The following is a 144,179-nucleotide window of genomic DNA, read 5'->3' as shown; positions in this document are numbered from 1 at the left end:
AATATATATATATATTAATGGGAGTGGGGATCATATATAGCTACACAATGTTTTCGGGGACCAATTAGGAAATATAATTTCACTCTGCCCCCATCATGTACTGTATGCCCTGAAAACGTTCATTCTTACTCATTGTTTACCTTGTCAGGTCAGCTCTTCTTTGGTCAGTGTGGAGCATTTGTTCAGCTCCAATAAGGTCTCAGCAGCACAGCACACTTCCGGGCACACTGCCTCCTAGGACTGACGCTAAACAGCTGAGCTGGTGCAATCTTGCTCCCCCTCCCCTCAGCAACAGCCTGCTAGTAGCTACTACCACTCAGTAGGGAGAGACGCCAGGGTAGATGGAGGGGGCGGGGCATCAAACAGGCAGCTGCTGCGCTTACTATACATACCTTAAATAAAATTAAAAGGGCCCACCTTCTCTGCAGCCAGTCAGTTTGAGTACAGTGGCAGCCCAGCTCTGCGGTGCTGTCAGTATGACAGCTCTTTAACAGTGGCTGTCGGTGCAGCACTGTGGAATGGATAAATAAAGATCCAATCTAAGTGTCAGGGGGCTCTCCCCTTTGCCCCCCCTTTATCTGGGAGGGGTTGGACCAGGCGGACTAGAGCAGCTCATGCTCTGAGGGGAAGCTGGCTACTGTGCGGTGTAGGTCGGGGGGGGGCTGGTTGCAGCAATGTAGGTTTGGAGTGTGGGCTGACATCAGGGGACTGTCTGCTGCTGATGGGCGGCGGCCGCGGAGGGCTTGGAACTTAAGGCTGGCACTGCAGAATGGCTGCTAGGGTGGGTTGCAGTTGATGATAGATCAGCTGGGACTGGGAGGGACAGGACGGAGGGTCCCCACCGGTGAGTTACTTACTCTGTCTGCAGTCACAGTGTGCCACTGCCGCGCGCATGCTGGAGGCCACATACACAACACAAGACAGTCTTCGTCTCTCTCTCCAAGAGAGCACCACCAACAGCCGCACGGGACTCTCTGGGATTGGAGGCGGGACCGCGTGATGTCATGACGTGACGCGGTACTCGCGCAGTGCTCCCTCGGGAGCACTGTGAAGTTGTGAACGGCTGGGTGATTACTTCAGGGAAAGGATGCCTAGCGGGAAATCCGGCCCTGGGCTGAGTGACGCGAATCAGGGGGCGGGGCCTCAAATAACAAGCGGCCCCACAACCAATCGGCCCACCGGGATTTTCCCCGCAAAATGTAATGCCCAATCCGCCCCTGCATATGAAGTATTCTTCATTATTATATAATGTATATTTTTATAAGTCTGTCCTTTGTCTAATTGATTACACTTGAAGGTCATAATGTGAATGTGCTGTTTGATCTCTTATTATTAGTACTTTATTGCTACATGTATTATTATTATGATGTTTATTCAGTAAGGCATTTGTTGTTTCAACCTTGCTTGTTAGTATCCGTATGGCTGTATTGAAATTGTGTATTGTTGCATAGTAACGGGTTTGGAGGTTCACGTGGTGTGTGCCGTCTGGAGGAACTGGATGATGTCATCAATACCAGTCGAATGTGGTGGACAGGAGCGACAAGCGTCCCACTGGAAAACGCCACTGATTACACACATGGTGTTTGGTGATAGGGTATATAAGGTACGACTTGCTGTAATATGCTTTATATTCTGAAGACAGTTATAAAACTGAAGTGTCAATATTACGTTCACCACCTGCAGTATTTGAATCTTTGTCCGTGCGTGCCGCACGCTTGTGAACTATGTTTATGTCTATTTGTGGAGGCACCCGGTAAAGCTGCCTTTTTTCTGCACTTGATTGCCGGTCCTATGTATTACTATATATATATATACATAAAATGCACAATCATCATTGATTTCCCTATATTATAGATTCTTTGAGAATTTTTAAACTGGTTTATAAACCAATTGATGTCCCACCACCGGAGTAGCTCCGCCCACCTCTGCCCCATCTCCCCTGGGGGACCCTGCCTATTTTGACAGTACAAGGCCCCACAATTTCTGATGGCAGCCCTGTAGCCCGGGATGCAAAGAACCGCAGCGGGCTGTGCTCGCCATGGGTAAAGACCTGTAGGGAAATCTGTGTGGCTCACTCTCCGGGGTGATCCTTACAGGCAGACTTTGCTGGGTGAAACAGGGCTCCAGGGACTTTATCCGGAGGTGGCTTCCCAGAGTCTGATGGGCATTCCCTCCTTGCAGCATTGAGGTCACCTTTCCGTTGGTACTGGTGGTAACACAGGGTCCAGTCTCTTCCTCCTGGAGATGGGCTGGGGTACAGCCAGCAAGACAACACTCCCAGCGGTCCTGGCGGACAAATATCCAGCAGCAGAGTCCTCCAGTCTTCCAGTTGTTCCCTCCTCCACCTTTCCCTGGCAGCAGCAGAGGCTCTCAGGTCCTCACAGGGGGTCTTGTGACACGCCTTCCACGCTGCCTGCATCCATTGGGTCTTCTTACGTCTCTTGTTCCAAGGGTACTCCAGTAGTCACTGGCAGCAGCGGGTCCTCTCAGCGGCAGTCAGGCTGCTCCAGCACTCCAGCAGCAGTCCAGGTAACAGCCTATGATGCCTCTCTGTTAGTGGCAGTTCTTCCTGCTGGTCTTCATCTGGGGCTGGGAGCAGCAGAAGCTTTCCTCCAAGAGTGAGCTCTCATAGTAGCAGACACAGCAGTAGCATCAGCAGCATCTTGGGTTCAGGGTCCTGGCAGGGGGTCTTGCGCTGGCTAACCGCAGCCGGGATTCACTTAACTGAGGCAGCTCCCTGTGCCCTCAGCCACTTCCCCTTCTGCAGGTACACTCAACTGTTTTCTGGCTACAAGGCAGCTCCGCTCCCCATCTCCCACTGCAGGTGATGAACTGCTTGTTGTTACATACTGGAGCAGTTTCACTGGCATGTTCCCATCAGTGTTTCCCATTTCACTTTAGGGCTGCTTTCCTTTATTTTCTCCTGGTAATCGTCCCCACCTCTGCTGCCCCAGCCTCTGCCTTGTCACTGGTTTAGGGGCAAGGATATGATGAACAGAAATTACAAGAGGCCTTAGAAGAGATATCGCTTAAAGAGAGAAAGGAAACACTTTTGTATAAAGAACGTAATACAAAGGATGATTTCAATATAGCATTTGTCACACAATTTAATAGCCAACATCACATAATTGAATCTATATTGAATAAACATTGGCATATATTGCTTTTGGATAACAAACTGAAATCTGTCATTCCAACAAAACCAAAAATTATTTACAAAAAAGCGTGCAACCTCAAGCATCAATTGGTGAAAAGTCATACTCATTTAAACAACGTAGTCAACCTTGGGAACAAAAAGAAAGGTAATTTTTTCTGTTTGAACTATTTACCATGCAAAACTTTAAGAAAGCAATCCACACAACCATTAACTGAATTTAAATCAAATGTATCAAATAAGAGTTACAAAATTATGGATACTATCACTTGCGATACAGAAGCAGTAATTTATTTACTTGAATGTCCCTGTGGATTCCAATATATTGGTCAGACAAAAAGAAAACTAAAAATAAGAATTGCTGAGCATATTTTCAACATCAAAAAAGGTTTACAGACACATAGCGTGTCCAAACACTTTCTGGACTGTCATGACCGAAATCCCTCTGGTTTGTCATTTATGGGCATACAGAAAATCTGCCCTAACTGGAGAGGAGGTGACATTTCAAAAGAATTGAGAAAAAAGGAAACAAAATGGATTTTCTGGATGCAAACATTGCAACCTACAGCTTTAAATATGGATATAGAGATAAATGCTTTCCTTTAAATACCTATTAACCAATTAATTCCATATATTGCTTAAATTTCTCAAATTTTTACATCACATTTTAAAACATAACACTATTCTCATTATAGAAAAAACATAAAACGCAATACCTTTATTTTTCATTTTTATTTTACTTTTTAAAAGGAAATTATACCTAATTACAGAATTAGGTTTTTAATTGAATCGATTAAATCTTTCAATAAAATGGAGCACACAGGATGGAACGCTATTCTTGAAAAAGGGCCAGGAGCCTGAAACGCGTTGGTTTTAGCACACATCTGACACACAGCGGAGACACAGTGACGTCATAACACTGCACCTTTGCAGCATCGTGCCGTTTACACAGACGAAGACTATCACCCCGTGCAGGGAACCAGCCGGACGGAGCGGAAGCCGCTAAAGGTAAGCAGAAATAGGGAGAGACAGCTAGTATTCACGTCTGACTCCATTATCACACCGCACCGCAAGGCATTTAATCGGAACCCTGGTGTCAATCATGGACTTCCCTAAATATTAAAAAGGGTTTTAAACATCTTTACTAATCTTTTCTTTTTACAGGTATTGCGTTACACTTATACATGTTTATTCACAAGCGCTCTCTACTTGTAACATACTGGCTTAGGGGCCCCAGCAACAGCCAGCCCCTAGGCCCTTCTGCCCTGGAACCTCCTCCTCCAATGGGTCCTCTGAGATTTTCCCTGACTTTGTTACTGGCCAAGACAGAGTTCTCCCACTCCCAACAGAGCATGCTCTTGGCTTAGGGGTGAAGAGAAGGTCACAGCATTCCTTCCATTAAAGTCTATGGGGCATGTAGAATGTAATAATAAAAAAAACTACCGGGGCTAAAGGATATTTACATAAACCCTAACCAACTATGGGGGTACCACGCTAGGTGCAAGAGCTTCATCTGGACATGCTTCCCCTCCCTGTACACATGACTGAGAATCACATGGAGTTGTACATACCCCCAAAAGAAATAGCTGCTCACCCCCCTGTTGCTGCCCAGAAATGCTTACTTCATGCTGGGTATCGGTTCGCACAAGACACACCTAATTGCGACTTTGGACACATTGTGCGGTGTGGCATATGCACTCACCGTATTATGCTATTCAGTCACATGCACATTTGGGTGGAAACGAGAGAAGCTTTTGCTTTCACAGATTGGTCTGACTCAAAATAAAGACCATTAGGTAGGTGTGAATATATTGTGTACTGTCTATCAACCAAATATGGGTGTAGGCAGCTGTCAGAAAGCTGTAATACATCTGTGAGTAGGTGGTAGTCTATGTCTCCCACCTTCTCTATTCAGCCCACCTATTAAGCTGTGGCCCTCTGCCCAGTTTTAGTGTATACAGACCCGTAAAAAAGGATTCAAGACATTTCATGTAAATGCATTTTATATTATTCTCGCATTTCTTCACACCATGGGGTCTATTCATGTATAAAATGAAATGGCTACTGGTATACCACTATATATCGCATCATATCAATGATGAATGTTATGTAGCCATTCATGAATACTCACCTGTGAGGTGAAGTGATGCGGAATCCAGAGATCTCAACAAGCTGGAACTGTCTGCGCATGCGCCATCCACCGAGGGAGTGGGGGGGGGGGCAGGAGTTTGGGTAAACAGGAGCCGGGGGCAGCGGGGAGTCAGTATTGTGTGTATATAAATTACATATACACATACAGGACAGAATGGGGGTGGTGGCAGAGTGACCTGGCCATGAGAGGGTAGGGGCAGTAGGCAAGGGGGCCAAGAGAGGGGGGAGCGGATACCAATTGCCCGGACTTGCTGGAGGGATCCGCCGGGGTCTGGGTCTGGCACAACTTCCCCTCCCTCTTACATCACAGAAGCCCAGCACCCTGTTGTGTAACCTTGTGGTTACAGCAGTAGATACAATGTCTCGGTTCCCACCACAGACTTCAATAGAGTTTTCTCCCCATTGAAGTCTATGGGGAGACACGCTGATAGCACACAGCCAATCAGCGAGCTGCTCCGACAGAGATGACCGCTGATTGGCTGGCGGCTGCTTCAATGACGGGGCACACGTGTTCCCCGGTCATTCGCGCAGAGTAAAGCCTATGTTGAAACACATAGCTTGGCTCAGTCCGGCTTGGATTCAGTAGCACCCGTTTTTTTGTTTTAACCCCATGGATGCCTACTTGGAGAAGAGGACGTGAACTATGCATAGGAGAGGTGAGTATGGATTTTTTTTTAAAGGTACCCCTATGGATTACTACGAATACTAGTTGAGTATATGTGAGAGTGTGAGTGTGATAGTGAGTGTGCATGTATTTTATAATAAAATTTTATTTTCACGGTGTATGTAATGCCCCGCATGCTGGTATTTGTGGTTCTCCAAATACCAGCAGGCGGGGGAGGCTTGCTGGTACATATAGTTCCACAACTAAAGACAACCATTTATATTACACTGCACACTATCACTATCAACCCGGCACCCAACACCCTAGGGTGCTGGGGATAGCCTCGGGCTATCAGCCTAGCCCAGAGGTGCGCTGGAGAGGGGGACCCCTATATTGGAGGGGTCCCCAACTCCCCAGGCATCCCTGGCCTGGGCTGACTAGTGGTCAGGACTGATGCTGTGGCTGGGGGGCCTGGTGAAAGGGCACCCCTGACTGTGTAATCAGTCCCCCGCTAGAAAGGGTCTGGAGTTGGTTTTAAATATAGGGGTAACCTTACACCAATTTTTTCTATCCGTATATTTAAAACCAGCTCTGTCCCTGCTGCCTGCTGCTGGTTCTTAAATTACAGTGGAACCCTATACATTTTTTTCCCTGTAATTTTAAGAACCAGGACTGGCTGGCTAGTCCGGGGCTGGTTAGTCTTTTGGGGGGGACCTCACATCATTTTTTTTTTTTAACAATTTGAGGCAAAAAGTCCGAGATTGGACTTATTGCCATCATCACTGGTTTTTCCTGGGATAAATTATCGGGCACCACTTATCCCCGTATTCAATTTGGATCTAGCAAACACGGGACGCGGCGGAAAGGTAAGTATTGGAAAAGTCCTGTCAATTTTCGGGAAATCATCCTAGCACCCCCTTAAAGATGTATTGACATGGGGGATCACTATGGGTACCCCCGAATAGCCCTGCTAAAGGTATTTGGGGTTTTTAAATGGTCTCAATAGGCGCTATTTTGCGTCATGGAGCAAGTGATGAAGAATACATTTTTGCTATTTTTTGGGGGGTAATTAAGTATTCCCGTCAAATTTGGCGTACATGAATATGGGTGCAAGCATAGTTCAAAGTTACTAAAATAAAGCTTTAAAGTGCACAAAAAAACACACCTACAGCAAGCACCTGCAATAAAAAAAAAATATCCCCCATACTTCCAAAACCCCCCCAGAGGCTATTTCGCTAGTTTTTGAATTTGTACTCCAACTTTTTTTTTCCACCCATTTTTTTTGGGGGGTGTCCTTTGTGTAATTTTTTGCATTTTTTGATGCAGTTAGCATCAAGGAGGGTGTAAAAAGGGTTTAGGGTGGTCCCCGCAAGTTTGCACCCCAAAACCACAACTCTTCACTTTTTTCCGCCAGGCATCCATTGCCAATACTTTTCTGCTGGTTACAATGCTTAAACTTTTTGCACCGGCGAAAGATCGGGGAAATTGAATACGGGATAAATGAATTCGGCAAAAATTATGTCATCAGCGAAAAAGTTTCCCCGAAAACGCCTTTTCACTCCAAATTGAATACAAGCAGCTTACACATATCTCACTGATATGCGCAGGCTGCTTGCTACGAAGAGTTGTGCAGAGAGAAATCACAGCAATCTCGGGTGAGATAACTCACTCGAGCTTGCTTACAAATCACCCGAGAATCTCGACCTACATCACTATCTGCAAACTCATTTAGCCTCAAATTGCCTGTAGGTAAATTTTGAAAAACAAAAGTGAAAACATAACCCGAGTTCTGGCGATTTATACCGAGATTAATCACTTTGCAAATGGGGCCCCCTAACCTTGGCCAGAAAGTATAATAGTGCAAATTAGTAGTTGCTGCCATCCAGTGTCTTATTTTGGTATTGCAGGTATATCAATTATGGTGCATACACACGGTACGATCTGTACCACCAACGATATCTTTCAGTAAAGTCATCCTGCCACATCTCTGAACAGGCAAAGTTGACGATATTGTCCAAGTTGGCTGGCATGCATGGACGATGAAAGATATGTTTATCGTCCATGCAGGACGTTGGTCGTTGTCAGGTTGGTGACTGTAAAAAAGTGAACGATATGAACAATAATGATATGAACTATATCGTTATCATTCATGAAAGTCATACCATGTGTATGCACCATTAGGACCGTGGAAGACTATTATGTGACTTGACTTGCTACAACTTCTACTGTATTTGTGCTCAATGAACCTTTAGTTAGTAATTGAACTTAGGGCCACTGTTATGAGTGTTACACAACACAGTAGCATGAGTCTTGTTTTATTATTTTTGTGGTACAAACCTTGTGGTGCCACCAGGGGTTGTGCATGAGATCCCGGCCATCAGGATGCCGCTGGTCTCAATGCTGACAGTGGCATCCCGACAGTCAGCATATCGACACCCATAAGGAAACTAACCCCTAACCCTCCCTACCCAGTGCCTAAACTTAACCTTCCCCTCCCCGCACCCTAAACCTAACTCTCCCCCCTAGTGCCTAACATTAGCCCTCCCCGTAATGCCTAACCCTAACCCCACACCCTAACTCTCCCTCTAACGCCCGATACTTACCTTCAGGATGCCGGTAGTTGGGATTCTGGTGCCGAGATTCCGACGCTGTTGGGATTTCGGTGCCGGTAATTCGGCCTGTCGGCATCCTGCACGCCGGGATGCTGACTACATGCCACCAGGTAGATCTTTATGTTTGTACCAAAACAGTGTTTCTGCAGTCAGTGTGTCTCAGGGAGCAATCAAGCATTCACCCAACATTCCACACAAATGCACCAGATTCACCAGCTGCGTATTGCAGTTTTTACTAATAATATCTGATTTCTCCTCTCTGTTTGCAGACTACTAATTTCATGTACACTTATTTCTTATGTTTGAGTCAGCAGTACTCAGCATCTGTATTAAGACACAGATAATGCAACTCCATCTACCTCCACCGAGCTGCAACACCAGTAACAGGGCTGGTGATATCGGTGGGTCATGGCTGAACTTGCAAGCAGCAATGCTGTGACCCGGACTGCAAACCGGATGCATGGAGATTTCAGGTAAGGCTTACGGGGAATTGCGCATGGCAGTCCTTGCTTCTGGTGTCAGAGACGCACCAGAAGCCGCTGCAGTCATGGCCCGGGATTGTCCACATCCTCACTAGATCACTGGGGCCTTATTGTGTGATGCCGGAGACTGGCAGCAGATGCTTCTGCTGCCATGAGGCCAGCGTACCTGGCTGGTTAAAGCAGCTTAGGCACTCCCCCCCGACCCAGACACAGTCCCTATGAAGGGTTTGGGTCAGCCTCCCTGTATACCTTTCCCTTGGTTAAGGTACTGTATATAGGCCCTCATTCAGAGCCGCTCGTTAGCGGCAGTACGCTCGTTCCGAGCGATGTTTGCACATCTGCGCATGCGTACGGTTTTTAGTACGCATGCGCGAACCAGTCAGTGCGGCCAAAAATCGTTTGTACGCTATATAGCGAGTGCCTGCTATTTTGAGTGACAGAATGAGGCGTATGTGGGTGGTAACAGGGGAAGGGGCTTGAAAATGGGGAGTGGAGATCCGAACGCAGGCGTGCTTAAAGGTCAAAACGGGCGTATTATGGGTGTGCATAATTAATACAGCAGCGTCATTGACCACGTCACTGGGTTATTTTCTAGCCAGAACTGCTCGCAAATTTGTGGTAGCAAACACCAACCACAAGAATAGCGAGCAGTTCATACGCTGGTCGATGTACTCGATTAATCTAATAAATAGCGGACATGACGTATGGTGCGAGCGGCCAGGGGGCGTTTTTAACAAATAAACGAGCGTATGTTTTGCACGCTCGTTCAGACTTAGAGGCGTGAACAGACTGCAATTTGCGAACGGATCATTTGAATAGCCACCCCTTGTTTTTGAACGAACGACCGCAAATAGCGAACGGCTCTGAATCAGGCCCATAGTGCTCTATATCCTACCTTTCTTTTGAGTTTGTGTAGTTTATATAGAGTCGATTGTAATTTTATTACATATGCATTGTATGTGACTTTGCTAGCTGCTGTATTGACACTGTCCTTCATTTCTGTCTGCCAATTATAACTATCACTGTTTTTCTCTCCATCCTCTTGGGGTGGAGGTCTTTCTCTGAGTACTTCACATTCATTAACATTTTGTGAAGGCTGTCGCATAAAATAGCAATTATTGCCTTTATTTTGAACATGTCAAAAGTTAAAGGGATACAGGAGAGGGAGCCCTCTGTGCTGGTTTCATGTAAATCATGTACAGTATGGCTTATTTGTCCCTTCAGGACATTAAGGATGGTTTGTGTATTGTTTGTTATAAAGAGCCACCTAACCAGTCCAGTTTACCTGTCCCTGGACAAGAGCCTTCTTGCAGAGCCATAACTAGACTTTTTGGTGCCCTGTCACAGAGAGAATTGCCCCCCCCCCATATTTTTCAAATAAGGACATAAGTGCGACGGAAAAAGGGCCATGGCCTCATGGGGAAGGGCCAGGGAAGAGATAGTGGAGGCTAGGAGATGCTGGGGATAAAAGAAGAGAAAGCTACAAGTGAGAATGATAATAAACAGGATAATTGACAGACCCAAATAGCGCCCCCCTGCCCTGCAGTGCCCTGTGCCATGGCACTGGTCGCACCACCCTAGTTACGGCCCTGCCTTCTTGGGTATCCTCTTTGTCTAAGTTAATGAAGCAGTTTGCTGATCGTATGGCTGCTCCCACTATGCCTCCTAGGATGGGATGTCCACAGCACCTCCTATGTATTTTTCCTGGAAGGATGTTAATGGACATTCTAGTCCGAGTATGGAACCATCTAATGTTGATAGCAGACCAGTAGTTACTAAGGCGCCTAAGCGCAAGTTAGCTTTTTATCAGTCTGCTCAACATATGGACTCAGACCCATCATCAGTGGATTCAGATGATGTGCCAGGGTCTAGCTCGTGGGAGGAGGACCATCCATATACAGTGGATGTTCCTTCTTTGGTGAAGGCAGTTAAATCAATCCTAGACATTTAGGATGATGAACCAGCTCATAGTAAGAAGGCTACAGTGTTAATCACCACCGGAAGGTGGTCAAAATGGTCTTCTCTCAAGTGGGAGGTACCTCCTACTGTGGATGTTCATGTGACGCATTTAATCAAAAAGGCTACATTGCCTAATCCATCGGTATATTCCCTGAAGGATTCCATGGATAAAAATATTGAAGCATGTCTTAAAACTATTTTTTTCTTCATCTGGAGCTGTTACTCATCCAGCTATGGCTGGAGCCTGGGCAGCCAAAGTGGTTGAAGAATGGATGGGAGCATTGGAAAATTCTTTACGAAATGCTACCAGAGATGTATATCTCCCATATATACGGGAAGCAGCTTCTTAATTCGGAGCTTCAATAGTGGCACGCAGGGCCCTTTGGTTAAGATCCTGGAAAGCTGTTAAAGGTTCAAAGAAGGAGCTGGAAGTTTTACCTTTCTATGGAAAAGTACTTTTTGGAGCAGAATTGGATAAAATAATAGCTACTCTGGCGGCTTCATAGTCAGCAGGTCTGCCATCTATGGTGACTATAAAGTCTAGGCAGGTTTCTTTTCGGTCCTTCCGTTCTCAGGGACGAGCATGGGAACAGCCTTCCTCTAAGACATCTAGTTTTCATGGAATATCAAGGTGACAAATTAAGAGGTCTGGCCAGGCAAGACATCCAGCTTCTAAGCCGGATGACAAACCCGCTGCCTGATGGGGGATGCAGACTTTTTCAGTTTGCGGATTGTTGGCGTCAAACAACAACAGATGCCTGGATCTGGGAAGTGGTCTCTCTCCAGTGGTCAGAATTTTTTTGCACAGATCTCCCATAATATGCGGTCAAGGCCTTGATTGTTCAGGAAGCCATTAACTCCTTGCTGCAGGCGGAGGTAATACTCCTGATTCCTGTGTCGCAACAGGGAGGGGGTTATTATTTTGATCTATTTCTGGTTCCGAAACCGGGTGGGGCTTATCTCCTTATACTAAATCTAAAAAGGTTTGTATGGAAACTTTCCAGTCAATTATTTTGGCAATGGAGCCATGGGATTACATAATTTCCCTGGACATTCAGGATGCATATCTGCATGTTCCTATTATACCATCCCACCAGCAATTTTTAAGGTTTGCTGTCCTTTGGCCTATCTATGGCACCCTGGGGTTTTACCAAAAAGTCATGACGGCCTATCTCAGGCATCAGGGAGTCAGAATTCTGCCATATCTGGATGACCTTCTGATAATGGCACAGACTCCGGTTCTTTTACAAGACCATCTTCAACTGACAATAACCAGGTTACAAAAGCACGACTGGATCATCAATTGGAAGAAATCATCACTTTCTCCAACACAGCAGATGGTACATCTGGGAGCTCTTCTGGATTCTCAGGCACAGATGGTGTTTCTGCCAGAGGACAAGATTGTGGCCCTATCGTTGTGAATACGCATGCTGCTTTGAAAGCAAAGGATGTCCATTCTGCTAGCAATGGTATTCACCGGGGTATGCTCAATTCCATTCTAGGCCTCTGCAAAGATTGATTCTCTCCAAGTGGAGCGGACAGTATCATCGAATAAAGTCCCAGAGATCCTTCTTAATTCAGAGGTTCGTCACTCCCTCCTGTAGTGGCTGAGAAAGGATCATCTGAACAAAGGGCACCCATTCTGGATTCCAAATTAGGTGTTGCTCACCACAGATGCCAGTCTTCGCGGATGGGGAGTAGTAACAGGTCATCACACCTTTCAGGGAAAATAGACAAATCAGGAAAGTCATCTGCCAATAAACATTCTGGAACTGCGAGCAGTATACTTGTCATGGCACAGAACCTGCTCCAGGGCAAGCTGGTCCAGATCCAGTCTGACAATGCGACAACAGTGGCCTACCTCAATCATCAGGTAGGCACAAGAAGTTTCCAATTCTGTAATTCAAATGATGCTTAGAACACAGAAGCCTACCTCTGCCCGCATCTATTATAGAGTTTGCCATTCTTTTGGTCAAAGGTGGTTAGGATTTCCAGGATATTGGCTTTTCTCCAGGCAGGTTTAGAACGTGGTCTCCACCTGGCTACTTTGAGAGTGCAGGTTTCTGCACTGTCAGTCTAGTTTCAGAGGAAGATTGCCTCATTACCAAATGTTAGAATTTTTTCCCAAGGAGTTCTGCGAGTTCAGCCTCCTTTGTTCCACCGGTAGCACCATGGGATTTGTCTCTGGTTCTTAAGGGGCTACAAGCTCACCCATTTGAACCTGTAGACTCTGTAAATTTGAAGTGGTTGACAGCGAAGACACTTTTTCTTCTCGCTATCTCTTCTGCTGTCAGAGTCTTTGATTTGGCAGCTCGTTCTTGCCGCTCTCCATTTTTGATTTTTCACCAGGATAAAGCTGTTCCTCATACAAAGGAGGGTTACCTTCAGTGTCGGACTGGGGCATTAAGGGCCCACCAGGGGAATGCACAGGCAGGGCCCGCTGAATGGGTGTGACCAACCATTGGGTGGGTATGGTCATTACCGGGAGGGGCGCGACCATTCCACAAAGGAAACATCATCACATTATACATTCTCATACAGAACTATGCCCAATTAGTCTAATACACAGGTTCTCAAACTTGGTCCTCAGGACCCCAAACAGTGCATGTTTTCCAAGTCTCCTCACAGAATCACAAGTGAAATAATTAGCTTCACCTGTGGTTCTTTTAAAATATGCCAGTGAGTAATGACAACACCTGTGCTCCTGCTGGGTGACCTGGAAAACGTGACCTGTGTGGGTTCTTGAGGACCGAGTTTGAGAACCTCTGGTCTAATGTGTAGAAGGACAGAGGGACATATGGATCATAAATAAAATGGCCCATCATCAGGGGTCCACTAGGACCACCTAATATTCAGCAAACTCCAAAAACGTAAAGTTTCAGGGTTTGCTTGCGAGAACAAGCTTCATCTTCAGATGGTGCTTGTTCTCGGAGCCCCACTTCTTCCAATGGGAAGGAGTTCTGCAAAGAGGGATCCGAGCGTATCCCTCCACCATCTCCTCACTGACTCCCCAGCGGCTTTGTGCATGTGTCACCTCCGGTCACACATACACAGAAGCCGGCTGAGGGGGGAGATAAGTAACGCTGCTACTTCTGTAGCAGAGTTACTAATTGTGGGGATGGTTGGTTTTTGGAGCAGCTATCCCCCCGCCAGAGCAATGATAATTTGCTCCGGTGTTAAGTATCCCCCGTGGTGATGTTGAATGTGAGGTTTAATACTGTTGTGAATAGGCACAAATGGAAAAGTGGGCAAAGGCACAAATGACACTGGGGCAGAGTAATAGCTGTAGAAGGTACAGAGGGACAGCTGGGGAAGGTGCAGAGGCACAGCAGGGGAAGATGGAGTATGATAGCAGGGGAAGGTGCAGAAGGACAGCAGGAAGGACTGAAGGGGAAAGTGTAGTGGGACAGGTGTAGTGGGGTAAGGTGCAGAGACACCTGGGTAAGGTGCAGAGGGACAGATGGGGAAAATGACAGAAGGACAACTGTGGAAAGTGTCAGAAGGACAGCTGTGGAAGGTGCAGAGGGAAAGCAGTAGAAGGTAACAGGACAGCCGAGGTAGGGGGCAGAGGGACAGCCTTGGAAGATAGAGGGATAGCTGGTGAATGGGCAGAAGCACTGCTGGTAAGGGGGGCTAGAGACACACTGTCCTTGGGGATTTACAGTGCACATTCAAAGTCTGGCCAATGGAAGCAGTGGAAATATTAGAGATAGGGGTTGGATCATATGGGGAAAAAGGAAGCATAGTTGGACTGGAAACCCCTCAGAGAGATGAGATCCCACCCATCCAACTACCACCCCCTGTTCTGTAACTAATGACAGTTGGGCCCACTACTGCTGGAGTTTAGAGGAGTGTTGGGGTAGGTAGAGTATGGATAAGAGGCAAGTGTAGGGATCAGTGGGGTGTAGGGGTCAGAGCCTCACGTACAGTACCTGGTTAATGTCTGACTGTAATATCCATGAGTCAGCCCAGAGCTCACTCTGCAGGAGTCAGGACCTGCTGCTGCCATTGATGATTGCAGGGGGGAAGGGCGCTTCTGCTGATACCGGCGCTTAGGACTCCGGCACTGCCTGCTGCGGCACACACTGAGGATGGGGGAAGGGGCACTGCTAGCGGCGCTGATGATGCGGGGAGGGCCTCACTGCTGCAGTCACTGAGGAGGGGTGGGGGCTCCTGCTGGTGCGGGGGAGGGCCCGTTGCTGCACACACTGAGGAGGGGGGCAGGGACCCGCTGCTGAAGTCACTGAGAATGCGTGGGGTGGCAGCTGCTGCCGGTGCTGAGGATGCGTGGGAAGGCCCCGCTGCTGCCGGCTCAGAGGACGTGGGGGGCCTGCTACTGCCACTTATGATGGGGTCCTGATGTTGCCGCCGGTGGGGATGGAGGTGGCCCACTGCTGCCAGCGCTGAGGAGGTGAGGGGTCTGTTGCTGCCACTGACGATGGGGTCCTGATGTTGCCGTCGGTGGGGACGGGGATGGCCCACTACTGCCAGTGCTAAGGAGGGAGGGGGTCTCGCTGCTGGTCTGGGGCTTCCTTGTTGTCATTTTGTGCCCCAATATACCTGATTGTGGCCCTGCCCATAGAACCATTCTGCCCTGCAAGGCCCCCCCCCTTGTTAAAGTGGGTGGAGTTACAAAGCAGGGGGGCTCACCGGGGATTTACCCGACTCCCCGGAGGCCCAGTCCAAGCCTGGTTACCTTCCTAAGGTAGTGTCCCATTTTCATGTAAATTAAGAAATTGTAGTTACAACTTTTCAGGCTACAGTTCTTTCTGTAGGTGAAGCCTCCCTGGGTATAGTACGTGCTCTCCGTATCTATGTGAAGCGCACAAACTATGTTAGAAAATCAGAAGCTGTGGGGGTGTGACCTGACAACAGAGCTGAGTAGAGTTGTTTTGTGTGAGCTCCAGCAATACAGCCTGAAAAAATCCCTTTTTACCTCCTGAAAAGGGCACTAACGGTTCCTACCCTACAACCCACAGCCCACTGTACCCTCCAGACCCATTTTAAGGGTCAAATTGGACTCTGGAGGACAACACTTTGATCCCAGAGTTCTGAGGCCTGAACCGCACCAAAAGCCGCGGCCTCGATTACGGGTGCCGCCTGACACCATTCTCGCAGCACCGTGGACATCCTCGAGGCACTGCGGACATCAAAGGTACTCCCTCCTGCTAACCCCTCAGCCCCAAGAGACCCCAGGTACCTGCCGCTAGTCACTGCACCCTGTCAGTGCAGTTGGCAGCACCTGCTGGCGGGGGAGCGCTGCTGTGGCACTGATCCTCTCCCGCAGCCAACTCACTCACCTCCTGATGTTGCGGCCTCTGTCTGCAGCCTCCTTTGCCCGTCTGATTGACCCCGCATCTGATGGGATCTGTGCCTCCTCACTCTCACACCCGGCGGGCTGGAGGGAAAACAGAACACAGAGGGAGATATTTTGAAGTATACAACTTTGCCCCACGCCAGAGACACTAACCTCACTCCTGTGGCCACTGGTGGATTGACAACTAGCACATCCAAGTTGCATTAAGTTATATAGCACCAGGCTTTCTCCATTCACAGATGCCGGGTATCCTCTGAAGAATCTGTGGATACTTTCGTGTCATATGACCACTCACCAGTTTTTGTGACGACGCTGAGAGAACCCTGAGTTTACTTTAAGTTCTGCAAAAAGATACACAGAAAAGAGACACCATTTTAGGTTACCCACAATAACTGAGATGGTTCTGAATACTTGTTAAAAAAACAAGTTATAGCTACTTCCGGCTCCTCTGTCTCTCCGCTTGTCATAGGGGACAAAGCTGACCTACAACAAGAGATATATTTATTACCCTAATGGGTGAAAAAACAACAAAATATTTCTGGGTAGGAGACCGCTGCGGGACTAACTTCCTGCAGGCATATACAGCCGGAAGATAGAAAACGCTGTTTATCCCTGTGCAAGTGACGCCCATTAGCAGCTGACATCACCGCAAAACGCAGGTGTACAGATGTATATAATAACATACACTACCTCCTTCAGCTAATGTGACATCCAACAACTGGGAACATACGTAGGATATATTTGACTGTTTGCATGGAAAAGTACATGGCTAAGCAGCAGCGTTGCCCAAGAGGGGGAACTATTCCCAAAAACAAAGAGAAAAATATTATTGCTGACCCTCCTCGTCTGTCGGGATCCCCAGAAAAGGTGAATACACCTTACATGACCGAGTAAGAACTCCCAATATAGTGCTCAATCTCTTCAAAGATCTCAGGAAATATCAGAAATCATATCTCCTTTACTGGATCAAAAATTGGCAGGAATTTCTGAACTAAAACAGTCTGTAGAATCAGCATTAGGCCAGTTACTACAACAGTCACAACGTCTCGATGAGGCAGAACAGAGAATCTCAACTTTGGAAGATGAGCTCACAGAGTCAAAAGCCTTAGGGCCTGATTCAGAGGTGCTCGTTATTTGAGAGTGCTCGCTCTGAATCAGGACGGGGTGTTTTTATTTTTTACCCAGCCTCCAGGCCGCTCGCTTTAGCGGGTGGCCTGGCGATGGTCGCGATTATAGTGACCATCGGGCTTGCGAAGAGACCCTGTGGTAGGGTCTCAGGTTTTGCAAGCCCGAGTGGACTTCCTGGTCTAATAGAGCAGGAAGTCCATTACTGACATCACGAGTGATGTCAATAGGGCCGCCCACAAATGGCAGGCGTTCCTTCGGGAATGCCTCCGTTTGCCAGCCACCCCCGTACCCGCCTACAAAACGGGGCGAGCTGTCAATCAACATCGACAGTCGCCCTGTCTTGTAGCGAGCCTCGGAGCGAGTGAAGTTCTCACTCGCTATGGGGCTTGTGCATGTGTGCGGCGCACGCGCTGTGGGCCACCATCGACCCGCTTGCGAGTGCTATGCACTCGTGAGCGGGTCTGAATCAGGCCCTTAATTCAAAAACAGGAGTCGGCCATGGCTACATTTCACGACAAATTGGAAGACCTGGAAAACAGAAACAGGCGCAATAATCTCTGTATCATTGGCAGGCCTGAGTCAGTAAAATCAAGAGAACTGATGGACTTGGTGTCGCAATGGCTTCCTACAATACCCGGCTAAATTACACATTCTACATAATAGCAAAACTCTCTTTTTTGACTCCCCGAAGGCCACATCTAACTTTCTTAGCTCGGCTTTACCGATGTCTTCTCCTGCAGCCACAAGTGGTGACAGATCACCACGCAACAATCACTGATCAACTCTTGTGATGCAAATATCCTTTATTACAGTTTAAATGTTTAATCTTACAATGCACCTGAGTTTGAAACTAATAGTACATTGTTTATACTTCCTTTTTTTAGGTTGCTTGCCTGTTTTATACAGTAGGTATTGGACTTCATGTAAATGGGTACATGTCACATGTACATTTTCCTTATCGAATACATTTTATTTGTTGATAGTGGGACCTTACTGGTTCCTAATTTGGGTTCTTAAAATGACACACATTGACACAATTAGATGTAGTAAATATTTGTTAGCCTATTTGAGATATATGATTATTCAGCTGAGTCGTTCACTGTTCCATTTTCAGTCACGGCATGATGACTGGGACGTGCCATGGCTAGACAAAACACTCAACTACTGTACATACGGTTTTGGATCAAAACAGGGATTGGCTAGATGTCACAACCAATAGATACAACTTTAGAGTCACATTGGAAAGTCACATTGGAAAAATACAGATAATAATGTAATTCGAGGTAATTAGTTTAAGAATTTCACTGCGGCTTCATATTCCACAAATACAAGAGGTGTAATTATTCTATTTAGTAAATCAATACAGTATGAGATCATTGACACTCTTATAGACACACAACGGCGCTATATCTTTATGAAATGACACATAGACTGAGAAAAATTACAATTGCCAATATTTATGGTCCAAACAATTCATGAACTCCCCTTTTTTCAGAAATTTTCACCAATTTACAGGGCTGGATGGAAGGTCCATTAATCCTAGGAGGTGATTTTAATACAGTGCTATCCTCATCCCTAGACCGGTCTGAAGATTCGGGTAGGTCAGAGGGAAATGCACCTTCTTCTCTGTTATACATGAAGGACTCAATGCAGCTAACAGACCCTTGGCAATACCAACACCCAGTCGCCAGGGAATACACCTTCTCCAGAATAGATTTTTGGTTACTATCCTCTTGTTTACTCCATAGAGTGATAGACACTGGCATTTACAATATCATGATTTCGGATCATGCCCCTATTTGGTTCGTTCTTAAATTAAATACACCAGTCTCCAGCTCATATAACTGGAGATTTCCCGCTTATCTTGCTAATTCAGAAGATTTTAAAAACTGCTAGAACATAATTTTACAAATTATACCATGGATAACTCACAACATATTCCTGACATTAACCTATTCTGGAACGCCTCGTGATGAGAGGCCATATTATTGGCTATGTCACTCATTGCCATAGGCAATTGCTTAATAAATTGTGGGCCTGATTCAGACCCGGTCGCAAGCGCTGTGCGCTCGCAACCGGGTTGATGGTGGCTCAGAGCGCATGCGCACAACGGAGCCAGCTCAGTCGTGCGCATGCGTGAGACCCGGATAGCGACGGGCAATCCGTCGCTCCGGGTCTCGCACCAAAGGGGGCGTGCTGTCGATGTTGAGTGACAGCACACCCCCTTTGGTGGGTGAGCTGGGGGGGTAGCTGCCCAGACGGAGACGTTCCCATGAGAACGCCTACCGTCTGGAGGCAGCCCCACTGATATCACAAGTGATGTCAGTGGAAGAGCTTTCGGCTCTGTTTGAGCTGAAAGCTCTCTGGGGCTTGCGGCCACGAGACCCTACCACAAGGGTCTCGTCGCAAGCAAGATGGTCACGATGGTCTTGACCATCGTGACCATCATCCTGGCCGCTCCATTAAAAAAAAAAACACTCCCTGATTCAGAGCGAGCGCTCTGTCAGAGCGTCCGGCTCTGAATCAGGGCCTAAGAGAACTTAGTCAGACACTATCAGGGACATATTCCTATTTCATACAACACCCCACGGAAGACAACAAAAATAAATATAAAGAGGCCGAGCTGCTTTATGACAATGCCTGTGCGGAGCAAGCCTTACTAGATGTCACATTTCAAAAACAAAGATATTTCAAATGGGGTGACACATCTGGCAAATTATTAGCTTCCATGCTTTAACAACACACGACCCCCAAACATATCACAATAATCCATTCTACCACCTCGGAGGTTCTTGCGGACCCCAACAAAATAGCGGAAGAATTCCTCCAATACTACCAACAACTTTATGAAACCCCTAATACTGATCAGGATTTAGGGATTGAATTCCTACGTCAGACAGGATTACCTACAGTACACTCAATGAGTAGGAACGCTCTAGTTTAGATGACCCAATAACTGAGGAGGAAATTAAATGTATTATCAACTCCTTACCAGGAGGAAAAACCCCTGGCCCTGATGGATTGAGTGCAGAATACTGCAAGATGCTGCTACCACACATCACCCCATACCTTAAAGATTTGTTCAACTCCATACTGAAAGGTAATGCAGCCCCACCACAATTTAATGTGGCTCGTATTATAGTTCTCTCTAAGCCCAATCACGACCCTACCTTAACTTTATCCTATCGCCCCATCTCCTTGTTAAACCAAGACTTAAAAATATTCTCCAAACTAATAGCACAAAGATTACAACCTATCCTTTCTAGAATTATACACCCATCTCAAACTGGCTTTATAAAGGGGAGACACCCCGTGCACAACATAAGAACCCTTATAGCGGCAATGACACACACCCATCAGGCCAAAGAATTATCCAACATCATTGTCAGCTGTGATGCCGATAAGGCATTTGACAAGGTATACTGGTCTCACTTGATAAGAATTTTTCACTTACAACATTCTTGACAATAAATAATCTGAACACCAGACATTTTACTTTGCACAGTGGAACACGTCAAGGCTGCCCATTATCCCCCTTGCTGTTTAATTTAGCAATTGACCCACTAATAAAACATTTTGTACAGCAGGAGGGATGGAAGGGTATAACTATAGCTAACCAAGAACTCAAAGTCTCAGCCTTCGTCGATGACTCCCAGAACCCCAGACAGGCTATTTCACTACTTCAAAATACACTTAATATATTTGAGTCCATAGCGGATTTCAGGTTAACACTGTCAAAACAGAGGTTTTAGCTTTTCAGCCGCAAGCACGTAATAACTGGGGTGACACTTTCCCTTTCAAGTGGGCTTCTTCGTAAATAAGCTACTTAGGCATCAATATACCTTTACATCCCTCCTAATTATACGCTGCATATCATGGAGGAATTCTAGCTCAAATGTTAAGAGACTTTAAGATATGGTCTACCCTACCCCTATCTTATATTGGACGCTGTCATGTTGTGAAAATGGTGAGTTTTCCTCGCATTCTATATATAAGTCAGATGTTGCCCTTGCTATTCAAGAGAAAAGATCTCCGACTCTTGAACAAAGAGATGCGGAAATTTATCTGGGCAGGAAAGAGACCTAGAATTTCTCTTTTTAAACTTCAACAAACTACTGATTTAGGTGGGGTGAACTTACCATGCATTAATACTTACTCCTTGGCGGCTCTTTACTGGTTCGATATGGACTGGATAGGTGGCCATAGTCATTTTAGCAATTATGGTATTGAACAGGCGTTTAGCCCTGGAACACATCTAGTAGCATTATTACATATGCACCAGACTAATATCCCAGCAGATATTAAAGAGAATATACTCTTATCCCCCACATGTGCAGCCTGGAGACAAACTCGTTCAACATTAAAATTATCTTGGTCGAATACTCTCTTTCTCCCATTGTCAGGTAACCCCCTTTTCCCTGGCGGTTGGACATCTCCCCACACAAAGGCTCAGTCCCGTCGTGGCCTAAGATATTTATACCATATGATAGATACTGATACTCAGCAGCTATACTCACACAGCCAGCTTCAGCAACAATTTCCTAACCTACTTATTCCTCTTTTTCCATATTTACAAGCATCTAGCTATTTACAAAGAACAATGACAGTGTTTACAGAGGCAGACTAGCAATTTAGGCTTGATGAAATGCTACGTCTTCGGCTTGGTGATCCCTTTCCCTCTTCCAATATATATTCATATATAGGACCCATAATGGATTTATCTAAAATAACGGGAGGACTGGCCAAGTGGAAAAATGATTTTCCCGATTTGGATTTATCCTTCCTAACCCAAGCCACCAAACGACTAAACAAAGATTTGATTTCCATTTCTTATGCAGAAATGAATTATAAAATCTTACATAGGACATATTATACCCCTAGACTACAATACTTAACAGGGAAATCCATAAATGCTAACTGCTTTAAATGCAAATCACCCGACGCTGATATTTACCACTGCCTATGGTCATGCCCATATGTTCAACAATTTTGGGAACAGGTTTATATATATATATATATATATATATATATATATATATATATAAAATACACTACTCATAGACTTTTTGATGACTTCAGAATGGGCCTTTTGGAGCAAATAGGAATCTTCCTCCGTATATATTTTGAGCAAATCGGAGAAACTTCTCTTGACAAAAATAGCAGCTACAGCCAAAAAAAAATCTTCTCTTGCTGGATAGAACCTAATGCACCTTCCCTTAATCTGATGATGCAAAGAATACTTTACTTATTTAACATGGACTGGTCTTCCACAACACTAGACAAAGAAAAGTTATCAGGGAAGTTTTTCTCAATATGGCTCCCTTTCATACATACACTAACACCTGAGTTGAAAACGGCTCTCAAACGTAGTTTTCAGTGGACGACTTGGTACAATTTAACAGTTATATAAGGACAGGCACCTTTCTAATACAAAGAAAAATTTAATATAAATGACTTAAATAGTTATAGATATATTTTTCTAATGATTTATGGTTATGTGTTTATAAATACGTTGATGGTTAATGTGATAGAAGCACTAGTAAAGTGGTCAATGGCAGGTATGTTTGTCCTAGGTTTTTGGCCTATGTGTTCTAAAAAACCCCAGGAGAAGTCTGTTTTGTAAACAGACCATAGTATCAGCTTTTGGAAAAGCTGGTTTGGGTCCTGGGGGTGTGGATATGAGGAGAGGGAGGACTCCATCCACAGGCCACTCCAGGTTTTGGGCCTTTCAGCGTGGTAGCAGGCTCATTAGGGCTTACACCTGGAACTGGCTGATTTAAGCTGTGTTCAGTTGTAGCTGAGTGTCTCATACCTGGGAGAGCAGGCAGCAGGTTACCTTGCTCTGAGGCACTCTCTTGGCTCTAAACCAGAAGGTACTGTGGACGGGGATTTTGTTTAGTGTTCTGATCGTGAGGCAACTTACTGTCTAGTTAGAACCCAGACGAGTTAGGATTTTGTTTATGTTTTGTTTTATTTATGTACTTGGCACAATAAAGACTGGCTCCGACCAGCTTGTACGAGAACCCCAGAATTGTGTCCTGTTTCTACGGCTGCAATGTGTGTAAAGAAGGAGTCTGTCTACCCCAGGAGGGGGACCCCTATCCCGACTGTGTCACATTAATTATAATTGTCAAATATGACAGTATTACTTCAGGAGTTAGATGGAGTTGTTTAATTATGTTACAACGGATTACAATAAAGTCTACTGTTTCCTCAATATAAACTCTATGCAATAACAATGTATAATACAAAAAGAATGTCACAATATTGTAACTCTTTGAATTTATGTCAATAAATAAAAAAAACTTTAAAAAAAAGAAAAGAAAATCAGATGCTCTTTTTGTGTTATATGGTTTTCACAAACAATGGCCAGCTAATAAGCAGACTCTGGCGAGATGGCTACGGATGATAACTCGGTCTGTAGTGCCATCATGGGTATTTAGTCGTGGTGCCTCCGCTGAACAGTTGTGTAAGGCAGCCACATGGTCTTCTGTCCACACTTTTCTTAGGTTTTATGCCTTTGATACTTTTGCCTCTCAGGATTCTTCCTTTGGATGACGAGTTCTCCTTTCTGCTCAGGAGCATCCCCCACCCTAGGGGAACTGCTTTGGGACATCCCCATGGTATCCCTGTGGATCCCTATGGACCCTGAAGAAGAAAATTAGAGTTATGGTAGACTTATGGTGCATACACATGGTTAGATATGTCAGATGAACGATTTGACCAACGATTTGAACTATTTCTGACTGCATTAAAATTAATGGTATCATCCAAATCTGACTGCAAACACATCAGATGTCAGATATCGTTATCTGACAAGCGGGAACGCGCATCGTTCATCGTTCATCTGACAAACATGTCAGATATGTCAGATTTTCCTTCAGATATGAACGATTTTTAAAATCGTTATTGTACAGATCTGAAGGAAAATCTGACTGTGTGTATGCACCATTACCTAGATAACTCCTTTTCTTTGAGGTCCATAGGGTTCACAGGGCACCCACCCTGACGCACCTGACTGCATGGGTACATTTTTTCTTTCAGGCACAGAGTTTCTGGTGTACGATTGTTCTTCCTGCTCCTCTTTCCTTTCCTGCCTTGAATCTTGTTAACTAAACTGAAGTCCTATGGTTAGGGGCAGGGTATATATGATGGAAGATCCAAGGCATCCTGGGAGCTGAAGCTTTAACTTTTTGGTGCCTGGCCTCCAACCATAATATCCCCATTGTATCCCTGTGGACCCTATGGACCTCGAAGAAAAGGAGTTATCTAGGTAAGTCTACCATAACTCTATTTTTGTAATCACTAAGTATAGACTGCCATCTGGGTCTGGTCTCCCCTGTGGAGCTGAAATGCCAAGTGTCTGGGGTTGTTTGCCAGGGAATTGGGAAATAAATGTCTCCTTGCTTTGTAGGTTATTCCTTGGTGCTGCAAGTTGTTTTAAAACACTTTTGTTTGTCCCAGACTGCGCTGTATTACCTAGGATGCTGATGCAGTGGTAGCTGGTTGGGCTATCTAAAAATTTATCCATTTGCAGACCCTCCAACATGACCCGTTCCACAGCATCCTGGTTCCTGGACTTTATACTTAATATATGATTGCAGTCACCTGTGTAAAAAACACCCTTCTCCTCAACAAACAAGTTTAGCACAGGTAACTGCAATCGTGTGAAGTCCAGGTGCAAAGCATTTTCCACCTGTTCAATTGTTTTATCTCTACCTGCTCAAGTGTCTGCCTTTGTTAGTCCCACCTCTGGATGTCTCCATTTGCATTATTTTTTATCTTGACCTGCAGCCTTTGTTTATGTACTTTAATATAAAAGTATATTCTAATATGCTCTGTAAGACTGTTGTTTATATTCTCATTGATGTCACATTGTAGTCTGTCTGTGGCCAGTGGCTAACTCTACGGGACTCGGAGGTCAAGGCTGTCCTGCATACAGGTTTGCTCCTCAGAGGCCCAAGCTTTGCTTTCTTGAGCCTATTTGGAATTACATTGAGAATCTGGCCCCCACACATGATCAGATTGGGTCCTGTTCTTAGTACTGTAGGTGTGGACGTGAGTACTGTAGGTGTGGACGTGACATGTGCACGTGAGCCTCAAAGCTTAGAAATCATGAAGTCAAGCTTCCTTCTCAAATCAATTCTCCTTTTGCACTCCTCCCTCCACACAGATCAAAAAAAAAAAAAAAGACTGTTTAATTCCTTCTTCCTTTAGGAGATCAGACTTCAACCACCATAGGCCCCGTCGTTTCTGAGGAGTTTTTGAAATGTTCAAACCTCAGAAAAACGTGGTCTGAGAACTCTTCAGGCTTTACCTTAGGAGGCAAATTTTTCTAGAACTTCTTAACAAAAAAAACCTATCTATCCTAGATCTACAGCTACCACAATGGTAGGAGAAACCTGTGAGGTCTGGAAAATGTTGAACATGCATATCCACCAGACCAGCCTCTCTAATCATGCTAACTAGAACATTTTAGTCATAGGCTATGACTGCCTCCTCTGTCTTTACGCCTAATAATGGTGTTGAAATCACCCCCAAAGACAATATACTGGGCCATAAAAAGAAAATGGTTTATCTCCCTGAAGTGGCATTTTCTATCCCAAGCTGATTGGGGCCCATAGATGTTTATCAGCCTCGGGTCATGCCTCCTCAGGTTGACATCCAGAAGCATACGTCCACCTACCTGTAACTCTATAACCCTGTGCACAGTTACCATATCATAAAAAGCACTGCCAACCCACCGTACGGCTCTGTGGAGCATTGCCAACTTACTTATCCTGGTATCTTGCTAAAATATAAAATTTGCCTCAATCATGCTGAAAAAATCAAAGACAAGAAAAAGCTAATTCGGACAGAAAAGAGGACCTGATTCAGAGCCGGACGCTATACCCTAAAAAAGGGGCCGGATATTTAAATTGAGCGCTCGCTCTTTGCGGTGTGTTGACGCCTCTATGTCTGAGCGAGCATTCGAAAAATGCGCTGGCTATTTTGAAAAGACGCCCCTTTGCCATTCGCATCACACGTCATCTCCGGTATTTATTAGATTCATCGGGAACATCGAAAGGCATCAGAACTGCTCGCAGTGGTTGTGGTAGGATTTTCTTACTGCAATCACTGCGAGCAGTTCAGGCTAAAAGACAACCAAGTGACGTGGTCGATGACGCTCCTTTACTAATTATGCACTCCCATTAAACGCCCTTTTGACCGTTACGCACGCCTGCGTTCGGATCTCGACTCCCCTGTTTTCAAGCACCTTCCCCTGTTACCACCCACAAACGGTACATTCTGTCAATCAAATTAGCAGCCCCTCGCTGTTTTACGAGCGCACGATTTCCAACCGCAATGACTGGTTTGCGCATGCGCATTACGACCCATGTGCATGCGCAGTTGTGCGAACATCGCTCAGAGCGAACGAGTGGCCGCTTGCGAGCGGCTCGAAATCAGGCCCTGAAGCCACATCAGTGGTGGCACATTGTATAGACTGGGGGTTCTAGCTCACCCTGGGAGACCCATTTCCCACTACTGCCCCCTACCTTTGCCACTGCCTTCCTGTTTCTTCTAAGAAGCCCTGGGGAAGCCCTGATTCTCTGGGAGCGGACAGTTCTACTACCCACTTTGTTTTTTTTTTCTGACATCCATTATTCACCCGCCCATTTTCAATTAACTAAGGATTACCTAGTCCTAGCCTATTTAAACCTTTCTTGCTCTCCTGTCATTTACTGACTGTTGGAGGTGGTTGAGCCATGAAACATGCTGCAAGATTCCAAATAAGTGAGGCTCATTCTGTTTTTATTATTTTATGTTTGTTTTCAATTCAATTGATTCACATTTTTAAGTGTTTGTATTTATTTTCTGACTTTTTAGTGCCAACAGCCTAGTTACATTTATTTTAAAATTAGTCTTTGTCTCTTATAGGAACTGAGAGCCTGATTCAGACCTGCTCGCTAAGATGCGTTTGCACGCAGCCAGCTGATTGTTTGCATTCTGCACAGGCGTATGTATTGCAGTGCGCGAACCAGTGCGAGAGATCAGGAAGCGCTCGGCTGGCGCATAGACAGCCCGGCTGAATGAGTGACAGGAGAAGCCGTTTGTGGGTGGTGACAGGGGCTGGGTGCTAAAAACGGGGGAGTGGAGGTGCGAACGCAGGCGTGCCTGAGCATCTTAGCGCCATTTCAGTGGCGTGCATGATTAAGAGGCAGCATCCTAGTACATGTCACCTGGCTGAAATCTACACTGAAGCGCTCGCAGTGCTTGTGGCAGGGTATGGTCAACCACAAGTGCTGCGATCGCATCCGATGGTACTCGATGTTACCGATGGTTGCATACACTTCCTGAACATGACGTGTGCAAGTGGGCATCTTAAGACAGGCTGAAGGGCGTCTGCATGCACAATGCGATTTCACGCCAAGACATAGTGGGCATGGTAATGCCTTGCCGTGCGATCGCCTGCCTTGCTGTATTTGCATATGCATGTAGCGAGCGGGTCTGAATCGAGCCCTGAGTTCCAAGACATATTTATATCTTATATACCGTGTGACTTGAAATAAATTTCTTTCACACCTAAACTATTGCAGTGGACAATTCTCCTTTTGTTTTGTGCACAGCTCACACAAAGTGAGTAAAGAATGAGGTTTTTCATTGGACAGGTGAGGTTCTGGTCATACAGGGTATTATTTATCTACATTTAAGGTGTTTACGCAGTTACATTATATACACTAAAGCCAATGCTGGAGATTATCTTGTATTGCAGGAGACCTATTCCACTGAGTTCTCCCAACTATCCTCCCCCACCTGCTCAGTACTGCGCCCAGTACACGACTTGAGGTATCTTCCTGGATGAACCATGTCCAGGAGTCTGTGGCCAACAGTACTGGCTGACTGGAGAGTATCTCTTTCAGTCTGTTAAATGCCTGATCACAGTCATCTGTTGAGTTTTTCTCAACTGTATTTATTGAATGTTAAAATGGTTAGGGGTTCATGAGGGTGCTATAATTGGGCACATATATTTGATGATATGGGAGCATTACCAAGAATGCCAACACTAGCTTTTGAGTGGTGTGTCAAGGCTATTGAATGTTGGCTTTAATTTAAGCTGGTTCGGGACACATTTTGCCTCCACCAACATGATATCTCAGCTACAACACCGCTATCATCATCATCTGGCATTTGTCCAATCAGAATGCTAATCCAGCCTATAAAATTCTGTTTAAAACCTCAGTCACCTGTTACATGTGACAGGTGGTCCTCCTATGTCTCACTGAAAATTGCTATGTTGACTAAGTATTCCTGGGTGAACTCTTGGCATCATTGCAGCAGATCATCCACTGCATGGTGGAATGTAACTGGGACATTCTTCATACCAAAAGGCATGGCAGTGAACTTAAATAGTCCAAATAGGGTAATAAACACAGAGCACTAGTGTACCTCCCTGGTTAGGGTTAGCTAGTACCCCTTACTAAGGTCCAAACTATACAAAAAGCCAGCCACCCCCAACCGATCCACGACCTCGACTATGCGAGGCATCTGTCACTGACCTCACTCAATTCCTAAAATCCACAAAAAGTGTGTGCCACCATAATTTTTGGGGTACTAATATTACCACAGCTTTCCATGGATTGTTAAAAGGCATGATGTCTTCCATGTCCCACATATCATCAACCTCCTGTTTGATCATAGCTCACACCTAAAGGCACCTTAATTGTCCGGGCCTCTCCAGTGTTAACATGATGAGCGACCAATTTGGTGTACCCAGGTCTAGTGGAAAAGTGGGTCCTTTGGGTCTCCAATACCCTTGCATCTGCTGTGACTTGTATATAACTGGGTTACAAAAGACTATTTACTGGTACTGTCCAGGGTTACCAGATACTGTTTTACGACCCTCTCAGGAGGATTCGAGCTTGTGCTCACATTCTGGGACTAGCATCATCACTTACTGATCAATATTCAGCTCTCAAATTCCCCAGCAATCATAATAAATAAACAATAAACCTTCTTTAACACAATTTGTACTTCAGAGAGCAAAAGTCTTTCTGTTTTGTATACATATATGCCGCGTTGGGACTGAATATGCAAAATTATCGGGCTGGAACTGGCTAAGATACATGGTTGCCGGGCTGGGACTGGCTAATATACACAGATGCTGGGACCGACTTGGCTCTATTATCAGGCTGGGACTGGCTAGGATACATGGATGCCGGGCAGGGACTGACTATGCTGGATGAGTGAACCAAGCTATCATATCCATTGGATTTGGATTCATCATGAATATTGCTCTACTCATTGTGGCCCCGGTTGAATGGGTATGGCAGCAGCACAGATCTGTGATTACCATACTACCACATTACTGTGGTGAAGCCCGCGGCTTACACATAATGATAGCCCTCCCTCCCAGCGGGGATGACTACACGAGAGGTCCTGTGCATAGGATACTTATTTGGTAAGGGCTTCAATTATATAGTCACTTGCTAGTCACTAACATTAGCCCCCTTTATTTGGTCAATAAGTTCAGAGACAAGGGGTGAAGTAAACCGATCATTGACTATAATGGCGTTCAAATCCCTGTAATCGATGCACGGTCTCAGACCTCCATCTTTTTTCTTAACAAATAGTAGACCAGCTCCTGGTGATGTGGACTCCTTGATAAATCCATCCTCAAGGTTCTCCTTGATGTATTCTGACACTGCCTGGGTCACAGGAAGTGAGAGAATGGACACTCTTCCACAAGGGGGCACTTTCCCAGTTAACAAGTCTATAGAGCAGTCCCACTCCTGCGTTTCAGCTGCCTTTTTACTGAATAGATCCCTGAAGGACTCATACAGAGCTGGAAGAGAGTCCCCTGGAGAGATGACCGAACTCTGTAAAACACGATGTGGAGGTTTGGTGGATGGCAAGCATGTCTGATGGCACTGGGATCCCCACAACAGGAATTGAGGTTCACTCCAATCTAAAGTGGGAGCGTGCTTGCAAAGCCACGGAAGATCCAGGATAATCGGACTCTTGATTGATGGGAGTATATAGAATGAGATTAACTCCCTATAGAGAGTGCCTACTTGCATGGTAACCTCTGAAGACCTAGAATGGACAGTAGCCATAGGAAGTTATTCCCATCCACTACTATAATGCAGAGTGGTACATGTAAAGGCACACTAGGAATTCCCAACCCCTGAACTTTCTTGGCTGTGTTGAAGTTGCCATCAGCCCCATGAGCCTAAAAAGCCTTAAGAATTTCAGAGGGTTTCTCCATAGGTACATATATATATATATATATATATATATATATATACACACACACACGCAATAGAGACGGCATTTAGAGTCCATTCAGTGTAGGTAAAACAGTGCTGTGGTTTATTCAACCACAGCACTGTTTTACCTACACTGAATGGACGCTGAGTGCCACCTCTTGTGTGTGTATATGGTGGGGATGCCGTTCCCTGTAAGGATGGCACCAGAGCAGGTACAGTACTATGTGTTTACAAACAGTGAGTGCCAGATCATTGCTATATTTGTGTGTGTGTATATATACATATAAAAATAGGCAATTGGGTAGTGGACACTCTCCAGACAAAACACAAACTTGGCTTCATAATTTATATTTAAAGGTGATATAACACCCTGTAAATCAGTAAAATTTCTTCAAAAACTGGCATACATCGATCTCCCACAGATATTATTCAGGCTTAATGGTGTCAATGGCTCTTTCAATATCTATGTTAGATGCGCAGGGTTCCTCTCCAGGGTCTAGCTTGGGAGGAGGAGGACCATTTGTCTACAGTGGATGTTCCTCCTTTGGTGAGGGCTGTTAAATTAATCCTTGTGATGTCCATAACACCAACATAATGCTCAGATGCATACATTAATAAAACATCCTGTAGTCTCCATTAGCATCAAAACTATGTGTTTGGTGCAAGCGATGTTCACATCTGTTCAGTGCAAAAAGAATATTCATAATGTCCTTTGGAAAAAAGCCATGATCAAAGCCTGCTGTGGCTAATAAGGCTCCATGCCAAATATGCAATATGGAAAACTTCAGTACTTATACCAATGCTGTCCGTCGACCTCGGTCCCCTCACAGACCATTCAAGACATGCCAAATAACCTCATCATGCATCGCAAGGTGCCAACAGAAATTTCCTAATTTTTTTTTTTTTTTTTTTACACATAAGCTCCCCATCCCACACTGCGCTTCCATATCCCAATGTGCTCCCCCATCTGACACTATACTCTCTCATACCTCATCCCACAATGTGCCCTCCTAACCCCCATTGTGATCCCCCATTCCACATTGTGCTCTCCCATACACAATCCCACACTGTGCTCTCCCATCCCCAATGTTACAACCAGAGTTTCTCGGCATGGTGGTCGACAGGTATTACCTGTGAGGTCACTATGGCAGGGGGTGTCTGGCGGTGGTGCTGGTGTTTGGCGAGGGGCGTTGGCTGTACGTGGTTCTGTGCGGGCATGTTGTCATTTTGGGCTGGTGAGGCCTGGTGGTGCTTCTGTTCTGCTCTAGCATGGGCACAGCCATCTTGCGTCCGGTCACGTGACCTAATCGCCCAATCCTGGTTTGTCACATGCTCTCTCTGGCCAGTTACGGCACAGCACTTGGTATTTAGGGAGGTTCAGAGCCTCACTTAATTGCCAGTGCAACGTGTTTCTCAGCATAGCTGATAGAGAGTTACCTGTGCTCACCATCTGTTCCTAGACTACCCTGCATCTTCCATTACCTTCCCCTTGCCTGAGAACCTGAGTCTGCTGTTCACCCTGCACCTTGCCTCCACTGACATTCTGCTGGATGATTTTCCCTTAGCCTGCATTTTTATTTCAATCACTACACCTGATTTCCCCTGCCTGTCATTAACTGGACATTTCCCTATTAACCAGAAACTCACACTGCTGGACAAGTCTTTTTTCACCACCCTCACAAGACCCGGATACTGGACTGCTCCTATCTGCCACTACCTGGACCTTTACTCATTGCATTCACCTCAGTTACTATTTGCACTTTACTGCCATCCCTGGACTTATTTTCTCCCATTGTTCATGTCTGCCAAGTTCCACGTTTTGTTTTAAATCAGCTTCTGTGTCTGCTCCTATCACCACCCCAGGCCCACAACAAAACCAGGACATCACAGTTTGCACTGGCCTCATGGACCCGGCCACGGAACAGGAGTCTGGAGTAGATTTATTTCGGTGCATTGCTGGCCATCTGAAAAACCTGGAAACCATGCAGCACCAAATGGCTCAGTTTCTTCAGGAAATGTCTAAATGACAGGATAATCTGCAAACCTCCTTATCCACCTCTGGGGTACCAGCAACTACACCCATTTCTATGTCCGGGAATACAGGAAGCAGGGCATCTCCCCGCTTACATCTCCCTATGCCAAGCAAGTTCAACGGCAACCCTAAGCTCTGACGCGGATTCCTGAATCAGTGCGATATTCATTTCACCCTACAGCCTGATCATTTTCCCACTGCAAGAACCAAAGTGGCTTACATCATCTCCCTGTTGTCCAGCTCAGCCTTGGATTGGGCTTCCCCACTCTGGGAGCATTCAGATTCTCTGCTGGATAACTACACTGACTTTGACATCATTCAGGAGGATTTTTGATGAGCCTGGACGTACTGTATCAGCCTCATCTAGTATTATGTCACTGAAACAAGGAACCCGTCCTGTCAGTCAATATGCCGTACAGTTTCAGATTTTAGCATCAGAACTCAAGTGGAATGCAGAAGCCCTCAACTCAGCCTTTAGGCATGGGCTTTCTGATCGACTAAAGGATGATTTGGTCACCCGTGACCTACCTGTTAACCTAAATGATATGATTTTCCTCTGTAATAAGATTGACCTACGCTTCAGAGAACGTCAGGCTGAAAAGCACAGAACTGACCGGCAAAGGTCATCTACTCCACCCTCTACTACCCGTCCAACCCCTCCTTCTACAGGTGAAGAGCCAATGCAGGTGAATCATACCCATCTCTCCAAAGAAGAATGTCAGAGAAGAATATTAAAAAACCTCTGCCTATACTGTGGAGAATCGGGTCACCTGGTGGCCTCCTGTTCCCGAAAATCGGGAAACGCCCGCTCCTAACTGACTCTGGGGACATCAAGTTAGGAGTTATGAGCCCATCCCCAAGTTCTAAAGATTTCGTATTGATCCAGAAATTTTCTGATCTCCAGCTTAGTTAACAAGCTACAGATTCCTTGTTCATCCCTTGATCACGCGATTTCCCTGACTGCTGTAGATGGACGTCCTCTGGCTAACGGAGTTGTCACCAAGGAAACTCAACCAGTACTAGTCCGTATTGGGGCACTCCATTCACCTCAGTTCCCATTTGCACTTTACTGCCATCCCTGGACTTATTTTCTCCCATTGTTCATGTCTGCCAAACCACTTATTAAAAGTTCCACGTTTTGTTTTAAATCTGCTTCTGTGTCTGCTCCTATCACCACCTCGGGCCCACAACAAAACCAGGACATCACACACAACTGTGCTATTCCATCCCCCACTGTGATCCCATCGCCCCTCTCACATTGTTCTCTCCCATCCCCTACTGTGCTATCCCATCCCCCATCCCATACTGTTCTACCATGCCCCACTATGCTTCCCAACACTATCCCACATTTTGTGTTCCCCCCCTTCCCCGTAGACTGCACTTACCTGCAGGAGCTTCCTGTGCAACGTCTTCTGCTGATCCTTCTGACTATTGCTGCTGGGTGGGACTAGAGAGGCATATCACTGTGGTGGGACTGTCTGATGACTGCTTCTATCTCTCAGCCAGTGATCTGAGGAGACAGTTTAACTTACATCAGACTCCTTGGATCATTGGCTGAGAGATTCGAGGAGTCATCAGGCAGTAGCCCCGCCCCACCACACTCACTGCTGAGCAGCTTCTCCAAGCCCCGGCAGCCAGCAGTAACTAAGTGACACAGATCGGGCCCTGCTGCTATATGTAATATAATGTATATGCAGCATGCAGCTGCACTGCAGTTAAATTTCTCTCGGCCAGGTGGAAGATGGCAGTCTGCCCCTTCTTCCTTCCCCAGCCATGCCTGCCACTGGATATGCTGCTGCAGTGATCAGCAAGGGCCCTGTACATGTCTGCACCCTGCTGATCACTGCATCAGGAGTGCAGGCAGCAGTACACTCCGCAGGGCCCCTAGGTTGTGTCCCTGCCCCCCCCCTGTTGCTGTGCCTGCCCCTGTATACTTTATGCCACATTGTAGTACCCCCAGTACACTTTATGCCACATTGTAGTGTCCCAGTTTAGTTTATAACACATTGTAGGACCCACAGTTAATAATATACTACACTGTAGTGTTCCCAGTTCATACTAGTTAAGATTACAGTGCCTCGAGTTCAACTGTGCAACATTACAGTCCTCCCAGTTCATACTGTGCAACATTATAGTGCCCCCAGTTCATAATATGCCACATTACTGTCACAAGCCATGGCAGCAGCTTGTTTCCCACCAGCTCGGGACCTACACTGACTCAGAATCCGGTTCTGCTGATTACCAAGCACTGGGGATGCTGCAGAGAGTGACTCATACTCCATATGCTGCTGATTGGCTGCTCCTCCTATTTGTAGCTTCCAGATTCATTCCCCCTCGCCGGTTATAGAGTTTCCTCCTACAGCTCGGTCTGGTTGTTCCAGCTAGCCTCCATGATTGTCTACACTTCAGCCACTGCTTCTATTTACCACTCTCCGTCTCCCTCCACGCTGCCTTCCAGGCTTCAGCAGGTAACTCAGTTATTTAAGACTGTTGTTCCAATCTGCTGAATGCTGTTAGCTTGCTGTCTGTTTTCACCATCCACATGCTGTGCTCAGTGTATGCAGGCCCAAGCCTTTGGGTCCGTGCTTCCTCTGTATAATCAGCATTTGGGTCCGTGCTTCCTCTGTATAATCAGCAGCTACAGTTTTCTCAGCCCTACAGTGTGTAATCAAACTGTACATTTACACCTGAACTATTCACCATCCACATGCTGTGCTCAGTGTATGCAGGCCCAAGCCTTTGGGTCCGTGCTTCCTCTGTATAATCAGCAGCTACAGTTTTCTCAGCCCTACTGTGTGTAATCAAACTGTACATTTACACCTGAACTATTTTCAGCCTGTGCTATCCTGCCCTCCTGGCAGGCAACTCATCTAGCCAAGAATTCCTGCCCTCCCGGCAGGCAACTCATCTAGCCAAGAAATCCTGCCCTCCCGGCAGGCAACTCATCTAGCCAAGTAATCCTGCCCTCCCGGCAGGCAACTCATCTAGCCAAGTAATCCTGCCCTCCCGGCAGGCAACTCATCTAGCCAAGTAATCCTGCCCTCCCGGCAGGCAACTCATCTAGCCAAGTAATCCTGCCCTCCCGGCAGGCAACTCATCTAGCCAAGTAATCCTGCCCTCCTGGCAGGCAACTCATCTAGCCAAGTAATCCTACCCTCCTGGCAGGCAACTCATCTAGCCAAGAAATCCTGCCCTCCTGGCAGCCAACTCATCTAGCCAAGAAATCCTGCCCTCCTGGCAGCCAACTCATCTAGCCAAGAAATCCTGCCCTCCTGGCAGCCAACTCATCTAGCCAAGAAATCCTGCCCTCCTGGCAGGCAACTCATCTAGCCAAGAAATCCTGCCCTCCTGGCAGGCTACTCTACAAACCAAGTTTTCCTGCCTTATCTGGTGAGACACTTTTCCATAAAAATTACAGTGCACCCATTATATTATGCCACATTACAGTGCCTCCAGATCTTATTGTGCCACATTACAGTGCCCCAGTTCATATTATGGGGGAGATGTATAAACCCTTCAAGAGAAATAAAGTGGAGAAGTTGCTCATAGCAACCAATTGGATTCTATTATTTATCATTTAGCACAGTCTATAAACTGATAGTTAGATGCCAGGGGGTCTAACCAGCTGGAATTCCACTTTATTGTTGGGGCCCAGTTGGACCTCACGGCAGAGTGCGCCGGGCAGAATTTTGAGCCAGGGAGCCTGTTCTGGGCCTTCCACTGGATTATTATTATCATCATCCTTTATTTATATGGCACCACAAGGGTTATAAGTACATAAACAAATGAGCACACAAGAAAAAAAGTTATTAACAGTACAAACAATGCAGGACAAATACATGATTTATAAACATTGCTGCATAACACTTAAATAAGCAGCAGGCTGTCAGCAACCAACTGTTAGGTGCTGTTGTAAATTGAAATATAAGTAAGGGAAGGAGAAGCACATGAGGGAAGAGGGCCCTGCTCGTGAGAGCTTCCATTCTAAACTGGATGGATTTGGACGACATCACATAATAAAACTTAATAACTTGAAGATATACCCCCCGCACCAATTTTCAAAGAATAGTAACATTGGATCCCAGAAGACATACTAGGGGTTTGAGGACCTGGTCGGACCTCCTGTTGGTGTACACTGGGCAGAACTTTGACCCAGGGAGCCTGTTCTGGGCCTTCCACTGGATGGATTTGGATGAAAACTTCACAGAGGGGTGTCAATTGGTCTGGGATGCCTAATGGAGTGTTTGGGATCCCGGACGGACCTCACGGTGGAGTGCGCCGAGAAGAACTTTGACCCAGGGAGCCTGTCTTGGGCCTTCCACTGGATGGATTTGGACAACATCACATAATAAAACGTAATAACTTGATGATTTAAAACCAGGCAATACCTGGTACTTCAGCTAGTGTGTGTATGTGTGTGTGTGTATATATATACATATATATATATATATTTATTATATTCCATAGACAAAAAACCTTACGGCTTCACATGTTCCATTAAGGCTGCTTAGACTTGATCTGAAAATTCACAAAACCTAATGAATTTCTTGCCACTCAAACTCCAAAAAGCAATGAAATTACGATCATTAAGGCTGACTCCTTAATGAACGTGTTCCTTGCATAATACAGATATGGTATGCCATGACACCATGTGGTTAACTGCAGATTCAGCACTCTCACAGAGTAAGATTGCTGTCACTCACAAAATGGTGGAGCTAATTCACAGAATTGTGTGCTCATTGGAATACACACATGCAGTCTATGCAACTGAGGTCTGAGCAGAATATAGAGCCGCACAGATAAGAGTATGGTGGATGGGGGGAGAAGACAGGGCATTGTGGATGGGGCAGACAGAGAGGCGTGCAGAGGGGAAGATTAAGCAGTACAGATGGAGGCGAGCCAAAGTGATGCAGATGGATTAAAAACAGTGGTGCACATGGGGGGGGACAGAGTGGCAAGGTTTGGGGGTACAGAGCAACATGAATGGGAATACAGAGGAGCATGGATGCGGGAAGAGATTCACAGGGCCCCCCAGCCGAGGCATCACCCAGGACCACTAGTCAGCCCAGGCCAGGGATCCCGGGGGAGCTGGGGACCCCCCCAATAAAGGGGTCCCCCTCTAAAGGGCGGCCCAGGCTGATAGCCCGGGGCTATCCCCAGCACCCCTGGAGCAGTGGGTGCTGGGTTGATTGTGTTGTGTGGTGCATATGAAAATATAAATATTTTCTTTTGCAGTAGAACTACAGGTCCCAGCAGGCATCCCCGCATACTGGCACTTGGAAAACCACAAGTACCAGCAGGCGGGGAATTAAGGGCCTGCTGGTACCTATAGTACCCCTGCAAAATAAATATTAAAATTTAAAATAAAGACACAATTTTTAAAAAATATTTTATTATGCCGCACTTTCACCTGGGGGTCGGCAGCCTTTAAGCTCTTTTACATGGCTTCCTCCAGGACTTCTACGATGTCTTCACCTGGGGGGCAGCAACCTGTAAGCTCTTTTGCACAGGCGCCACCCATCCAGGGCTTCCGCAGCGTCTTCTTGCTCCAGCTGGTCTTCTCTCCAGCTCCCTGGCTGGCAGACTGAGTGGATGGCGCCTCTCGCTGGCTTATATAAACCAGCTGAGGGGCCGGGGCGATTACATCGCAGGCTGTGACTGGCTCGCGGTGGCCATCTTTGAATTTAAAAAATGGCGCTGAGGTGCCATTTTTGAAGAGGGCGCACTCGGTTCTCACCATTGAAGTAAATGGTGAGAACAGCTCATTGGCTGAGAGGCGGAAGGCTCGCCTCTCTCAGCCAATGAGCACTCCGCATCGGGATTTCTGAACAGAAATCCCGGGTGGAGTTGTGATTTGGGTAGTAGTGTCCTTAGCGGACACTACTAATGTACGAGGGTCTGCATATTTTCGTTCTTTTTTTGCCAAGACCCTGGATTGTCTGAAGATGACAGATCAACGCATAGGAGGAGGTGAGTATGGAATTTTTATTACAGGTAATCCATAGGATTATCTACTTGGAGAAGAGGACAGATTGGCTACAGGGATACTAGGTGAGTAGGTGAGATAGTGTGTGCGTGTGCATGTATGTTTTAATGAAATTTTACTTTTCTACAGTTTGTGTGTTCTGTGTTTTTTTTAATATTGCTTTTTCTGTGGAACTACAGGTACCAACAAGCCCGTAATGCCCCGCATGCTGATACTTGTGGTTCTCCAAGTGCCATCATGTGGGGGAGGCTTGTTGGGAACTGTAGTTCCACAGCAAAAGCCAATATTTTAACTCTTTACTTGCATAACACTTTACACAATCAACCCAGCACCCACCGCTCCAGGGATGCCAGGAATAGCTCCGGGCTAATAGCCTGGGGTGCCCTGGAGAGGGGGACCCCTTTATTGGGGGGGTCCCCAGCTCCCCAGGGATCCCCAGCCTGAGCTGACTAGCGTTCAGGGGGGATACTTTGGCTGGGGGCCCGGTGAAAGGGCTCCCCTGGCTGTGGCTTCAACCCCCCACTAGCAAGAGTCTGGTGCTGGTTCTGGTAAATATAGGGGACCCTACGCATTTTTCCCCTTGTATTTCCAGAACCAGGGCTGGCTCAGAGCCCAGTGCTGGTTGCGCTGAATACGGGGGACCCCTACGTCATTTGTCCCCCCGTATTTTGGCAACCAGGAACAGTTCTGAAAAGCCTGGTGCTAGTTGTGCTTAATACAGTGGACCCCTACGTCATTTGTCCCCTGTATTTAGCACAACCAGTACTGGGTCTCCAAGCACGGTGCTGGTTGTTTTTTGGCGTGGGGCCACACCATTTTTTTTTATAAACACAGAAGTAGGTATCACGGATCTTTCAGATGTGAGCCTGCATCTCTGTGCTGCTACCGCCCCCGGGTCCTAATGCCTGCCCCACCACCAGCCACACCGCTACCGCTAAGGCCCGCTACCGTCCCTGGGTTCTGGCCACAGCTAACGCCCACTATCCCCCGCGCCTTTTCCCCGGATCCCGCTGTAGCTAATGGCCGCTTCTTTCCCCCGAGCCCACCACCGCTAAAGCCCACAAATGACGGCCATCTTTATACACCCAAGTGAAGCCACAGCGAATACACCTGCTGGAGGCTCCTACTGAGGCTGCGCAACAAGTAGAAATTTCCTATCTATTAAATGGCGCATTCTTAAGATAATAGTTTAAAAACTGTAACTTTCTCTATTACCTGAACCCCAAAAGGCCCTACCCTGGCACAATAGCTACCTAATAAAATAAACCCCAAGTCTAAATTCACCCCCTACCCTGAGTTATGCCTTCCCAAAAAAAACCCCCATAGAGAACAGCAGAAAAGTGGTCCTAATTGAGAATATCAGATAAAAGTGACAGTTGGAAATTTAGATTACTGCAAAATCCTCATTTTTTATGTTTATGCCCTGAAATTTGGCATGCAGCTCGGTACCTCCAATAGCTTTTGAAGTATAGCCCCTTAAACACCATGCCCCCCTCTCCGGAATTCTCTATGGGAGAATTGCAGTTTTTTAGATGCAGCCTTAATATAAGGGCACCATTGTTCATATATATATATATATATATATATATATATATATATATATATATATATATATATATATATATATAAATATAGTACACCCTCAATGCCCTGATACAAATAAATGTGGTGGACAAATTGCTTCTCCTGTGGGATCCCACCAGCGGTGGATATACAGCTATGGCCGAAAGTTTTGAAAATAACACAAGCATTGGTTTTCACATAGTTTGCTGCTCAGTGTTTTTAGATGTTATTATAGTATACTGAAGTAAATTTACAAGCATTTCATAAGTGTCACAGGCTTTTATTGACAATTACATTAAGTTTATGCAAAGAGTCAATATTTGCAGCGTTGACCCTTCTTTTTCAAGACCTCTGTCATTCGCCCTGGCATGCTGTCAATCAACTTCTGGGCCACATACTGACTGATGGCTGCACATTCTTGCCTAATCAATGTTTGGAGTTTGTCAGAATTTGTGGATTTTTGTTTGTCCACCTGCCTCTTGAGGATTGACCACAAGTTCTCAATGGGATTAATGTCTTGCGAGTTTCCTGGCCATGGATCCAAAATTTTGATGTTTTGTTCCCCGAGCCACTTAGTTATCACGTGCTCCATTATGCTGGAAAAGACATTGTTAATCATCAAACTGTTCTTGGATGGTTGGGAGAAGTTGCTCTTGGAGGCTGTTTTGGTACCATTCTTTATTCATGGCTGTGTTCTTAGGCAAAATTGTGATTGATCCCAGTCCCTTGGCTGAGAAGCAATCTCACACATGAATGGTCTCAGGATGCTTTACTGTTGGCATGACACAGGACTGATGGTTTCGCTCACCTTTCCTTCTCCGGACAAGCATTTTTCCAGGTGCCCCAAACTATCTGAAATGGGATTCATCAGAGAAAATAACTTTACCCCAATCCTCAGCAGTCCAATCCAACCAGAATATTAGTCTGTCCCTGATGTGTTTCCTGGAAAGAAGTGGCTTCTTTGCTGCCTTTCTTGACACCAAGACATCCTCCAAAAGGTTTGTCCTGTGTCATGCCAACAGTAAAGCATCCTGAGACCATTCATGTGTGGGGTTGCTCCTCAGCCAAGGCAGTGGGATCACTCTTAAATTTTGCCTAAGAACACAGCCATGCATAAAGAATGGTGCCAAAACATCCTCCAAGTGCAATTTCTCCCAACCATCAAAGAACAGTTTGGTGACGAACAATGCCTTTTCCAGCATGATGGAGCACCTTGCATAAGGAGAAAGTGATAACTAAGTGGCTCGGGGAACAAAACATCAAAATTTTGGATCCATGGCCAGGAAACTCGCAAGACCTTAATCCCATTGAGAACTTGTGGTCAATCCTCAAGAGGCAGGTGGACAAACAAAAATCCACAAATTCTGACAAACTCCAAACATTGTTTAGGCAAGAATGGGCGGCCATCAGTCAGTATGTGGCCCAGAAGTTGATTGACAGCATGCCAGGGTGAATGACAGAGGTCTTGAAAAAGAAGGGTCAACACTGCAAATATTGACTCTTTGCATAAACTTAATGTAATTGTCAATAAAAGCCTTTGGCCCTCATTCAGAGCCGCTCGTTAGCGGCAGTACGCTCGTTCCGAGCGATGTTTGCACATCTGCGCATGCGTACGCTTTTTAGTACGCATGCGCGAACCAGTCAGTACGGCCGAAAATCGTTTGTACGCTATATAGCGAGTGCCTGCTATTTTGAGTGACAGAATGAGGCGTATGTGGGTGGTAACAGGGGAAGGTGCTTGAAAATGGGGAGTGGAGATCCGAACGCAGGCGTGCTTAAAGGTCAAAACGGGCGTTTTATGGGTGTGTATATTTAAAACAGCAGCGTCATTGACCACGTCACTGGGTTATTTTATAGCCAGAACTGCTCGCAAATTTGTGGTAGCAAACACCAACCACAAGAATAGCGAGCAGTTTATACACTGGTCGATGTACTCGATTAATCTAATAAATAGCGGACATGACGTAGGATGCGTGCGGCCAGGGGGCGTTTTTAACAAATAAACGAGCGTATGTTTTGCTCGTTCGTTCAGACTTAGAGGTATGAACAGACTGCAATGTGTGTACGGATCATTTGAATAGCCACCCCTTGTTTTTAAACGAACGACCGCAAATAGCGAACGGGTCTGAATGAGGGCCTTTGACACTTATGAAATGCTTGTAATTTTATTTCAGTATACCATAGTAACATCTGACAAAAAGGTCTAACAGCACTAACGCAGCAAACTTTGTGAAAACCAATACTTGTTATTCTCCAAACTTTTGGCCATGGCTGTAGAAAGCAAGCATACACAAGCAACACAGGGAGATGCTTTATAGTTTAGTATGTATAGAACTATATAAAATTGTCCATAATACGTCCACACTTTTATATAAATTCTATAAGGCTTATCTCTGAAATCTTTACACGTGCATCATAGATTTCTTAAGGTTTCTCCTTAGAGTACACTAATATACAGTACAGGAAACTTGACATTTTAGAATATCAAAATAAAGCCCAGCATCAGAAACAGCACAAGGCCTTTTATAATGCAGTATCCTAAGTAACTTAATAAACGAAGACAAGATTTAAAACTCTTACATAAAAACAACTGTAAATTTGCATATCACATTAGTTCACCAAACTCCTGATGGATGCAATCTTCAAACATCCAATACTGAACTCTGACGAGTGTGAGCTCACAGGCAGCATCTGTACTCCAAGGGGTGAGTAATAAATAGCACAAACAGAACTATCCTGGACCAGCTCTATAAAGCATAAGTTCTGCAATTAAAAATGATATATAGTAAAGGAACAAATCGACACAGTGGTAAAAACAGCAAATAGAACAATTGCAAGATGCAAACCTAAGCAGTATTTGTGGAATAAGCAGTGGCGTAACTACAGCCCCCGCAGACCCCGCGGTAGCTTGGGGGCATGGAGGCTTGGGGGGGCTGCAGATTCCATGCAGACTAGCTGTCCGCATGAAATCTGCTGAAAACGGGCCCTCCAAATATGGCCGCCGCATAGGAGGACACATACACTAGAGATCCTACTGGACCTCTAGCGTCTTTTACGCTTAAGGACCCAGGGGCTCCCCGCTGTACTGTACCGGCAAACTGTACACTGCTCTGCTTCCTTGCGACGCTGTCCTCAGCATCACCTCCCTCCCATCAGTTTCCTCAGCTCCGCCTCTCTGCTGTCACCGTGTGTGCACGGTCGGGGAGGGGAACGTTGAGGACGGCAGCTCAAGTGTGTGCAGATGAGGACGCCGTGTGGGATCCATCCTCAGAAGCTGGCTCAAAGTTTAAGCTGCCACTGTATTCTGCCTTCATGCCCTAGCACTGGGGACCCTATTCACTATCCCAGCGCTGAAGATGTGTGTGTGTGTGTGTTCCTGCTGGGTGCTGAGCTGCTGCGGAGAACCCACTGCCTGCCTTGAGAAGGGGAGGAGAAGCAGCCGACCTCTGTCAGCGCTGATCAAAGGAGTGCCCTGCTTGGTGCCGAGCCGCCCACGGAGAGCGTTGTGGATGGGAAGGAGGAGATGCAGCCGGTCTCTGTCAGCAAAGGGGGACTGAGAGGTACTGTAACTGGGGCAAAGTAGTGTGAGCACTGTGAGGAGCAGGGATTTGGGGGAGGAAGTAGGTAGTGTGAGGTGCAGGGTGTGGGAGAGGGAAGCAGGTAGTGTGAGGCGCAGGGTGTGGGAGAGGGAAGCAGGTAGTGTGAGGCGCAGGGGGTGGGAGAGGGAAGCAGGTAGTGTGAGGCGCAGGGGGTGGGAGAGGGAAGCAGGTAGTGTGAGGCGCAGGGGGTGGGAGAGGGAAGCAGGTAGTGTGAGGCGCAGGGGGTGGGAGAGGGAAGCAGGTAGTGTGAGGCGCAGGGGGTGGGAGAGGGAAGCAGGTAGTGTGAGGCGCAGGGGGTGGGAGAGGGAAGCAGGTAGTGTGAGGCGCAGGGGGTGGGAGAGGGAAGCAGGTAGTGTGAGGCGCAGGGGGTGGGAGAGGGAAGCAGGTAGTGTGAGGCGCAGGGGGTGGGAGAGGGAAGCAGGTAGTGTGAGGCGCAGGGGGTGGGAGAGGGAAGCAGGTAGTGTGAGGCGCAGGGGGTGGGAGAGGGAAGCAGGTAGTGTGAGGCGCAGGGGGTGGGAGAGGGAAGCAGGTAGTGTGAGGCGCAGGGGGTGGGAGAGGGAAGCAGGTAGTGTGAGGCGCAGGGGGTGGGAGAGGGAAGCAGGTAGTGTGAGGTGCAGGGGGTGGGGGGGGAAAGCAGGTAGTGTGAGGCGCAGGGAGTGGGGGGGGAAAGCAGGTAATGTGAGGCGCAGGGAGTGGGGGGGGAAGCAGGTAATGTAAAGCGCAGGGGGTGGGGGGGGGAAGCAGGTAATGTAAAGCGCAGGGGGTGGGGGGGGAAGCAGGTAATGTAAAGCGCAGGGGGTGGGGGGGGGAAGCAGGTAATGTAAAGCGCAGGGGGTGGGGGGGGGGAAGCAGGTAATGTAAAGCGTGGGGGGGGGAAGCAGGTAATGTAAAGCGCAGGGGGTGGGGGGGAAGCAGGTAGTGTGAGGCGCAGGGGGTGGGGGGGGAAGCAGGTAGTGTGAGGCGTAGGGGGTGGGGGGGGAAGCAGGTAGTGTGAGGCGTAGGGGGGGAAGCAGGTAGTGTGAGGCGCAGGGGGTGGGGGGGGGAAGCAGGTAGTGTGAGGCGCAGGGGGTGGGGGGGAAGCAGGTAGTGTGAGGCGCAGGGGGTGGGGGGGAAGCAGGTAATGTAAAGCGCAGGGGGTGGGGGGGAAGCAGGTAGTGTGAGGTGCGGGGGTTGGGTGAGAGAAGCAGGTAGTATGAGGCACAGGGGTTTGGGGGGAAGCAAGTAGTGTGAGGTGCAGGGGGTGTGGAATAATGTATAAGGGGCATTACTATAAGGAGGAAAAATACTGTAAACTATCTAGGGGGGTGGGGGCACATGTTTTACTTTTGCACTGGGAGCCAAATTGCGTATAAACGTCCCTGTAATTATTTTACCAAAATCCCATGTGGGGGAGGAATGGGGGGGGCATCTGAAACTTTTTTGGCAGGGGGGAGCAAAATTTATAGTTACGCCACTGGGAATAAGTGTACCTATTTAGTACAGCAGGTACACATAAAAAGTTATACACTCAGGGCCTGATTCAGCAGTGCGATGTTCAGGAATCTGCGCAGGCACATGACCTTTTTTGCGCATGTGCAGAATGGGTATGTGATCCTGTTCGCAGACTGGCAGCAGACTGTCAGTGATTGACAGTTTGCTGACATTTGGGGGTGGGCAGGGCCAGATTAAGGCTTGTGGGGGCCCCAGGGCAACTAGGTTGCGGGGGCCCCCTTCAAGCCACATAGCGCTGAGCCCAGCCCAGCAGTGCCCCCAGTAGCAGTCCCCCCAGTAGTGATCCCCCCTCTATGCTGTGTCCCCCAGTAGTGGTCCCAGCAGTGTGCAGTGCCCCCAGTGTTATCCCCAGCAGTGCCCCTAGCAGTACCCCCCCCCCCCTCTCTATACAGTGTCCCCCAGTAGTGGTTCCAGCAGTGTGCAGTGCCCCCAGTAGTACCCCCAGCAGTGCCCTTAGGAATAGTCACCCCCCCCCCCAGCAGTGCCCTTAGGAATAGTCACCCCCCCAGCAATGCCCTTAGGAATAGTTACTCAACCCCCCACCCCACCCCACAGACACACACAGGAAAAAAAAAATCTCCACTTACCTTAATCCCCGTTCCGGCATCTGCTCCTCCGTCCAGCGTCCTCCTGGGCCGGCCTGCTCTGCATGATGGGAGAGACGTCGACGTCTCTCCCATCAGCCACTGCGGGAGCCGGAGGACGGACGCTCCGGCAGTGGGCCGCGGCACAGCAGCCGATGAGAGTCTGTATGATTCTCATCGGCTGCTAAAACAAACACACAGCTGCCGGCGCCGGCGGCTGTGTGTTTGTGCTGTGTAGTGCGGACGGCACTTATGTGCCGTCTGCACTACCGCCCTGCCCCAAGCTGATGCAGCAGCACTGACTGTGCTGCTGCATGCAGCTGCAGAACGCCCTCCTCCCGGGAACAGGTGCCGCCGTTGTTAGCAGAGCGCAATGCGCACAGCGTTCCCGGAAGTGCCGGGAACGCTGGCGCTGCAGGGAGAGGATGCCGAGAGCTGCATCTTCTCCCTTCAAACCCCCCTGGCAACAAGCATAAACCCCATGGCAACGAGCATGTAACCCCTGGTAACAAGCATAAATACCCTGACAATAAGCATGAAACCCCCTGGCAACAAGCATGTAACCCCTGGCAACAGGCATGAAACCCCATGGCAACGAGCATAAACCCCCTGGCAACGAGCAGGTAATTTTAAAGTAATTAGAAGCATTACTGTGGGGAATAAAATGGTGTCGGGCAAATATGTAAGTGGCACTTTGGTAATAGGCATTGCAGTGTGTGGCATAATGTGTAATGGGCATTATGATGTGTGGAATAATGTAAGTCACTATACCAGGGATGTCTGAGTAGTGCACTGCCTTATCGAGGAGCAAGGACAAAATCCAGGTACGGGAAGGGAGGGGGCGCAAAATTGCTGCCTTGCACTGGGTGACAGATATCCTAGTTTCGGCCCTGATTTGAACATATGACATGAATTCCAAAACATGGAACGTCCATAATATATATTCTAAACTGTAACATAATTTTAATAAATCATAATTGTTTATTATCCTAATTTACTTGGCTAATCAGCAGCATATTTGGTAGCTACTGTATAATTATCTACAGATAACACAACATTTTGATGCACATCTATTGGGGTTAGGAAAATATAAAATAACGTGTGGTTTAAGTTCTGTTCATTGGCAATCGCAACACAACAGATACTTCTCGCACAGCACACGATCACTTGATGACCCCAGACAGCCATATTACGCTAAAGGGGCGTGAGAGCTAGGCACTGTCTCACACACCTCCGAAACCGCCCTTCTCATTGGCCGGCTGTCTGACTGTCACCGTTACGTCCGAGGGTGGGATGTTCCTCTAAAGTCAAGTAGTCAAATCCGCGATGCTGCTGTAAACAGAATGAACTGGGTCAATCCAGTAACAAAGAAGAGGACAGAAAATTATTCATCACCTGCCGTCGGGAATAACCTGTCGATGTCCTTTTGAATGTACAAGATGTCTTTGCCAATGCGTTTTATAAGGCTTTTAAAGGAAAAGGTTGGCATTATTAACCTGCAGAAGAAATGTACCCACTCAATAGCTGTAATTGGAGCTCCCTTCTCCAAGGGTCAGGTAAGCAGAACATGCTTTTGACTGAGCATTTAAACGCATCGTATGTATACATGTTAATATCTCATTGTTGCATGGTATGTATACGTTAATATCTCATTGTTGCATGGTATGTATACATGTTAATATCTCATTGTTGCATCGTATGTATACATGTTAATATCTCATTGTTGCATGGTATGTATACATGTTAATATCTCATTGTTGCATGGTATGTATACATGTTAATATCTCATTGTTGTTCCCAAATTATTTAATTCTTGTAAGACTGTATGTAAAATATACGATTTACATACCTACGTTTCGCACAGTGCATGTCATAAGAATTCTAACAGTAAACGTAATCATAACACATATTAACAGACATGTAAGGCCAACAATTAAAATGTTCCCATATAACTCATGCACATTGTAAACCTGACATTCCCCAATTAAAACGTAAGGGATCACTTAAACTCCTCCTACATACTCAGGACATTGTAATAATGGCAGCTAATAAAAGTAAAAAATAAGGTGAGAATTTTTTATTAGCATCATTGTCTTTTTTTTATTAGACGTTTAACGGGTTCCATTCCACTGTTCATAGTGTATAGAAAGCGACTTTGAGTCATATGGGAGAAAAGCGCTATATAAATAAAATTATTATTACTATTATTATTATTATAAAATAAAATACAGCAGAGATGGGAGATCAAACAGGATAGTATTAAACTGGCTACAAACTAGGACAACAGATTGGCCATCCGGCTGATCCGCTGTCCTATCTGAGGATTGGTGAGTGTATACAGGTTTACCAATAGTCGGCCCGATGTGTCATGACTGACGTCACAACTCGATGGTCATTTACATCTGCATCTGCAGATATATCAGCACAGCCGACGCAATATGTTTGTGAACAACATCGTTCACAGACATATCGTCTGTACACAACCCATGTCACCCAGAAGACAATGGACTAGTCAAAGTATTACAGATACATGAATTGGCTGAATTGCTGTAATAGCTACAACCAATGGGTGTGGATAGACAATAAAAAGGTCGACAGTGTCTAGATAGATACCAGATTCTAGACAGTCAATAGGTCGACTGGGACAAAAGGTCGACATGCAATAAGACCAACATGTACAAATGGATAATAGGGTCAAAAGATCGTCATGAAAATTGTTGATACAAAAATGGTTGACACATTTTTTTTTTTTTTTACCCTAATCTTCATTTTTACCCCTAATACTGCCCTTGGTGCCTAACCCACCCTCCTGGTGCCTAACCCTAACTGTCGGGGTAGGTGCTTGACCCTAACTGTCCCTTCTAGTGTCTAACCCTAACCCTCCGGTAAGTGCCTAACCCTAATCCTGCCTGCTGGTGCTTAACCCTAACTGTCGGGTTAAGTGCTTAAACCTAACCCTCCGATAAGTGCCTAACCCTAAATTACAGAAAAAAACGTGTCAAACATTTTTGTGTCAAACATTTTTACCGGTCGACCATATGCACCTGTCGACGTTCTTGCATGTCGACATTTAGTGTGTCGACCTTTTGTCCCTGTCCACCTTTTGTCCCAGTCGACCTATTGACTCTCTAACATCTGGTGTCTATCTAGACATTGTCGACCTTTTTACAGTCCGGAACCCACAACCAACCTGTAGCAAATAAATAAATACAACAATGAAGAAAAAAAGAATAGCGCATATGTCTATCCAGAGCCAAGAGACACACTATACTTAATCATATAAAAATGTATTAAAGGAACATGTAATAGATCCTGCTAGTAAGACATCCTTCTGAAGAAATTCTCGATTGAGAAAGAAACTCGTTAGCATGTCCCTGGGTTAAAGCCTGCATTCCTGACCTGCCTCATATCTCTGGAGAGATTCCTGCAGAGCCTTGCTACTCTGGAAATCGGTTCAAACTAAATCTCAGAACTCTGCTGTGGCCGCATGGAGCCCCAGAGTTGAGATAATTAATCAAGTGCCTCCGTTGAGCACCAACGCTCAATACGGCTGAAGCCGCACACCACCAGCCAATTTACCAGCCAGTTTCCAGCCACCACACGACATCATACCAAGTGCTGACACGGGACTCTGCATCTATGATCGTTAATTGACGGCTGCAGCTTCTCTCACTCATACGGCACCACCAAATCATTCAGCAGGAGACGGAAAGAAGGAGTAGATGAGCAGTACACCCACTACATTCCCTAGACCTATTATCCTAGGTGGGCAACGGAAGGGTTAACAGATTTTACTCTCACCTCCTTTCCTAATAGCAAGGGGTACATTGACTCCAGCTTGTATCTATTATACCTCAGACTTCCATGATTTCACATGCAGTAGCTATTTGAAACATTCTAAACATTGTTACCACAAAAACATTGTTACATAGTGAGCCAACACGGACACCAACTTATCCTCTAGCAGGATTCATGTTACCCACAATCAGGGTTTTTTTTCAGATGAATGGACTTGTAAGCTATATCTGCATAAGATTGGTGCACACAGCTGGTGCTCCGTTATAAGTCTTTCCTACATGTGCATGTCTTACAGTTTATGTTCAGATTACTGCAGTTTGCATTTATAATTACTGATCAATATTTTATTGCATTTATCACCTGGTGCTCGGTTACAAGTTGTTTCCATATGCACATGTCTCATAGTTTCATGCCCAGACTATTGCAGTGGTTACATTGACAATTATTGATCAACGTTTTATTGTATCTATTACATGTGCCCTTAATAAATTTTTATATGATTAAGTATAGTGTGTCTCTTGGGTCTGGCTAGACATATATGCGCTATTCTTTTTTTCTACATTGTATTTTATTCCTTTATTGGATTTATGGTATTGGAGGACCCCTAGGACAGCTGCTGGTCACGATCCAATTGCAGAGAGGTGGGCGCCCTATTTTTCTCTTTTCATTAAATACAACAATGATATTAAAATATTAACAGTGTTAAATCACCTTGCAGTCTGTGAGAACATTTGATTGTGCACAATACAAAAATGGATAGCTATGAGTGCCAACAACAATGGAAAAAAAATATGACTGAAATGCAGATGAAACAAAATATATACATCCAACCCGTGCATATGTAATTTTCAATTGCATTAATGATAAACTGCACATTTTTATAAAATGAGCAGTAGTTATAAAATTTAAAGCAATGAGCAATGGTGACTGTATGGAAGATTGTTGAAATCCTTGATGTCATTTGTGATTTAATACTGGTTGTTGACAAGATGTTACTCTCATCAGCCATGTAACCACCTGGTATAGCACTCAGTACTTTGTTGACTGATGTGGGGAGTTATGCCTAGCCTCACATGACACAGCATAATGTCAGTTTTATAAGCTTGCAGTGTTTGCTGGAAGTAAATATTAACCTTGAATAATTCCCATGTGTGGTAAATGGTCTAGTAAGTGTCCTTCCTGAAATTAAGGATAGTGTTATTTTGGTTCTACATAAGGCAAATTTAATTAACCATATAGAGTTGCAGGCAGAGAAATTTGGGGATTTCTAGCACTGAAGTGTATACAGACAAACAAACTAAGGTGTCTCTTTCTGAAAGGCATAGGGACAGGACCGGTGCAAGGTTCATAGGCGCCCTAGGCAAACTTTTAGCCTATCACCTGTGTTTCCGGCTCCTCTGTGCCACCTCTTCCCCCCCCTTCCCTTTACCTATATTCCAGCTCCACTGTGCAGCTAGCCCTCGTTCCCTTACCAGTATCTTCTGTGCTGCACTTGGGACTTGTTACACATATATATATATATATATATATATATATATATATATATATATTGTAAATAAATCTTAAAAAGTAATACATCCCGCAGCATTAACAAGCTCCAACAAAACATTCTACAGCCAACCCATCCCCCCACACACAGATAAGTTAACACCACCAACAAATAACTTCAATATACCTAGATACAACATATACCCCATAATGGTACTACGCCCCTACCCCACATATTACTACAGTATCCACCTCCCCAGATTATATCCAGATGCTATTATTGTGCACCACTACCCCCAATAACACTAAAAACAAAAGCACCCACAGCTACTTACGTCTGCTTGAAGGAGGTTCTGTGGTCTCCACACAGTCATGGCCCACAGAGCTGCAGAGGAGGATAGGCACATATATGGTGCGTACACACTAGACGATATGCTCCCTGAGCGATATCATCTAGTGTGTCCCCGGCAGGGTGTGCTCAATGTCGTTCATGACATTGAGCACACCCGCTGAACGATATCATTAACGATCTCATTCAGCGCCGGGCTCTCTCCCCCATTCCATAACATGCAGCAACCTGACGACATCGTCAGATTGGCCTGCATGTTAACCCGATGAACGATAATGACGAACGACCCGCGAGAACGCGCATCGTCATTATCGTTCATCGTTTTTGTGTTAAAAATGGATGATAAAGTGGACGACTGAACGATAACGATATCGTTCAGTCGTCCACTTTAATCGCCCAGTGTGTACGCACCAATACACTGACAGTCACAGGACCGGAAGTGAATAAAGTGGCGGGGCCTCAGTAAGAAGGGGCGGAGCCTCTGTAGGGGCAGAAGAGGGGACTCCTACACATCGCACATCCCAGGGGAGGGAGCAGCCACCATACATAGAGGGAAGGGGGCGGGCGTCGGGCACTGCTGCTGCTGCTGGCTGCGCTGCACCTGACATGTCAGACTAATGACATGTCTGCAGTCACGGCCAGACAGCAGCTGGTAAGCGCAGGAGCAGCGGCCGCTGCCAGCATGAAGTAAAATAAGGATGTCTCCATCAGAGACGTCCTTACTACTGTACTGACAGCCTCAGTGCCGCCCCCTCAGGTGCCGGTGCCCTAGGCAGCTGCCTAAAGCTGCCTAATGGTAGCGCCGGCCCTGCATAGGGGCCTATATATTAATAATTGTGGCAATGCCACAATTATTAAGGATCCATATTGCAGGGGATATTTTCATCTTTAATGAAAATATCCCGCTATGTACAAAGGGGAACTAGCAGGGACATTGGTTGCAGTAACCGCTGTCCAGGTCTGCTATTAGAAATCGTGGAGCCCCCCCGGGGGATGGCACAGAGGTGGGCGGATCTGTGTATAATGTGGGTGGAGTTACACTGGGGGGGTGGAACGTTAAGTGTGGGGTCAGGAAGGAAGGATGGACATAGGCGGCACAGGGCTGGGAAGCCTGGACTTGGAGGGCACAGAGAAGGCTGGACTGGGGGTGCACAGTGCAGGGAAGGCTGGACCCTAAATGGGGGCACAGGGGAGGGAAAGCTGGCTGGACTAGGGGGGGGAACAGTGCAGGCTAGGTGTACTAGGGGGGAGGTACAGGGCAGGGAAGGCTGGACTGGGGAAGGGGGACAGGGCAGGGAAGAATGGCTGGTTTAGGGTGAGAACAGGGCAGGGAAGGCTGGCTTGACTAGGGGGAGCACAGGGCAGAAAAGGCTGGCTGGACTGGGGGGGGGGTGCATGGGGCAGAGAAGGCTCACTGGACTATGGGAGCACAGGGCAGGGAAGGCTGGCTGGACTGGGGGGGAACAGGGCAGGCTAGGTGTACTAGGGGGGAGGTACAGGGCAGGGAAGGCTGGACTGGGGAAGGGGGACAGGGCAGGGAAGAATGGTTGGTTTAGGGTGAGAACAAGGCAGGGAAGGCTGGCTTGACTAGGGGGAGCACAGGGCAGAAAAGGCTGGCTGGACTGGGGGGTGGTGCACGGGGCAGAGAAGGCTCACTGGACTACGGGAGCACAGGGCAGGGAAGGCTGGCTGGAGTAGTGGGTTAGGGCAGGGAAGGCTAGCTGCACTAGGTGGAGGGGAATAGGACTGGGACACAGTCCTACCTTGTTTCTTCAGTGGGCCTGGGAGACAGCGGTGCGGCAGCTAATTAGGAGTGGCTGCGATGGTCACTCCTGATTAGCTGCCAGTCCGCAAGCTGTAATGGCTTGCTGCTGGCATCATATTTGAAATACAGTCAGTGGCGCTGTTTCTCCCCGGCTACTGAGGCCCGATTCATATCTTCTGCTCCCCTGTCACGCAGGCCACCACTCTCTCCGGGCACGGAACTCTGGGCCTGGCAGTCCCCCCCTGATGGTGGCCTGCCATTGTCCCTGTGAGTTATAGCCCCGGTATTTTGTAGAAGTCTTTCACAGAAGTGAAACACTTCTCCTGTGGAAGCTGTCACTGCGCATGCTCACAGCATCAGCTTCCGCCGCTTGCCAGAGGCTGTGGGAGAGTGATCGAAAGCTTTGCTTTTTGGAGTTTAGTACATAGGGGTCAGATCGTAGTTCTCATTGATAATAATGGGGACTGATAATAATGGGGATTTCTGTAAAATCTCCTGCACTGTGCTATTAGTACATAGGAATAATTCATACAATTATGCAGAAACTGCAACACATTGACCCCATAAAGAGCTATATCCTGCAAACATTCAATGTTTTCTCAAGATTTAAGACTTTTGCCTATTTATCAAAACCCTCAGCCAGGTAAAGGTTAGCTCTGGCAACCGCAAACGCTGGCCTTTTTTGGGGACATTCTATGATGCTTCCTTATGCAAAGCATGAGTTCATTGGGAGGCTGACTAGCTAAAGCAATTATACTTCAAGCCTAGAAATGTGGGGCTTTTAAAGTACATATAAGCCAGCTTTTGGACATATTGTTTCTAAAGCCTTAGTACAAATACACTAAATAATAGACACACTATGCCTATTTTAATCTGTCTATCAGGTTATCTGACTCATCTAAGCTGATGTGCCTAAATAGGAGCATGACACAGAGATCTCTTACTTTCTCTTGCATCACTGTGGTGTGAGAGTGGAGAGGAGGAGACTGCCTTATGCAGCACATACTGTACAAGTTGTGCTGTGTACTATTTTCTCACCAACACATTTTCTGTACAGGTTGCAAAGTGTTTTTTTTTACCTCTTATAACTGTCTCAAAATAGAACACATTCTTCTTCATCAGTTCATCATCACAAAGGATTTTTCAAGGATTGAAGCTGGAGCAGTATCAGACGGGTTGTGTATGCGATGCCGGCGCTCGGGATCCCAGCGGTCAGAATCCCAACGCCAGCATCTCGACCAGGTTAGAACCCCGATGCCCCCAGGTATGCCGGCGCCAGTATTCTGACAAGTGTCGGGATTCCGGCGTCTGCATTCTGACCGCCGGAATCCCCGCGGTCCGTATTCTGACCGCATCCCGCATTAGATATGTATAACAATTACCTGTCTTTAAACAATGCCTCAAAATTCAGTAACCGGTCTGAATAAAGCTTTGGAAGCTTAGATTGTAAACAGTTGCAGAATCACTTTGAAATAACAAGATTTGTCCTCCCTAAGGCTAGCTTACTGTATTAATCCTCATGAAAGTGTTTAATTTGCTCCTTAGCTCTGAGGTTGCAGAGGTTCTGTCCTATACCATCGATATGTTGTTTTTTGCACTCTCTATTTGCACTTCTACAGAAAAATGAATTGCTTAATGCAATGTAATATCAGTTTTCATACATACAAAATTACTTAAACTAGACACTGTACCAGTGTGGTCAATGAAGAATCAATGTAAGGTACATAGACCAATATATAAAATATCTAAATGAAACAGGGTGAAAGCAAGGTAGTTTTATAGATTTTTTTCAATGCCCGGTAGGCAGTATGGCACTGGGGCATGAAGGGCCCACCGAGAGAAATGCAGTGGTAGGTAAATATATATACATAAATATAAATAAATATAGATATTAATTGCGCTCTGTGACCCCATTAGTACTGTGTGTGATGAGTGGAAATCAGGAGAAAGGATAATCAACATAGATGTAGTACCAGATGAAAGAATTTACTTGTGACTTTTACAGAGAAACATACACATTAAAATGTATATATAAATAATTCTTCAGGTGTCTCAAACACAAAAAAATAAATGCAGTAATTGTATAGCAAGAAAATGCATCAATTGCAGTAATCAGGATGAGGACGAAATCCCCACCCAAATTCTAAGAAGGATGCACACATAAAAAGTCCTTTGTATCGGGGTGTATATAGTCTATACAGTGTGTGTATATGAGCACATTATAGAGCATCATGTTATCTTGTTGATTAGTTGTGAATAATTATTTGGTACTTGGGGCAAAGTTCCAGGTATTTGGAGTGTGGTATAGTTGGGAATTAAATGGTTACATTGACTGCGGCATCCCGCTAGTCAGTGTCTGGCTGCTGCAGGATGATAACTGTGGATATAGTTGCCTGGGAGATCTTCCGGGGCCAAGGAGTACGGGGGACAGCGGATTCAGGGACAGGAGTCTCTCCCGGTGTGCATATCGGTGTTCACCTGAGTGAGCAGACAAGCACCGTCACCGCACATGAGGGCGGATTGCAATGGGGCTGGTGGAGCTGCAGCTCCAGGCCCCTAAGCAAAATAGGCCCACAGTATCTGCTGTACACCGGGAAAAAATTCCTGCTACAGACTGCTGGTCCCTGCTGCCTGCCAGCGCCGCGACTGCCCGATGCAGCTAAAACACGAGAAATAGCAACAATGTGACATCACAGCTCATGGCGCCGCACATGGCTCCATCACCGTGCCGAAATGCAGCCGTGGAGGATGAGCTCAGCTCTGTGAAGGCGGCCAGGCCGGGTGAGTGATGAAGACTCAGTAGGAAGCCAGTAGGTGTCTGAGCTATCTTCAGTGTAAAGAAGAACAAAGAGTCATGTAAGTAATGATATGGCCTCCACAGAGTCCTGATCTCAACATCATCGAGTCTGTCTGAGAAGGATTGGAGCAAGCCTACATCCTCAGAGGATCTGTGGTTACTTCTCCAAGATGTTTGGAACAACCTCCCTGCCGAGTTCCTTCAAAAACTGTGTGCAAGTGTACCTAGGAGAACTGATGTGATTTGATTTAGATTTCTCTTCTGTTCATTCACTTTGCATTTTGTTAATGCAATACTGTGCAAAAGTTTTAGGCAGGTGTGGAAAAAAATGCTGCAAATTAAGAATGCTTATTTTACCCGGTGTGTGTGTGTGTGTATATATATATATATATATATATATATATATATATATATATAATATAAATTTTTTTTTTTTTCATTCAGTGGTCAATAATACAACAGGTAGTGCTGCATGCTTCTAAGTGGGGAGAGAGCTGAGGTGCTTGACTGAAGCTATGTCCTCCATGGTGCTAGTCACACCCAATGTGCAGACCACACCCTAGCTTCAGTAGTCACACCGCCAATGTGCTGGTCTCTCCCCTTGCGGCAGTATACAATAGGCCCGAATGGACCTTAATCTGGCACTGACGCTATTACTTCTTTGTACACAAGAGGCGGATAAGAGACACCCCCCCATAGGCAACTCTATAGAAATACAGGTGGCTGCGGCATTTGCATATATACACATAAGCGCTACATACAAAGTCGCAGCCGCAATGGGATAAGCCCAAGGTGCTGTATGCACACTTTCAGTGTGAAGGATAGTGAGTTTCCCATTGGAATTCACACTGAGGGGGGAAATGTACTAACCTCTGGAAAGTGATAAACTACCAGCCACTCAGCTCCTAACTGTCATTTTACAGGCTGTATTTGAAAAATGACAGTTAGGAACTGATTGGTTGGCAGTTTATCACTTTCCAAAGCTTAGTACATCTGCCCCTAAATCTTGTTATTTATATATAATTGTTAATAATAAACATACACATGCTTGTCATTGACCTATAAATTGTATTTTATTACAGAAATGGCGTGGTGTAGAACATGGACCAGCTGCAATTAGAAAAGCTGGCCTCATTGAAAGATTGTCCAGTATAGGTAAGAAACTCTCATTTTCAATCATGGTTTAAGTAAATTTGGATGTAGTTTTATAACGTCTTGCACATCACGCAATCAATCAATTTCAGTAGTTTTTCTAGTGCAGTTTAGTAAATAATAGCATAATTGCTATGGCAAGCACTTACTCTATTAATTAAACCTGCTTTCTTTAATGTCCCCCAATGTATATACAAATTAAAGTGACAGGAAACCTAAACAAAATGTATTTGTGTTGTATACAAATCTGAATACTACTACTTACTTAACCTTCTTTGATATTAAATTAGTTTTTAGAAGTTATTCAGTGCTAGCTGCCATATTTCTGTGATAGTTCGCCCTACATCCAACTTTGAAAAAAAAAAAATTGTACCAGTGAAGCTTCTAAATGCATGTGTGCTGCCCTGGACCCTGCTGACTTAATAGGTGTGTTTGCAACATCTGAACGTTTACACATTGTTTTCTCATAAGAGTTCTGTGCTTATTTAACCATGCTGTACTGCATAATATAAAACGGAATTCAAAAGCAGTAGTCTTACATACAGCCTACAGGTAAACTTATACCACTAGAATGCCAGGTCGAATTTGGGATTGTTTACGTGCCCATCCCGGATGCGACTCGGCTGAGTCTCCTGTGAGACAGACCGCCCAAACCAGGACTAATGCTGGGCATACACTCTACAATTATCTGTCAGATATCTCTCCAATCTGTCTGGTGGGAAGGAAAATCTGGTCTGTTTTCTAGTGTTTGGGAGCAAATTTCTATTAGGTTTTAATTCCAACTATAGATATATAAAAAAAGGGGGGAATGAACAGCGCTAGTGTCAACAGATGTTAAATTGATATTATAAAATGAATAATAACTGAGTGGGATCCAATAATACCATGGAGGCAATCAGTGCATTTGGTTTCTGAATGCAAATAAACAGCCAATAGATAGATAGTCAATACTTAAGCTGCATACACACACAACGATTTTGTTACCAACGATTTTATGAACGATTTTATGAACGATTATCTGTCAGATTATCTGTCAGATTTTTTAAAGTGTAATGAATGATGTTTTTGAACTACAAATGATTTTTGCATATTCCCCTAATGAAAATCGTTGAGTTGACAAGTCTGACTGAACTACAAACGTGAACGCGCATGAACGATTATCGTTCATCATTTGACTCAGAAAGTGAACAATTTTTTCAAACGATTATCGTTAAATGATAATCGTTCAAAAAATCGTTGTGTGTATGCAATTTAAGACATATGTAAATACATAGAGGTTCTCCTGATCCAATGATCTAATACAGTTTGGTTCAGAAATAAGGGTATTCAATAATAAAATAAAGACATAGATTATACACAAAAAACATAAAAATTTGTAAAAATAATAATAATCAATCCTCACGTGGAAAAATGTAGCTCAGTCTGGTGAGTTTATTGTCCATGAGAAAGATATGATATATAGAACATGATATAGTCACCAAAGCAAATAGCAGCAGATGTGTGAAGGTGGAGTGATATTCCAGGGCAAGTAGATGTGTGAAGGTGGAGTGATATTCCAGGGCAAGTAGATGTGTGAAGGTGGAGTGATATTCCAGGGCAAGCAGATGTGTGAAGGTGGAGTGATATTCCAGGGCAAGCAGATGTGTGAAGGTGGAGTGATATTCCAGGGCAAGCAGATGTGTGAAGGCGGAGTGATATTCCAGGGCAAGTAGATGTGTGAAGGTGGAGTGATATTCCCTAATTCCAACTAGCCAGATTGTACAGATATCTAACAGATAACTGTATAGTGTATGCCCAGCATAAGTGATACTGGCCAAATAGAACATAACATTTTTGTAGCATAATATGTACAGTCATTTCCATAAGAAGAGAGACAGAAAAGACAAAACAGAGAAGAAAAGAAAAGTTTTTATAGCACTTAAGATGTATGCCCCAATTGTTAAGCCAAATAAGAAATAAAAAAGGCTAATATAATATCCCATAACTGCTTAACTAAACAGCCTGGGCGGTAGACTATAGGGCACAACTGTTTAAAAAATATAGTGGTTAAACATAGATAATGATTATCAAAGTACAAAACAATAAACATTTATCATTTCCCCTTTTAAAAAGTGTCATTTAGTATAATCACTGCTTACAATTAAAGTTGTTAAATAACATTATAGTGAGGGAAAAAAAAGAGAGTGAAGATAAGGATAAAGATAATAAAAATAAATTATTCTATTCACTTTCAAAAAAGGCAGCTAATGTAGTCACTTCTAACAAGTAAAGCTGTAAAATAACAATGTAGTGAGTAATAGGTATCAATGTATAGGAAACCAAGAATCTTGACGTCAGATAAAGGGTCTGATTCTGAGTTGGACACAGCTCGTATAGCAAGCTTTGGCACACTGCGCATTTACAGAAGCACATTTACGCAGCTGATTCTGAATAGGACAGATCTTTGCATGAAAAAGACATGGCAACACTGGGTCACTTGAGATCTGTCTCGTGTCAGTGTCGTGGGTGTGTATCTACACTTGCATAGGAAAATGCAGGGGGGTTTCGGGTTGCCTGGAAACTCCCCTCCCCAGCCCACACCATGAGCACAATAGCAATAGTAATATAATAGAATATTACTAATGCTGCATGTTCTTCTAAAGCTGCATACACACAGTACGATCTGCACAACCAACGATATCGCTGAACGATTTCCCTTAAACTTTCTGTAGTGCAGGACAAACGATATTGGATGTACACACTGATAGGTATCTATAATAGATATCTTTCAGTGAAGTCATCTTGCCACATTGCTGAACATGCAAATCGTGATGAAATCGTCCAAGTTGGCCTGCATGTACGGATGACCATAGATATCGTTATCGTCCATGCGGGAGCACACATCGTTGGTCGTTCACTGCATAAAAATGAGCAATATGAATGATTTATCATTGAACGATATCGTTATCGTTCATAGGTAACGTACCGTGTGAATGCACCTTAAGTATCACAAATGAAATATATAGCACCACCTGTGGATTTTTTGACATATGTCAGCCAGTAATAAATACACTTGCGCATCAACTAGGATATCTAAAAAACATGCAGTGATAGGGGTGCATTGCTATAGACCATCAATGCAATTAATTATTAATACCATATAATAATACACTATCCAGTACATAACGAGATCATTATGTACATATATGTCCAGGGCAGTGCTAGGTTCTTCTGCTGCTCTCCCATACTCCCAGACTTGCTCCCATACTCCCATGGCCGGGGTTGGGCTGCGGTTGTAGAGCAGCCCTGACAGTCTCCTCTGTGTGGGGTGTGGTTAAGTTTCAAGGGGTCTTGCTGGGAGTCACAGGGGCCTGGCTCGGTGGCACGCCCCCATCTCTTCCCAGCTGAGCAGAGCACACCGGCCCATCACTGCCGCCACCCCTTCCCTCTCCCTGAGCTCATACCATGAACTCCGGTCCGGCGGGAGGGGGGGTGGAGAACAGGGACATTTCCAGTCGGGCAGGTAATTTCCACCCTGTACAGTGGCAGCCACTCTCCTCGAGCTGTGCCTGAGGCCACCGGCCCTACTGGCATTTGCCAGAAGTGCCAGATGGCCAGACTGGCCCTGCCCATGGCCCTACTGCATTTAATGGCTTAGTCACCAGTGATCACTGATCCTGCATATGCTGGAATTATGGGATACAGTACACTTTGTATGATGCATATTAAAGCTGGAAAAATGCTAATTATGCCCTCTTAATGGACTGGCCACACTCGTAAAATCAAGCATTTGGAAATCCCCCTCTAGAAATCCTGCGTTTGCCACTGACTTCTGTGCTATTCTGAGTCATGTGCACAGCACAATAAAGCCTATTTTAGATTGATCTTTTGCACTCATCATAGGTAACGAGACTTATGACGATGTTTGCCGCAGTGGAGATACAGCTTCCCACCTGAAGATGTGCATATGCTCACTTTAGCTGCACAGATACGGCATTGGCATATGGAGCTAAATCTGGCTTAGATTATTCCCACAAATGGATCTTCATTAGATTTCTGTACAGACTAAACCCTGGAGCCTCCTGTGTTAGAAGCTTCAATCTGATCATTCAAGTGAACTCAGAATCAGGCTCAAAGATAGAAATTGGTAAATTTAGCCTGTTTATAGTCTCTGGGTATCACCCCAGAAATGCACTATTACACTATTATAATGGTTATCAAAAAGACTAACAGAGTTATATTTACCGAAGTGCCTTGTAGAGAATTGTATTTACCTCACACAATATTATGATGTAAATATCACTTTTAAACGTCCCATACTACAAATTTCTGGGTGTGTGTATATGTATGTATGTATATATATATATATATATATATATATATATATATATATATATATATATATATATATATATATATTATAAAACAGCAAGTAAAACTATAAAATTATTTCATGCACCCATTTTTGCCAGTTTGGATTTGTTATAAATTGCTTCCCTCAATTCATAGTCAAATAATAATTGCACACAGTAATTAAACTGAATGCTGCATGCTGCTCTATAGTTCTAGACACTTCAGCAGTAGTAAAGGAATGATCTTTAGTTGCAGAGGATATATGTATCTGGTTTCCTTTGCAACTTTGCTACTAAAAGAACCGGTACAAACAGGGTCTAGCACTTGGCACATCATCTACTATTTGGTTGCATTGAATAGTTGCAAAAGAAAAAATTATATATATATCCCAGTCGGACCGGCACTCTCCTCGATAAGTCCTAACGGCTCCGGTGCCCTCTGGATCCAATCACATAAATAACCAGCACGAACAAGTAGCGGCATTCGGAGACTTTCACAGTTTCAAAAAGTGTATTCACACCTAATACATGTAAAGTGCCAAAGTTTCGGGACACACTTGCCCCTTTGTCAAACTGGGACCAGTTTATGAGACGCCGCGCACACAAGGCAACATGGAGACGGACTTGATGTTCACAACAGGTGAGTGTTGTTCATTGATTGCAGTTACTGGGCGGGCTTTTTGCCCTTTATATATCTGTGCTTTGGGTCTACACCTTTAGTTGGTGTTGTGCCCTGTGACGAAGGTGCCGCCGAGCAACGAAACGGCCATCGGGCTGTCCCTGCTTGATAGTACCAGCATGGCTCCATTTGGTTCTTGTGAAGTCTGTAATGTATAATTGTTTTGCACCATGCACTTTAATATGTGGCCTACTTTTTGGAAGCCGCTACTATTACTCTCATCCAAAAATGCAAAATATAAACCACTTTGCATTTAAACATAGGTGTGCTGGTTTTCCTTTTTTGGAGATGCTGATATATATATATATATATCACACACAGACACACACACACAGACACACATACAGTATGTATAGCAGCGAGATCAGGTTAAGGATGTGGTCTCCTGGGGTAAATGGTTGAAGTTGTAATGCAGCAACCAAGTAGTGGTACACAAGTCCAGGATCTTGGTACAAGTATTTGCAGCTAATTTTATTGGAATCTCAAAAGTAAACAAAACATAAAAGTAAATCCTGGCTTGTCCAGCTCTAACAAAACAAAATGATTCCCTCTCTCAGTGTGGAAGGACCTATCATCGCTCTTACAAAACAGAAGTCGTAAGCACAGCACTTACATTCAGTAATCACAATGTCTCTCAACAGGCCGCTGACCTGTTCCCCGGGCAGTGAGACACTGGTTACACCCTTTATCAGCCTGCCACAGGTGGCCTGGTAATCAAGGCTGCAAATCAGCTTCTGTCTACCAGACAGAAGAAAACTGGGGCATATGTATCTCCCCTTGACAATTGGGCATTACAATTGTACACGCTTTGTTGTGGTGCTTGGGCTTATTCCAAGTGCTCTCTCACAACCAGCATTATAGCAGTTGTTACTGTATTTCCTGTATTTGAGGCACATGCTCAATAACCATCTTAAAAGTACTGGTTGCCCCTGCCATGTTTCTTTTGCAATATCCAGCAATCCCCTTGCATGTCTCCCATATAGCAAATCAAAAGGCGAGAACCATGTGAAAGTTTGTGGAATCTCTCTTATGGCAAGCAATAAATAGGGTAACAAATAATCCCAAGTTTTCCCATCTTTATTCAACACTTTTTCTTTAACTTATTCTTGAAAGTTTTGTTAAACCTCTCCACTAACCCATCAAAGGGTGATACATGGAAGGCCTTAGCTTAAACTGGTGGAACAATTCTTTCATGATTCTTGACATACATGGGGTGCTACCCCATAGGTATTACCACTCTGCTAAAGACATGTACTAGTTCCCTAGCAATTGCCTCTGTTGACATATTGCACAATGGTATCGAATCCGGGTATCTGGTAGTGTAATCCATTAACACCAAGATATACTGATGACCCTGGGCAGACTTTTAGAGGTTCAACCAAATACATAAATCTTGATTAGCTGCGCTAGGTGATACAAAATAATCCCATTTAATAAAAGATAATAAATAATAAATCAATGATTGCTTTCTATTTTGGACACAGGAGGCTTGTCTATAATTCAAAAAAAATTTTAAGAACCAATAATTAACCCATTAATAATCATATGGGATAGAAATCAATTACTACATAGGCTTTACATTCAATGCTGTTCAGTCACCACTTCTGTGTGAGAATAGTCAGTGTTCACAGCTGAGTAAGTATATGATTGCTACAAATAAATGTATCAGATGCCTTATAATAAGTAACAAATTTCTTGCAATTGTAGTGTTCTCATAGACCAAGCCTGAAGCTGGCTCTCCGTGGTTAGCAGTGATATACTGGCAACCCAGTTAAAATCACATTAATCCAGCCGCTGAATAAATGCAGTATTACCTCAGTCCAAGTGGGCTGGTGTATATTCACTTTCTGAAGTCTCCAGCTCCCTGTGTAAACGTGGCCATGCTGGGATGTTTGGAGCCGGATAATATCCCCTGTGCAGGGTAATCGACCTCTGCTAGTGGGCAGAGGTTGACGCTGTGTGCAATATAAAACAGCTACTCCTGTTCACACTCTTGCGGACTAGATGGTAGTGTCCGTGCAGAGATAGCTGACAGGCAGCGTGGAGGGAGAACGGTTCTTGCGGCAGTGATGTCTGCTGTTGCTGTGATAGCCGGCCCGTAGCACTCAGACTCTTGGATAGTACAGCGGTTTCTCAGGCTTGTCTGGATCAAAAGTATCCTGGAGGGTGAAAGGTCAACGCGTTTTATCTCGAAGGATGCCGGGACTTTCTCAAGACTACGGGACGAAACGCGAACCGAGTCTGAGTGCTACGGGCCGGCTATCACAGCAACAGCAGACATCACTGCCGCAAGAACCGTTCTCCCTCCACGCTGCCTGTCAGCTATCTCTGCACGGACACTACCATCTAGTCCGCAAGAGTGTGAACAGGAGTAGCTGTTTTATATTGCACACAGCGTCAACCTCTGCCCACTAGCAGAGGTCGATTACCCTGCACAGGGGATATTATCCGGCTCCAAACATCCCAGCATGGCCACGTTTACACAGGGAGCTGGAGACTTCAGAAAGTGAATATACACCAGCCCACTTGGACTGAGGTAATACTGCATTTATTCAGCGGCTGGATTAATGTGATTTTAACTGGGTTGCCAGTATATCACTGCTAACCACGGAGAGCCAGCTTCAGGCTTGGTCTATGAGAACACTACAATTGCAAGAAATTTGTTACTTATTATAAGGCATCTGATACATTTATTTGTAGCAATCATATACTTACTCAGCTGTGAACACTGACTATTCTCACACAGAAGTGGTGACTGAACAGCATTGAATGTAAAGCCTATGTAGTAATTGATTTCTATCCCATATGATTATTAATGGGTTAATTATTGGTTCTTAAAATATGCTGCTATATTGATTGTGTTTTTATCTGCATTTTATTAATTTCTATGTTATTTAGATGTTTATGGGATTAAACTAATTTTTTGAATTATAGACCAGCCTCCTGTGTCCAAAATAGAAAGCAATCATTGATTTATTATTTATTATCTTTTATTAAATGATTATTATGTATCACCTAGAGCAGCTAATCAAGATTTTTGTAGCTCCTCTTTTTTTTTTTTTTGGTCCTAACTAGACCTTTTACCTGCAGCTGGTGTTGTTTAATTACATTATCACACAATTAGCGCCGGGAAGTGTAGTGATTTCACTACAGCATTTAAATTTTAACCAAATACATAGCTATTCTCTGAAACGGGACCTCAATTATGGTTAATGAGACAAGCAGACTTCTATAATGTGGCCTGGGAGCATGGTACTGACACTCAGGGCAGGTTGCACAGTAGTCTGATACATCTTTATGGACTCCTACCGGTAAATGTCATGCAGTTATATGACCATGAGCCAGGTCTAACATAGTTATTCTATATGCCTAAGCAACTGGCAATATTTTCTCCTTTTTGAACATGTAATACAACAAATCTTGACTTCCATGTGATGGTATGACAACCTACTATCAGACTCTAATGTGTTTCCATCAGCTGCTTTTACATTCTCTCTAGCCTTTACCAGAATAGGGTCTTTTAACTGTTCTGAGGCACAAATATCTTTTCTCACTTCAAGATCAAGCATATAGTCAACTAGTTCAGTATGAGGCACATCATTCTACTCTCCACTGCTGCTCTCATCATTTTTATGACTTCCCAATCATGCTTGGAAAAGAGAACACTTCAGACTTTGAGAACATTCCCATTGTCAGTGTATTGGTAACATTATCAAAAAATGGGTCTGAGCTATTTAATTCTGTAAACAATTATTCACAGCTTCCAGAAGTGGAAAAAATATCTCCCCAATTTAGCTTCCACCACCGAAATACTGCAGCACGGCTAATTATTCCTCCATCATATGCTTGCCATGACATTTCATGAGTATAATCTCCACTTTTTCCAAGTTTAACACAAAATTCAATCACACATCTCTGACGTAATCTCACATCCATCATGACGAAACATACAAAGATCTTCCACTCGCTATGACCAAACAAAGAAGACTACGGCAGTCCAACTACAGGTTCAGACACATGGATGTATGAGCTTTACAATAACCAGCATAGCGTCGCCAAGTCTACCTATGGGACAGAAAAACAGAGGCAGTCTCATTACTCTCGTATATTCCAAACCATGACAGGTGCTATTGTAATGAGATTTGGTTTTAATGTTACGACTGATTGGTGTTTATATATATATATATATATATATATATATATATATATATATATATATATATATATATAATATATTAGATAGATAGTGATACTTGGGGTAATTAGCTTTGTAGATTAGTGTCAGTGGTGCAGTGATTAGGTTCAGAATCCGACTCCACACATGGCATTCCAGTAAAACAAATGAATGTGGTGCTTTACTTCCAGCATAATCAGTAACAAACAGAAAATAATAAATGCCTAGCCCTTTCTTAAGGCACTAGCTCACTTCTTGAACCCTCTCTACAGAAGCAGCTACTCTGCATGAAAGTCTCTCACAGTCTCTGAGATTGTTGGCCCTTCCTGCCACAAGCAGGACTGGACTCCGGCCTCCTGTCCTGGTATAGCTTCCTTAGCTTGTTGGCTGCCACCTCTCACAGTCTGCTTCCTTGCAGGTACCATAGCTCAGTCCCAGAGTTTGATAGCCTTCCCTGTATCTCACAGGTCTAGGCTCAGGCCTCCTGGCTCTCACTGGCTTGCTAGCACAGTGAGCTCTGTCTGACTGGTCTGCCTCAGTCCTCCCTGAGTTCACTCGGCAGCCCTTACACCTCTTCCCAGAATCCTTTTCTTCTCTGTGTGGGCAGATCTCTCCTGCCCCACACAGAATCTGCTGCTCACCAGTGCCATCTCTGGTGTTAATGCCACATATCCCCCTTCCCAGCTTGAAACACCTGGGTTCAGCGACATGGGATGAGGCATTCTCATGATGATGTCCCTCTTCACTCTCCTCATGAGGGAAATACACTGCATTCATGATCATACAAACTCTTGCGACCTCTCGGGGTCTCATCCTCCAGATTCCAGAATTTATTTTCTTCCTAACTTTTTTTCCCCACTTTGTGGTACTTCTTGCTTTCTATATGAAGTACTTGAGAATCATTCTTGATCATGTCAAGCTTTAAGGATTTCAGGCACATTTTCCCATAGTGCCCTACTTGCTCATATACAAATTCAGCAGAATTGCAAGTTCCATCCTGCTTGCATGAAGGCATTGTTTCACACACCTAAGTATTATTCTTCACAAGACTCTCAGAATTAACCGTCATTAAGGTTCTGCTTTGCCCTGCAAAACTGTGTGATTGCGTCACATTGACATCACTCTGAATCCACGAGAGAGAGTCTTATCCTTTGAAGCCATCACTATCACCGTAGACTTCTGTACATGCTGTATCTTTGCTTGACAGGTCATGCGATCACCATCTGTATACGTCAGTTCTTTATCATCAACTTCAGACACGGTTTTGCCATCTGGACCCGTGTCTCTTTGGGAGGACTTCACACACTCAGCTATCAGTGTAAGCTGGAAGTCACTGCAAGGACTCTCATCCACTTTTCCAAGACAGACTTTTAGGGAATTTCCCAACTTTGATACAACTATTTCAGATGCTGCCACTTTTAATATACATTGTAACTCCAGTTCTTTGGTATTCCTCTCCACTTGGAATCTTTGCAACTGGTCCTGTGTACTTAGCAGACACTTTTCAAGGTTCTTCTTCTGTTCTTGCAAAGTCCTGCCATGGGCAAGGTTGAGCTCTCTCTCCAAAGATTCACTTTGCTTTACAGCTTTATGCAAACTTTCCTCCAGGAATACATTTCGTTCCGTCAAACATTCTGAAACTGCTCTAGCTGCAGCTAAATCGGATTGGAGAGTTTGTACTTGCTCTTTACAGTTGACTTCAAGATGGACCATCTCCATCTCTTTTCCTTCACTGTCAGTTTCCCACTGAGCGCGAGTCTGCAGCATCTTTAGATACTTCTCTTTTACTTCACAGAACTCTTCAGCCAGAGAACTTTTCTCCAATTCACAATCTTTAAGTTTTACTTGTGTGGAGACAATTAAATAGTCTTTTCCTTTTGACACCAGAGCCAGATCCGCCACTTTCACTTGTGCGTGCTCTGCATCACTCTGATATCTCTGGACACCTTCTTTCAATTCTTCCACTTCCTGCTGAAGTACCACACACACTTTTGCCGCAATTCCACAACATCCTGCTCTAATACACCACTCTTTGCTAGGAGCACATCTTTCTCATACTTTGTAACACATTGGAAAAATTTAGCTTCCTCAAGGCATTCAGACATAGCTGCCAATTTGAGATCTGTCTCTTTAAGAACTTCACGTTTTTTTATTTCTTGCTGCTCAAATGCCGTTTTCAAAGTGGACAATTCACTTCGTAATTTAATTTCACCTTGTTCATGAACATTTCTCTTATCAGCTAATTGCTCCATTAAGTCATCAACCTTCCCAGCAAAATACACATTACCTTCATTCAAAACTTTAAGCATATTGTCAAACAGAGCCGTAACTAGACTTTTTGGTGCCCTGTGCCAGAAAGCGCATTGGCGCCCCCTCATTTTTCAAAGGGACATAATGCACCCAAAAAAGGGCCATGGCTTCATGGGGAAGGGCCAGGGAATAGATAGGGGAGGCCAGGAGATGCTGGGGATAAAAGAAGATGAAGCTACAAGTGAGAATGATAATAAACAGAAATATGACAGGCCCAAACAGCGCCCCCTGACCTGTGGTACCCTGTGCGATGGCACCGGCCGCACTACCCTAGCTACGGCCCTGTTGTCAAATTCTTCCAGGCTGATATAGTCCTTTCTGGATGGACCTTGCACCATACCATGACCACTTTCTTTTTGGGCCTTGAACTTTGCCCACTGCTGCTTTGTGGCTTCTAGCGGAGCTGCTGTAGCCATCCGCAAGGCCGTCACCATGTCATCCATGTTGTCTGGTGATTTAGAAGTGATGCAGGGTTCGGCTTGAATAGATGTCAGCACCATGAAGAGCCTAAAACCACAGTCTTTTCTCCCCAAAATAAATTGGGTGGCTGTCCCTTAAAATTTTAAACCCTTTTTTTTTTTTTTAGCACAGCTCTTCTTTCACTTGTAACAACACTTGACTTTCAATTGTATTCACAGCACAATATAACACAGCACCTGCTTTCACTTGTGTGGAACTACAATATCCAACAATCAACATAGCACTTGCTCTTTTCTTTGCAAAAGAAATGTCCAGGCCACATAATTAGACACACCTTGTCTTAATGAGCTTGATTTCAACAGAATAAACCACACAACTTATTTTAACCTTTCCAATGCTGAAGAAAGTGCACAACTTTTAGTAAACTTTGTAGCACGGTTTTCAGACATGCATACAACTTTTTCATGAAATATTTCAAAACAGATTTTATCTTCACTCACCAACCTGATGAGCTTTGCACTGTTGAGTCCACTATACAGGTGCTGTAAACATCCATATTTCCATTAGCTGCTGTAATCCACTTTCTGTGCAGATCTTGTTGCGTAGACCTGTGTGCGTAGAATCTTTATGCCCGCATTCTCCTCCATATGTGATACTTGGGGTAATTAGTGTTGAAGCCGGATAATTGGCTGAGACAGGATCGGTTTAAAAATTAAATCAGCACTACGCCATTTTGCGAATGGCAATGAGACGCCATTTTGCAACTAGCCACCCATCGCCATTTTAGTGAATCTAGCCCATTATAAGTACATACGGCGATGCCATTATTTAGCATCATGCGATTCCCACGCAATAGAAAGAAGTTAAAAGTCCTCATCATATAAATACAGTCACTAAAACATATAAAATGATCAACCCTGCAAAACACGTACCATGGTGTACTCCACAAACACGTAGTCGCACAACGCTAACTATCGTCTTTTCTTAATACCCCAATACTTACACACTGCACACTTACATAAAAGGTTCCCTAGCATTAAAGTGTAATATTCAAGGTTTATTCAGTATTTGTAATGTTGTGAAATAAATGTTATTTGATATCTATAGTTTAGTGCATGGTAAGAAGACCGTGTTTGGTGTTGTACTGATCCACTGTGTCTTTGCAGATTTCCGGTATCATCGGTGAGAAGATCGCAACATGTGTCTGCAAACTATGGACTATAGAGAGTTAAACATTAAAATGTACTCTGTAATGTAGCCAGCTTAGATTTATTATGCAGTGGGAAAATGGACACAAAGGGCTGTTGGAGGCTGGATTGTGACCATTCGAACTGACCTATGAACTATACTTTAACAGAAGAGCCAGGAAGAAGAACCAATGGAATCATGCCAAACTGTTCTATTGTATTGCCTATCTCTGTAAGAGTATATATGTGGGCTCTCTGAAACTAGATGCCCAGTCTGCTTGCTTTGCTGTTGACAGAGGTTTCTACTTTGATGCCGGGATCTGGGTCCAGAGCGCGTGCATATGTAATGACTGTACCTTGGGTCTGTATGATTTATTTGCGCTAATTGTATTTAGATCACAGCATGTAACTATCTGTTTTTATATTGAATAATAACTTTTTGTGCTTTGGAACCACAAACAAAGTCTGAAAGCAATTATTTCTTGTGCGACTCATAACGCTAAACAGCGACAATTATTTTAGAGTGTATAGGTAGGTAGGAATCGATAGTAGCTTTGTAGATTAGTGTCAGTGGTGCAGTGATTAGGTGCAGAATCAGACTCCACACATAGCATTCCAGTAAAACAAATGAACGTGGTGCTTTACTTCCAGCATAATCAGGAACAAACAGAAAATAATAAATGCCTAGCCCTTTCTTAGGGCACTAGCTCACTTCTTGAACACTCTCTACAGGAGCAGCTACTCTGCATGAAAGTCTCTCACAGTCTCTGAGATTGTTGGTCCTTCCTGCCACAAGCAGGACTGGACACTGGACTCCTGGCCTGGTATAGCTTCCTTAACTTGTTGGCTGCCACTTCTCACAGTCTGGCCTGCTTCCTTGCAGGTACCATAGCTCAGTCCCAGAGTTGGATAGCCTTCCCTGTATCTCACAGGTCTAGGCTCAGGCCTCCTGGCCCTCACTGGCTTGCTAGCACAGTGAGCTCTGTCTGACTGGTCTGCCTCAGTCCTCCCTGGACTGAGTTCACTCGGCAGACCTTAGACCTCTTTCCAGTATAATTTTCTTCTCTGTGTGGGTGGATCTCTCCTGCCCCACACAGAATCTGCTGCTCACCAGCGCCATCTCTGGTGATATTGCCACAATATATATATGTAGACGTGTTTCATCTATCTCAGACTTCTTCAAGTAGAGCAGGAGCTGTGAGACAAGACTCTTACATAGCCCATATTTATATAAATCATACTTAATTACTTGAATAATTCTGCGTCACATGACCCGCGACCAGAAGTGATCGTCCGGAGGTTCCTGTTTGCATATAGTCCAATATAGTCTCAGCAAAGATGGCTGAATACATAGAGTGCAGACCTCTTTCAGCTCTTGCTGAAGTTATCTATTGTCATCCTGGATGAAGGTCCCGCTGTCACATGCACGTGAGACGGGTTTCCGGAAATGACATCATCGTCAGCTTTGTTATGCTGGAAGCCACGTGTATGGTGAACCCCACATGGACCGCAGGCTCTAGATGTACACTTCCTGGTTAGCGATGTAGCTTTATAGGGAGGGTTGCCATGGACGCTTGTCACGGAGATGGGCAGCTCTTAATGAAGGAGGCAGTATTTCAACTGTCTGTGTTTGAAGTATTAATTCGGGTCCATGGTTTTTAGATTAACATTACTCAGTCCCATGAAATATTATTAGTCCATAATGAAATAAGCAAAGTAAAATAAACATAATTAGTTACAGAAATAAAGATAAAGAAAAACACTTTTTACACATAAATATTCTCATATAAGATAACACAAACACATATTGGCTTATGAAAAAAGTAAATATGAATAATTCTTTATTGAATCCATTTACTATGTTAACAAGACGCCCCTATACACAAAGTATTTTATGTATATTTTATGGAACCTGTTTTAAATACCTTTTTTATATTCATTGGTATTGAATATTTAATCAGATACCAGTTAGGCTATATAGACATAAGTATATATATAAAACAAATATATAAACCCTCAAACCACATTCAGCAAGATACAGGAAATTCACAATAGACAGATACCCATAAAATTCATAATTTTTTACAAGTATATCACACTTCTTCATTTTTCTCCATTTTTCGGGATAGACTATTTCTACGAGATTGCTCCTAAAAGAGTAACAGTCTTTCTTCGCACATGAGATTATTCTTTGATATATCTACTGCTCCTTGTATTCTTGGGTGGTCTTCCATCCCAGTACTAGCCAGGCCCAACACTGTATAGCTTCCAAGATCAGACGATATTGGGCACTTCCAGGGTGGTATGGCCGTAGATATCTTGATGGTGTCAGGACTGCGACTAATTCAATACATAAAGATAGATTACTTTTTCCAAAGTTCCTTTGTGGTCATTGGAGGAGCTATCCTGCTTGCTGGGGTTCTTCACTTACAGGGAATAGAGAGTTAAAGTGATCATCTGTTTCCAAGGTGTTGTCAGGTTGTGGGATTCCTAGTTTGCTCATTATTTCAAACCTGATTCCATTTGGGTCACATGTTATGAACTTCCTATGGATCACAGAACTCTAGTATAAAGCCTGTTACTAACTGTGTCTCAGTGTCTGTGCAACGTTGCTTTCAGGTCTTTCTTGGACTCCTGCCAGATCCCTGCTGTGCCTGAGGGTTGCTGTGGACTTTGCTATATCTTCGCTCATGTTCCAGCTAAACTTCTGATGGCAGTTACCAGCCGCACTACAGAGCTCAGCATACCCATTGTCTAAGTATTTCTTTCTGCTCCACTGCTGTGGTTTCACCTTTTGCTGCACTATTTACTTTACCTGTTGCCTCTCACTCCTGTGGACATGAAACCCATCTTCATTACAGTTGTCAACTGCACAATTACAGTTATCATCACCGCATCGCGGGGCTCAACCCTGTTCCGGATTCTAGTAACACCGCAGGGCTCAACCCTGTTCCGGAACCACACCGCTTCACAGGGCTCAACCCTGCTTCAACCTTCATTGCATTGCGGGGCTCAACCCTGCTTCGGATTCTAGTTACACTACAGGGCTCAACCCTGTTCGGGAACTTTACTGCTTCACAGGGCTTAACCCTGCTTCAACCTCATCGCATCACAGGGCTCAACCCTGCTCCGACCTCACCGCATCACAGGGCTCAACCCTGCACCATCTTTCACCGCATTACAGGGCTCACTCTGCTCCGGATCTCCATCACTACAGGGTTCCACCCAGGTGAAGCTCCTCTATACCATCCTGAGGTGTTAGCCTCATACTGGACTTGGGGTTCCCTACCATATTAACTTTTCTGTGTTAAAGACTATATGGGGGGTTTTCTCCTATACTCGTTATTGCTTATGTGAACCTCAGTGTTGTTGAGACTTTATGTGAGATGTTGGTAATATATTTCTCCTGTGAATAAATTCTATTTACTTTTATTCCGTGCTATTGAGATATCATGAAAAGGTAATTCCTAAAGCCACCCCAGTTTATTGTGCCTAGTAGGCCTGCCTCCTCCCAGGAGTCTCAAGTGTCAGCAGCCATGACAGTTTGCACAGACCTAAAAATGAATCCGGATCTGGTACAGGTGCTTCAGGATTTGACCGCTCATTTGGAAGTACAGGAAAACACTCCAGTTCAAGTTTTGCAATGTCTACAGGATCTTTCCACACGTCTTGATAAACTTAAGATTCCTGTTGCAAGTACATCAGGAGTTTCTGCTTCTCATTTACGTTTACTGACTCCTACCTCTTATGATGGTATTCCAAAAACATGTAGAGGATTTCTCAACCAATGTGAGATTCATTTTGAATTGTTACCTCAAAGTTTTACCACCTCTCGTGTTAAAGTGGCTTATATTATGTCATTATCGTCTGGTGCTGCTCTTGAGTGGGCCTCTCCTTTTATGGGAGAGAAATGATGCCTTAATATATAATTACCAAGCTTTTGTTTCTACTTTCAAAAGGATATTTGACGAACCTGGAAGATCAGTGGCCGCGTCTGTGGATATTTTGCGAGTAAAGCTAGGAACAGCTCCAGTTGGTCAGTATGTGGTTCGTTTTTAAATTATAGCTGCAGAACTTAAATGGAATAATGAGGCATTAAGAGCAGCATATTGGAATGGTCTCTCTGAGAGACTTAAAGATGAGTTAGTGACTCAGGATGTTCCTGAGAATTTGGATGAGTTAATTTCAAAAAATTGATCTGCATATGCGAGAACGAGTGGTTTAGAGGAGTCGCTCTGAGTGTTCTAAAAGTTCTCTTCCCCAGTCTCACTCTTTTCATAGTACATCTGATGAGCCTATGCAAATTAATAAAGCTAAATTGTCTGAAGTTGAGAAACAACGTAGGAGGCGTTCTAATTTGTGCTTGTATTGTGCATCCTCAGAACATTTCTTGGCTAAATGTCCAATAAGGCCGGGAAACGATCGTCCCTAGTTGATGGAGGGGAAGTCAAACTAGGGGTACTTTGTAAAGTTTCCCCCAAAAAGGATTAATTTCTGTGAGCATTCCTGATTTTGGTTCTTCGTGTCGAGTTTTCTGCATTGCTAGATTTCTGGAGCAGCTGGCAATTTTATATAATTGTCTTTGGTTCAGAAAGTAAAAATTCCTGTTGTCAAATTAACCCATTATCTTTCCCTTTCTGCAGTTAATGGGACTAGAATTTCTAATGGATATGATACGCATCAAAGTCTATGAAGTTGATGGTAGGAGCTTTGCATGAAGAAAGTTTAGAGTTTTTGGTATTACCCATTTCTATGTATGATATAGTTCTTGGTTTACCATGGTTAACTCTTCATAACCCTCGTATTGATTGGACTTGTTCTCAAATTCTTTCTTGGAGTCCTAAATGCAAATTAAATTGTTTGATTCCTGTGGTACGATTGGCTGAAGTGAAAGTAGATGTTCCACCTTCTCTCCCACAGCCTTATCATGAATTTGCTGATGTCTTTTCTGAGCAGGCGGCAGACAAACTTCCAGTGCATCGTCCCTGGGATTGTCCTATTGAACTTATTCCTGGTAAAATGCCACCCAAAGGTCAAGTATACCCTCTCTCTGTTCCTGAGACTCAAGCCATGTCGGAATATGTGCAAGATAACCTACAAAAGGGGTTTATCAGGCCTTCATCATCTCCCGCTAGAGCAGGCTTCTTTTTTGTAAAGAAAAAAGATGGTGGTCTTCGTCCATGTATTGAATTTAGAGGTCTAAATGAGATTACGGTAAAAAATAAATATCCTTTGCCTCTCATTAGAGAATTGTTTGACAGAGTTAAGGTGTCTCGACTGTTTACTAAACTTGACCTAAAGGGAGCTTACAACTTGATCAGAGTTAAAGAGGGTGATGAGTGGAAAACTGTGTTTCTTTTCTTTTAACCCTTCCAATGCTGAGGAAGTGCACATTTCCCTTCACAGACACAGTATACTGCATAACTGGTCATTTCAATGAATTTGCACACCATGAGTTGTAGACATGCATTCAACGTTTCCATGAAATACTTCAACAGATCTTTCTTCACTCACCATCTTGATGAGCCTCCCATAATGAAGGTGCATCGAGCCTCCTTTTGTCCACTTACTTGCTATAATCCATTATTTTCCCTTCGCAGAGCTGTCTTGCGTAGACCTTTATGCGTAGAATCTTTAGGCCTGCATTCTCCACCAAATTGTGATGACTTGGGGTATGTAGCTCAGTAGATGGGTGTCAGTGGTGCAGTGTTTAGTGCTCAAATGAGGACCCATGCAGCTTTTCCAGGTAAAATAAATGGAAATGGTACTTTAATGTCAGCATAATTCGGGAAACAAAAATAACAAACAACTAGCCCAATCAGGGCAACTAACTCACTTCTTCAACCCTCTCTACCGTGGGTGCAGCTAATCTGCTAACAAAGTCTCTCACAGGCCCTGTGCCTTCCCTGTATCCTCCAGGTATACAGTCGGCCCTGGCTTCCTCAGCCTGCAGCCCAGCTGCCTCAATGTCACTCAGTCTGAGAGTTTGTGGTCCCCCCTTGCCTCCTGCAAGGTCCAGACACAGGCCTCCTGGTCCCCAATGTTATCTGGGCTCTCTGCTGCCACAATCCCACAATGGACTGTTTCCCACAGCAGCCTGACTGGTCTGCCTTCTCATCAGCCCACACCTGAGCTCTATCCACAAGGCAGCCCTTACACAACTTCCCAGAATCCTTCTCTTCTCTGTGTGGGCAGATCTCTCCTTTCTGGACGGACCTTGCACCATACACTGACCACACACTCTACCGTGGGTGCAGCTAATCTGCTAACAAAGTCTCTCATAGTCCCTGTGCCTTCCCTGTATCCTCCAGGTATACAGTCGGCCCTGGCTTCCTCAGCCTGCAGCCCAGCTGCCTCAATGTCACTCAGTCTGAGAGTTCGTGGTCCCCCCTTGCCTCTTGCTAGGTCCAGACACAGGCCTCCTGGCCCCCATTGGCTCGTTCAGCTTCACTGGGCTCCCTGCTGCCACAATCCCACATGTACTGTTTCCCACAGCAGCCTGACTGGTCTGCCTTCTCATCAGCCCACACCTGAGCTCTATCCACAAGACAGCCCTTACACAACTTCCAAGAATCCTTTTCTTCTCTGTGTGGGTGGATCTCTCCTGCCCCTCACAGAATCTGCTGCTCACCAGTGCCATCTCTGATGATACTGCCACAACATATATATATATATATTCAAAAGATCCGGCACTCACACAAGTCAAATTCTTGGCCTGGTGCCTCCACAATGTGGTCATGTATGTAAATACATTCAAAGGTGCGGCACTCGCAGTGCTTGTACAAGAAATAATAGCACATACACAGTGTGTATATCAACGTTTCAATCTATATTCATTTTCTTCAGGACATAAAACAAAACACAGAAAAGTCTTACCTTATATCCCTAAACCCAGCATGTGCCACAAAGTTCCGTCGGAACCCCGAACGGGCGCACCACTATGACGTCATTGCGTATCAACGCGATGCATGTCAATGAACCCATCACCATAGCAACAGGACAATCGACTACATTGGTACAGAAATGCATGTAATGGTTACATTTAACCAGAGCAAATAAAGCAACTACAACATACCATTATAAATATCGCTGACACTATGCACAAAACATTAACCCCAAACAGATTTATCAGAAAAACTTATATATATATTTTAGCATGTGCAAATGCACACATATAAATACTAGCAAATCATATGCATCTATAAAAATATATTGTATATATAAAAGCCACAAGGGTTATGACAATCTATACATTACTTCTATTAAAAAAGCATGTTAGAGGTTGAACCTCATTTAACCCTCTAGGATAAATTAAATCAAGGGAATGTATCCAGAATGCTTCACTTTTAAGTAGAAGTTTGTTCCGATCACCCCTTCTCTTAAGTGGGGAAATGTGATCAATCATCCTATACCGGAGGGTCGCTAAACTGTGACCAGCCTCCAAAAAGTGGCGAACCACCGGCTGATCACTACTGCCATTCAATAAATCAGCTCGTATTGAAGATCGATGCCCACCCATCCTCTCCTTAAATTTCCTGGATGCTTTACCAACATATGTACATCCACAGGGGCATAGAATCTGATATACAACAATCATCACGTCAGATGATGTCTAATATATAGTTTTTTTACCTGAGTGTGGATGAAAAAATACGTCACCTGTAAGTAGATACCCACAAGTGACACATGAACATTTGTAACAACCAGGTTTTTTAGCAAGGAAATTAAATGCTGAAGGTTTTTTACCAAAACCAGAAACATCAGTTTTAACCAACAGATCACGCAGATTGCTAGACCTTAAATAACATGACATCAGACTATAGTCTGATAATCCAAGGATTTATCTGTCTATACTAAATTCCAACGGTTTTTGGAAACCCTATTAATACTCGGGGAGGCTACATTGTACTGAGTTACCCAGGGGAACTTATTGGTGGTCTCTTTCGATTGTTTTTTACACAATAATGTAAAAAACACCCTGGAGAGGCCCTGAAGAGGATCGCGATGGTTATAGTATCGAATTGTTGCAATGCGATGGCTGCTAGTTGCCATCGCATCGAATGATTTGATATTGGAAGCCCGCCAATTATTTGGTGCCGGGCTTCTGATGTCCATCCCTACCAAGAAGTCACAATTTAGTGATGCTACCTATCATTACCTTTACATACTATATATATTAGAGATGAGCAGCCCCTGGAAAGTGGACACACCCAAACTTAAGGGTTACGAATGGATCTGAGTCTGGCTCAGGTCTTCCCGTCAAGTTCAGATCCCAAAACAAGCCAAAGGGTTATCTTCCGGCATCGGATCTCGTGTGTTTTGGATTGCATATAAAAGTCCTTTTCCTTGTGACCAGGCACCATTTCACACAGGAGAACAGAGGGAGAGGGTGTGGGACTGCTTCCTGGGGCACTGTGTTTTAAAAAATGCCATTAGCATGTCATCAGGGCGCAATAAAAGCGCCATTAGGAGAACTGAAGTAGGAGTCTGTGTAGAAGTCAGGACTAAAACAGAGTGGAGTAGGTTCCTTGGAAGGGTTGCTGGCTGTAGGCATCATTGTCAGTGTATGTATGTTTTAGTGTTTGTCACACACACACACTGACTGCACACTCACACACTGCAGTGCAAACAAACAGGTTACTGTGTGTGGTGCTATTGATTGCTTTTTTGTTTGTTAAATTTAACCTGCACCTATTTATTCTCTAGGAAATCTGTCACTGCAATAGCCCACAAACGCTGGACAGCTTTATTTTACTACTGCAATTTAGATTTCAGTTTGGACACATCCCTCCCACATCTAAATCTCTCTGTACATTTTAAATCTGCACCACCTGCAGTGCAACATGGATTTACTAAGATGCGCAGTTACTTGCTCTTTCTTACTTTATTGCCAACTCTGAATCAGACCCTTGGTGTGGTGGCAGTTAAGTTGAACAACAGTAGCTTTACTCCTATTCTGGTGTCAAAAATAAAATCATGGATCAGTCGATAGAAGAGCAGGAGCAGCAACCCAGTACTAGTGCTGCAGCTGCTGCCAGTCATAGTACTTTAACATCTACTAAAGGTGGTCAAGGGTAAAGAAGGTTTAAGAAAGGGCACCTGAAATCAATATTTTACAATGTTAGAAAAGAATTCACCTCCAACAATAAAAAGAAAATTTACTGCTGAAAACTGTAAAATTGCCAATATGCCATATACCACATGCAGTGGCAAGGAAAGGCTCAAACCATGGGCTTCCTTTGCAAACGGTGGTCCTGCTATTGCTGTTTCATGCCCCTTAATGCCTATTGCGGAAGCCAGGATAAAACACAGGTATCTTCTGTATCCTTGCATGCAGCGCCTCGCTCTGAGTCTAGAGGTATCACCTTTAAAACAGGCATATCAGGGCAGTTTTATTTGGAAAAACAAAATGTCTGTTCACAAACTTCACAGATCCCTGAGGAGAGCCTAAGGGGTATATTTATTAAAGGTCGATTTTAATCAATTTTGATCGATGTTGTTTTTGGGGTTAAATTCCACATTTACTAACAGACATCTTTTGATTTTTGTTTAAGTTTTAGTAAATGTTAGTCCCAGAAACACAACATCAACATTGATCGATTATGAATCAAATTGATCGACCATTAGTAAATATACCCCTATGGGCAGAGGTGGCCAAAGGGTCGATCGCGATTGACTGGTCAACCGCAGACACTCGATCAATCGATTGCGTTGGCCTGTCCAGCAGCAATTAGCAGCGTCCAATAAGAATCTTATTGGCTGCTGTGCTGAACAGAAACCACAGCTAGCTGAAGCCACGGCTGTATCTGTCGGCTATCACTGTGACAGCAATAGCCAATAAGAATCTGTCCGTACTTGGCCCCCATTATCAGCACATGTAAGTACGCTTTATATGCAACACAATTATTACACCTACTGTCAGAGTGCAATTGCATCCAACTCTAAATACAGTGCAATGCAGACCCAAGTTGTTTTTAAAACTTGAGACTGATGCTATTCAGGATGGCTATGGTTGCAATAGGGGGTCCAGGTTCAGATTCAGAATTTTCACTGGAACTCAAGAGACTTCTGAAATGCATTTTGTTTAAATTGTTAATGGTTTCAAATTATTTTGTTTTACAGGGTGTAACATATATGATGTTGGAGATCTGAATTTTGCTCAAGTCCCTAATGACAAATTGTACAATAATACAGTTAAATATCCTCGAACAGTTGGGCTCGCTTGTCAAGTGTTGGCTGAGGAAGTTAACAGAGTGGTTGGAGCTGGTCACACTTGCAAGAAATGTAGTTTTGTGTTGCACAGAGATTTTTAGAATTGTGATCTAAAGTAATTATTATGTATAAAGTGCCTCAGAGTGTTACAGTGCAGTACAATTATTATTATTATTATTATTATTATTATTATTATTTATATGGCGCCACAAATGTTCCGCAGTGCCTTACACAGTACATAAACAAGTTGTAGACAAGTGACTTACAGAATAATACAATACAGGACCAGGACATGGATAATATATATTGCTACATTAGCGACCATAACACCCAGATAAGCAACAGAGCATAAGCAACCAAGTGTTAGGTGCCCTAGTGGGGAGTAAGAAGTAGATGAAACTAAAGTAGGGAGAAGCACAAGAGGGTAAATGGCCCTGCTCATAAGAGCTTACATTCTAAAAGGGTACATTCTACATTCTACAATGGGTAAACATAAAAACATAATAGAGTAACAAAACGTAAGTGCAATACACCACAGGTAACAATAGTGTAAGTGCAAATAAAGGTCAAAACAGTACAGTAACATCACATGGATGGTGAGAGATGGGTGTACAAGGTGAGAAATAACATATACTGTATAACAACTATAAGTGGCAGAATACACAGTGGAAACAAAAAGCAAAGACATAGATAATCCAATTAATCTTAACACATGTAAGGTGCTCGTAGGGAAAATGGAGAGTAGACAGATGCAAGAAATACAAAAGGCAAAGCTGACAGAAAACTAACCAAAAACCCAACTTTAGAACATTTTGGAATATTGGACCAACAATCAATATTTTTACATAGCTGACTACACAAACTGGAGATTTACTAATGGCCCGTTTGTAAAATGACCAAAAACAGATGGCCATCCCGACCAAATAATAGACCTACCTGGGGCAGGTGAGTTGGGGAAAAGCACTGCACAGATCAGTATGTTCTGAGCCAGGGCCGGCCCTAGCCCAAATTTTTTGGTAAGCGAGTATATTTTTTGGCACCCCCAGGCATATTGTTGCGCGTGCCCAAACCAATTAAGGGGCCGTGGTCTCATGGAAAAAGCCATAACCATGACACACACCCCTTTCTCGTCACTCTGGGAACAGTGCTTTCCATTCCATATGCACCTTAATTCAGTCCCCCCTGTAGTGCCCCTTATACAGTACTCCCAGTATGAAATGTCCCCCAGTAGTGGTCCTCTTATGCAGGTCCCAAGTATTGCCCCTTATGCAGTGCCCCTTATACAGTGCCCCCAGTAGTAGTCCCGCCTATGCAGTGCCCCTTGTGCCCCAAGAGAGGTCCCCTTTATGCTGGACTCCAGTAGTGCCCCCAGTAGTGATCCCCCCTATGCAGTGCCCCTTATATAGTGCCTCCAGTATAGTCCCCCTATGCAGTGCCCCCAATAGTGGTACCCCTTATGCAGTACCCTTTAAATAGTGACCCCAGTTGTAGTTCCCCCCCATGCAGTACCCCCAGTATTGCCCTTTATATAGTGCCCCCAGTAGTAATGCCCTGTTAGTGTGCCCCCAGTAGTAATGCCCCCCTAGTAATGCCCCTGTTAGTGTGCCCCCAGTAGTAATGCCTCTGTTAGTGTGTCCCCAGTAGTAATTCCCCGTTAGTGTGCCACGCCCACACACAAAAAGAAAAAACCACAATACTTACCTTTAGCCTCGATCCTGCGTCTGCTGCCATCTGCCGCTCCTCGGAACTATGGGAGAGATATCATGATCTCCCATAGTGCCCGCGGGGGGAGCTCCGGCGTCCGCCAATCATCCGAACTATGGGAGAGACGTCATGACGTCTCTGCCATAGTGCCCGTGGGGGGAAGCCAGAGCTCAAGAGTGAGCTCCAGCTGTCGCTGGTGGTGGTATGTAGCGGTGGCGGCGACGGGGGGGTGGGGAGAGGAGGAGGAGTGTGGCGGCGCTAGGGTGCGGGAAGGACTGTGGCGCTGGGGACCGCCACCCACAGCACCCTCTGCTGGCTGGCTCTCTACGTAGCTGCGTAGTTCGCGTAACGGGCGGGCCGGCCCTGACCTGAGCAGTTCTTTAGTTGTAAAATGTAATGAAATTTGTTTTGTTTTTTTAAAGATTGTGCCCTCCCCCCCAAAAGAAACATGGGTTGTTATGGAAAAATACGGGGCTTACGCTGTAACAGAGAGACACACACACACACACAGTCCACCTGTGATAACATAGACCAACCCCAAACTGGTTAGCCCAAGGTTGGAATTCCCCAGAAAGTGGGGACCCCAAAATAAAATGGGGTCTCTCTTCCCGAAAAAAAGCCAGCTATTCCCTCGCACCCCTGGTGGCAGTCTAATCTACCTGTAAAGAAAATATTTAAATAATGACAGTGCCCGTATGTGGAAGTCCTGTATTAAAAAAAAAAATCATACTCGGCAAACCCATTGGATCAGCTCTTCTTTGGTACATGCAGTAGTCCACTGGTCTTTAGAATACAAAAAATGCTAATCCCAAGCCCAAACAGACAGTACTGTACACTCGGTACAGTACTAGAATGTTAATGGGAGGTCATTTCTGGTCATACTCTTAAGAATGAAAAAGGGAAGTGCTGATTAGCTGAGAGCATGAGAGCGCCACTCTCTGCCAATCAGTTCTTCCCCCATTCACTTTTATGACAGTAATGTTCGGTTTTGGTTTAGAACCAGCTGTTTTCAGGAAGACAGCTATGATATCAGAAATGGTAGCCAAGAACAGGGACCGAATGACAAGGCTCCAAGAAGAACTATCACCTGCCGGAAGTGTAGGGCTGGCTGTCAGTTAAGAGAAGCAGGGACCAATGAGAGCAAACCCTGCAGAAAGCCTACTTGACAAGTGAATGGATTGCAGCTGTGAGCTGCACACACTAAAGGTGCACATCCACTAGAAGACATGAAAACGACTGCATGATTACGACATTGTAATCGTGCAGTCGTTTGTCAGTCTGTGATGAGCTTGCATTGAACGAGCAGTCATTCAGTGCAGGCTCATCAATCATCTGCAAACATGCTGAACCTGACGTTATAGTCAGGTTGTCCAGCATGTTTACCCAATGATAGATGTCTAAACGACCAGCGGAAGCGCGCATCGCTGGTCGTTTTAGACATTTTTCTTAACGATTTGCAAACGATTTATGAACGATTGAACGATAACGATATCATTATCGTTCAATAGCTCAATTTAATCGTCTAGTGGATCTGCACCTATAGACTGAATGACTTGCAGCTGTGAGCTGCACACAAACAGACAGAGTCCCAGCTGCCTAGCAACAGCCGGAATCTAAGGGATACTGCAGCATCCCAGTTGCCTAATACAGCCGGGACCTGCCACCAAGATGATCTGCTGCTGCGGATCATACTGTAACAGGAATAAATGCTGGCTTTTGAAGTGGGAATTCCAATTGTGCATTTAAACTATAAGCAATATACTTCATAATGCCATCTCTGCCTACCACCAGGAATATTCTTTTAACAACAATGCATTAAAACATGCTGGTTTTATGTTACTGGTTGTATCATTTTGGCCTGTATTCCAAGGGGTGAAAAATTTTCTGCATTTCATAAAATATTGAATGAGAAACCCTCCCTCACTCCTATGCTCTTTCTTTACTCCCTGATCTTAGGTCATGCCAGCGTCACACTAATGCATGCTTGCCCACATTCTGGCAGCCCCCTCCAGTGGGTGTCGCGCTGCATAGGGGGTGTGGCGAGGCATATTACCTGGTAATGGGGGCGGAGCAGGCGGCGTGGCCACAAAATCACGTAATTTTGGCCCTGCATCCGCTACACAGTGCCGAGATTATCGGCATTGTGAAGCAGGGGGCGGAGTCATGATGAAGCGAATTGTCATCGCAACCCCCCCCCCTGAATTGGGAGAGTAGGTAAGTATGCACTGATGGAACCTGCAGGAGCTGTATGATTGGCTCTGTGCTGTACATGCTTTCTGCTGCTGCTGCTCGGCTGTCTGTAATATAATATGCTCAATAGACTGTTGGGCTGATGTATCAATCAGTGAACAGAGTGTAAAAGTGGACAAGTTGTCCATAGCAACCAATCAGCTTCAAGGTACCATTTACCAAGTACATTCTATAACATGATAGGTAGGAGCTGATTGGTTGCTATAGCAATTTCTCCACTGGTCCACTGTTTTAACTGCTTGTTATATCAATCCCTGTATCTATAGATGATGAGCTATAGATACATGCACACTTTCTTAATGTAAATAATTTGCACATGCTTGTGCAGTAAAACAAAGCAGAATGTTGTGGCCTGTAGATTACTGTACATCCAGCTCTAAATTTTCATATCCTTCTTCTATCCTCATCAGGCCTGATTCTAAGTGGCTTGTAAAACGGTCACAATTCCAGTCACTTCCAGTGATCGAAACTCCATCTAAACATCTGCTTGTATTCTGATTCGTCCACATCTACGTGACTGAACCACCCCCAGCCCTCTGCTTGTAAGAATAACCATCAACACTATTATCTGCATTTGTACCATCCTTTATGCAGAAGATCCTTCTGAAGTCGGACAGATCTCTGTACATGCTCAACACATACACCCGTAACACATCCATGAAATGCTTGTCCAACTTACTGACACCTCATTGCTATACATTTGCCAGCCAGTATTACCCATTCAGTCATACAGATGTGTCCTCATGCATCTAGCCTCAATAAGCCACGCAGCACAAGATGCCTAGCGTGAGTGAGCCACCAGGTACCGTGTGCCTCTGCTTGCACCGGGCGTCTTTTTTTGCTGGAAGTGCGCCTTAGTTACAATGCGATGTGACTAGGATGCACCAGGAGACTGTGCTGATTCATTTTCTATGTGACACTTGTATATCTGTGTGAGACTGAGGGCCTGATTCAGAGACAGACGCAAAGGTGATTACAAACGCAATAGAGTGATTATTTGCCATCGCACATGTGTATAAGCCACACTGTGCCTGCGCAGCGATTGCACTGCGATTACGGATGCACATAGGAATCCATTCCAGAGTGAGTGACAGTTTGTCAGCATTTGGAGGTGGTGACAGGGATTGGTCTGAGAAACGCAGGCGTGTCTGTCGGTTTAAACGCTGTTACATGGCTGTGCATAAATTAGCCACTGTGAGTGCATACGCAGCTCTGCGTGTCAGGAGAGTTCCCAAGGCTGGAGCTTGTCAGACCTGCCGCTAGGGTAGATGGCCGCTGTTATGCATTAATGTTACAGACATTTACAGTTCTCCATCATCGCACGCAGGTAAGAAGGCAGCAGTGGGTGTCTCTATGCTCAGGTGATCTTTGCAAACAGCATATTTTCGCTGCTGCATTGCATACAAAATCACAGCTGCGATCCCTTTAGTGTACGTCTGTAAATCGGGCCCTGAGTCTGTAAATGATGCACAAAGCAACTTGGCGTGGGAAAAAGTAGCTGCTGCTGCATCATAGCACGTTGTGAACTAATTCAGAGACTCAGTGGCACAGAGATATACAAGTGTCACATATCAAAGTAATCAGCACGGTCTCCTGGTGCGTCCTAGTCACATCACATTGTTGGAAAAAAAAGACACCCACCGCTAGTAGAGTTTCACAGGACATGGCGCACCAAGAGGGGCTGTGTGGTAGGACTGCAGCAACTGTATGTGACAAACGACCAAGATGCATTCAACTCAGAATCGCTCTAAGTTGCGTATGCAAATTGCAATGCATGTGCAGTTTGCTTAAAAAAAATTGCACGTTCCATTCATATTTACAATTGCATGCTACTTTGAATCAGGCCCATTATCTACAGATATCTTTGACTGTTTCACATTTATTTTAGCCTGTCTTACTTTTGCCTTTCAGTTTGGCTCTTGGTTCCATTAGTGGTCATGCCCAACATTGTTCAGACTTGTGTGTGATTTGGGTGGATGCTCATGCAGACATTAACACACCACTGACAACTTCATCAGGAAATCTCCATGGTCAGCCAGTGTCATTTCTCCTGAGGGAACTACAGGACAAGGTAACAGCTGTTGCATTGTTTTATTGTGTGTGTATTACTTTTTGTCTTGATTACAAGGTACAGTGTTACTTTGATTCTTATAAAGTAACAATATTGTACATACATATGGGGTTTTATATCCAGTTACTGTAGTATAACGTTTAATGTCATGTACACGTGTCCACATACACCTATCCTCAAATCACTCCAATTAGACCCATTTGGCGAGCCATGGACTTTGCCTCTTACTGAAGCCGCACTAAAATACTAATCCTAAGTACCTAGCTCACTATAAGCAAACCAAGATGAAAAATTGAGGATGAATTATCAGAATGGACGGGATAGTACACAATCTATTGTGAAAAGGCATAAGATAGGCCAGACATGAGTGATCTGCGCTATGCATCATTATGCTTTATCTGCAACTTTGTACCTTTGAGACAAAAATAAACTATCTCTAAGTGCCTACTGTAGTACAGGATATGCAAACTCACACCCAAATCTGAGGAAAAATGAGCAGAACTGAGGAAAAAGTGCACAGAATGGGAATTGTGCCATGCATATTATGCCATATGGCGCAAAAAGGATAGGTGTATGTGGATACATCTGTATGTTCAATACTCTGTTTAATGGTAATTCATAATATAATTTAATGCTAATTACATTTTTATTTATCAAACTTTTCTTAACGTTTCACCCACATTTCACTCTCTTGGACCTTTTCACTGTTGGATCCAAGTCATCTTGGGCCCACAAACAGATATACAATACAAGATAATCTCCAGCACTGGTTTTAGTCTATGTAAATGTAACTGCGTAAAATGTGGATAAATAATACACTGTGTGACCAGGACTGTGCCTGCCCAATGAACAACCTCCTTCTTTACTCACTTTGTGTGAGCTGTGCACACAAGAAAAGAACTATTGTCCAGTACTGTAGTTTAGGCGTGAAATAATATATATTTTTTTAAACTGCACACAGGGCGTCGAGAGGAGGGAGCAGGTACTAATTACCCGGGCCTGGGCTTGTTGGAGGGACCTGGGTCTGCCTTCCCCCCTCTTACATGTTAGCAGCTCAGCACACGCTGCTGTGTGTTGGGCAGCAGTGGGGCCAGGGAGGCCAGCAGCAGTCTTCTCTGCCTGTGGGGGGAGCGACAGCAATGATTGCGCGCCCTCCCCCCCCCCCCCCCCCCCCTCCCGGATGCAGCTGCTGTGTACTGGGCTGCAATGGGGACAGAGAGACTACTGCCGCTTACCAGTAGTCTGCCTGTTGGGGAGCAGTGGGGAGCAATCACACTAATCGCACCCCCCTTTCACTGGTTTTCCCCCCTCAACTTTTTCCTTTTTGTTTTTCCTAAGGCAGTGTGGTCATGCCTACCACAATTAGGCCACACTCCGACAGTACTGAGGCCTGGGCTGGCTTTCTACAGGCCTTATTACTCAGTATATTAAATATAAATATACCTTGCAACTCAGGACCTGATTCAGACTCACTTGCTAGGATGCGTTCGCTCGTAGCCAGAATATTTTGCATTGAGCGCATGTATCGCAGTGTGCATGCGCGAACCACTGCAACAGATTGGGAAGAGTTCACTCGCTGCGCATAGACTGCCCAGCAGAGTGAGTGACAGGAGAAAACGTTTGTGGGTGGTGCCTGAGCGTCTCAATGCTGTTTCAGAGGCGTACATAATTAAGAGGCAGCATCATAGTACATGTCACCTGGCTGGATTTTACACTGAAGTGCTCGCAGTGCTTGCGGTAGGGTATGGTCAACCACAAGCTCTGCGATCACATCCGATGGTACCCGATGTACTGATGGTTGCAAGTGGGCGTCTTAAGACTGGCTGTTGGGCATCTGCATACACAATGCAATCGCACGCCAAGGCATAGTGGGCGTGCTAATGCCTTGCCGTGCGATCGCCTACCTTCCCAAATTTGCATACACATCAAGCGAGCGGGTCTGAATGAAGTCCTCAGTTCCTATAACAGACAATAACTAAATGAATAAAACAAAATAATATAAATTTAACTAGGCTGTTTCCACTGAAAACGTCAGATAAATAAATACACTTAAAAATGCGAATCAATTAAAAAAAATATAAAACATAAAATAATAGAAACAGAAAGAGTCTCACTTATTTGGAATTTTGCAACATGATTGACGGGTCTACTGCTTTATCAGGCAGTCTCACAGATGTGTCCTCATACACTTTAGCTTCAGTTGCGCCATACAGCCCCTTTTGATACGCCAGGACCCAGGCGACTTGGCTGCGCTGTGTCTTATTTGCATAAATAAAACAACTGGGAGCGACAAAGTTACTTTGCTAGAATACACTGATCAATTTGATGTGCGCCATTTGTACATATGTGCGCGACTGAGTCTGAATCTGTATACGAAGTGCCATGATGCAGCAGCCACAGCTTTTTCTCACACCAAGTTCCACTGTGCTTCATCTGCAACTTGGTACTTTAAAACGAATTCCTGTGCAGCTAAAGTCACAGCCCAACGTCTCTTGCGATGTGAATAAGAGGCAATGAGAAGGTTGGTATGCTATTCCTCTCAGAGTGGCTCAGTCACACTGGGTATCTCACGCCGTATGGAGTATACTGTGGATGCTAAGTGTATGAGGACAGATCTGGAAATGATGAGGGTACAATAAAAAAATGTAGGTCTGCCTGCTTCCTTCATCTTCTAACCACTTCAGGCAAATGACGTTCAGGGCCCTATCACTAACAAAAGTAACTTGAAATATTCATTATCTGTGCCCCTATCAAATTACATCCTGTCCCTCCCACACAGCCCTAGTTTCTGTCCTGCTACTACAACATGCACAGCACAGAACTCTTGTACCCAGGGGTGTATCTATTACGGGTGCAGGGTATTAATTACCTCTCCGGAGTCCCAAGTCAGCACGGAGGTCCGACACTGTTAAAACAACTGGAAAATAGCCACCATGGCCATTTACCCATCGTTTGCGCATGCGCAGTACAGGGAAAATGGCCGCTGCGGCCATTTTCCCAGTGACCTGCGCATATCTATAGACTCTGGGCGCACTCTAGTGCCCAGAGTCTATAACTCCGGCGCTGGCTGCGCACAGCTCAGTGCGCTGCCGGCCGCCGGACACAGAGGAGGGGGCCGTGTCAGAGACTGCACACGGGCCCCCTCCTTTCTAGAAACGCCCCTGCTTGTATCTAACACAACTCAAACACAACATTTCTGCAGACCCCAGATCTATCGTGTTTACTATATTTCAGACTCCGAAATTTCTGAAGGCTACTTTTCAGACATCACAGCTCTGCCTAACTACCACAATTTAGACCTCAGATCTCTGGTTGCTCGTTCTGTACATTTCAGACTTGAGACTCTCAGCGGCTACCACTACTCAAACCTAAGGGGCCTATTCATCAACACTAAAATAACGTTTTTAAGGACGTTTTCCTTAATTACTGTTGTTTTAGTATTCATGAAGACACTTAACACAGGAGATATCACTGATATCTCCTGGTTGAGTCCGCCTGCGTTAATTTCCACACTCACCATACATTAGTATGGGGATATGGAAATTATGCTATTCATCAAATTCTGGTGGCGTATAGGAGATTACACTTACCTGCTGTCAGCTGGGCAGGTCTTCTGCTGGCTTCCTTCATCACTGTGGTCGCATCTCAGGCTCCGTCTGCTGTGCTGACACTGTGGTCTGCCGGCAGAACACAGTAAAGTTTAGAAAAAAAAAAACTTTTTTTTTTTCTCTAAACTTTAATGTGCTCTGCCGGGAGAACACAGTGTCAGCACAGCAGACGGAGCCTGAGGCGGCTGCAGCGGCCAGGTAAGTGGAGGACAGGGGGAAGGTGAGTGGAGGAGGGGTGGGGACACAATTACCACAGCTGTAGGCAGTGCTGCGCATGCGCTGCTTTTACGGATGTGACGGTGCATGCACAGCACTTATTATGGCTGCGGTAAGGTAGAGTAGGCAGGGAAAACTATCTATTTCCCGAAAAGCTGTCATCGCCAAAATTAATTCTTTTGGTAATTAGGTAGAACTCCAACGTGAGTTCTAAACCTAATTACCTCAATCGAATTTTATGTGTTAATGAATAGGCCCCTAAATCTTTTATGGCTACTACTTTTCAGACTTCAGGTGTCTGTTGTCTACCACAGATCATTTATGACTATTCCCCACTTTGGAGTCTCACCACTGTGCTCCTAGCTTGAAAGTCTACTCTGTCCTGCATTCTAGAGGAAGTGTTAATGGCAACTAGTGCTACTCACCTGTAGAAAAAGTCTTTATGCTGCTTGTAAAGACAACCGCCACCAGTGGTGGACTGAACTGCCTCTTTTACATTATAGAGGCAAGATACATAGGGACCTCTATTGTGACTAGAGATGTGCGCAGACTCCCGTGTTATGGTTTTGGTTCTAATTCATCATCGTGTTCTGGTTTTGGCAAAACCACCCTCAATTTTTTTGGGTCAGATTCAGTTTTGGATTTCTTTAAAAAAAATCAACAAAAATAGCTGAAATCATGTAATTTGGACCTGTTTACATGTTATCTAAAACCTGAGTTTGGTTTATTCTACCAAACCACTAACATTATAGGGTTTACTGGATTGCACCATTTGTAATAGCAAAAGAGTTTTTTTTTTGGATATTTTTGGGCTTGTTACAATACAAACATCTATATTAGTAATTATTTTATACAGTACCCATAGAAGATATACCTTGTTTTTCTTTTTAGAAGACTTTGAATTTCAGAAAATAGCATTAGTTTTTTTATTCCTCCTGACATGACAACTAAAATTTATCCAAAACATCCATTTTTATTGAAGTTGCAAGAAAGTGAGCTAAAAGTAAATGTTTTTCTTTTCATAAATACCTCAAAAAAAACTTTTTGGTTCTTACTTTGTTATTAATTCATCTTTCCAAAATAGTAAAAAGCAGGATACTACACAAATCTGCACTTGAATATTATAATGATTTTTATTCACTACAGTTTGAGTGTATTTGTATATTAACTGCTGCATCAAATGAGTGCACCCTCAGTTTAATGGAGCTAAGATGGAGGAGATTTGTACTTTTTTATGCTCTCTACTGTATAAGGTATTGTTATATGGTGATCGCAAGACCATAACTACAAAGGTGGCAGTGGCATCTCCGGGTGTGGTGACACCCGGGGAGCATTGAAGGCCATACCCCGTTCTGTGAAGTTTCGAGGCCGTGACAGCGTGTCACGCTCCTCGTTCACAACACACTGGGAGCTTGCCCAGCACTCTGGGAGCTGCTGGACGGCCCCTAGCCTCTCCAGCCACAGAGGGGTGTGTAATTAATGATGCGTGCTTCATTCATCACCGCAGGTCGCCGCTCTGTGACACCATCTGAGGGGGTGACACCAAAATAGCAAAGCAGCTCTGCTTTTTGGTGTCGCCCTCTCAGATGGTGTCACCCGATGCGACCCGCACTCCCCGCAGTTCATTGTCTGAAGAAGAGATTCCCATGAGGCTGCCACCAAATGTGTGTGTTCCAGGATAGGGGAGAATGAGCACATTAAGTGACCTCCTCCATCCCTTTGCTCTACTATATTTCTGTAGTGCGAAGTGTTATTGTTGGTGTTCCCAGGCAATCACCAGATGATAACCACTAACGATCTGCATAATTAGAAAAATGGAACTCCTGTCTTTCAAATGTGGGCTCCCTTGTGATTTTAGCTACTAGGACAGGAAAGATCGGGCGCTCTGTTCCCTCCTTCCTTCCTGTGATTCTTTTTTTTTTTTACTTTTCAGCGTTTTTCTGGCACTTTTCTAGTAGCATATTTACTAAAGCCCAAACCATCAAGAAACTGCAGAGAAACCAGACTTACAATTAGAATACAATAGAACATTGGTTCACCATATATATTTTAAACATTGCAAGCAGTGGTGGATTTTGCCTAGGGGCTGCGAGGCTACAGCCCCCCCAGCAAAATCCACCACCTCAGTGTAGTTAGTGCAGTCTGTGGATGCACTGGCTACACTGTGACTTCCTATTGGAAGTGCCATCTGCCAGTCACACATACAACAGGCAGCCTCAGGGGGAGGTGTCTCCTCCCCCTGGGACTGCCCGTCCGGAATTCTATTAGCGGAGAGCGCTAGAGAAGCCGCTACTCTGCCTTTCTGCCAGACCAAACCGACTCCTAGGGGCAGCAGACGATGCAGCCCTTTGGATGCGGGTGGCATGCGCATGCGCGGCTCCCCACCGCTAGTGCGCATGCGCCGGTCCTAGCGCCTGACAGATCAATTGCGCATGTGGAGGAGCAGCTGACCGGGGTAAGTAATTCCACGCTCCCTCCCGTTTTCATCAGCAACAGCCCCCCTCATCTAAGAGGGTAGAGGCTGCCGCTGATTGCAAGCATCCACGACCAAATCCACCCAAATAAATGACCTGCCTCAGGTAGGTATGTTTATAGAACTCCTTAGAGTGCTAAAATAAAAAAAAATGTCATGGGGAGCCTGTACACATTGATAACCAGCTCTAGTCTTTTAAGCCTAGGCTTGTAATAAAACAAATGGTGTGCTTTACTAACCAGAACTAGGCTGAACCAGCCAGGGATCATGACACTATGGGGCTGATTCTACGTCAATCTGGCATGTTCCTCGCCCCCTGCCCAACTCGCAATGGCAAAACATGCATCCAGATGTTTTGCCATTGTGAGGGTACAACTCGGGCAATGTAATAGAGTGCAGGTGTTTAACTCGCTCACTATTACTGACTAAAAACTGGTAAAAAAAAACAGATCTGCTTCAGGCTAGTGAGTCTAGCCTGAGCAGGTCAGAGTTACACAGAAATATGCACAGCTCCGTGCTTGCTTCTGTGTGTATATAATAATAATAAAATGTTACAAAAAAAAATGTAAAAAGACGTGGGGTTCCCACCTAAAAGCATAACTGGCCCCAGGCTCTGTTGAGCTCGGAAGCTTGCCTCTATCAGCCAATGAATGCTCAGCCCATGCATTTATATGGGAAAAGCAGTGGCTGAGCCGTTATTCGCGAGGTGCCGTCCTTAGAGGACGACAGCTGTCTGTTGGCCTGTGTAATGGCGTATTATTTTTTCCAAGATGCGGATGGCTACAGGGACAGAAGAGGACTGGAACCAAGGGGTAGATGAGTATGGATTATTCTTTTACAGGTGTTTTGGATGCTAGAGGACAAGTGGACATGATTGTCTACAGGGACTATAGGTGAGTATGTGTGGGTGTGAATGTGAGTGTGCATGTATGTTTTAGTAAAATTATACTTTCACGGTGTGTGGATCTTGTGGTTATTTTAATATTTATTTTGCAGGTGAGCTAGAGGTACCTGTAGATCCTGAATGCCCCGCATGCTGGTATTTGTGGTTCTCCAAGTACCAGCATGCAGGGGAGGCTAGCTGGGAACTCTAGTTCTCCAGTAAAAGGCAATATAAATCATTCTGTTTTTTTATATACAATCAACCCATCTCCCAGGGCTGACGGGGATCGGGTGTACCCCTTTTTTGGGGAGTTCCCACCTCCCCAGGGATCCCTGGCCTGGTCTGACTAATGGTCAGGTGTCATTGCTTTGGCCAGGGTACCCGTTGAAAGGGTTCCCTGCTGTGTCATTACACCCCCACTACAAAGAGTCTGGTGCTGGTTATGGTAAATACAGGGGACCCCTACTCATTTTGTCCCCTGTATTTCCACAACCAGACTGGCTCAATAGAGCCTGGTGTTGGTTCATAAAATACAGGAGAACCCTACACATATTGTACGCTGTATTTTAAGAACTGGGACATGCTCATCGGAGTCCAAGGCTGGTTATGCTTGGAGGGGCACATCATTTTTTTACAGTTTACTATTTTTTTAAACACAGAAGTTTATCTGATCTGTGAAAGCTTCTGTATAAGTGCAATTCGCATTAAAAGGTCCGTACTTGCAGGTCGTCTTGGAAGCTTTATTTACTACCTTAGGATTATGCAAGATTCTGTACAGCAAAGGTGAGAATAGGTGCTTCAGCAAGCAGGAATCTGGGCCACCCACGGTTTTTACGCCAACCACAACAACTGTCATCATTAATATCAGCACTTGTACCAGCACTTGTAGGTAATAATTATTTATTATTAATAATAATAATATTCTTTACAGTTAAATTCCTGGTTCCAGCAAGCCTGCCAGGACATGTTGGCACTTGGAGAGCCACAAGTGCTACCTTGCCCGGTCAGCCAGGGCCTACTGGTATCTGTAGTAATAAAATATTAAACAAATGACAATACATACACACAGAATGTTGTGTTATTTTATCAAATAAATTCAACCTCTCGTTATCCAATTTATTACCTACACATCCATGGATGTATCTGCAAACTGTGCAGAACATATGTTCTGCATACAGACTGCCCGATTCATCGTGACTGATGTCACAACGGGGCGGGCATTTACATGCGCTCGCCCAGTTGAGCTGTCATTCACCACCGGCCTGTGCAGCAAGTGTACAGGCAGTCTGCTGACCACCCGTACGCACATATCATCTGCAGATATATTGGTCATCGGCTGTGCAGCACGGCTGACGCGATATGTCTGTGAACAACGTCGTTCACAGGCATATCGCTGCCACATATTGGTTGGCGCACACACAATATATCAGCAGTTCAATTGAGCGGCCAATATGTCGTCCACTGTATACCCAGCATAATAACCTCTTTTCACTCTCACCTTTAGGATTCCCCTAACCTCTGGAATACCTCACACAGAATTAAGACTTTCATTCAGCCTCCCAGTCTTCAGATGTGCCCTTAAAACTCAAGCCTATCACCTTACCCCACCCATGTGACTCTCCTGTTTCTGCTCTCTCCAACTTTGCTCTGTTGTGTCTCTTATGTGTATATGTAATGTTGTAATTTTGTCTGTATCATTTCTTTACGTATGCAACTTGTTTGTCCTATCGCTTGTCTCCAATCTCCACAGAAGCTGTGTGACACCATATAAGTACAGGATAATAATTATAACAATTAGTAGACTTTGGCCCTCATTCAGAGCCGTACGCTCTGAGCAGAGCGCACGCTCTGAATGAGGGCCGGGCTCCATTTTCATGGAGCGTCCTCCTGGACGCTCGTATAGCTGTGGGTCACCACCCACAGGCTATACGAGCGTGCATTGTGATGGTCGCGATGGTCGAGACCATCGCGACCATCGAATTTGCGAGCCGGAGCCTGCGGTTGAGGTTTTCAACCGCAAGCTCCGGAGTGATTTTGGCTCTATCGGAGCCAAAATCACTCCCACTGACATCACTAGTGATGTCAGTGGGCCGGCTTCTGACGGGAGGCGTTCCCGTGGGAACGCCCCCGTCAGGGAGGCACGCCCCCGGCACGCCCACCAAAGGGGGCGTGCTGTCAATCAACATTGACAGCACGCCCCCTTTGATCGGACACAACGAGCGAAGGACTTTCCTTCGCTCGTCGCGTCTGGCGCATGCGCACGACGGAGCTCCCTCCGTCGTGCGCATGCTCAGTCCATAACATCGACCCACTTGCGAGCGGACAGCCGCTCGCGAGTGGGTCTGAATCAGGCCCTTTGTCTATTTCCTTTCCAGATTTACGAATTGTTTACTTTTGTTTTGAAGGTGCCTTTGATTCCTGGTTTTTCTTGGATAAAACCATGTATTTCTACATCTGATATAGTGTACATTGGCTTGCGAGACCTTGATCCAGCTGAACAGTGAGTTAAAAAATTATTTTCTACTTCTAACTTTATACAATTTGTGTGTTGCCAGTGTTATTTGAGCGAAGTACTATACAGTAAATGTAGATAAATGTGTCATTAGAAGAAAGAGCAATTTAAAGTAAATTTTTCTACCAAATACATTCTGTACTGTAGGAATTTTTCTTTGAAAAATGTTGAAAGGACAAGTTCACCTTTAGGGCCTATCATGTATGTTAAAAATGTGTCATTTTAGCCTAACTGTGCATGCGCGGTTATCGGCCAGTAGTGGCCACTATTGGAGAGGGATCCTTTGGCATTTTATAATGCAGATTTTTTTTTAATGGAAACTCTTTTAGGTAGTATGTTTAACATAATATAGAACACCTAAAAAACTACAACATACTGTACCTGCAAACTGTACTGATTTCACTGGGACAGTCCACACTTGAGGACTCTGGGCCAGATTCAGACCCGCTCGCGAGCGCTGAGCACTCGTAAGCGGGTCGATGTTGGCCCAGTGCGCATGCGCGAGACCCGGATAGCGACGGGCAAGCCGTTGCTATGGGTCTCGTACCAAAGGAGGTGTGCTGTCGATGGTGAGTGACAGAACGCCCCCTTTGGTGGGCGTACCGGGGGCGTGGCTGCCCAGACGGACGCGTTCACATGGGAATGCCTACCGTCTGGGGCCGGCCCCACTGACATCACAAGTGATGTCAGTGGGAGTGCCTTCGGCTCTGATAGAGCCGAAAGCACTCCAGGGCTTGCGGCAACGAGACCCTACCACAAGGGTCTTGTCACAAGCCCGATGGTCGCGATGGTCTTGACCATCGCGACCATCTTCCTGGCTGCTCGCTATGGCTGTGGGTGGTCACCCACAGCTATACGAGCGGCCAGGGGGCCGCTCTAAAAATTAAGAAGGACGGCCCTGATTCAGAGCAAGCACTCTGTCAGAGCGTCCGGCTCTGAATCAGGGCCACTGTTCCATAGTCCAAACTGGTACTAAATTATCCCAATCTCTGAGCAGTTGTAGGGTATACCTGTTCACTATTCCATGCAGCATTGAAAGTGAGGTAGGAGGACCATAGGCATGCACAAATGCCAAATCAAAGGGTGCATCAAAGAAACCCCCGTCATCAGGTCACCCAAGTGAGTAGTCTGTGTCCCAGGGGGCTGAAGAGTAGTCCATGACGCAGCGGGGGGGAGGTCCCTTGAGGCACCCCCTGTTCTGTCTCCAATGAGGAGGACCACTGTAGAGGGATTAGGGTCAGCCTGGTGCTTTTCATGACACTTCTTTCCTAGTGCCTTCCATGAAGCTGTCGCACCACCCTTCATTTAATGGCCACATCCCTGTCCTGAGCGTACACCTCCAATGTAGGGAAATATGCCACAGTATATACATTTGTATGCATCTTTACCTGAAACGAAGAGAACAAAATTTATGTAGGGTACAAACTTATCGAACATTATACATTTGGGCACATTTTAATGCACAGTTGATATTTGCTGAATTTCACAGATTGAAAAAAAACAAAAAGCTGTGGAAGTGGGGTTCCCAAGGAACCCTTCAAGTTATTTTATTAATACTTTTTATTTTCGAGACCTGAAAACTGAACTAACTTGTTATGCATTAAATTAAGCCAGGTGAAGTCAAATCCAGAGTTCTGACTCTTGTAACCTCTGACGATGTTGGGCCTAATATCAACTAAAATTTGGTCTATGTACTAAGCCTTGGACAGAGAAAGTGGACGGTGATAAAGTATGAACCAATGATCTCCTGTCATTTTGCACATACAGGGGCCTATTCATCAACACTAAAATAAAGTTTTTAAGGATATTTTCCTTAAATAACGTTATTTTAGTATTCAAGAAGACACTTAGCAAGGAGATAACAGTGATATCTCCTGTGTTAAGTCCCCCTGCGTTAATTTCCACACTCCCCATACATTAGTACATCAGGGTGGGTGCAGGGGGGCCCCGCACCGCACACCCTGCACCCATTGTATTAATTACCTCTCCGGAGTCCCACGTCAGCACGGGGGTCCGACGCTGTTAAAACAACTGGAAAATAGCCACCACGGCCATTTACCCATCGTTTGCGCATGCGCAGTACAGGGAAAATGGCCACTGCGCATACTCTATAGACTCTGGGCGCACTCTAGTGCCCAGAGTCTATAACTCCGGCGCTGGCTGCGCACAGCTCAGTGCGCTGCCGGCCGCCGGACACAGAGGAGGGGGCCGTGTCAGAGACTGCACACGGGCCCCCTCCTTTCTAGAAACGCCCCTGCTTGTATCTAACACAACTCAAACACAACATTTCTGCAGACCCCAGATCTATCGTGTTTACTATATTTCAGACTCCGAAATTTCTGAAGGCTACTTTTCAGACATCACAGCTCTGCCTAACTACCACAATTTAGACCTCAGATCTGTGGTTGCTCGTTCTGTACATTTCAGACTTGAGACTCTCAGCGGCTACCACTACTCAAACCTATTCATCAACACTAAAATAACGTTTTTAAGGACATTTTCCTTAAATAACGTTATTTTAGTATTCATGAAGACACTTAACACAGGAGATATCACTGATATCTCCTTGCTAAGTCCCCCTGCGTTAATTTCCACACTCCCCATACATTAGTACATTAGTATGGGGATGTGGAAATTATGGTATTCATCAAATTCCGAAAATTATGTATCACTGTGAGGTGGCGAATAGCAGGTAACACTTACCTGTGTCAGTGTGTGCAGGTCCCCCAGAGTATCCCTCCGGCGCTCTGGTCTCTCATATGGCTCCGTCTGCTATGCTGTCATGTGTTCTCCCAGCAGAACACAATAAAGTTTAAAAAAAAAAAAAAACGTATTTTTTTTTTCTAAACAGTACTGTGTGCTGCTGGAAGACCACATGACAGCATAGCAGATGGAGCCGGAGGCTTCTGCATGGGCAGGTAAGTGCTGGACGGGGGGGAGTTGAGCGGGGGGAGGACACAAACTTACCGCATCTGTAGGCAGTGCTACGCATGCGCTGGTTTTACAGATGTAACAGTGCATGCGCAGCATTGCTTCCAGATGTGGTAAGTCAGTGTAGAGAGGGATAACTATCTATTTCCTGAAAAGCTGTCATCGCAAAAATGACAGCTTTTTGGATTAGATACTGATGGGGAGGAGGAATGATGAATTCCTCCGGTAATTAGGTAGAACTCCATGCGAGTTCTAAACCTAATTACCTCCAGAGAAAGTTTAGTTATGATGAATAGGCCCCACAGCCTGTAAAGTGACAGTTAAGGGCTGATTGGTTGGTAGTTTATCTCCGTCCCCTTTATCTCTCTCCAAGGCTTAATACATAGGGCCTGATTCAGCATGGACCGCAACTGCTAAATCGCATGCAGATGCCCGTGTGTTGTGTAACTGTGTATGCATCGCAGTGCACGTGCGTGAAGGTATCATTGCAATCACACTGCGATCATAGAGACCACGGAGAGCCATCACAGTGTGAATGACAGGCAGTGAGCGTTTGGGAGTGGTGACGTGGGGGTGGTAGGAGGAACGCAGGCGTGCCTGACCATTTGCACGCCGTTACATGGGCTTGCATAAATTAGCCACTGCGATGGCATATGCAGCTTGAGTGCTTACTGCATGCAGAAAGGTTAGCAATTTTTGACCTGCCGTAATTGTGCATGAGGCTCCGATTTTACTTGATGGTACCGATGTTTTTGCTGGATTGCAAGCTATTACAGATGTGACATAGGGGAAGCAGGCGTCTTTATGATGGATTTGCGATTGCATTCATTAGCATGCTTTCGCAACAGACCTGCTTGCAATAATGGAGCTGCAATTGCAGTAGCGATGCATAATGAATCAGGTCCATGGACCCCTCTGTCCTCTAAGCAGCTCACTAAGGATTTGTAAATAATGCTAGTTCACTCATTTAAAGCAAAAACTCTGGGAATTCAATTTAAGAGGGTTTGTTGAAGTCAGAATATGATCTGGAATGCCTATAAAAAGCTTTGATAGAACTACTCATAAACTAGTATTCAGATATGAAAAGTTCAAACCCTCATCACTGAAATTGCCGCTACACACTAGACATTGTTGGTCACTTTGGCCAGTGTGTACCTGCTATGTTGAATGCAGCTCCGGCGGGCGATATCGTCAGAGAGGGCCATGCTGCCAAATGCAGCATGGCCCCTGCTGTCGTACCCAAATGTGCGTACACACTTGCCGATGCTGGCACCCTGCCGGGTCCTTTCGTTAATGAGGTCGATACACACTAAACATCGTCTAGTGTGTAACGGCCAAAAGAGACTGCAGAATGTTTTAGCTGACACCAAAGTGGTGGTCCACAGTATAGCGTTTCTTAATAAAAAATAATCTGCATGAACATATTGTCAGAAGAAGACATTTCCTACACATTACCATGACAGTCATCATCTGCAATACATTATGTAAAACAGCACTTAGAAAAGCCTGTGTGGAAACTATGTATGACTGTTAGAAAGCAGGATTTCCCTTTTAAGCATTTACCACAGAACTTAACAAAAAAAAAACACGGGCAATAAAATTGGAAGTCAGCTTCATGAGATACGGGACCACTCTGTTTTGCTGGACCTTGCGAAGGTCTAAACATAGAAAGACACAAGTGATAAGCTAGGCAGGTACACAATGTTGTGGACAAAGAAACCAAAAATATTACTTTTCTAAACATAGTTCTACTTTATGTGCATTTTCATTTGAGCCAAAAAAAAATATATATATATTCATGTATAAAATGTGCCTGGAGATCTTCTGAGCATGTTTTAAATGTATCATTTCAGGTTTATTCTGAAAAAATATGATATCACATACTATTCAATGAGACAGATTGATTGCTTTGGAATCCAGAAAGTGATGGAGAAAACGTTTGATCAGCTGTTGGGAAGGTATTGCTGTCAAAGCATGATTGTGATTGGGAGGGACATGTTTCATGGAATGATTGAAATAAGATTTTATGTAAATGCAGCAGCATGCTTAAAGTCTATCTTGAAGGCTGATTTCTAATCCCCATGCATCTTTTTTATTGCTTATGCTGTATTTACATACTGTACACACACAATACTGTGCAAAAGTTTTAGGCAGGTGTGGAACAATTGCTGCAAAGTAAGAATGCTTTCTAAAATAGAAGTGTTAATAGTTCATTCATTTTGCATTGCTAAAAATAAACAAAAGAGAAATCTAAATCAAATGAATATTTGTTGTGATCACCCTTTGCCTTCAAAACAGCATCAGTTCTTCTAGACACTCTACCCAAAGTCAGGGATTTTGTAGTATTATAGTCAGGTGATTGATTAACCCATCATGCCAAGCAGGTGATAATGATCATCATTTTCATATGTAGGTTGAAACACAGTCATTAATAGAAACAGCATTAGAGGAAGAACAGCCAATCTCTGCTACAAAGGTGAGGTTGTGGAAGACAGTTTCATGTCACAGGTCATACACCATGGCAAGACTGAGCACAGCAACAAGACACAAGGTAATTATACTGCATCAGCAAGGTCTCTCCCAGGCAAAGATTTCAAAGTACACTGTGGTTTCAATATGTGCTGTTCAAGTTCTTTTGAAGAAGCATAAAGAAACGGTCAATGTTGAGGACTGTAGACAGTCAAGGAAACATAGTGCATCAGCTAAAACACAAATCATGCTTACTTCCCTTCGAAATAGGAAGATGTCCAGCAGTGCCATCAGCTCATAACTGGCAGAAACCAGTGGGACCCAGGTACACCCATCTACTGTTTGGAGAAGTTTGGTCAGAAGTGGTCTTCATGGAAAAGTTGCCACCAAAAAGCCACACCTTCTACATGGAAACAAGGCCAAGTGACTGTCAGGACTGCGACCATTTCAGTACATAAAGATAGATTACTTTTTCCAAAGTTCCTTTGTGGTCGTTGGAGGAGCTATCCTGCTTGCTGGCGTTCTTCACATACAGGGAATAGAGAGTTAAAGTGATCATCTGTTTCCAAGGTGTTGTCAGGTTGTGGGATTCCTAGATTGCTCATTATTTCAAACCTGATTCCATTTGGGTCACATGTTATGAACTTCCTATGGATCACAGACCTCTAGTATAAAGCCTGTTACTAACTGTGTCTCAGTGTCTGTGCAACGTTGCTTTCAGGTCTTTCTTGGACTCCTGCCAGATCCCTGCTGTGCCTGTGGGTTGCTGTGGACTTTATTATATCTCCGCTCATGTTCCAGCTTAACTTCTGATGCCAGTTACCAGCTGCACTACAGAGCTCAGCATAGCCATTGCCTAAGTACTGCTTTCTGCTCCACTGCTGTGGTTCCATCTTTTGCTGCACTATTTACTTTGCCTGTTGCCTCTCACTCCTGTGGACATCAAACCCATCTTCGTTACAGTTGTCAACTGCACATTTACAGTTATCATCACCGCATCGCGGGGCTCAACCCCGTTCCCTCTTCTAGTCACTCTGCAATGCTCAACCCTGTTCCAGAACCACACCGCTTCACAGGGCTCAACCCTGCTTCAATCTTCATTGCATCGTGGGGCTCAACCCTGCTCCGGATTCTAGTTACACCGCAGGGCTCAACCCTGCTCTGGAACTACACTGCTTCACAGGGCTCAACCCTGCTTCAACTTCATCGCATCACAGGGCTCAACCCTGCTCCGGCCTCACCGCATCACAGGGCTCAATCCTGCTCCGACTTCACCGTATCACAGGGCTCAATCCTGCTCCGACCTCACAGCATCACAGGGCTCAACCCTGCTCCATCTTTCACCACAACACAGGGCTCACTCTGCTCCCGATCTCCATCACTACAGGGTTCTACCCAGGTGAAGCTCCTCTATACCATCCTGAGGTGTTAGCCTCATACTCGACTCGGGGTTCCCTACCATATTAACTCTTCTGTGTTAAAGACTATATGGGGGGTTTTCTTCTATACTCGTTATTGCTTATGTGAACCTCAGTGTTGAGACTTTATGTGAGACGTTGCTATTATATTTCTCCTGTGAATAAATTCTATTTACTTTTATTCCACGCTATCGAGATTTCATGAAAAGGTCATTCCTAAAGCCACCCCAGTTTATTGTGCCTAGTAGGCCTGCCTCCTCCCAGGAGTCTCAAGTGTCGGCAGCCATGACAGCGACTCAACTATGCGCGAAATCATTGGAACTGGGGTGCAGAAAAGTGGCAGCAGGTGCTCTGGACTGATGAGTCAAAATGTTAAATATTTGGCTGTAACAGAAGGCAGTTTGTTCGCCGAAGGGCTGGAGAGCGGTACAATAATGAGTGTCTGCAGGCAATAGTGAAGCATGGTGGAAGTTTCTTGCAAGTTTGGGGCTGCATTTCAGCAAATGGAGTTAGGGATTTGGTCAGGATTAATGGTGTCCTCAATGCTAAGAAATACAGGCAGATACTTATCCATCATGCAATACCATCAGGGAGGTGTCTGATTGGCTCCAAATTTATTCTGCAGCTGGACAACGACCCCAAACATACAGCCAATGTCATTAAGAACTATCCTCAGCGTAACGGAGAACAAGGAGTCCTGGAAGTGATAATATGGCCCCCACAGAGCCCTGATCTCAACATCATCGAGTCTGTCTGAGATTACATGAAGAGACAGGAGGATTTGAGCAAGCCTACATCACAGAAGATCTGTGGTTAGTTCTCCAAGATGTTTGAAACAACCTCCCTGCCGAGCTCCTTCAAAAACTGTGTGCAAATGTACCTAGAATAATTGGTGCTGTTTTGAAGGCAAAGGGTAGTCACACCAAATATTAATTTTAATTAGATTTATCTTCTGTTTATTCACTTTGCATATTGTTAATTGATAAAAATAAACTATTAACACTTCTATATTTGAAGGCATTCTTACTTTGCAGCATTTTTTCCTCACCAGCCTAAAACTTTTGCACAGTACTGTAGACATGCATGGACATGTACATTTACATACATTTGTACATAATTACTGTTATTTTTTTGCATGGCTAGTATTGTAATTTGTATTTTTTTACATCATACCACTGTCCCATACAAGAATACTGTAACGTCAAACATAAGATCATAGCTAAAACTTTTTCTTACAGTATTTCATTCATTAATCAATTAATTTAATTACAAATAAAATAATACAACTTTATTTATACTGTACTTTAAATAAGATGCACCTAAATAAACAATGGAATATTTAGCTATCTGCAGAGATCACGTAAATACTTGATTAGAATCGATTTAAAGTGTTTAAATTCATCATGTTTTCGTTCGCTGCAATCGGAAATGATCTATCGCTGGCATGTATTATCAGAGCCATTTCTACGATGCGTAAAAATAAAGTGATTGTATTAACGCATACTCACCTACTCTTCCGATTTCGGCCGGGAGCCTCCCGAAAATCGGATGGTGCGCCCAGTCCCCCGGAAAAGTATGCAAGCTTCCCTGTCAGCCGCCACCTCCCCGGACCCCCCCACACACGCGCGATTCCAACACACACCCCCGCAGCGGGGAGGAGCTATGATGCGATTCACACTGAATTGCGTCATGACCACGCCCCCTGTTTCAAATGCCGATAATCTCTATCCAACTGGTAATTAAAAAAATTAAAAAGGAAAATTTGCTTTGTGTGGACATGTAATACATGAGAACACATTGTAATATCTGGTAGTAACAGACTGAGACTTTATTTATTACCATGTTTTCAGGGTCATAATTAGGGTGGTGCGACAGGTGCAATCGCACAGGGCCCAGGAACAGCGGGCTCCGGGTTGTGTAGATGCTGGACTAGTTAATTGTTAGTAAAAAAAGGGAGGGGTTTAACCCCCTATTGTTCCTCAGCACACTGAATTATACTTGCAACAACATATGAACACTATATGGTAATAGAAATCAGAGATATTGGTTGCATGCATTTGTAAATACATGGGAAGCTTCTAGGCCACGTCACGGCTTCTCAGTCACTAACAGTCCCTAACACTAAAGGGTTCACGTCCGGGGCGCAGGGCCGGAGCCGGGCTAAAGCTCATTCATGAGCCACTACTGAGGGCACTGTATAAGGGGCACTGCATAGGGGGCATTACTGGGGGCACTGTATAAGGGGCACTACTGGGGGGCGCTGTATAAGAGGCACAACTGGGGCCATTATATAAGGGGCACAACTGGGGACATTATATAAGGGGCACTACTACATGGGGGCATTGTATAAGGGGCACAACTGGGGGCATTATATAAGGGTCACTACTACATGGGGCATTGCATAAGGGGCACTACTACAGTGGGCATTGTAAGACGGGCAATACTACTGGGGGCATTAAGGTGCATATGGAATGGAAAGGAATGTTCCCAGAGTGACGAGAAATGGTGGTGTGTCATGTTGACACGCCCCATTTTTCAGTAACCACCCCTCTTGTGGTATGTGGGCTCCAAATACCCTAGTTACGACACTGACAAGGAAACAGCCTTGCACTGATTAATTTGAAGCGTGACATTTGTTTATCCTTGTGTGACTAATATCCCTTTTACACCTAAATCCTGCTTCTGACCCGGGATTTGGAACATGGTTCCAAACTGGGTCAGACCCTGGACAGAACCCTTTCACACTATGGCGCTGACCAGGGTTATTCCCAGACAGGACTGTATCTAGGGATACATGCGCCCCTGGCAAAGTAAGGGACTGCCCCCCTCCCCCTCCATTTTAAATAGGGACAGTGTGGCCTCATGTGGAAGGGGCGTGACCAATTCAAATTACATCACATAGCAGTGCAACCTTTTCCACATTGCACCAAATGGGATCTGGTCAAAATACCGACAGTCTGGATGCTGGTGCTTAGAATGCTGGTGCCGGATTCCCGACACCTGTCAGAATTCTGGCGCCGACATACCAATGGGAAGTACTGGGGTTGGGGGGAGGGTTAGGGGTTAAGGTTAGGTACTAAGGAGATGGTTAGGGTTATGCACTAAGGGGGGAGGGTTATGTTTAGGGTGAGGGAATGGGGAGGTTAGGTTTAGGCCCTAGGGGGGAGGTTGGGTTTAGGCATCAGGGAGGGAGGGTTAGGAGTAGGGAGATGGGGAAGGTTAGGGTACAACTTACAAGTGTTGGTCTCTTAACCCTGTCGGGATGTCGGCATTGGTATTCTGACCACCGGGATCCCAAGTGCTGGCATCCAGTACCCGTCGTCTCTTATACTTGTGGCCTGGCCCCTATGCATGCCTAATATGCCCCACAGGCATGAGGCTGGATTGCACCCATGGGCATAATGCAGTGGCCAAGGCAGCCAACCAGTTAGCTGGAAGAAGCTGCAGTGGGGAGTTTTGTTTAGAGCTTTGTTTCCCACCACCTGCAGCACTCTCTAGTCTTCATCTTCTTTGTTCTGTAGCTGGTCCATCTTGGCGAGCAGTGTCACCTGTTCTTTTCTTCATCCAGCCAGCGCCGCCATCTTCTTTCTTTCGCCATATTCTGGCCTCTTCCATGGCTGCCAGAGCTCTTCACCTGACGTATTCTTTTCTTGACCACTGCTGTTGAAATGAACACTCCGCTCTGCGGCATCTGACGTCAGACGCCATGAGTGTGCGTGATTGGCTCGTTGGAGCTGCTTCTGATTGGCTGCCATCCCATGAACCGTGATTGGCATGCCAAATTTAAACTGGAGCCGTCCACTGCTGCTGCTTGATAATTGCTGAGACATTGTGTCTGCTCTCAGCGTCAGTAAAGCAGACACATGTTCCAGTATCTGACACTGATGTGTCCCACTGCAGACACATCTCTACATCACACAGCTGCACTTGATCCCAACGCTGGATCCTGCTGCATACACACCAGGGCATATATCCACATTCCCTGTAAGCTGGGCACACCGCTAGTAACAAATATTGCAGCGGCACCGAGAAAATAGATAGCCGGTACCGCTCCCAGGACATTCTGCACTCTGTGCCATGACACGGCCTTAGTTAAGGCCCTGATTCTATCCCCTGGCCACGGGTAGCACCGCCGGCTCAACTGGTGAGTGCCATCCTAGCCAAGGGGTAAGTATGTCCCTGAATGACAGTACAACATTACACTGACAGCCATACTACAGCATGACACAACACACGGCATATCACTGCACTTAGCACTGAGGAGCCACCGGAGCCGGCCGCCTACAGAGAGATACAAGAGATGTTAAGTATGTATTATATGTGGGCTGCAGGGGCTGGATGCAGGGGGCCAGGGGCTGGCTGGGGAGACAGGAGGGGACTAGCTGGGGAGACAGGAGGAGAATGGCTGAGGAGACAGGAGGAGGATGGCTGGGGAGACAGGAGGAGGATGGCTGGGGAGACAGGAGGAGGATGGCTGGGGAGACAGGAGGAGGATGGCTGGGGAGACAGGAGGAGGATGGCTGGGGAGACAGGAGGAGGATGGCTGGGGAGACAGGAGGAGGGTGGCTGGGGAGGCAGGAGGAGGATGGCTCTGGAGACAGGAGGAGCATGGCTCAGGAGACAGGAGGAGCATGGCTCAGGAGACAGGAGGAGGATGGCTGGGGAGACAGGAGGAGGATGGCTGGGGAGACAGGAGGAGGATGGCTGGGGAGACAGGAGGAGGATGACTCGGGAGACAGGAGGAGGATGGCTGGGGAGACAAGAGGAGGATGGCTGGGGAGACAGGAGGAGGATGGCTGGGGAGACAGGAGGAGGATGGCTGGGGAGACAGAAGGAGGATGGCTGGGGAGGCAGATGGGGTGCTGACTGATGAAGCGGAAGGAGGTGCTCGCAGATGAGACATGGGGGTTAGCTAGGGTTATAAGTACAGAGTGTATTTATACAGAAAATATGAAAGGAGGGGGTGCCATTCCATTACATTGCCATGGGCACTCAGACCCCTAGATACCCCCCTGATATCACGTAATGCAGACACACTTGTCTTAGCAGGCACCGCTCTTTGCACTTGTAACATTATGACTTTGCGAAGACTCCTGGTGCCATATAAAGGCACACAGCGTGGCTTGCCAGTGGATCTGCAAGCTGCAGGGTGCTGTTCCAGGCACCCTGCAAGACAAATACAGGTGCCACGTAGCAGTAAGAGCACCCCCCCACCTCTGCCTTGTGTCCTGGGTGGCGATATCACTCACAGACCCCTAGCTAAAGCCCTGTACAAAGATAAGCTTATCAAAGACAAGTGCTGGTCTGCAGTGCAATTCCAATGGTATTGTAGCTCTGTGTTATTAGCATACACCCCTCTTCTCTTATCTACAGAACATCTCTCGACCAGCTAACATTAGGCCCTGCCACAGACACATCTGTTCTCCACTGATCTTTGCACATAAACATTACACATTCATTTAGTGTTGATGTTCCGATTGCTGATAAAAGAGGTGATTGTCTTATCCAGCGATTACCTACTGTACAATGTGTCAAAGCCTAGCCATTGTTTCTGTAAAGTGGTCTGTGTGCAAATCACCCCAAGACTATGGAGAGCTGCAGAAGTGACTTTACTACCTGCAGTCATCCTGAACACTGGCTGCTCGGCCCTTCTGTAATAACAAGTGGATGGCAGTGATTAAAGCAAAACAGCATACATCTACAATTTTCTTTTTACACTTTAATATATAGTTGTGTTACTTCTAGCTTTACTGACCTAATCTACCTCATCTGTTTAAATAAAAATATTTGACTATTTGGCCAAACTGGTATAATCTATAGCCAATGACTTAAAAACAAAAATTCACTTTGGATAACTTCTGTTTTTGTTTATAAACATGAGATTTTCGTTTCATTCTATAACAACAGAATATTGCTGACATACTATAATATTAATAATTATTCTCCTATGCTCATATAATATGTGACCAGGGTCATCTTAACTAAATGTGTCTCCACAGTGTCTTCCACATTACACCCAAACCATTAAGTATAGATTAATATGGCAAGTGGCAGCACATACCTTGTGGGGCTCATGTAGAGTTGGACGCAAATACAATTTCCGTTCCCCCCCCCCCTCCCCCTGCAAATTGTGTGAAATTCTTGAGCATCCTTTCCAAATACCAACTGAGATTAATTTTACATTTATAACACATTGCACTTAGGGAGGAGCAACCAATGTGCCTGTTTGGAGGCAGATCCCTTTTGGGTGCTTGACCCCTTGTGCAAAATGCAAACTGATAATGGTGACAATCGATGGATGCTTCTTATTGGTTGAATGTGTCAATCTGAATCCATCCCCTTTATGCCAATACTATTGTACTTTGACTGCAAATATCACTAATAATTCCAATAGACAGCAGCAAACGAATATGTGTATTGATTTGAACTTAATACTGTCGTTGTGTCTTTTTGTGGTGTTAGTTTAAAACATTGTTCATATATTTTACAATTCATTGTACGTGAATTGTGTACTTTTTTAAATTTACTCTGCTGTGAAGCCAGATAATGTTTGTGGGGGTACACCACAGAAGGCAAGTGCTCCAGGCCCCACCCCCCAAATGTAAATAATTATTTATATATTAGTATGGGGAAAAAAGTTGTACACTGCATCAGCAGCATAACTAGGGTATGGCAGGTGTCTGTTCACCAATATGGAAGTCAGACAAGCCCACAATATAATTCCTCATCTGGGACTCACCCCATTAAGCCCAAGGAGTGGTAGGGTGCAGTGCTGGACCAAAAATTAGATGTGTGGAAGGAGGGGGGTAGAGAAGGGGGGGTAAACCTATTCTAGGCACCAAGCCTTTAAAGAGACATCTGGATGTCTCTTCACTTGCAGCATCAGAGTAGCTAGCCAGACTTGGCAGGAGAAGAATACGAAGGCAATCTCTTAGGTAAGTACACCACTGGCCTAGGAGTGGAGCTCAATAAGGTACACAACGAATAAAGGTATGGGGCTCACTGACTAACATACAGACAGATAGGTACACATAGGTGGCAAGTGAGGGGCACACTGATAAACATACAGATATGGGGGCACAATAAGGTACACATAGGTGTCAGGTGAGGGGCATTCTGATGAACATACAGACAAGGGGGCTCAACAAGTACACACAGGTGACAGGTGTGGATCATTCTGAAGAACATACAGAGTTGCACAATAAGGTACATACAGGTGGCAGGTGAGGGGCACAATGATGAACATGCAGACAGCGAGGGGGCATAGGGAGGTATGTACATGCAGACATAGAGGGGCACAGATATAGATGGGTACATAAATACACACATACAGATGTGTCCTCATACACCTAGCCTCAGTACACCGTATAGTTCGAGCGAGCTGAGCGAGCTGTAGTGTAGCAACGTTTTCTTTCAATTTTTAAGTGTGCTCTAAGAATGCTACAGTCAGTGGTAGCTTTACCTTTAGCAGCTTAGTACATACAGTATTTCTGCAAATGATTACTGGATGGATCAGTCTGTAACACATTATTAGTATGTTGTCTGCAGATGACGTCTGAAGGAAGGAAGTAGCTCTTCTTGAACACAGGTGGTATAGGTGAGAGAAACTGATGCAGGAGGCTAGGTATAGCAGACTGTAGTGATGATTGAATCCTTGTTGCTGGAGACAGACAGTACACTGGTGTAAGGTAGCATTGATCACAACAGATGAGCAGATGGTAACTTAGTTGCAGAATGGTAAGCGCAGTTGAGAGCCTGAATCCACTGGAAGGAAAGCACTCAGGTGAAATAGCGGAGAGAGTAATACAGATGCTGGAACTCAGGATTTGGGAAGCACTTCTGTCACAGGAGAACAGGATTCCTTGATGTACTGGGAAAGGACTGGTGGCTCCAGCACAGGATTGGATGTGAGAGTCCTGTGAAGCACAGAGATGCTGTGGATGGCTGAAACAACTCAGCTGACTTTAAACAATATGGCGGCTGGCTCGCTTGCTGCAGGTGAATCCTGACATGATTGGCCAGCAGACATGCGCCAGGGAGTGCATCGACAGCGCCGAGTAGGGTAAGCGAGTCTAAGTACCCGATTTGTGACACCTAAATCCGCCTCTGGTCACGTCTCTTGGCGTAAGACAGGCACATATACTCTTCTGGAGTAAAGCCAGCGCATGTTTTGCCCTTGACCAGCTGGAAGCATCTTGCTACTGAATATAGCCAGCTCTGCAAGCTAAGCAAAATACTCCTTTTCTCGGTACATTTTGTACTTGGGATTTAGACACAAATTCCATCCAACTCTGCATGACCCCCTACGGGTGCAACTCATTTTCAACAATAATACTTACAATATCCTTATTACTAGACGTCTCCTTGGGCCTTAACTCCCTTATCAACCATGCATATACAGTACCTTCTGCAGGCTGCTCGCTTCCAAAGTGCCAGAAACATAACAAGAAAATGTTTTACATAGTCACTGGGGGTATAGTATGAAAGTTGACATTCAGCATATCAACATGCAGAATGTCAACACCAGAATGTCGACATGGTCTTAATGTTGACATTCACAATGTTGACACTGACACAGTTGAATGTAACCCTAACCCTAAAATCGGCTGTCGACATTATGGCTGTCTACATTTGCAATGTTGAAATTCTGACAATGTCAACATTGTGTAAGTGTCTGCACTGTGAATGTCGACATGTTAAATGTCAACGTTTTGTCCATGTCGATGTTCTGCATGTTGACTGTTTGTCTGCATACTGTCACTGGCCACTTAAGCCCAGGCTGCAGGATTTCCTGAAATTAGTTAAAGCTCAAAATTATGTTCTCCCAAACATCAGTGGTGAGATTTGGGAACTTAAAAAGACAAGTAAAAAAAAAGTAGTTTCTTCAGTTTCTCATCAGATCTAGAGGTAGTTGATGTATCACCCTCATTTAATACAATAAAAATGTGCAGGTTTAATACCTTTTAGAGTAAATTTAGATTTTGCCAGCAACAGAGACCCAGCGCTGCCTTCCAGTCACTACCGGGTCCCCGTGTCATACACAAGTGCAGACGGACCATCGCGCAATGCGCATTTCACAAGACTCCCGTTGCGGAGGACCTCGCCGGAGGGGAAAGTATTGGTAAATATCAGTGGATTTTTCGTTTGTATCACAATGATACTAAATGAAAAATTGCGCTGGTGTTTACCTTCATTGATAAATCGGAGCCTATGTCTGCTAAATCAGTTATCACTGTAGCTTTAAACTAGTTCTTCACATCCTCTTTTCATATTTATAAAGGTGCTTTAACAGCATTAAACTCCCAACAAGGTTTGAGAACCACATTCTAGAGTAATATACAGCAACAGTGCATTAACTTATAATTAATTTGATGAATTCTTCTTACATTCATAATAGGAGGCAGAGAGCCATTCATCTAAGCTTTGACATTGATGCTTTTGATCCAACGTTGGCACCAGCTACAGGAACTCCAGTCATTGGAGGGTTAACCTACAGGGAAGGAATGTATATTACAGAGGAAATACATAACACAGGTGAGGATCATTCATTTATACATTGTTTTAATACATAAGAACAGAAACAGCAAATTTTAGATAAAGTTGATTTATTGACATGTTCTGCAGGTCATATGAACTAGTGAATGAAAATTCCATCTTGGTATTGGTACTTTAGAAAATAAATAAGCCCATTTACTAATAACATTATCAACATAGTCCAGTTCATTTATCTGTATGTGTGGTTTTACCAGTAATACTCCTTTTACACCAAAATAATGGGTCTGACCAGGGATTTGGAACACATTTCCAATCCAGGACAGACACGGGACAGATACTGTTCACACTGCGGCCCCATCATCTTCAAGCACCAGTGATCCAACTGTTCCTGTGCAGTAAACGGGACCTGGGTCAGTTGACCCAAGTGATCCGTTTACACTACCCTGTAACCCGATTCCAAACCTGCTCGGGTTGACCCAGGTTGGATTTCCGGGTCAATGGGATATTTGGCCAGTGTAACAATTTGTAACAACCATGTTAATATTCAATTGACATGGTTCATTTCATTACAATAAGTTCTGATCTATAGAAACAAAAGACATATGATACAAAAGATAGCTTACCATCTTATCTATCATTGGGTGTTAGCGTCAGCACTCAATGATATTTAACAATAATTGTTAGTAATTAGGAATGACAAAAACCCCATAATATAGATAAATAATATAAGTGTCTATAAATATATGGTCGAAAAATTAATATTTAAATAGTCAGTTCTGTGGAATTCTGTAATGTAATTCCGGCACAAGCACCAATTGGATCAATTGACTCTAATCCTATAGTTAGTCCCGCAGTAATCCAATTAACAGAAAGTCTCGTATACAATTGGAATCTCCAACAATCACTGTGGCTATTCAATGTCTTTATGCAAATCCAAAAGATATAAAAAATGTAGTTTCCATGCCACACTGTTCCTCCAAAGTATTATCCACACGGTCCACCTTATATATTCCTCCACAGATCCACTCCAAAATACAGCACCTTTAGTAACAAGGATGGGGACAGTATCACTTTCTTGTAGACACTATGTGTGCAGAGAGGTGATAAGAATAAACTTACCCATGATGTCCTGTTCTGCTGGTCTTTTTCTGTCCAAATCATGCATGCAGCACTAATATAGAAGAGACGCTGAGAATGCACAGAGCAGTAGTATCGCTGTAAGGTTTGCAACGTGGGTCCTGCCAGCTGCTCTCACACTGAGGGTTCATTTGCAATTCATTTCTAAAGTCACGTTGATTTTTCAGAGGAGATTCACGTTTTCATGTGTGTATCCCTGAGCAGGTGAAAAGACTACAGCAGCGGGGATATTTTCATACTGGGAGGTCTAAGAGAAACCAGCAGAGGGCCACAAACATTCACACACAGAGGTCCATATACCCCCATTCACCCACCAGCTGATTTGGACAGAAAAAGACCAGCAGAACAGGACATCATGGGTAAGTTTATTCTTTTCACCTCTCTGCACACATAGTGTCTACAAGAAAGTGATACTGTCCCCATCCTTGTTACTAAAGGTGCTGTATTTTGGAGTGGATCTGTGGAGGAATATATAAGGTGGACCGTGTGGATAATACTTTGGAGGAACAGTGTGGCATGGAAACTACATTTTTTATATCTTTTGGATTTGCATAAAGACATTGAATAGCCACAGTGATTGTTGGAGATTCCAATTGTATACGAGATTTTCTGTTAATTGGATTACTGCGGGACTAACTATAGTATTAGAGTCAATTGATCCAATTGGTGCTTGTGCCGGAATTACATTACAGAATTCCACAGAACTGACTATTTAAATATTAATTTTTCGACCATATATTTATAGACACTTATATTATTTATCTATATACTGTATACAATTCAGAGTCTAGATGAGCGCCGCATGTATGTGTTTATATGTGTATTGATCAAGTATAAGGTTTTTGGGATACCTTTATTGCATGCAGGCAGCTGTCTGTTGATTCGAACATATCTGCTTCTAGTTAGGACTGAGCGCTGATATTGTATTGTGTCCATAAGTATAAAAACCCCATAATAAATGCTTTTTGATTACATAACCGTATTTTCAAAGAATATTTTTGCTAATGCATCTCCAGAGACTGGGGCGTAAGTAGGTATTTGAAGACCCTATAGCAAAAGTTTGTAAGGGCCCCTTTGTACCACCCAATGGTAAAAACTGCATATAACACATGTATCTTTGACAAGGAAGATGGGCTCCCCAAAGCTCTGGGCCCCATAGCAGCTGCACCCCTTGTACCTATGGTACTTATGCCCATGTCCAGAGATATATTAAACAAAATTTTCTATTACTTCAACTTTCTATTCTAGTCCTAATTTTAATATTTTCTTTTGATTCATGATGAAATATCCTTTTCTTAGGAATACATGTAACTATAAATAATGCTCACATACAGAAGATGGGTCCTCATACACTATTGCTGCAGCCGTGCCAAACAGCCTCTCTTGTTGTGCCAGGTCCCGTTCAACTCTTCTAGTGCATTAGTCACAATGGGATGCAACAAAACCGCTTATCAAGACTGCACTGATTAATGTGATATGCAATTGAGTCTGAATCTATATATACGAAGTGCTATGATGCAGCAGCGGCGTTTTTTTTCCACGCCAAGTTCCATTTATACAAGTGTCGTATATTAATTTAATCAGTGCAGTCTCATAGTGCATCTTATTTGCATTATATTATGACTAAGATGCATTACAAATATGAAAACAAATCTTGCGGAGTATCCTCTATAAATGGAGTAATTGTAAGTAATTCACATAGATAAAATATTACAACATAAAATCCCCATAAGAGGTTTTGCTAGCTTTAAGATCATTGGGCATATCAACATAACCGCATCCATAAGGAACCTGGGTCTTGTTTGGATTCCTGCATAAAATTGCCTCTGACAATGGTAACCATGTTGCTCACTGTGTTGACTCGTAGCGATACTCAGCATATCTCCCTTAAGGCAGATTCAGAGATATATTACCTGGGCAAATTGAGGGGTGCTCACTATATGCAACCAGTCTTCAACCTCAATTGACTCTTGGTGTGTTTGTATTTTCGATGGAACCCGCCAGAAAGCCAGACTTTAGAATAAAGCTGACCATTGGTTCACCATCAATTTTGTTTGTTATTTAATAGTTGAAGTATAGAATCCACATACTGTATTTACTAAGCAGCGATTTTAGAAACCAAAGCAAAACCATTGCCATAAATGATTTTCCTCAGACAGACATGTTTGTAGAAAGTACTAAATGGGAAAAAACAAGTACTCATCTGCTAATCAAATTACATTTAAAGAGTGTGGATATGATGTCTGGTGTAATGTTGCACCTGCCAGTGATCCTGCCAGTGTCCAATGTGTTATGTAAATCTAATGGGTGTTCCAACAGAGAACAATTTAATGTAAAATAGCGATGTACTATAATGTAGTAATAATACAGTATAAAGGTGCTCATGTACTTAAAGATGGTGTCATATATTTCAGTTCTCTTATGACTGTGTGGTGTGTATTTCTGATTTGTAATTGTGATTAGCTGTAAATATAAATATATTATCACAAAAAATCACAGTGATTAAATATACTTTGTGTGACTAAAGCAAGGTACGCGAGTAATGCTAATGAAAGCTTGTTATAGGGGAAATGCAAATGATTATAGGTAATTACTAAGGGGGTGATTCAGTAGTGGAAGGAATTGCAAAGCTGCACGCAGGCACACAATTCCGTTATTACAAATATGCAAATGCAGTAAGAAGTGTCAGACACCCCCTGCTGCATTTGTGTTCCCAGCACTGCGACCAAGATCGCAGGCTGGGATAACCATTTCACCCATCGGTCGCTATGGTGGATGGCACCGGCCAGCTGAGTAAGCCTCAGCTTATGCAGGCCGGCCAGTTTGCGAGGCCAGGAAACTGCATCCATGGACGCAGCCCCTGGTCTTGCCGACCCACCCCCGTTTTCAGGAATGCCGGCTGTTCCTGTGCCCGACGCTACTCTGCAATGCTGAATAAGCCTGTAAGTTCAGAGCATATAGACAGCATATTTAATGATGACACAAGAAACAAAACAGACAAACCAACATGGATTACAGAAAACATGCGACATCCTGCGTAAACTTTGCGATATCACATTTGGCGCAAATTTTGAGTAAGCAGGTTATATAAGGGGGTTCCTGAGCACAATCCAGTGCCAGAGTACACTCCAGCGTTACTAGTGATACTTACTGCTCCTTCCTGACCTTTGTTCATGACTTGATTCTGTTTCATCCCTGGTACTGGGATGAAAGTCTATATTGTATGCACAGGTAACCGGTAAAATTCCCTGTACTGCGCATGCGCAAACGATGGGAAAATGGCCACCGCGGCCATTTTCCAGTCGCTTTACAGCGCCAGACGCCCACGTCGACATGGGACTCCGGAGATGTAAGTATTATTATGGGTGTAGGGTGTGCGGTGCGGGGCCCGTGTTTCCCGTACACCCTGCACCCATTATAGATACACCCCTGTAAAAGGAATAGAAGAAGGCAATTGAACTTAAAGTAGTGGTGCACTAGACAAATAATTTATTTATTTAAAGTATATCTTTATTTAAAATGTATAGTCTTTATTAATATTTAAAAAGATAGATAGAAGATAGTCTTCAGGGCATCCAAATTAGGTGAATTTGTTTAAATTTTTATAATTTTATGTAAAAATATAATAAAAAAATAATAAAAAGGAAGTGTCAAAAATGAAAAATGATGTGGTTTAAAATGAGTGAAACCTGCAACTCCCACCTATTATGTCTTTATGACCAGCATATATTCTAGGTTCTAATATATTTCTATTGTCATTTAATTAATTGCAGCTCATTGGGTATGTGTGTTCTTCCTGCTAATATTATACATACAGTCAGGTGCATAAATATTGGGACATTGACAGAATTTTCATATTTTGGCCTCTATTCACCACCAAATGGCTTTGAAATGAAACAAACAAGATGTGCTTTAACTGCAGACATTCAGATTTAATTTGAGGGTAATTACATCCAAATCAGGTGAACGGTGTAGGAATTACAACGGTTTCTATATGTGCCTCCCACTTTTTAAGGGGCCAAAAGTAATGGGACAAACTAAACAATCCTAAATCTAACTTTCACTTTTTAATACTTTGTTGCAAATCCTTTGCAGGCAATTACAGCCTGAAGTCTGGAACATAAACATCACCAGATGCTGGGTTTCATCCCTGGTGATGCTCTGCCAGGCCTCTACTGCAAATGTCTTCAGTTCCTGCTTGTTCTTGGGGCATTTTCCCTTCAGTTTTGTCTTCATCAAGTGAAATGCATGCTCAATCGGATTCAGGTCAGGGGATTGACTTGGCCATTGCATAACATTCCACTTTTTAGCCTTAAAAAACTCTTTGGTTGCTTTTGCAGTATGCATCGGGTCATTGTCCATCTGCACTGTGAAGCGCCGTCAAATGAGTTCTGAAGCATTTGACTGAATATGAGCATATAATATTGCCCAAAACACTTCAGAATTCATTCTGCTACTTTTGTCAGCAGTCACATCATCAATAAATACAAGGGAACCAGTTCCATTGGCAGCCATACATGCCCACGCCATGACACTACCACCACCATGCTTCACTGATGAGGTGGTATGTTTTGGATCATGAGCAGTTCCTTTCCTTCTCCATACTCTATTCTTCCCATCACTCGGGTACAAGTTGATCTTTCTCTCATCTGTCCATAGGATGTTGTTCCACAACTGTAATGGCTTTTTTAGATGTTGTTTGGCAAACTCTAATCTGGTCTTCCTGTTTTTGTGGCTCACCAATGGTTTACATCTTGTGGTGAACCCTCTATATTCACTCTTGTGAAGTCTTCTCTTAATTGTTGACTTTGACACATATACACCTACCTCCTAGAGAGTGTTCTTGATTTGGCCAACTGTTGTGAAGAGGTTTTTCTTCACCAGGGAAATAATTCTTCTGTCATCCACCACAGTTGTTTTTCGTGGTCTTCCGGGTCTTTTGGTGTTGCTGAGCTCTCCGGTGCGTTCTTTCTTTCGGAGAATGTTCCAAACAGTTGATTTGGCCACACTTAATGTTTTTGCTATCTCTCTGATGGGTTTGTTTTGATTTTTCAGCCTAATGATGGCTTGCTTCACTGATAGGGACAGCTCTTTGGATCTCATATTGAGAGTCGACAGCAACTGATTCCAAATGCAAATGTCACACCTAGAATCAACTCCAGACCTTTTACCTGCTTAATTGATAATGAAATAACGAGGGAATAGCCCACACCTGTCCATGAAATAGCTTTTCAGTTGATAGTCCCATTACTTTTGGCCACTTAAAAAGTGGGAGGCACATATAGAAACTGTTGTAATTCCTACACTGTTCACCTGATTTGGATGTAATTACCCTCAAATTAAATCTGAAAGTCTGCAGTTAAAGCACATCTTGTTTGTTTCATTTCAAAGCCATTGTGGTGGTGAATAGAGGCCAAAATATGAAAATTCTGTCAATTTCCCAATATTTATGCACCTGACTGTACATGTAATAAACTATTTAAAAATATATTATTAGTATTAAGCACACTTATCTACCAAAGATAGTTAATGCTCCTTAAACAGATATTTGTCCACTATTGCCATCACGGAATAGAAGTGTATATAAGAGTCAGGTTATTCTGGTTATTTCTGAGTTCTTGTCCTTATTTATATTCCTAATAAAATATTAATTAGGCAGATTAATACTCTCATGATTTCAGTTCTTTTCCTCTTTCACACATACACTGTTAACCTAGGTTTTTGCCGAGGCTTGTGGCTCGACCCGGGTCTCGACTTATTCTTCTTCCTATTGGCGTTAACAGGGAAACTTAATTATACAGGCAATTTTGTATGTGGTTTCCCCACAAAAATGGCAGCACGCACAGAGCAACATATACCAGATTTTCTAAGCAGATATGTTTTTGCATCAGGGCCGGATTAAGGTTTGTGGGGGCCCCCGACAATAAAATTGACACACCCCTTCCCGCGCCATGCCACTATGCTACCAATAAAATTGACACCATGTGCCCCAAACCACTATACCAAGCTATGTAAAAATGTAGTTCTAAATGGTAATGTTTACATTTCCAATCAATTTGCATTTAAAATAGGGATGGTGCTCTAATGTATACTAATACAGACTTTTAACGGCGTATTTGAAAAATAAAAATAAATGCGCGTTTGTGACTTACACTGTGCTATGTGGGAGCGCAAAACCAACTCCTCCCTCCCTATAATCCGCCCCTGTTTTGCATTCAAAATAGCAAACCAGTGCAGTTTATCATTTAGCATACCAAATTGTTTCTCCAAATTTCTGTACTTAGGATAAAAAAAGGATTAGAATAGCAAATATGTTTTACATTTCCATGTTTGAAAACATATTCTCAGACACTTCTGCTATGAATGTTTATCTTACAAGCCACTGTGATTTCAATTGTAAAGCTATATATTTATTATATACATGATATGTCTTGCTGTCTGTGCATTATTACTGTATGAGAATTTTCTCTTTCAGGAATGTTGTCAGCTATCGATTTGGTAGAAGTTAACCCAATTCTTGGAGCTACCTCTAATGAAGTGAAAGCAACCACCAGCCTAGCAGTAGATGTAATAGCTTCGTGTTTTGGTCAGACAAGAGAATGTGCTCTCGGGATTATAGATGAGCTACCAACACCTAGTACAACATATGAATCGGATAATGAAGAGCAAGTAAGGATTTAAAGGACAAAGACAACCTCCTTCCAAGTCTATAGAAGCATAGCACTTAATGATATAGCCAAAATGGTTTACCGATATTTGACTTAGTTCTGAACAGTGACTGTATTAAATAGAGAGAGACTAATTGTAGGTCAATATATTTGGACAGATCTAGAAAATATGAACAACAAAGGAACGTATGGTATGCGAATGATAACCATGTTTGATTGACACAGAACACTCACAAACTGTATCTTGTGCTTTATTGAGGAATTATATAGTATACCCATCTCAATTGTTTTTTCAAGGAATCCTGCAAAGATACTGCAAAATAATAGTCCACCATTAATTATATTTTATCATACATAATAATCAATGGAATCAACGGAGGCCAATGTGCCTTATTATGATTTAGCATGAATTTTTAATTTGCCATGCAAGTAGTTTGTTGCTGAAATACTTAAGATAGCCCATACATTGTGCAATAAATGCAGCAATATTGACCAGATACATCAATGTCAATTCTGTCATGGTAAACCATGGTCAGAAGATGATCACTATCCTCTTGTGTGTGCGGTCACCTTCCGATAGTGAAATAATTGTTCTAGCCAGTCAGCCCAAGTGAACTAATATGAAGGGAATAACTGGCCGCCTGTTTAATTTATAGTCCAAACTAATGATGCATCCAGGTCAGTCTCTGGTAAGTAAAATGATACCACACTGAAAAAAGAATAACTTCAGTTTTCTTATTTATTTAGAATCAGTTTAATGTACCAATGTTGTTTCTCTTTGACTTTCGCATACAATGCATGGTGACTGTCTTGCTGAAAGCATAACGTATAGTTTGAAAAGTTCTAACTTTGTATTATTAAAACACTCCTCAAACAATGAGCTTTTATGTAGTTTTCAAATAACTGACTTACAGTGACATTATAAACAATATTTGATAATCATTGAAAATGTCAAAGTTTATTATCCATGTAATATACTATTTATTGCAAATTTAAGGCAAAAAATATTGTGCAGGAATGTATTGAACAATTTTGCTACTTGTTTAATCATTTCATAGTTGCATGATGAAGAATGGTATATTAAGGAGCATAATTCATGTTATTTGAAATTTGACTGATGCATCAAAGCTGATACTAAGCACTGGATACAACTATTTGGAGAAAGGTTACAGATAGATACTGACCTTCTGTGAGAAGACATTTATAGTTGGGTTCATAGGCAAATGCAGTGGGGGCTTCCAGTTAACTGGAAATTCCACCTTAACCACACGGCCAGTGTCTCAAATCATGACCACAGTAGCAATGATATTTCTAGTGCTATAGGTTTGATATAGAAAGTAAATTTTTTAGACTCTCTTCCCTAGAACCTACAGACTATTTATAGTGTTAATTATTAATACTGTATTGTACACACTATCCAGTGACTAAGGAGACCAATGTACTCCTATATGTCCAGGGCTGTTGCTAGGTTTTGTTTGCTGCTCCCCTAAACTCCCAGACTAGCTCCAATACTTGTCAGAGGCTGGGGGACTTGGACTGTGGAATGAAGCTCACATCCTGAGAAAAAAAAACATTCAGCTCAGATGGGCTATCCTTACTGCAGCATCTAATGCCTTACTGTGATCACTGGCCCTGTATATATCTGATGTATTATATACACTTCACTATGTATGAGGCTGACTATAGCTCATTAAGTGCTAATTATACCGTCTCCATGGACAGGCCACGTTAGATCCAAACTCAATAATTTGGAAACCCCTCTTAAAAAATCCTGCATTTGCCTCGGGGGATGGCAGGAATGAGAAGTTCAAGGTTTAAGTATATTTCCACTTCTACCAACTAGTGCTGAAATAATATAAATACTAATTACAGATACAGTATGTAACTGTTACTACTCAGTCTCACCTTTGATTGAGACATTTATTGTTAATATAAGACACAAACCACTCAGGAACCTACACTATATTTCTCTAAAGTTGGGTTAGATATCTGATTAAATCTGTTACAGACATACAGTATTCCAGTTTTAAAGTAATATATTTAAGCATGTGTCTCTTATTTTTAAATACTCCAATAATGCATTTGATATTCACTATAAAATTATAATAACATTACTTGGTAGTACTTACAATAGAGCATAATTCATTTTTAGGATTTAGGAAACTGCGGTTTAGTACCCAAGCAAAGGTGTTTCAGTGGTATCCACAAAATATGTGTATTTCATGGGAAAATTGCTGAAACCCCATGCCAGTTCAACCATTTACACTTATAAGATCCAAATATAAAATATGTTACTTTTTTACTGTGGTACATTATGGCATTTACTGTTTGATACGTGGAACATGGGAGTTCATGCTGAGTTGGATGGAATTTGCATCTGTATCGCAAGAGTACAATTAATCCCACAAAAAGTTACATTTTTATTACTATGGAGAGTTTACCCTGAACATAAGACGCATCCAGCTCTGTGTGATAGCATATAGGCCTACTTTACTCATAAGCACCAAAATCTTATATTGGTTCTCTCTTATTTGTTTGAATTTTCTTTTTTGTTGTTTTTTTTTTTTTAATAAAAATGTATTTTCATTTTAAACTGGTTTGAACAGAGCATTAGTTTATACTCCTCTTCACATTTTGGTTTGACTTCATGCTTGCATATTGAGTCCACTCATTTAATTTAATTATTTTCCTTAAACAGTTTGATCCAAAAAATCTTTAAAAGCACATCCACAGCAATGGCAGTGACAGATTTTGCCTTTGTGACCGTTTTTTTCCAATAAACTTCTAGGGATAAATTCATTAAGAATCGTGTTTGACTGAGAATAAACACATTAGACAACGCTGGGATTCGCGTGTTTTTTGCAACCAAAATCATGGATTTACTAAGGATCGTGTTTGCCCGTCTATTTTGATCTCGTGGTGATACTGATTGTGTTGTGAGGGAGTTAAATCATATTTGCTCCTTCTCAATAGACTCCTCTGAGCAGTGCACATATCAGTCAGATCTGTCCAGTGCTTTTGTGTGTGACTGTACTCAGTCCCGGCGACAGGGGGGTACACCCATCCTGGGCCCCAAAGTTCAGAGGGGTAAAAATGGGTCTGCGGTGCCTAATTGTAGTCTATTAACTAACTGGCGACTGGCACAGCTGCCCACCTATTCCCGTACCCCCAGCTCCCTTATCCCTGTCATCCGGCCCGGCCCATTCACAGACAGTATGGATTATATTGCACATCATAACGCAGTGCAACTGACACGCATGCATAATGGCAAACAATCACTCGATCTGCGTAAAAATCGCATTGCGTAAATCTCCGAATCAGGCCCAAAGTCCACAAGAAAGCCTGATTTAAAGAAACACTGCAACCAGATTCATTAAAATAGGAGTGAGCAGCCAATCAAATGCATTCATCAATATAACATAATATCCAGAATGATGATACATAGTAAAAACTATTTTATGCTGCTCTCCAAATTACAAATCATACCAGGTCAATAAAACATCACAATAAAAGCAACGGCTTAAAACATTAACAAAAATATTTAAAAGCAAAATACTGTGACTTATAGAAAGATAAATAACAAATGAGTTCTTCATATAATGACTATATATATATTTATTGTGATAGTAGCACTGGTAAAGTGGTCAAGGGCAGGTACATTTGTCCTAGGTTTTGGCCTATGTGTTCTAAAAAAAAACCCAGGAGAAGTCTGTGTTGTAAACAGACCAGAGTATTGGCTTTTGGAAAAGCCGGTTTGGGTCCTGGGGGTGTGGATGTGAGGAGAGGGAGGGCTCCATCCACAGGCCACTCCAGATTTTGGGCCGTTCAGCCTGGTAACAGGCTCATTAGGGCTTGCAGCTGGAGATGGCGAAGATAAGCATGGTTTGTTTGTGGCTGAGTGTCTCACACCTGGGGAAGTAGGCATGCAGGCTAGCATGTCCAGAGACACTGTATGATTACCCTGTAAGTACTGTGCACATGCTGTTATTGATGGTGAGGGCAGTAGGCCCTACTGTTCTGGTAGTGAGGGTACCCACTGTTTAGTTAGTGCCCAGCCGGGCTAGGGTTTTGTTTACTGTTTTATTTGGTTTATGCATTTGGTACAATAAAGACTGGCGCCGGTCAGTTTGTACAAGAACCCCAGACTTGTGTCCTGGTTCCTCGGCTGCTGTGTGTGTAAAGAGGGAGTCCATCTACCCCAGGAGAGGGCCCCTATCCCGACTGTGTCACATTTATATTCCATAGACAAAAAAAATAATTTTCCCAAATCCTCATTTTTTAGGTTTATGCCCTGAAATTTGGCAAGCAGCACCGACGACAGTTCTACCCGTCCATGCCAAATTTCAGCTCGGTACCTCCAATAGTTTTTGAGGTGTAGCCCCTTAAACACCATGACCCCCCTCCAGAACGCTCTATGGGAGAATTGTAGTTTTTTAGATGCAGCCTTACTATAAGAGCACGACTATGCCTTTATAATATATAATTTCCTGAGCCATTTTTATAGTGTACTTGTGTCCAGGGTGGGAGAGGGATATATTTATGGGGATGTAGTCAATTTACCTCCGCACAGGATGCCGGCAGTCAAAAACCCGGCACGCGGCCAGAACACCACCGCCGGAATCTTGACATCAGTTGATAATCTGACGCCGGAATTCTGTCAGCCGCCATCCCGAACTTAACTGTATCGGGCCGGGTTAGTTATTAGCCGGGGGGGCTAGGGTTAGGCTGCGGACAGGGGGGGTTAGGGTTACGCATCACTGTGGGGGGTTAGAGTTAGGCACTAAGGGGGGAGGGTTTGGTTTAGGCACTAACTGGGAGGGTTAGGGTGCGTGGTAGGGAGGATTATAATGCAGGAAAGGAGGGTTAGGGGTGAAGGGGGGAGGGTTAGGATACTTGCCTAGCCCTTGATGGTATTCTGAGCATCGGGATGCCACTATCAATTGTTTTGACAGCCAGCATCCCAGCTTCCGGTCTCCCATACCCAACCCATATTTATGAAGTGCTAATGTATTTTGGCATGATAGAGATCAAAATTTAAAGAAGCATTAATATTAAATGCAAAACATGGCAAGCTTTGCAGTTAATATTAGTGCTGCTTTAAATTTTCAGCTCAAACCCACCGAGATGCAAAAGCCACCACTTCGTAAATATACCCCATTGTATCAAGAATGATAGTGAGTAACAGAAATTACAGTGGAAAACTCACGGCATCAAGATGGGGTGGTAGGGGAGGTATATTTCAATGGGTACTGTATATGGTTATGGAGTGATGGTAAGTAAGGAGAATTATAGTGGGTAAGGTATGATACGAGGGAGTGGTATGAGTGAAAAGTATTTCTGTGGTGAGGTATGGTTACAGGGAGTGGTGTGAGGAGTATTTCTGTGGTGAGGTATGGTTACAGGGAGTGGTGTGAGGAGTATTTCTGTGGTGAGGTATGGTTACAGGGAGTGGTGTGAGGAGTATGTCTGTGGTGAGGGTAAATGAACTCTGAATATGAGGTGGCTCTGGTACTAAATGGTTATCCTATATACAATCATAATTAGGAAAAATGAACAAAAAAGGAAATATTGGAAAATACTTAATCCTTCAATGTCGGAAAATGGAGTAGTAATGTATCTTTCTTATAGTGGCTAAGGTCCATCCGTAGTTATTCGCATATTATACCACAATATGTGAAAGAAAACATAAAAATGGAAAACATGATCACATAAATGGGTTCATTGAACCATGAAGAACAAGATAGAACCATGAACCATAGAAAAGATGGCGTACCCCACTCACATGCTAGTGGATATACACCCCACGTGTAAAGGTATCTTTCTTGTTTTCACCAGTGAACAGTGTGAAGGTAGACACAACACCTCTAAGGGAAAATAAATGAAGGAAAGGGGCGTACCCCACTCACTCTCTACTGGTGCTGGGAAAAGCATATAATGGTTTCTCTTTCCAGTTAATCCTTTTCTCCTCCTCTTTCAATAGTGAAAATATGACATTGTGAAGTATAAAATATTTATTGAGCAAAAAATATATAAAACTTATCACAGCTTATGGATGTATGGTTAAGTTGGAACCATAGGGGATCACTACCAGGGGCACTGCACAGGGGACGACTTCTGGGGGCACTGTATAAGGGGCACTACTGGGGGCACTGTATAAGGGCTTGTGTAGCTATCCGAGGGAGGAGGGGGGGAGGGCACAAGGTTGAAGAAATGCCTAGGGTGCCAAGAAACCTTGCACCAGCCCTGAGTATTTTTGTTATTAGGTATGGTTACTGGGAGTGGTGTGAGAAGTATTTACAGTATGTGATGAGGTATGGTTACAGAAAGTGGTGTGAGGAGTATTTCTGTGGTGAGGAACGGTTACAGGGAGTGGTTTGAGGAGTATTTCTGTGATGAGGTATGGTTACAGAAAGTGGTGTGAGGAGTATTTCTGTGGTGAGGAACGATTACAGGGAGTGGTGTGAGGAGTATTTCTGTGGTGAGGTATGGTTACAGGGAGTGGTGTGAGGAGTATTTCTGTGGTGAGGTATGGTTACAGGGAGTGGTGTGAGGAGTATTTCTGTGGTGAGGAACGGTTACAGGGAGTGGTGTGAGGAGTATTTCTGTGATGAGGTATGGTTACAGAAAGTGGTGTGAGGAGTATTTCTGTGGTGAGGAACGGTTACAGGGAGTGGTGTGAGGAGTATTTCTGTGGTGAGGAACGGTTACAGGGAGTGGTGTGAGGAGTATTTCTGTGGTGAGGAATGGTTACAGGGAGTGGTGTGAGGAGTATTTCTGTGGTGAGGTATGGTTACAGGGAGTGGTGTGAGGAGTATTTCTGTGGTGAGGTATGGTTACAGGAAGTGGTGTGAGGAGTAGCATTAAGTGCAGCACTCGGCCCCTTACACTGAGGGAGCCGGCTGGCACTCCACACAGGGACCTCCTGCACCCCCCCCCCCCCCCAAGTAATGGGCACGGGGGTTTGGGCCACAAAGCCATGCCCCCTTCCTGAGAGGTAATGCCCCCACAACCAGGGGCGGATTGGGCCGGTCCCATCCACTCCTCTGCCGGCCGGCTGACACTGTCTGTCAGCCAGGCCGCTCTATAAATTTGCCAGTGCCTACAGTCACACTGGCGCAGGGGCGGGGCTAGGCGGACTTTGAATTTTACTGCTGCCGAGGCTCCGTCCTGGTAGTAGTAGTAGCAGCAGCATCACAGACAGAGCAGGAGCAGCAGGGAGGAGCACGACAGGTCAGTAGCTTAGCCGGTAGGAGGGGCATTGGGGACAGACAGATGCTTTCCTATTAATATTTATGAGCAGTGCACCCTAGCAACAATGATACCGCACCACGTTCCGTCACACTGCTGCACTAAGATCAGATGTCATTATGTGTAACAAACTAGGGATTTGTCAGACAGAGGGGGCAGGGCAGCCAGCAGTATACAACCATGTGCTTCATAGAACAACAATACTATGAAGCACATGATTATGTACTGACAGGTGCCCTCTGCTCTCTCTGACAAACCCGTGGCTTCAGTTATTACACACAAGGAAATCAGGCCCTCTCCCCCTGTGCACGGAGCCAGTACAGTGCAGTCAGCATGGGAGGGGGCGTGGCCACAAGTATTGGAGGCGGGGTGGGCTCTCGTTGGGAGCTGAACTCTGAAGATTATGCATGGATTCCATTCCAATCCAGACCCAGGAGAAGATGGCCACCACCAGGTAGGTATAGGTAGGTGTGTTGGGGGAGGAGGATGCACTACCAGGTGTGTGTGGAGAGGGAGGGGGAGAGGGAGAGAGAGAGAGACCACCAGGGAAGAGAAAGAGTGTGTGTGTGTGTGTGTGGTGGTATGGGCATACCTCCCAACAGTCCCGTTTTTTTGGGGCTGTCCCACCCGCGGGCCGCAGTGTTCCGCGGTGGGGGGGGGAAGTTGGGAGAAGCATGTATGCTTTGTGTATGCAAAGCGTGAATAGATGCCGTGCGCATGCGCACAGCGTCTATTCACAGCACAGAGGGGAGGCCCGGGGGCAGCCCAGCATCCCGGAGATGCTGGGCACGCCCCTTAGTGATGTAAACGGGGCGTGCTGATAGGCCACGCCCCTTACATGGGTAGACCACGCGCCTTCGGCGTGCGGGTGTCCCTATTTGCAGCCTGCAAATGTTGGGAGGTATGGTATGGGCACTACAAGGTGTGTGTGTGTGTGGCCACCACCAGGAGAGGGAGAGAGGGAGAGAGGGAGAGAGGGAGAGATATGGGCACTGGTGTGTGTGTGCATGTAGGAAAGGGGGGGGGGGTGTATGCAGGAGATGGCCACCACCAGGTGAGAGAGACTGTGTGCATGTGTAGGGAGGGCGTATGGGCACTACCAGGTGTGTGTGTATTCAGAAGATGGCCACCACCAGGGAAGAGAGAGTGTGTGTAAGGGGGGGGAGGGGGGGGGGGTGTATGGGCACTACCAGGTGTGTGTGTGTGTGTGTATTCAGAAGATGGCCACCACCAGGGAAGAGAGAGTGTGTGCATGTGTAGGGGGGGCGTATGGGCACTACCAGGTGTGTGTGTGTATTCAGAAGATGGCCACACCAGGGAAGAGAGAGTGTGTGTAAGGGGGGGTGTATGGGCACTACCAGGTGTGTGTCTGTGTGTGTAGTGGGGGATGAATGCAGAAGATGGCCACCACCAGGAGAGAGAGCGCAAGTGTGTGTGTAGGGGGGTTATACAGAATATGGGCAGCACCATGTGTGTGTGTGGGTTATATGCAGAAGATGGCGGGCAACACCAGGAGAGGTGCAGAATGTGGGCACTGCCAAGTTTGGGGGGGTGCATACAGAAGATGGCCACCATCAGGAGAGTCTGAATGTTATTGTGCTGCTATGGGGATTTTAATGGTATGTGAATGTAATGATTATGTGTATGATAGTTCAAGACTTGTGTATATATATGTGTGTGTGTATATAATATATATATATATATATATATATATATATATATATATATTTATTAGGGATGTGCAGGCTCGGATAGGTTCGAGTTTGCACGTGGAGTTCGGATTTTTCCCTCCAAAAAAACGGAACTCAGAAAGAGGCAAAACGTCATCTTACATGGACGAACATCATCATTCCTGGATGGCGGGAAAAATCCGAACTCCACGTGCAAACTCGAACCTATCCGGGCCTGCACATCCCTAATATATATATATATATATGTGTTGCAGGTATTTATGACTGTAACCACTAGCAATAAAATCAAATAAAAATGAAATAAAATATGAAATAAATCAAATGCATACTAAAATAAACAGTAAAGGGTATTTGGAAAGTAGTGCAAATGGAATTAAAACATAAGTCAGCAGGAGATTAATGGTATGGTTTAAATGTTTAAGCTCTTTTCAAGAGTGAATTGGGTGCCCGCTGCTAAGATGCAATGCTGCGGGTGACTCTCCCTATCTTACCCTGATCCTTGTCGGACATGGAGTGACTTGCCTGGACCTCCCGCTGGCACCGGTAGTTGTTATACTCACTTGCCCATATGTTATTATGGTGATTGTCACTAGGTAGTTTACCAATGATGATGTAATCTAGTTGCGCCGCCCTCTCGGGTGTATGATCGCGCCCTGGCTGGCATTCACGTGGAGTATGGGTGTATGTATTTAAGGTATGTTAATATGTTGTTTGTTAGCCTGAGGACAGTGCCTATGTTTAGGTGGCACTGAAACGCTGATGTGATTAAAGAATTTTGAACAAGTCCCTGAGTGCCGCATCTGTCCAATAAGTATAATTTTTATTGCGGGCACCGTGGCATGTTGCTTGAATTACCTGGGAGAGCCGGAAACACTAACAGGTATATGTGTGGGGGAGGGGGGAGTGGTATGTACAAGATGGGCACCACCAGAAGTGTGTATTGGAGGGTATGTAGAAGATAAGCATCACCAGGAGGGTGCAGGGGGGGATGCAGTACATGGGCACTACTAGGTATGTGGGTGAGGTGAGGGTTCAGGAATGGACACTATCAGGAGTGTGAGGTGGATCTACAGTAGGAGATGGGCAATACCAGGAGTTTGAGGGGAATACAGCAGATGGGCATTAGGAGTGTAGTGAGGGGAGTGTAGGCGTTGAGCACAATCAGGAATGTGTTGCAAGTGTAGGAGATGGGCACTGCCAGGAATGTGTGGAGCACTGAGTTTATGGGTACAATTCCCACCATGCCCCTAAAAGGTGTGGTATATTCTACCTGTGCTTGCATTGGTTTCCCCCGGTTACTCCGATTTCTCCTCACAATCCAAAAATATACTGGTTTGTTAACTGGCTTCTGATAACCCTAGTGTGTATGTGTGCATGTGCTAGATTGACTAGATGGGCCAAGTGGTTCTTATCGGCCATCAAATCCTATGTTTCTGTAGCCAGCGTCGGTGTATTTAGTCTAAAAGGGCTGGGTGGTAGCAACACTACCCCTATAGTAGGGATCCGCACCAGTCATTGGTAACCAGAATAACCCTTTTGAATACAGAGAATATTTTATATTTATGTTAATGTATATATAGATAACAGGATGTTATAGGAAATGTGTATATTTTGTACAGGGTGGTAAAAGTCATTGTTGGAGCACAAACACTCAGGGTAGAGGTTAGTGCCATAGGAAAGGAGCTGGTCATGTGATGACCAGATGGATACAGGAAGTGACAGCGGCAGTTGGGTCAGTTAGTGGTTCCCCCCTCCAGAGCTGTACAACAGACTTACCAGCGCTGCGATGAGAGAAAAACCTAGCGGCAGCCAGTAGTCGGATAGTGACAGGCCAGTGTGGGGCTTTCTGGTATTTCTGGTACCTTCAGCGGCAGCTGCCGAACTGCAGTCGCTGGACTTTGTGGCGGAGGAGAAGTAAGAGGCTCCAAGCAGGCACTTGATGGTGGGGGCCTGCAGTTGTTAAGGTAGCCTGAGATCTCCAGGGGGCGTGGTTTCCAGGGCAGGCAGCTGCGTCAGAGAAGACTCCAGGCCGGGGGAGTGAATGAAGTAGATGGACGGCTGGCCAAACAGTTAAGTAAGCCGGTGAAGTGCAAGCCGAAGCAGTCAGTTTAATATAGGAGCCGTAGTAGCCGTAAAGGCTGCATGGGACCTGGATAGGTATAGCAACCTTGCTTTACCAATTCAGGGTACCAACATATAGAAACCACTTTGCTTATACAGAAGCCCAGTAAGCTTTGCTAATACAGAACACAGGGATCAACCAAATGCCAGGACCATTAAAGAGGAGCAAGTTAACAACCCAGAATATATAGAGATATAGGGGAAGTCCTCATTTGTTTCAGCTAGGATAGTGATAGTGACTTATACTTCAAACAGTATTGTTGCCCACTCTCTTTGAGCGTTTATATACCACCTATTGCCAACATATGTAAACTGATACAGTATATATATATGTATTTAGCTATCACTTGGGAGCAATAATAGTGAAAGAGAAAGTGGAGCAGAAGTACACCAGCGGAAAGTAGGGTGAGTTAAGGCTCCTAATGAAATAAGACTATCTGATGCAGCTGAATATAACTTGTTACAGAGTCACTTATTCAGTCTACAGAGGATTCAAGGCTGCAACATTGTAACAATTACATCTTTCATGGACATCAGACCCAGAGAGAGAGAGGAACACCTAGTAAGGAATTAGTTTTAAAGAAATCTGGGGATATTGTAAATATTTCACCTATAAACTCTCACTTTGACTTTTGTCCCTCTATCGGAGCCTGTATATTTATGCTGTTTAATAAGAGTGTAACTGATACCGTAAGCTGAGAACAGGGTTCACCTGTAAGCGGAGATATTATTTGGTCCGTAAAAGAGGACCGATAGAAACTATCTATTCTGCCAGGAGGCTGTATTCAAGACTTTAACTTAAAATGTCCTTCCCACAGTTCTGGTTTCTTTTTGTTATAGTCACTTACTATAAGTTATAGGGAATCCCGAGAGTTTATCCAATCCATTGTATATTTATATGTGTATTGTTATATTGTCAAAATACTGCTTGAGGTTATAATAGTATAATTATATTGGTAGGAGTGTTATAATTGAAACTTAATAGCATAGGTTACTTTTGCAACTATATGTGATTTTCTTGGATAAAAGAATAACTAAAATATATATATATTGCATGATTTACTTACCTGAAGGAGTGTATAGAAACTGTTGAGGAGCCAGAACCTGAAAGAATAGATAAGTGATTGGGTATGTAATGTATTGAAATTGTATTCTAATACAATATACACTAACACTATACACCCCAAGTATAATACGGTCATTACATAGTATGGGCTTTCCCAGGTTAGCCTAGATAATTTATATCAGATACAAATCTGGGTGGAGGCACTATTTACTAACTGGTAATGAAGGGTTACATTTCTATTACATCACCCTCCATGTTTGTTTCATCCTCTGTCATTAACTTCACTCTCCCTATGTGTTTGTCACCATTTTTATGTCTTTCTGTCAGTAAAAAAATATGTGAGCTACTCTGTGTCCCCCCTTTGTGTGTATGTCTCCCATTGTCTCCCCATCCCATATGTCCCCCTTCTATTTCTCCCATCTGCTCCCACAACACACTGTCCAACTGCCACACACATCCTCCTCCCTTGTCTTCCACTTCTCCCCTCTTTACAGGGTAAGATCAGCACAATTTACCCTTTGAAGAGGGTGATAGATTAATAAGAGCAGAAAGTTATTTTTAAGTGGCCGAATGGTGACAGGAATGTTAAAGACATCTAAAATGTATTTCACACTATCAAAATCCCTATAGTTTCTGGGGGCCTAGGTGTCCCCCAGGTCCTTATCTGTCCACTTAAATATTCCATTCATGAATGTGGTGTTCATTTCTGTCATATTGATGTTTTCGCATTGCCCTTAAGCTTCCCTATTTTTCGTTTCCAGTATGTATTTATTTGAATGTAAATGTAAGAATTTTACGGAACAGTTTTCAAGGAGCTCTATTTTCTCATATGTCCTGGGCGCCATCAACTCTGATTACACCTCTGGTGCTGGGAAAATTAATGTAGTAATAGGTACTGGGAAAATGAATGGGTGCTGTGGGTAAATGTAATAATAGGTGCTATGTGTGAATTTAGTAATGGGTACTGGGAAACTTATTGGGTGCTGGGGGTAAATGTATTAATAGGTGCTGGGGGTAAATGTAAATGAGTTTTATTTTTTCCTGTTAGGGGCAAATGTGTTTTATTTATTTTTTGTGAGGGTCAATGTATTTGTTTTTTTTTTTTCTTGAGGGGCTAATGTTCTTTTTTTCCCATGTTGGAGCCCATGTGTGTGTTGCTATTTCCTGTGATTGCTAATGTGTTATGTTTTTTCCTGTCGGGGGCCAATGTTTGTCTTTTCCTATTGGTGCCAATGTGTATTTTATTTGTTTCCATCATGCATCCCGATAATGTTCGTACAGAGTCACAGTACAGATTCTGGCGCATGCATGAAGAAGTATATTAATAATGTGTTTGGTGTACTGTACCTGGGTGGTTACAGAGGGTTGGCTAATCAGATGTAGATGAGTGAGGGTGTTATTGGAGTGACACAGGCATGTTGTTGATAGTGGTTATATACAGAGACATGAATGACACTGTAACTTACGTCAACAGTGCGACTGATGGGGGGGGTCTATAAAAGCACAAAGCATGAATGCAGCAGCTGTAGGCATTAAAAGTGGTTGTCTCAGTCTTGCCCATTCAGACGCACGGATGTACACCAGGGAAGGGCTCTGTAGCAGCATTAGCTTTATACCGCCTGCGCAACTGCAGCAAAAGATGCAAAGAAAGCCACCACTGCATCCAACTCAGAGCATCCTGCCACCTGCCTCTTGACAAACCCCGCCCCCTCAACAGTCCCCTCCCCCATTAGGGCTGCTTCCAGAAATTTCCCGGGTTGGTTTTCCATCCCAATCCGCCCCTGCCCACAGCATGCCACTTCTCGCACCGTGTAGCACCGTGGAGAGGGATGCCACTGGAGGTGACGTATGGTTAGAGGAAGTGGTGTCAGTAAGGAGTATTTCTGTGGTGAAGTATGGTTACAGGTAATGGTGGTAGGAGGAGTATTTCTGTGGTAAGGTATGGTTAGAGGGAGGGGTGTTAGTGTGGAGTATTTCTGTGGTGAGGTATGGTTATAGGGAGGGGTGTTTGTGTGGAGTATTTCTGTGGCGAGATATGGTTTCAGGTAGTGGTGATGAGTTAGGAAAATTACACTGAATGAGGGATGGGGGCATTGTTTTATGGGGCCTCTTTTTAATTTTTTTACCTAGGGCTACCTCTAGTCTCCACGAGACACTATGAATGACAGCCCTTCTGTGTAGAGAGGCATACTGGCACACACATGTGCCAACTCCTAATGCTGCACTGATTGGTGGCTTTATCGGTTGCTCCACCTGTTGACCAGAGAGCGAATTTGAGATGGCTGTTTGGTGCTTAGGCAGGCCCTGTCATCAGGTGAAATGTCAATTCAATCTCCAGATCAGAATGGTTGGCATTTTTTTTAATGACATGGCTTTTTAGTTATTTATTTCATACCCCACCACATGTGTTTCATCTATGTAGACGAAGGGCTGATAGTGGCTGTTGCAATTTAGGATTTTTCAATTTAATGTAATGCATTAATTTTTTTTTTTTAATTTGCCCCAGTCGTCATCAACCCTAATTATGCCTCTGCCCCCCTTGGCCAGAAAAACAAAATAACAGTAATGTGCCTGTCCTCTGCCATCGATGCAGAGAATGATCAGATCTACACAATAGATGGCAAAACCATCGACCATTGGTGGTTGCTAACCCTCGATGATCGATGGCCATCCCTAGAGGTAGTACAAGGGCATTGAGCCAATGAACAAGGTCAGAGGTATTATGAGAAAAGGTAAAAAAGGATCCATTAGTGTATCCAAGGACAATTCTACAATGATGCAGTAATGCCTGAAGGACTGTTAGCAAAATGAGCATACCCATAACAATATTTTTTATTTATTCATTACAAGTTATTTATTGTTAGCAGATGCTTTTTATATACTTTTTATGTATAAACAAGAACAAACACATACTTCTTTCCTAACATGGTGGAAAGGATAGTAGGAAAACCTCTGTCTATGGGCCTAAGTCAGAGTCATATCCTGTACGCAGCTGCTGTGCGAAAATATGCAAATGTCGCAGCTAAGGGGATGATATGTATTGAGACATAGAAACATAACATGAATTTGACGGCAGATAAGAACCACTTGGCCCATCTAGCCTGCCCTTATTTTACCTTTTGGTAACCTCAACCCTATGTGATCCTCAGTTCTTTGCAAGAAACCTTGTAAGATGCCCAACGGCATGTTTGTAAATCTAAGCATCTGCGTACAAAGATACAGCATCGGTTGTCGATCCCTCAATGTTACAGTAGCAGTCCTCAGTGACCCTATGGTCGCACAGAATGGCAGCGGGAACTGAGATGCTGAAGCCATATTTATTCCATACGAGAACACAAATGCAGGATGGGACACACCTGCTTTTTAACTGCCGCTCCCATTTACCTCCTCCAAATCCTCTCTGACTGTCGATCACACTGCATATAAATAGTTGATGCAAGCAAATACAGAAATGTACCTGGACACATACAGACTGCTATTCAGATGTCTGGTGCCCCCTAGCAGATAATCCCACCACACTTCACTCTGCAGACACCTCTTCATACATGATACTGAATTTTCACTTACCTCTTAGGTGTTCCCCCCTTTTCTTTCTTCCTCTTCATCCTTCCTTTAGGAGTCTGGCAGAGGACATAAATTGTGATTCATTTGCCCCCATTTTAACATATCTATTACATCTCTCTCTTTCTATAGATAGATACATATATAGGTAAATGTACATACATACAGTGAGGGCCATATAATGTAGAGTGCGTAGCAGTGAGGGCCATATAATACAGTGTGCGTAGCAGTGAGGGCCATATAATACAGTGTGCGTAGCAGTGAGGGCCATATAATGCAGAGTGCGTAGCAGTGAGGGCCATATAATGCAGAGTGCGTAGCAGTGAGGGCCATATAATTGTCGAAGCTGGTTTAGTGGCTGAGACAGAATCAGTGTAAAATTAGCTTGGAGCGAAGCCATCTTGCGAATGGAAACCAGACTCCATCTTAAAAATAAGAATCTGCACAAAGCCATTTGCGAATGGCCGCCCAGCGCCATTTTAAGTTACAATTCACAAGCTCAGTACATATGGCAATGTTTTAATAATCCTTTCAGAAACCATACCCTGATGTATCTTAGGACAACCTTGCATAAAAAATACCATAACACACACAGTATTCACGCAGAGTCTAGGAAAACAGCTTCCTGAGAAAAGTAATTCGAAAAGACTATACACCAGGAACTGTGGGTGTTTTTGCATGTAAAGGGAGAGACCCCACATGTGGACAGGTGTAGCTGCGGCAATTGTAATATGGCCCAGACACTTGAATTTGACTGAATGAACAATGGTAAGAAATCTGCTTGAAAAGAACTGACACAGGTATCCTAATTAGGCAGAAGAAAGCTTTTAAACTCACTCTCAGACAGGATGGCACCAGCAATCGGTGGGAAGTTCACTGCCCATAACACATTACATTTTAAAAATGTTAGTGAGTGTGTATATATATATATATATATATATATATATATGTATATTAAATCCATCATAAATGGAATCACAGGCATAAACACCGCACATTATGCACAGTTGCGCTGATAACATGTCGCACATTAGCGAATGCATGATACCCCACATGCGAACGCTGTTTATTAGCTTTGTGCGTACGCATCTGCCCCAAGTTAACTAGCATCTTTTCCCAAACCCCTAATACTTACACACTGCACATTCATGTAAAAGGTTCCATAGCTTCAAAGTATAAGATTCAAGTTTTATCCATTTATTACTAATGCTGTGAAATAAAAGATTTTTTGGTATCTAAGGTTTAGTACATGATAAGCAAACAGTGTTTGGTGTTGTACTGATCGACTCTCTCAACAGCTTTCCGGTATAATCGGTGAGAAGATCGCAACCTGCATTCTCAACTTATGAACAGTAGAGAGTTAAAACACTAAAATGTACTTTGTAAAATTAACAGCTTAGATTTGCATGAGGCGGGAAAAAGGAGACAAAAGGCTGTCGGAGGCTGACCTGTGTCCATTTGAATCAACCTGTTAAATATCCTGCAACAGATACACCCGCACTGGGAACCAATGAAACCATGCCAAACTTTTCTATTGTATAGTCTATTTCTGTAAGGGTATATATATGTGTGTTCTGACCCCAATCTGGAGTTTTCATGCTGATGCTGTTGATGGAGGTTTCTTGTTGATGCTGGAATCTGGTCCCAGAGTGCATGCGTATGTATAACTGTACCTTGGGTCTGTATAATTTCTTTGCGCTAAATTGTACTGGTCTCCATGGCACAGGAAAGGAGAGGAAATAGAAGAAACTGAGTGAGATGACAGTAGATAGACTGGAGAGGAAGGGGCAGGGATCCAGGGCATGGTCTTGGGCAGGGAAACGAGTGTGCATGTAGTATAGACAGCGGAGGGGACGGGGACTCAGGGGGGAGGGTCTGGGTGTGAGGTTTTATAGTGACAGCCTGGTCAGAGCGTGGATCCTCAGGTCACAGTCAGACTGCCCGCGCCCAGCAGCAGCGTGTGACTCAGTATTAGCAATGCAGGCCTCTTTGTCGTGGGACCTGGTGCATTGCACCTGCTGCACCGCTAATAGTTCTGAGCTGCAGGATGCCCCTTAGGCATTACAAATGCCCCAGGCATTTGCCTGGAATGCCTATGCCTAGGGCTGGCTCAGCATAAATGTCAATGATGGGAAACACCTGCAGGCCTTTGAGTGTGCAATTTTACCTGTAGCAAATACAGGCCAGCACAATACAACAGTTGCGAGAGTACTGCAGGCTTTTGGGGTGCACAGAGAGTATAGCAGAGAAAGCTAGTAAGCTGGTATCACGGCAGTCTATGCAGTACACATAGGCTATGCTGGAAGCAGTAGTTCACTGGCAGATTTGTAACATTTAAACACTTTTACCACAAAAATTGCCAGCTGGTGTAACACAAGGTTACATAAGCATTACACATACATTGCATCACAGCAACCAACAAGGTCAAACTTTGACAGTAGAAATTCACAGTGCTTTGAGAAATGTCCGCATACAAATTAGGCACCAGCAAGGATGAATATACATTACATTAAAGGCATTTGCATTTCCACCACTACCAGCGAATGCATATACATTTCATGGCAAGAAAGGAAAAACAAAAAAACATACACAGTAATCACAATTGCATTAGACATAAGCTGATGCAATAACCAAATCTCGTCCCCTCCCAGCATGAGCTGGAGGTTCACAGGAAAAATAATACTCCCAACAAGTAACAAAACTAAACAGAGTGAGGGGGCGTCCTATCCCTTACTCCCCCCCCTATTTTCAAATCACACATAAGAGACTAAGCATATTCTTTTACACTGACCCCCTGAGTGGGCCTAAGAGTAAGGGACTAAGTACAACTGCACGGCGGCAGCCACTTAGAAGCGGAAAAGGGACACACTTAAAAAGGCTGGGGATACACTAGAAGGCACTATGGGGAGGGGGCAAGGGGTAGTCAGTCTCACCACAGGCAGGGGCTGTTCTGCCTAAATTCTGACTCCTGGTAACTGGAACTGCGCAGCCCGGGATGCAGTGCATCACACCAGGCTGCGCTTAGACTCCTGACTCCCCAACCTCCTTAGTCAGGCACAGCAAAGGGATTTGTAATTTCCAGGGGCTTTCTTCAGCGAGGGTTGTCTTCTGCGTTGTCCGCGGCTAACCAACAGGTTTCCCACCTCCTCCGTGGGCTTCTGCTAGCAGCAGGGGACTCCTCAAGCAGTGGCTGCGTGCAGCTCCAGGCAGCAGCGGTCTTCTCTCCCCGGTAAGGTCACCACTCAGCGGGTGTCCTCCGGTCCACGGGCACTTTTCTGGGCAGCCGGCCGCAGGTGGGTTGTTACGGTTGGTTCCCCTTGATCACCCAGTGTGTCCCGGCGGTAGTCTTCTCCAACGGTGATCCTCCTCAGCGGCAGCAGCTCTCTTCAGTCAGTAGCAGCATCCTCCGCAGGTCCCAGCAGTGGCGTAGAGTATCTTCCAGTAGCAGCGGCACTCCCGTCTTCAGCTAAGCAGATGAGCAGTATGAAGTAAGTGCCCAGCAGCAGGGGAGAGACAGACCCACAGGCAGCACTAATGATTGATTAGGGGTAGTATCCAATGCTTATCTGGAGACAGTTTCTTCCTCCGTGCCAGGTTTTCCACGGCACAGGTCTGTCACTTTCTGCAACACTTCCCTCTGTTAAGCCTCCTCTCTGCTCCAGCTCAGCAGTCCTCCAACAGGGCAGGTATGTGACAGCAGTGGCAGGGGAGTCTGGCATAACCCCTCTCCCTCCAGCCATCCAGCTCTCTCCCCTTCCTGCCCCACAGGCAGAAACACTTTCTCACTCAGCAGCCTGGCAAGGAACCCCCAGTCCCGTCAGAGCTGCTCCCTTTATCACCTCTTCAACAGCAGCTTCAGCCCCCCATTGGTTAGTGGCCCCTAGTGTAGACCTGCCCTTTGGGCCCTCTGCCCCACAACCCAGAGATCCTATCAAAATAGTCTATTTTACCGGGCTGAGGTTGCTGGCTGGGTTTCAAATTTCCCCCCCTTGGCTGTGCAGGCTTAGCAGCCTCCAGGGAGAGAGTGGTCAGCTAAAGTTCAGGGCCTTACTATTACTGTGTATGGGTAGTCACATATATTTATAAAAAATTTGGGGGATCCCTATTTGGAGCACAAATATAGGGGTACCTCACTTGTTATACTGGTGAATATTTTGCTTTCTCCATTTGATTCCTTTACACACAGTTTTGCCATGTAATTGCTGTTGAGCTCCTCCTCATAGGCTGTGTAGTGGGTGGGTTCTGCTCGGCCACCCCCTGTCCTGCACGACTCCTGATGCTCCTTGGCTATCTTCACCTTAAAGACTTGCTTCACATCATTGAAACATTTCTTGACGTTGTCAACACAGTACTGCAGTGATGGCATCAGTGATGGTCTGCCATAATGCCTTCTTGCGTATCTGTGTTGTTCTGAGAGACTGGGTTACTAGGAGTGTACCATGCACTGGCACCATTGTCTGCACAATTCTCATAGGTGAACCCCCCATTCCTGAAAAGTTCTCGCCTTCCTTGGAGTAGGCACAGCAGGCTCTTCATCCTCCTCCTCCTGTTACTACCTTTCTCCTCAAACTCAGGCTGGGTGACAAACACCTCCTCCTCCTTACTCTGCTCACCCCCAATAGACATGATGATGCTGCAAACAAACACTCTCAAAAGCAAAACTCCTCCACAGCTACAATGTCTCCTTTCAAAACCAAGTACAAAATGGCAGAGGTGGGACTTTTATAGGGCCTGTGAGGTACAACTCAGGCGACTTTTGGGTACCAATGGATTTAAAGCGAAACAACTTGCATTAATGAAACTCGCATTCCAGTTTGCAAGATTTTCATGAGCTCTGCTGCCAGAACTTGCACATGTAGTCGCATGTGAGTTACGTACACACCATAAAGCTCGCACCCTATTATATACTGCGAGTTACGGAACATTCCCGCACTGTTTCCGCAGTCAATGAGTGCCACTACATACTGGCACAGAAACTCGCACCCTTTTACATATGACCCTAAGGAGTATAGTTAAAGTGAGAATTGTCCTGGTTGATAATCTAGTAGCACACCTGTGAAATTTATAGCTGCTTCCGTTGTCACTACTCGAAATAGTGTAAAAAGTGGTTAATGCAAGAAGCGCCTTTTTTTTTTTTTTTTTTGGATTCGTATGTACTAATTACTATTGATATCAGCAGGTATCAATAGTAATTAGTACATACGAATCCAAAAAAAAAAAAAGCGCTTCTTGCCTTAACCACTTACTAAAGTGAGAGTTTTTAGAAATGGAGATGTTGCCCATAGCAACCAATCAGATTTCACTCTTAACATTTAACTAGAAGATAATAGCTAGAATCTTATTGGTTGCTATGGGCAACATCTCCACTTCTAAAAACTCTCACTTTAGTAAATATACCCCCTAAGAGTATTGAAATTTTGCATGTTACCAAACAACCACTAGAGGTCAGCACTGGACTGTAAATGATTTGCATACAGATCACAAATCATATAGGTTGGGTAGGGGATGCCAGTGCTCGTGATCCCGAAGCCAGCATCCCGACCAGGTTAGAATCCTCATGAGGAGAGGGGAGTATGCTAACCTAACCCCTAACACTAACCTCCCCGGTGCCTGTGCCTAACCCTAACCTCTCCCTAGTGCCTAACCCTAACCACCCCCTCATCAGTGCCAAAACCTAACCCTCCCCTCTTAGTGCCTAACCCTCCCCCAAGTGCCTACTTTACCCCTATCCCCGCTACTTACCGTCGGGATCCCGGTGGTCAGGATGCCAGCGCCGGTATTCTGATGTGTCGGAATTCCAACGTCGGCATTGTGAACCCCGGAATCCCAGCTGTCGGGATCCTGAACGTATCCCAATCATATATACTCCAATATTTGGACACAGAACCGGATTTACACTTCAAGGGGGGCAAGGCAAGTTACTGGTCTGGGCCCCTCACCCATCCCTACAAGAAAAAAAAAAAAATTCTACATAAACATATTCTGCAAGGAATAAAAATAAAGCATTTTTTTTAAGTATTTTAATATGCTGAAAGAACAGGTACTGTGACAATACAAGTACCGACATAATACCTGTTCATATGGGGAAGCTTCACGGGCAAAAACGGCCATATTTTACTGCCATCAGGGTTTTCCCCAGCAACAGCAGCGTTATAGAGAAAAAACTAATTTAAAACAGAAGATTGTGCTGACCTGCCATCCTCAGGTTTTTCCTCGCTGCTTCTTAGTGCCGACCAGCAGGACTCCATCGCCTTCAGTAGAAAAGGAGGAGGAAGGTATGGGGTGAAAATGGGAAAAGTGAAGAAGGGGGTGGCAGAAGAAGGAGCAGGGTAAGAGGAACAGTGGTAGGGGTACAATGGAAAGGTGGGTGGTGGGGGTACAGGAAAATATGGGTGATGGGGGATAAAGTATAGAATTAGGTAGGGGGACAGATATAAATGGAGTAATGGAGGATACAGGCAAAGGAAGGAGGAAAAACAAAGGCCAGATACACAGACATACACACAATGCTGATACAGAGATATACTAGGGCCTGGGGATACTTGGAGACATACACACCGTGACTGGGGGAGGGGATGGGACATGGAGCATACATACCTGTGACTTGGGGGGATATGAAAAAATAATACTGGTGACTGAGGGGGGGGGGACAAGTAGACATACACACTGGTGACTGGGGGACATGGAGACATACACTGCTGTGGGGGGAGGGCCTGATTCAGAGGCGCTCGCAAAAAGCGAGCGCTCGTTCTGAATCAGGGCGGGCGCTTGGTTTTTTTGGTTGCGGCCTCTTGGCCGCTCGCATAGGTGTGGGTTACCACCCACAGCTTATGCGAGCGGCCAGGATGATGGTCGCGATGATCGAGACCATCTGGCTTGCGACGAGACCCTTGTGGTAGGGTCTCATGGCCGCAAGCCCCAGAGAGCTTCTGGCTCTAATAGAGCCGGAAGCTCTCCCACTGACATCACTGGTGATGTCAGTGAGGCCGCCACAAACGGCAGGCGTTCGCATGGGAACGCCTCGATTTGTGAAGCCACCCCCCCTGCCACGCCTACAAAATGGGGCGAGCTGTCGATCAAAATCAACAGCCGCACCTTTTGTAGTGAGCCACGGAGCAAGTGCTTTTTGCGCTCGCTCCAGGGGCTCGCGTACGCGCAGTGCGCACGCCGCACGTGTGCACTGGGCCACCATCGACCCACTTGCGAGCGAGTCTGAATCAGGCCCATGGTCAGATAAAAAGGACGATATAAATGATAACGATATCGTTTGATCGTTTATATTGCCCTTTTTTTTAGCCCCCTCCAACGGCCAACGATGAACGGGCACGGATGGTCGATATCGACCATCGCCCGGGCATGCAGGCCAACCTGGTCGATATTGACCAGGTTAGCCTGTTTACTATAGGGAGTTTGGTGGTTGGTGCATGTGCTGGATGTTCGATATCGAACATCCAGCACATGCAGGACGATCAGACAATGATATCTGATCGTTGTCTGATCGTCCCGTGTGTACGGGGCATTAGTGTGTAGATCCTCAGTGTAGTTTGATTTTTGATACTCATGCAGAGTTAGACCAAAGTTAAACAGGAGGAAAACATAAGAACAATTTATCAGCCATCCCTGCCTATGAAGGAATACTTTTATCAAACTGCTGTGAGCTACATGACTCTCCACCTCATACACCTGGACATATCCTGGACACTCCTTACTGAGCTCTCTGCTTGGAAATTGCAATGAGTAACCACTTTGCTCACTGCTCTTATTTAATGCTTTTTGTTTTTCATCACAAATCTGAAGATATAAATTCTGTGCCAAATCAAGTTGCCTTTATACCCTTGGACCTACTGCTTGCACTGCCTGTGCTTTCTAGCACAACTTTACATATATGCACCTTTTAGCATTTTATTCCTGGACCAATAACCTCCTGATTAGTCATCTTATTATCAAACTATTGTAGTTATACTTATATATTAACCAACACTGTTCTATTGTCTGCATTTTTTTTTTGGCAACTAATCTAAACTGCATCTATACAACACAGTCCTTTCCCACTGCCAGCTATCCTCCGTCTATTTCCCTAATCTAC

General features: G+C 44.5%; 1 protein-coding gene across 1 annotated transcript; it reads left to right on the top strand.

The window, feature by feature from the left end:
- Nucleotides 1-47,224: 47,224 nt before the first annotated feature.
- On the top strand, nucleotides 47,225-121,283 carry LOC148453733 (arginase, non-hepatic 1-like). The gene is made up of 8 exons (XM_088461794.1): nucleotides 47,225-47,465; nucleotides 57,189-57,261; nucleotides 80,482-80,651; nucleotides 86,414-86,596; nucleotides 96,182-96,276; nucleotides 101,073-101,177; nucleotides 112,504-112,640; nucleotides 120,214-121,283. The coding sequence occupies exons 1-8, from the start codon at nucleotides 47,340-47,342 to the stop codon at nucleotides 120,417-120,419; spliced, it is 1,095 nt and encodes a 364-aa protein (XP_088317920.1). The 5' UTR covers nucleotides 47,225-47,339; the 3' UTR covers nucleotides 120,420-121,283.
- The last annotated feature ends 22,896 nt before the right edge of the window (nucleotides 121,284-144,179 follow it).

Source organism: Taudactylus pleione, unplaced genomic scaffold, assembly GCF_031769625.1.
Source record: "Taudactylus pleione unplaced genomic scaffold, aTauple2 ptg001103l, whole genome shotgun sequence".
Lineage (NCBI taxonomy): Eukaryota > Metazoa > Chordata > Amphibia > Anura > Myobatrachidae > Taudactylus > Taudactylus pleione.
Note: the sequence above shows the minus strand (reverse complement) of the source record. Positions and strands in the feature narration are given on the sequence as shown.

Excerpts from the sequence above, each read along its gene's own strand:
- LOC148453733 (XM_088461794.1), top strand. The coding sequence starts at position 47,340 with ATGTACAAGATGTCTTTGCCAATGCGTTTTATAAGGCTTTTAAAGGAA. Across the intron at positions 47,466-57,188 it reads CTCCCTTCTCCAAGGGTCAG|AAATGGCGTGGTGTAGAACA; the intron begins GTAAGCAGAACA and ends ATTTTATTACAG. Across the intron at positions 101,178-112,503 it reads TTTGATCAGCTGTTGGGAAG|GAGGCAGAGAGCCATTCATC; the intron begins GTATTGCTGTCA and ends CATTCATAATAG.